At 46.7% G+C, this 144,179-nt stretch overlaps 1 protein-coding gene across 1 annotated transcript; it reads right to left on the bottom strand.

Annotated features, from left to right (window-relative positions):
* Positions 1-43,474: 43,474 nt before the first annotated feature.
* Positions 43,475-136,379, bottom strand: LOC146172635 (uncharacterized). Its single transcript, XM_084584316.1, has 22 exons — positions 136,327-136,379; positions 134,445-134,551; positions 133,692-133,727; positions 127,395-127,505; positions 122,850-123,026; positions 120,901-120,978; positions 118,266-118,468; positions 112,793-112,963; positions 103,798-103,872; positions 92,095-92,222; positions 83,619-83,853; positions 67,169-67,267; positions 66,660-66,740; positions 65,241-65,350; positions 63,445-63,506; positions 53,118-53,169; positions 52,241-52,311; positions 51,656-51,741; positions 50,143-50,217; positions 47,639-47,743; positions 46,353-46,420; positions 43,475-43,649 (listed from the first exon to the last, which is right to left on the bottom strand). The coding sequence occupies exons 1-22, from the start codon at positions 136,377-136,379 to the stop codon at positions 43,475-43,477; spliced, it is 2,358 nt and encodes a 785-aa protein (XP_084440442.1).
* Between the last annotated feature and the right edge of the window lie 7,800 nt (positions 136,380-144,179).

Raw genomic sequence — 144,179 nt, 5'->3', positions numbered from 1 at the left:
GAGCCGCTCCCTGGCTTGCTCCATTCTGCCGAGCGCTGCCCCACAAGCCCATTGTTGGCTTGGGCAGGCTCGTATTTGTATGTCATTTTTTGAAATAAACATATAATATATATATATATATATATATATATATATATATATATATATATATATATATAGTAATCGCATGTTGCTATTTGTCTCTTGTTCATTTAGTAACAGGAGTCTCAAGCCGAGAGCCAGTCGATGGTACTACATCATTCTCAGTAGCCTGAGTAAAACATTGGCAGTGGTTTGGTTTGGTTTGGTTTGTGGGGTTTAACGTCTCAAAGCGACTCAGGCTATGAGAGACGCCGTAGTTGAGGACGCCGGAAATCTCGACAACCTGGGGTTTTTTAACGTGCACTGACAACGCACAGCACACGAGCGCCTTGCTTTTCGCCTCCATCGAAAAGCGGCCGTCGAGGCCAGGATTCGATCCCGCTTCCTAGGGAGCAGTAGTCGAGCGCCGTAACCACTGCGCCACCCTGGCCAATGGCTCAACTGCGTTATGCCATGTTATACGTAGCGAGAGCGTCCTCTTCTTCTGACGTCTCCGTCTCTTAGTTCCGGTGTGACAGTAGAGCCTGGACGCACCACTGTTTCCGCTCCGCGTCCTAGTGTCTGCGCTTGGCGATGCGCTCTTCCCTCTGCTCCGGCTCCTCCACATCAATTTTGGCCTTGCACCGCTCGTTCTTCCCGGCCTCGACGGCTAACTTCCACGCTTCAATCTCGGGGTTCGACGACTCGAGCTTCTCCCATCTTCTATGTCGCGCCGCGTCGGCCCCGCTCTCCTTGTTTTCCATGACAGTTTTTACGCCACAAAGTTAAAAATAGGAACTACAGTATACTTTACTGAAGGGTTTATCAGCGACAGCCGGCTTCCACTCCCTCTTTCGGGACATCTGTACCTGTCTGCGTCATTCTGTGAGACGTCAACTGTCATTTGATACGCGAAAAACGTTGTGCGTGATAGCACTTAGTCTACAGTGACCGCGGACGCACAAATTTTTGGATGAACGCTCACAGGCTGCCGTTTCTGATTCTCAGCCAAAGCTAAGCGAGTTAGCTACCGCTGCCGTCGGCCCATTACTTACTGGATTAAGGTATTTCATTTTTTTTTTCTTTTTTGCATCGAGTCACTAATTGAACGCTTTCTGACTGGCGAAAACGATAAAAAAACGGCTTCTTTTTTATTGCCACAAATCGGTAAAAGATGCCGACTAGTCAAAATATTCTCACAAGGCACTGTTGCTGAAATTAAAGGCCTATCTGGTGATCTTGATGCAATCGCTTGACCATGGTAAACTTTTTGACGGAAGTGCCATTTGGCGGAAAGGTTTCTTCATGGGACAGAGTGTAACGTAAAAAAACACGAAAAAAGGTCTCTATATTGTGAGGAGAGGGGATAACGTATGTATGTATGTATGTATGTATGTATGTATGTATGTATGTATGTATGTATGTATGTATGTATGTATGTATGTATGTATGTATGTATGTATGTATGTATGTATGTATGTATGTATGTATGTATGTATGTATGTATGTATGTATGTATGTATGTATGTATGTATGTATGTATGTATGTATGTATGTATGTATGTATGTATGTATGTATGTATGTATGTATGTATGTATGTATGTATGTATGTATGTATGTATGTATGTATGTATGTATGTATGTATGTATGTATGACACTGCCAAATCGGTCAGCACCCAGCCTACTGTTCGGTAATGAGGAAACAAAAACAAAATCATAATCATGTATGCGCGCATCGCTTGAAGCAGTGCACTGCAGTAATTAACCAGAATGAAATATATTGGCAAAAGCAGTATCTAACTGCGTCAAAAGTTCTCAGAAAAAGCAATGTTATGCGCTGCAAGTAAACGTGTCAAAATATTAAAACTACAGAACCCGTTCATATAGCCAAATCAGCTAGAAACACTATAAACAATACAGAACGATCCATGAACAACCACTTATGCAGTCCCAATTATGTAGTTCAGCTACCAATAGTTTCTTAACGAGACACACAATAAAGTATAAAGAAAAAAATCAATTTCATTTTCTGTATAGTTCGCGTTAACACAAATGCTTTCTTTCAATTCAAAAACGTTTGACATCATTGCGGCACTCGCATTGGGGGAATGCGTAAGTATTCTTTGTGGAACAAAGAAGAACGTACACAGAAGGAGAAGGGGAGGCTTCTGGTTTGTGACGTCGCACTATGACGGAACACCCTGTTGAAGTTGGATACTGTATGACTCCACTTGAACGCCAATATTACCCCCTTGGCTATTTCGACGTCTGATTGACTTAATTCATTTTTGCCGGCTTTTTCAATGGCGTCTCACCTTATGACGTCACACTTATGCCAACATAACACTTTTATTTATTCACGTCTACCAAGACAAGGGACCGACCACAAAGACACGTGACCGGAAGTTTATAGCCGGAGTCGGAAGTTGGCTGGCGGCCATCTAAGGCCCTTTTTATACGATTAGATATAATTAAATAAATAATTACCCTTTATCGAGTAATAATACTTTCGGTACACATGTTTTGATTTTCTATTCGATAACACCATTCGCTTTCCTATATACCAACTAGTTCTCTTTCTAGAATGCGAAAATGTAGTGGACACGCCAATACTACCGGCATACCTCATTAATGCTTAAGCATTATTAAAATTAGAATCAGCAGTTTCTCGCTCTGTCTGATAGCGAGCCCTGCATATTTAAAAAAAAACTACAGTTGGATGAATTTGCAGCCCATACCACTAATTTTGAGAATATGAGCCATTACTTAGTGGTATCCGGCTTCTAGGCAGCAGTCGCTATAGGGTAACGCGATGAAGTCTATCTGACTAAAACGAAAGGCAAACCTCGTGTTAGTGACAGATCTACAATCCTGGGGAAAATCTAATATTTACACGTGCATTAGAGATGAAGAAGAAGAAGGAACGCAATGGGCAGAAGTAGAGGACGTTGAGGTGTCGGCCGTTCCTGTTGCCCGCGTTCCTGGTTTAGCTCCTGGTTCAGCCCTCGTTCGGCGGTTGCAGTAATTATTTAGTGTAACAACTGTTACACATCTGGTGGAGGTGCTGGGTGTGCTTCCCGACCTGCGTACGCCTACAAGTAAAAACACGGATCTCACACCGGTCCATGAGCGCCCAAGCTGCCGCCTCCGCGTCCAGTCACCTGAATTCGAGCCTCTTGCCACCTCGAAGAGGACGACGCAGCCTTGACCGCCTAAATGGCCACAAATAGCAAGTCTCCGGCGCATATCCACTACCACACGCCGTGAACACTGCCCTCTTTCCACGGCGACGTGTATGAGGATGCAGAAAACTCTCCAGACACCGCATTCACCGTCAGCAGCAGATCGATGCTGACCGCTACAACCTTGGACGCCGCTACGTTGCTTAAAACCCGGGTGACTATGTGTGGGTCTGGACGCCCGTTCGTCGCCGCGGGCTGTGCGAAAAGTTACTACCCCGCTACTTCGGCCCTTACCTTGTTGTACGCCGCCTCAGCGACGTAACGTATGAGATTGCACCAGCCACAGCAGCTCGTTCATCGCACAACAGCAAGCACAGCGACATTGTGCATGTGGTGCGAATGAAGCCATGCTACGAGCGACCCGCCGAGTGACTTTCAGGCTGCATGTAGTCTATTCCGTGATGTCAGACTGTGGTGTAACTCTTGAACGCTTTTCCTCCCCTGCTCTTGTCTGATAGTAACACCGCATCGGAGGAAGGGGCAGTGACACGTGCATTAAAGCTGAAGAAGAAGAAGGAGCGCAAACGGTAGAAGTAGAGGACGTTGAAGTGTCAACCGTTCCTGTTGCCCGCATTCCTAGCTCAGCTCCTGGTTCAGCCCTCGTTCAGCGGTTGCAGTAATTCTTTAGTGCAACAACTGTTACAATATCATTTCTTGACACTGCTTATGATTTCGCTAACGATTTATTGGTTCTTAACGTTCAGCATGCGAGCATACATAAACGGTTCCGAGTGGGTACGTTTGCCTTTTATTTTTGTTTTTTTTTTTTGTTTTTGTTTTTTTGCTTTGTTGAAGATTTCTTGGTTTCTTTCCCTATTATAATTTTCACTACTTTTGCTACGAATGCACAACACTATTTTGTTTATGAGCACTTCACTCTGCATTGCACTGCCTTTGCTAAAATTTTTGTCCTTTCGTAATGGTGTGGAATTTTCTACTCGTTTTTTTATTACTAATCCGCTCACTGTGAGTTGGGTGTGCAGTGATTTTGCGAGGCCCCATATACTTTGTTTTGGTGCTTTTCTATAGTTATTTTTCTGTAGAAAACAGAGGATTGCTAATGTGCACATTGCACATGCACATTAGCAATCTCTGGCGTTGCATTTTGTGCCTTCGATTTCCAGCATAATGTACGAATTCGTTCAACTATCTGTTGTTCTGAAAAATACCCTGATATGCGGTTCCGCTTGTCTACTTTTTGTGCTGTTATCATCTGTTTTGGTTTGGCTTGGCTTGACTGGCAGCTGCGACTGCGATAGTGGCGCAAGTGTATAAAAGCGGAGTGCGAGAATAAACGGGGGTTCATTTTGTCGCTTGGGAGCGCGGTGTCTGGACTGCTTTCTCTGGCAGCGTTCCGGCGCGGGTGCAACGGCGCCCCCCCCCCCTGCCTGGGCTAACAGGACATGGTGTCAGAAGTGGCCGTCTACGACATGATGTCAGATGGTCAAGAATCTTCCCGCTGAGCCAGGCACCTTCCATCCACGATGTCGAAGACGCCTTCACTACGGCTGCATGGACTGCAGCAACCGCCACCGCTGGACTTTGACTGCACGTCAGAGTGGCCGGCGTGGATCGAACATTTCGACGACTTCCGATATGCAACGGGACTCAACGAATGATCCGGGGAGGCTCAGGTACGAACGCTGCTGTACACAATGGGGAGGCAAGCTCGTGACATATTCAAGACGTTTTCACTATCTGACGAAGACGCCAAGAACTATGAAACCGTAAAGAAAAAGTTCGACGGGTACTTTGTAAAAGAGAGGAACATCGTGTACGAAAGCGCCTGTTTTCACAGACGCGTACAAATGCCAGGAGAGTCGGTAGACCAGTTCGTCACTGCGCTACACGGCTTGGCGGAACGTTGTGACTACGGTGAACTAAAAGAGCGGATGATCCGAGACTGACTGGTTGTCGGGCTCCGCGACGCAAAGCTCTCGGAAGCTTTGCAAATGGATTCTCAGCTCACGCTGGCTTCGGCGCTGTCGAAGGCTCGCTTAAAGGAAAGCGTCCAACAGCAGCAAAGTACTCTACGAGGACAACACAGCCATCACTCATCGGAAATTCGTGACCAGGACCCCAATGTGGACGCGGTGGACAGAGGCACAAGGGACGTCTGCATGGGCAACGAACGCCGGAGGTGCGCTGTCCTTTCTGCAGTGGAGGAGGAGGAATCAACATTTATTAAGCCCGAAATAATTCGGTGGTGCATGCTTGCACCAGACGGGGTGGTTCCCTAGTTGCGGGACCCATATGTTTCCAGCAGCTCCTGGCCCCTGTCTGTCAGTGCGAGCTGGATCGATAGGGCGGGGCTGGACAACAAGGTCTCCCATCGCTCAAGGGGTTGGGGATTGGGGGTGTTGGCGGGAAGGGGAGGAGGGGGGGTTTTGAGTTGTTTGCATTCTGCCAAAACGTGCGGCAGGGTGCCCTTTTCTTTTTTACAAAAAGGACAGAGCATGTCGTGTTCCGCAGGGTACATGCGGCTCATCAATACGGGATGCGCAAGCGATCCCGCCTGCGCTCGGCGCAGGATCGTCTGTTGTTGCCTGGTGAGCTTGGGGTGCGGTTCTGGCAGTCTGCACCTTTCCTCTCGGTACATGCTTGTAATTTCCCGAAAGCTGGTAACCGGATGCGGTAGCTCTTCCGGCTCGTTCTCGCCCCGGATTGACATTTCTCGGGCATGGTAGTCTGCGATGATGTTGCCTGCTACCTGCGAGTGAGCCGGGACCCACACGAGCTCTATAGCTCTTCCCGGAGGCTTGCACTTGGATAGAATGGCTCGGGCCGCGGAGGATATTACCCCTCTGCGGAAGCTTCTGTAGGCTGTCTTTGAGTCAGTGACCACGGTGTCCACGCTCGGCTGTGCGAGTGCGAGGGCCATGGCCGCTTCTTCTGCAACTGCGGCGTCTGTTGTCTTTATGGACGCGCTGACGATCAGCCTGTCTTTTGACGTAACCACCACTGCTGCACGGTCACTGTGTTTTCGGAGCGAGGCGTCCGCGTAAAGGACCCTGGGGTTCTCTTCCAGCTTTCGGGCTATGGCTTTGGCCCGCGCGGTGCGCCTCTCGTCGTCCTTGCCCGGCGTCATGTTCCGGGGAAGGGGTTTGGTCTGAATGGCCGTCTTCCAGTCTTCCGGAAGGGCTTCCTTGAGGGGTACTGGCTCAATCTGCCATCCTATCTTGCGTAAGACGGCTCGTCCGTGTTTCGTATGACTGAGCCGGATTCTCTGATTAGAGAGGTGGGCTTCAATGAGCTCCTCCACCGTGTTGTGGCCGCCCATGTCCAGCAGTCTTTGTGTGGACGAGTATATGGGAATGCCCAGTGCTTGCTTCGTTGCCTTACGAAGCATCGTGTTTAGGGTGTCCCTATTCGCCTTCGTGAGCTGGAGATAGGGGGCGGAGTAGGTAACCCGTGACACGACGAATGCGCGTATCAGGCGCATAACATCGTCCTCTTTGAGGCCTCGGTTTCTATTAGATACCCTTCTGATCATACTGAGTATCTGTTCGGTTGTAGTTTTGATCTTTGTGACGGCGGCGTGTGCCTTCCCGTCGGCCTGAAGTAGTAGGCCGAGGATCCTAATCTGCTGTGTTGGCTTGATAGCCGTTCCGTCGATGGTGACGATCACGTTCGGCGGCAGCTCTTTCTTGGATTTTCCCGGTTGGATAATAAGCAACTCTGATTTCTGGGGAGCGCAGCTCAGTCCGCATGACTTTGCGTACTCGTGCACGGTTGTTGCCGCCTTCTGCAAGGCTTCCTCCATCCAGGCATCAGAACCGGCTCGAGCTGTCCACACCGTAATATCGTCGGCGTAGAACGCATGGTCCACGCCTTCGATTTGCTTGAGTAGACCGGGCAGGGGCAGGAGGGCCAGATTGAAGAGCAGGGGCGACAAGACCGATCCCTGTGGGGTGCCCCTATCACCCAGCTCGACAGGGTCTGACTTCTCTTCCCCTATTCTGATGGTCGCTGTTCGGTTTGTCAGAAATTCTTTGATGTAGTCGAATGTCTTTCGGCCACACCTGGTCATATTCAGATTCCGCAACACGCTCGCGTGGGACACGTTATCAAACGCTCCCTTCAGGTCGAGGGCGAGTATCCCGCGCGGCGTGTGCCTCGTTGCCGGCTTGACGACCAGTTCGTGAAGTTGGATCATCACGTCTTGGGTGCTGAGATGTTGCCTGAAGCCGTACATCGTCTCCGGCATCTGATCTGTTTCTTCGAGGTGCTTCTGCAGCCGGCGAAGGACCATACGCTCCATCACCTTCCCCGCGCAGGACGTGAGGGAGATGGGCCGCATGTTGTCTATCGTGAGGGCTTTGCCGGGCTTTGGAATGAAGCAGACCTCGGCGTCCTTCCATTCCTTCGGCAACCGCGAGCTCTCCCAGGCTTCGTTGATGTGCCCTAGGAGGCCGCGGGCCGCTTTACTGCTCATGTTACTGAGTAGTTTGTATGTTATGGCATCCCTGCCGGGTGCACTTTTCTTGTTACTTTGATCTATCGCTGTCCACAATTCCGTCATGGAAAACGGCCGGTCCAGGTCTTCGTTGTCGGGTCCTTCGTATCTCTCTGGCTCCGGGTACTGTCCCTTCTCTGTCTTTAGGTACTTCGCCTTCAGGTCTTCCAGGAGCCTGCGGCCGTCTCCCTTGTACATGTTCAATACTTTGGTAAGGTTGCGATTGGTCGCAGTTTTGCTACTCAGCGGGTCGATCAGATGCCTCAAGAGGCACCACGTCTTCCACGTCGAGAGCTTGCCCTGCAGGCCGTCGCAGGTCTTCAGCCAATTCTCCCTGCATAGTTTGGCCGCGTGCTCGACGATCTGCTTGTTCAAGGCTGCTATGCGCTTGGCCAGTTTTCTGTTGTGCCGCTGACGTTTCCATCGCCGCGTTAACGAGTGCCGGGCCGCCCACATGTGGGTCAGTCTGGCGTCCACGTACGGTGTCTGCGAAGTCGTTGCGATTTCTTGGGTAAATTTTTGGAGGGTCTTCTTCTGGTCCCTCGACCATTCGGTGTAGGTCTGTTGTGTTTCAGCTCGTCCCGATTCTTCCTCAGACGCCTCTTCTTGTTCCTGGGTGAACTTTCTCATCTTGTCCCAATCCGTGATCCGCGCTGTCCCCAACACAGCCCGATATCGGGAACCTCGGATCGTGATGCCGATCACGCTGTGGTCAGAACCCAGGTCCACTTCTTCGCTTCTCCAGGAGACGTCTAGCGTTCCCGATAACCACGAAAGGTCTGGCGTAGTGTCCCTCGCGGCACTGTTGCCTCTTCTGGTAGTTACGTCAGGCTCGTTCAGGAGGGCAATCTCGTGATCCTCCATTGCTTTGGCCAATGCTTTTCCTCTTTTTGACTGGAACTTATAGCCCCATGTTGTGTGAGGGGCGTTAAAGTCGCCGAGGATCAGGAGCGGCCTGGTCCCCGCCAACCCTTTCGCCTGACTCACGATGCGGTCAAATTCGTACTGCCGTTGTGACGGCCGACAGTACGCGCTCATTACAAATAAATTGCCCGCGCTGCCAATTTCTCTTGCATGAATTTCGACCAGCGTGTGCTCGCACCCGCCCTGCGCCGTAACATGTTGAGTTACCGCCACGTTGCTGCGAACGAGCACCGCCGTTCCGTTCTCCGTGGGGTCCGTGTAAGTGACGTACCCCGGAAGTCTTGGTTTCCCGTTCGTCTCCTGTAGAGCAATTACATCAGGCTTGTTGTCTTGCCCGTCAATGTATAACATTAGTTCCGCTTCTTTGTTGCGAATCCCACGGCAGTTCCATTGGTAAATCACGGTGGTTTCCCCCCCGGTCTTCTTGTGCTTCTTACTTGGCTTCTGCATCATCCTTTCCGGCTGTCTCGAGTCGATTGCGCCTTTTCGCGATCGCGTTTTTTATTTTTTCGGCCCGCTCCTTTTTCAGGGACGCGAAGTGGTTCCTCACCGATGTTGAGGCTACTTTTAGCGCTTGACGTTTGTGCTTCGCCGATGGCGTCTGAGGCTGACTCTCGACAGCTTTAAGTCGGTCGTCTATTTTGCTGAGCCTTTCGTTAATTTGGGAAATTGCGGCCAAAATGGCCATAAGCTCTCCTTCTCGCGGGATCTGTGTCGTTACCGTGGTCGCGGTCTCTGCGTTCGCAGTTTCCTCTCCGCTCGCGGGGCTCTCTTCGGCGTCCATCGCCTCTAGGTTATTTGCTGCACGTTGCATGGCCTCAGCCTCTCCAGCTGTCCGCCCTTGGCGGGGCGAGGGGGGGGCCCTCCGCGGCACCTTGCGCAAGCCTGCGGCGTTGCTTGTCGCCGTGTTGTCTTGGGGTCCTGAATTTGCCAAGCTGCCGTTACTCGCTAGCGTTTCGATCTTATTCATAAGCGCCTGTATTTGGGCGTTCTGTTCCTGGATCTGAGCGTTTTGGCGCTCTATGATCCTCTTAAGCTCTATCACTTCGCTACTGTCCTTTTGCGGATTCGCTTGTGAGTTAAGGGGTTGGGAGGGGGTGAGGGGTGGGAATTCGGTGTCGCTGGTTAGAGCGACGGGAGACCTGTTGGTCCGGCCCACCTTTTTCTCGGCGATCCCTCGGTGTCCGGTTGACTCTGGCGACTGTTGTTGACAGCCACTGTTGTTGCTGTTGCGGCCCGGCGTGTGTGACCGGCCCCGTTGTTTGGAGGCGCTGCGGTGGGGTCCGCCTGCAGGACCTCTCTTGTCTTGGTTCCTTCTCTCGATGTCTTCTTCCTCTGCTCGGCGCCGTTCCCAGCGCCGCCGGCGGACGACGTAGGGTGTCTTGAAGCGGGCTTTGCAGGCCTTGTCCGCTGTCAGGTGTTTGCCTCCGCACAGGCCACAGTTCGGGACACATTCGTGATCTTCGGCGGGATTGGAGATTCCGCACCCTCGACAGATCGTGTTCGAAGGATCCGGGCACACGTCCATTCTGTGGCCCACTCTTCCGCACGCATAGCATACGTCGATTTGTTTTCTATGTAACGTGCACTCCATGAGCAGGTTGCCGTATCTCACGTATTTGGGAACTTTATGCCCTTCGAAAGCAATGACGACTGATCGGGTCTTACCGATCCGGTTTGCCTGTAGCGCCGTTGGGTTATGCTTGTGCACAACATTGTCCTGAATATCCTGGGCCGTATCCTCGAGCGGGATGCCCCTTATGACGCCCTTCACCGTGCCGTGGGGGGCCGTTTCGTAGGTACTTACTTCGTGTGCCGTGCCGCGTATGTCGATCCTTCCGACTGCAGTGTATAGGTCGGCGTTCTCTCTCTTGGAGGTGCTCACCACAACGATATTCTGCTGGAGGTTGGGGCACACGACATCTTCACTTGCTTCATTGCCGGGGATCTGTGCCGCCGCCACAATTGCACGACTTAGTTCAACGCGGGTCACGTCGCTCACGTGGAGCCCGCCTCGTGGTCGTAATACGATCTTTATGTCGCCGCGCGGCAAGTCTGGCATGCGCGCGCCCTTCAACAATTTGCCCTTGTTTATACGTTTCGCCCTTGAGTGACGTGTATCGCTGCCAGTGGCAGCCATGGCCTTGGCGCCATCTTGGTTCGTTTGAAGTACGGCATTTAGGCCTAACTTGCCCATGCCTTTGTGCCTGACCCTCTCGCCGGCAGTTTTCCAGCCTTGCGATCTTGTGCACTGGTCCGGCGGAATTTCGACGCCGTCCACCTCTACTCGCATAGCTGTAGTTATCTTAGGTCAATGCTCACTTGCGTAATCACCGATGAATCGATGTTCCGCTGGCGGCCTCACCGAGGCTCGGGCTGTGCCTACCGCTCCTCCGGCCAAGGCCGGAGTCGGCGTTAGGCCCAGCTGCGGGCGCTCCTCTCGGCACACAAAAGTCCTTTAAATTTGGCAAAAGCGGTCCCCTACCTCGGAATTCGAGTTCCCGGTGGTCCACACAACTTCATGCATCCGGTCGACGCACTTTCATTAAGGTGCGACTCAAAAAATCTGGCAGTTCAATGAAAAAAACACGGAGCCCAGGTGAAACGCGTCCGCTCGCTCCGCAGGAACGCTGGCGACGCCCACCCCAGGACAATGTGCCCAGCCAGAGCTGCCAAGTGTCTTCACTGTGGCAAGAAGGGACATTTCGCAAAGGCCTGCTTGAAGAAAGCAACGGCTTCCGCTCAACGAAAGGTACGCGTCTCAGCGGTCAACCAGGAAACTGGAGAGCTACGCGTCTCAGCGGTCAACCAGGAAACTGGAGAGACTTTCGTGGGATCAATAGATGCATGCAGAAAAGCGCGATTTGTTCAGGTGCGCATTAATTCTGTGCCCATTTTTGCAAAGGTTGACTCAGGTGCTGAAGTGTCAGTATTACCAGCAACGTTTCCGGGATTACCGTCCCGACTGGTAAAAACCGACGAAATCTTACAAGGTGCAGGAGGCAGTAAGCTTAACGTACTAGGCAAATTCGTAGCAGAGATCGCATGGAAAGAGAAAACAGTGTATCAAACATGCTACGTTGTCAGTCCGTTACGCGACGTCCTTCTAGGATTACCTGCACTTGAGGCGTTAGGTATCATGAAATTTGCAGACACGGTCGATTTGGGAAACCTGCAGTACGAGACGCGTTTTCCAGAAATGTTCCGAGGTCTAGGTACGATGCCAGGGCAGTACACCATCAGGCTACAAGCTGGCGCTATCCCGCATGCCATAAGCGCTCCACGCTGGGTACCAATTCCCCTGAGGGAGTCCCTGAAGCGCGCAATAGATAAAATGGAGCGTTTAGGCATAATCAGGAAAGTGGATGGGCCCACCGAATGGTGCGCCGGAATAGTTCCGGTAGTGAAGCCCTGAGGAGACCTGAGAGTTTGCGTAGACCTCACTAAATTGAACAAATGCGTAGTTCGAGAGCGATTTACGTTACCAACTGTGGATCAAGCTCTAGGGTCACTGTCGGGAGCTAAATGGTTTTCAAAGCTCGATGCCAAACTCAGGCTTCCACCAGGTGCGACTCAGTAAAAACTCGGAAGAGCTAACCACGTTCTTAACACCCTTCGGTAGATACTGTTTCACGCGACTACCCTTTGGAATTACCTCCGCTCCGGAGTACTTCCAAAAGAGAATGTCTGAGATACTAGGGGGCCTGCCGGGGGTCGTTAATTTCATGGACGATGTCCTAGTGTTTGGCGAAAGCAAAGCTCAACACGATGAGCGTTTAAGTAACGTGATCACACGCCTAGCAAGGGCAAATGTGACATTAAACAAAGAGAAATGCTTATTCGGGGTTAGGCAAGTGCGTTTTTTGGGTCACATTCTGAATGAGGAAGGTATTCATCCTAATCCAGCGAAGGTCAGTGCTATAAAAGATTTGAGAGCACCCAGAAACGTTACTGAGCTTAGAAGCATTTTGGGCATGGCGAATCATTTGGGCCGCTTCCTGCCACATTTAGCCCAAGTGACTGCTCCCATGCGTGTTCTTTTGCACAAGGATAGGGACTGGGTCTGGGACAGCAATCAGGAAAAAGCGTTCCAAGAACTCAAAGAGCTCATTTGTTCAGCGCAATGCATGGCTTTGTACGACGCTTCGCTACAAACCACTCTTTCAGCGGACGCATCGTCTTTCGGTCTAGGAGCAGTTTTGTTTCAAAAGCAAAAAGACGGGCGACGTAGACCAGTTGCATTCGCTTCTCGTTCGCTCACCAAAACCGAGCAACGGTACTCCCAGATCGAAAAGGAGGCGCTGGCGTTAACGTGGGCAGCGGAAAGGGTTGATGAGTATATACGTGGTCTGGAAGTTGTTTTTGAAACTGAGCACAAGCCCTTGGTGTCGCTGTTGGGTCACATGGCAATCGATGCTATGCCGACAAGAATTCAACGTTTTCGTCTGCGCCTGATGCGATATAGTTTTTCTGTATTATATGTACCAGGCAAATCGCTAACCACTGCTGATACTCTTTCACGTTCGCCGTTAGCTCGTACGAAAGTGGAAAGCTGTTTAACTGTCTCAGAGGTAACCGCTTACTCGAAAGCTTGTTTACTGGGTTTAGAAACAGGCGACGATTTCTTGAAAAGAGTAAAAGAAGGTCAAGCAAAAGACGAAGTGTGTCGAAGCTTGCGCACAGTGTGCAAAAAAGGGTGGCCCAGGAAACAAAATGTTCCCTGTTATCTTCTGCCATACTGGCAGGAACGTGCATGCATTACTTTGGTGAACGGGTTTCTGCTCAAAGGTATGAGGCTTATCATTCCTCAGATCCTTCGCAAGGAAGCGCTAAGCAAACTGCATGACGGTCACCAAGGCATCTCGCGATGCCGCAGTGTGGCTAAAGGTTCGGTCTGGTGGCCGGGACTTAGCACTGAGATAGCGTCATTCGTGAAACAGTGCAGCGTTTGCACGATGCATGCGCCAGAACAAATCGAACCAATTATTGCATCGCCAACGCTCTCTTTTCCTTGGGAGAGAGTAGGGGTCGATCTGTTTCAAATTCAGGGACGGCAATATCTTGTCGTAGTAGACTATCTTTCGCGATACCAAGAGATTGCCATTCTTCCGTCAACAAAGTCTGCTACCGTGATAAGCCGAATGAAAAGCATTTTTGCGAAACATGGCATTCACGAGTGTGTGGTGACCGACAATGGTCCCCAATTTGTCAGTGCCGAGTTCGAGAAATTTGCAAAACTGTATGGCTTCCGTCATGTCACCTCGAGTCCGAGGCACCCCCGGGGAAACGGGGAAGTCGAACGTATGGTAAAGACGGTTAAGAATCTCATTCTAAAATCGGACGACCCTTACTTAGCCTTGCTGGCTTATAGGGCCACGCCTGGTGTTCCGAACGTCAGCCCAGCGGAGATACTGATGGGTAGAAGGCTTAGGACGAGAGTCCCAATGCTGCCTTCGTACCGCAATCCGGGACAATGCTGTCTGCAAGAAGCGGCAGCCAAGGACCGCGAAGTCAGAAAGGAGCAAAGCCGCCACTTCGACCGATGTCACCGGTCTAAAAATCTCCCAAAGCTGGAAGCAGGTGATGTGGTGTGGGTGACTGATCTCCGTACCAAAGGTACAGTGCTCGGAGCAGCACCACAGCCGCGTTCATACCGTGTTCAAACGGAAAACGGGGTTGAAGTCCGTCGAAACAGGAGAATGCTTAACCGTCTCCCAAAAGACCGGGTAGATAGCGGAAACTACGAGTTTCCGGATAGTCAGGAACAGCCCAGCAGGGCCGGATTGGTAACTTCGCTTCTGTCCTTTTGTGTCTTTCTTCCTGTGGTGTTTCGTCAGCGTTATAAGAATCAAGATCATGTACCAACTAAGCAGTCAAAAAGTCCTGCGGTAACTGGAGTAGACAACCAATTTGACGAAGCTCCGGAAGCTTTGGTGCCTCTAACTCAGACGGAGACTGACGGTGGCAATTCTCAAGCTAGAATTGTAACTACGACCAGATTTGGAAGAGTTGTTCGCAAACCCATAAGGCTGGGCGTGGACGACTGATGCTTGGAGTGACTGTGTTCTGTCGTGTTTTCTTGGGTGTGTTCCAATGTTATTTTCAAGTGTATGCATGTAAAGTTAATAGTGCTTGAAAAGGGGGATGTGCTGTTATCATCTGTTTTGGTTTGGCTTGGCTTGGCTGGCAGCTGCGACTGCGATAGTGGCGCAAGTGTATCTGTGGCGCAAGTGTGGCACAAGTGTATAAAAGCGGAGTACGAGAATAAACGGAGGTTCATTTCGTCGCTTGGGAGCGCGGTGTCTGGACTGCTTTCTCTGGCAGCGTTCCGGCGCGGGTGCAACGGCGCCCCCCCCTCCCCCCCCCTGCCTGGGCTAACACGAGACTTTTAACACCAGTACGCCCAAGCTTAAGCCTGACATTTGTGCTTACAAATACACTTGTGAAGACAGGCTCTTCAGCCGCAATACACTTCTATGAGGTTAAGACTCCTAGGTATTTAGATCAGGTTTACAGCCTACCGCAGAGTAAGCACCTTGCTTCTGGCATCACGTCCTTAAAATTATGGTTTCCTATTTTCATGCAATATTGCATCAATCTCTTTCATAGGCTTATGGCCATACATCAGGCTTCTGGCACCCCTGAGTTCATCTTTTGTGAAGCGTGAAACGATTACAAGGCATTCTGGCGAAACAAAATTACATAACTTGCTGGGAGATATCGTATATGCCAGCGATCTCAAGACGCACTTTCATCTGCAGTTTTGAAAATGTGAGAAAAAGCATTTTTATCTCACTGTACACAAGGCTTTTGAAGCAGATCAGAGTTATTGTATGCAGTAAATCATTCGCATGCTGCACTGCACGCAAAATCTAGACAAACGCATGCCCATACTGTACTATGCACCAAAACATGGCGCCCGTATATTGTCATTCCAGTTGCAGCGCAGGGTTTTGAAGGAAGTATATACATGATCATCCAAGATTGCTTTATCAGTGCATGATTATTTAAACGAAAGCTGATTGTAGCAGTCATTAGCACCCCCCCCCCCCCCCCGCTCATTTGAACCGATCTCAGATCTTTCCTTTCCTCTGACCACTGCGTGCCACTTCGGAGAGGTACCATCACGTGACTATGCGTGGCATACCCTCTAAGGAGCTACAATTACTGCGACACAGTCACCCTGGTGCCCTCAAGAAGAAGAAATGAGCTCTGGGCTTTAGAGCGCAAGCAGCTAGAGAAGCAATACCTCCACCCCAAATTTCGAGCAGAAAAATGCGTCGGTATAGCTACACATATCGTAAAAATAAAGGAATAGAACGATAAGAACTGGTTTATCCAAAAATGATACGAAGACTATTTGTTGAGTAATGGTTTTTAATTCAAAAATCATTCATTGTACCCTATAATGAAACTTGGCCTCTGTTCAGCTTCACTTGATTGGCTTTTTTATCGTTTTTGCTCGATCATCAACGCGACTGACAGCACATCGATTGCTAGAGTTGCTCATTCCAAAAACAGCACCTGCGAATTAAAAGTAATGCGAGATTCCAGACACTAACTAAAAGAGCGACAGGACACGCAGACATTTCCTTTTAATTATGCGCCCTCAGCAAACCAGAACAAATCTTTTATTTGTAGCTTCTTAGTATAGCATTTGCAATTGTTTCTCATCTACACAGTAAATTTTAGCTTAGGCGAGTATTAAAGGCGGCATGATACAAACAAAATATAATCCAGTCCCAACAATATTGTGAAAATAAGTAACGAATCGGAGGTGGACGAAATACTAGCAGTGATGTACAAGTCTTTCATTAATAATCCACCTCCCGAAATCTATTGACACAACCGCTACATATCAGCTTCTTCTACGTGAAATGTGTTAAACCAGATGGTGTAATGAAAATAAAAATACACTAAACCGGTTTCTTAATAGATTCATTGTAGATGACTCATAATTCTGTCGACCTAGATCCCGTGTCATGCTCATACTACAGAAATCAATCAAAACCAGTGGTTTAGCGTAATATGCTTCTTATTGAAAGCAGCATACTTTTCATAATAGGCTCAAGCGTTCAATAAATGAATATTAACAAACGACCGATGAAAGCGGTTGAATGCTTTATCCCGACGGCACTAATATTTACTGAGGGCGAACAAGACATATTCAAAAGCTTGTGAAGACTTTTTTGTCAGCATAGCGTTTGAATCAGTATAAAAACAAATTCCTGACGTTCGTAATCTGACTGCAGGTATTTATTTATAGGCAAAACTACACAAGTAGAACTACTATGTGATTTGATGCCCAGCAACCATTCAATAAATATGAGCGGCAAACTTCGATCCTATTGATTAATGCCGAAGTTTCGCCGAAGTCCTTATTGAAAGAAATTTAAAAAGAACTTTACTTCAATATACCCTTCATGAAGCCAATAAGGGCTTCATGCTGTACTATAACATCTGTTTTCCTCTCCTTGGCTATAAATGCTGCTGCCGTGTCGAACGCCTTCAATCATTCCCATTTTTGACAGCCGTTCAAACTTCAGGTGATTCATCATCTTTACCCCGAAAGACGTCGTGGGCGCAGAGCGCGGAATCGCAACTCGGGCTCAAAGATGAAAGTAAACAAAAAGGGCACACAAAAGTGGAGTGATGCTGCATTGCGCTAAGCAAGAAAAAAAAATTGTTCGCGAATAGGGTGCAGAGCAAAAACAAATAGTTAGCAGCACCATATGGGCTCGCAGAGTGTTTTTATTTCTTTCCGCGTTAAACAGCTAAAGTACGAACGCTTCTTCTAGTTGAAAAGTAAATATTTATGAAGTACTGGTTTCTCGGTGAGACGCGGCTTGCTTATGGAGAACTCATACTAACAACCCTTAAATATCGCTCGCGACTCCAAATGTAAGGCATTCAATTTCCCCAGAAACTCTCCACATGTAAAATATAAGTTCCGGGAAAACACCATTGTCTATTTCCCATGGTATGAACATTGTTTTTCCGATGTATTTAGGGCAAACATCAAACATTTTTTGGGGTAGTACTCACTAATTTCATATTGAAGTAACTATGCAGCTTTCCTTTATGGCCATAATCACGTCGCAAGGTCGAAACTACTTAGTAATTATTCTATAACTGTTGTATGATCCACACAACATACTTCCCCGTGAAATACATTACGCAGCAGACTTATATTTAACAAAGTCGTGCGAAGAGTCGTCAAGAAACGCTGAAAAAACTTGTACTAACGAGTATTAGATGACATGTTGAATTTTAGTTATGAATGTTTTCCTATAATTTCTCAGCGTTTTTCATTGAATATTCACATAAAATATTAAGCAACATAGAGCTACACTAGCATGCTCAATTACTCGAAACGTGGTAAAGAACAAAGGCTGCTTTAGCTGGATGAGGCAGTCCGTGCTCCACAGCAACATGGTGCATTGTCAGACATTAAAAAACTTTTTACGCGCTCCCAATACTACCATGCCCAATTGTCTCGCGCCCAGATGAAAAGAGCTAATCGTAGGAAGAGGTTAGACAATCAACTTCCGATAAGATTTGATAAGTTTAGTCAAGGATTACGGCTGAAAACGCACTATCTCTAATAGCAACCTCCTTACAAGGACGGGCATTCGCGAGCATTAAAATTGAGGTTTGTCGTCCTTTATACATTGCAGTCCTCCATTATTGGCTATGCCATCTTGCTTCGGTGTGTTGTACTACACTGATAGTAACAATGTTTCAGCGGTGGCCAGCCCGAATACATAGAGTAGGCAAACGCACTGTCGTGACCTTCTCAGTGTACGAGAGCGCCAACTAACCACACATTAGCCTATCTGAGCAAATCAGTGTTTTATTCAATTCAATCTAGGCACCCAGTCTGGTTTAGAAATAACAGCAGAGCTGCTCTAACACTCATCTGCATTGGCATAGAAAGGCTGTGTTTGGGGGTTCGCAGATCTCTACACGTCAAAAATGCAATGGTGCTAGTTTATTTAAGGCTTTCAATGCAGTACTTTCCTTTCAAAAACACCTGTTGTGGAAGCCAAGTGACCCGCAAAAAACAAATACTAGAAGCTTTCTCTCTCATATCAATGTATTTCAGAATACTTAGGTTCAGATACCAGGATGTTCAGCATTACTTTATCGGTACTGCCCTAAAAAACACGTCATTTTAAACACAAGCGGACACAATACAGCGAAAAGCATGCCGTGAACTGCCGAACTAGCGGGCTCTGAAGTACCTTCTTCATTTTACAAATGAAAATGTCTGAAAAATTCACAAGAAAAGCTAATAACAAATATTAGGCGGGATGCTCAAGCCTCTCCTTAACCAAGAAGCGATAGCGCCTCTAACACTGCTTTTTAATATTTCACGATTGTTTTAATATATATAGTTGACTGATTTTGGATTTTGGGAGAAACAAATGCCGAGTATGTTACTTTTTGGTGCACACTTATGCTTAATTTGAAAATTGGTTTAAAAGAATTGAAAGCTTTATTCGTCTGTCACATTTGTCAGTGGGCACCTGACCATGCCGTAAGGGAAGAGGCACCGCCTTAATTAAACGCCTCCAATTTCCCACACCCTCCAATTCCCACGCCTCCAAAAGGCGTGGGAAGTAGCTTAAAGGGTGAGCAGCTGCGTGGCGTCCCAAATGAGCGCAGACATCAGGCGCGCCGCGCGCCTCGGCCGGAAGGGAGATGGAGTGGCTGCTCGTGGCCCTACGGGGCTGGGACTGGTAGGTAACCGCTGCTTGCGGCGGGGGGTAGCCTGCCACCGGATTTGTATCTGGTGTAGGCCGTCATTGCACCCGCCACCTATTCGGTGGTGGACGATGACTTTGCGACACGCGTCTTTCTCTCCCTCATCTTTTTTCTTCCTTGTCTATTTTCTCTTCTGTCCGCACGAGGAAGCGGAGGTGGCTCAGCTACAGAGCCAGTAGCAGACCCGTGCATTTTTTTTTTCTTTATTCCTTCAGTTGCAACAGCAACGGCCAGAGCTGCACCATGGACTCGGAGGAAGAGGAACTGAGCAGCCGTGCTCGTTACGATCGTCGGTTGGCTGCATCTGATGATCCGGAGGACATTGCGTTGCGAGCTGAAAGTTTGCGGAGGAGACAAGATTGGCCTAAAGCCTAAAGAGGGGCGGAAATGCCGGAACAACGAGAGGAGAGTTTTGCGAAACGCATCTGCGACATTACTACAAGGTGTTGGAGTACGAGCGGCACAGACGGCCGCTGGCGCCGCCGCTGCTTCTGCATCCCCATACTTCAGCTATCGCCTCACAACATGTTTACCAAAGCTTAACTGCAGCCAATTTTTTTATGTCGTGTTTAGAACACTTTCGACAATAAAGACAAAACCTTAGCCAAATTTGGGGTACTGCGATAGCTTTTCGACCGAACGTGCACTATCACTTAAGGATGCTCGCATAGAGCTCCTGGAAACAAGCTAATGGTATGAGGTGGCCGCACTTCACACCACCTGTCATGAAAGCCAAATAACACTGGCAAAGGTAGTCGTCCTCATCATCACAGTTTGGTGCATTTTTCTGATAACCCAATGGAAATAATCAAGCCTTGCCACGATAGGCTCAAAACCTCACGAGAAAAACATCCCCGGCGCCGCATGTCAGCATCTAAAACTCGTATCCTACTTTTTGTCTTCCATGTTTTCTCACCGGCAGCAGCATTGTTTCCAGGTAGACCCCTGCTGGTACATTTGAAAATGCCTTCAGGGCTTCTGCGGTAGGTAGGTCGTTACCTTGTCCTGGTATCGGGATTCCCAGAGCGGTTCATTGACGACTTCGGCCTGCTCTGGTAACGAGATTTGGGTAACGCCGTCCTTAATGCATGTTGACCACGTAGAATTATCCATGATGTGGGTAATGCGAACAAGACGAGACTGTTCTCAATTTTGCGATAAGAAAAATCAGAAAATCTGTGTGGCGCACTTCGCCAGGAATAAACTTTACGCAAGAGTATACATGTTTTTTAGGTCCTCTTTAGAGAACTGATCGTTTCTACGTTGTCCTCGGGTTGAAAGGCGCAAGAGGAAGTTCATTGAGGTAACAGTTTTCAAGCTTGACACTACCATCATCATCGCCATCATCATCATTCAGACTGTACTCTCTGCAAGGAATGGCCACTCCCATATACTTCCAATTAATACGGCCCTGTGTAAGCTTCACCCATATAACTTCAAAAAGAGAAAGAGAATACTCCGTGCAATATATACGTTTTCGAATCATAACGTGGAAAAATGTCTTTATATTGCGAACCTGGAACGAGCAATCGCACGTTTTGTCAGTTCAAATGGTCTCAACTATCATAAATTCAATATTATTCTCTCAATCGGCAGGTTTTTGTTCAATGTGCCTGACAACAATTGATTGCAGCGAAAAAAATGCAGAACACAATCGCCATTTTAACTGCATATTCCGGTTGGTTATATATTTCTCCAACAATGTCGCAGATAAAGAAAAGCTTTATACGTTGCTCTTGTGTCCCGTATGCTTGTGGCCGTCTGCGTTTGCGCTGTTACCTGAAGATGAATAACCAGCAAGCCCAAACTGCTGTTCTGGTTTATACGAAGTATTTCAAAAAATTTAATCTTTTAGGCAGCCTACAGACGCAAGGATCCGAAAAAAATTTTTAACACACAAGAATGGCTGAAGCGAAAAGCTTGGCCCAAGTGACTAATTTAGGCAAGTATTATGTATGAACCCAAGCATGAAAGCTTATAACTGGTCTTTAGGGACACTTTCCGGTTTTAAGTACCTCCCAAAGCAAGCAACAAACAAGTAAAGCGCCGCAGAAATCGATGACGAAAATTTGTTAAAGAGACGTTACCAATAGAACGAAAGCACAAAGAGCAATTCACTCTCATATCACAAAGAGGCTGAAGCTATGGGGGCGTCGATATTAATGCTGAATGACAAGCGTTAGTTTCGCGCTTTCTTCACTGCTTAATCTTCCACAAGTAAGGACATTGCTTTCAGTGTTTGCACTTGGAGGCTCCGAACAGCACAGAAAAATTATGGACATCAGACAGCAATATCCGGCCCATTACCGTTCGCTGTGAACGCTTCCCCGCTGCACGAGCCTATTTTGTTTTCCTTTCAACCCTTGACAGCCAACCTTGAGCAGGAATGTTAATTACAGTGCTTAGCAACGCTATTTCAGAGTCGATTTGGCTTGGCACAATAGAATGCTGTGTTCCTGCGCGAGTTTTGCTCTTGAACGAATTTTGGGGGGGAAAGGGGGGGGGGGGGGGGGGGAGCCCTTTCAAGGATGCAAGCGCAACTCCAGTGAAACAATCGACCATATTATACTCGAATGTAATGGTATCCATCCGGAAGTTGATGCAGGCGCAGTCACTGTTCCTGAAGCTCTGGGGTTTAGAGATGCCAGTGGCCGGGTGAATAAACCGGCGGTGGAAACTATAGCAAAAATCGACTGGAAGATTGGTGGCGTAAAAGCAGAGAAGTGACATAATGTCAGTAATGTAGAAACGCAAATTCAATAAATATAATGATGGTATAGTTAGCCAATCTAAAACAATAATTAAGACATGGGCAGAAAAATTAGCATGACAGCTACTGCTACCACCCCGTTTCAAAGGGGAGCTTCTATATTCCATCCATTCCATCCATCCATGGTGGCGGCGCTTAGCGGTTGCAAGGTGCTTATAGCGCCCATCAATGTTGTTGCCCCATGCCCTTAAAAAGAGAGCTTTGGGGCCCACCAACAATTCCAAAATATGATGTTAAGCAGGCAGAGGTTTGTTCACCCTCCTTTCTGGGGGTAATGTTTTTTATCTTTTCTCTGTTTCGTTTTCGCTGTTCTCTCGTATATGGCGGTTTTTAATTGCGCAACGGCATCTCAGGCCAAACAGAGCTGTGTTCACTCGTATAATTGCATAGCGTACATGCGCAGGAATATAAAATGAACTTACGTTCTTTAAAATAAGGTATATTGAGCCTGAGCAGAGTTCCCACCTGCCTTATAATCCCACTTGTAGATATAAATTATTTATAAAAACGTATTTAGAGGAGGTATTTACTTTTAGGGAGTAGGGATAAGAGTAGATGGAGAATACCTCAGTAATCTGCGATTCTGATGGCATTGCCTTGCTAAGTAAATCAGGGGATGAACTGCAAATAATGATTGATTACCTAGGCAGGAAAAATAGAAAGGTAGGCTTGAAAATCAATATGCACAAGACTAAGGTAATGTTCAACAGCTTCGGGAAGGAACATCAGTTTACATTAGGTAGCGAAGTAATGGAAGTAGTAGGCGAATATGTCTACTTAGGACAGGTAGTAACCGCCGATCCGGACCATGAAAAGGAAATAACAAGAAGAATAAGATTGGGATGGAGCGCATTTGGCAAGCACTCGCAGATTATGACTAGCAGCTTACCGGTATCGCTCAAGAGGAAAGTATATAACAATTGCATCTTACCTGTACTCACCTATGGGGCTGAAACGTGGAGGCTAACCAAGAGAGTTCTAATTAAGTTGAGGACAACCCAGAGGGCTATGGAACGAAAAATGGTAGGGGTAACATTAAGAGATAGGAAGCGTGCAGAGTGGGTCAGAGAAATAACTCAAGTTACCGACATTCTAGTGGAAATTAAGAAGAAGAAATGGACATGGGCAGGACATGTAGTGCGAAGAGAGGATAACCGATGGTCGCGTAGGGTAACAAACTGGATTCCATGGGAAGGAAATCGTAGCAGGGGGTTAAGAAGTTCGCAGGGGTCAAGTGGGTGCAGCTAGCACAGAACCGGGTTAACTGGAGAAATATGGGAGAGGCCTTCGCCCTGCGGTTGGTATAGTCAGGCTAACGATGATGATGATGATGATGATGATGATGATGATGATGATGATGATGATGATGATGATTTACTTTTGTGCCTTTGGGGAGTGCGACGGATCTTCTCACTGCAATCAGCAATGTTCCATATTGTTGCGTTCTTGTGGTTGCGGGGGTACCAGCAAGAACTGATTATTAGCTCCTGATTTTCAATAAAGGTGTCTTATGGGCAGAATTACTGAAAGCATACGATTATTTAACAAGTGAGTATGGTACAACTTGATTACAGAGCGCTAGATTTGGCGGTTAGTTCTGTCAATGCATGCTCACACAGGCGGCAAACATTATCCATTGTTATTTACCCAGTGAAAAATAAACTAAGCAATCGTGCAAGCATACCACGGAATATTTGTTGTTCTGTGCTAATGTGACGCTTTCTCTAGATCACTGATACTATATAGTAGTTCTGTAAATTTTATGCGGTACATTTCTCTAGTTCGCTTGTACTATTTTGTGAAAAAAATCTGACCTTACTACAGAATGTTTTGTTGTCGCATATTCACAGTCAAAACCCTCAGAAATTCTGTTATGACTAGAAAAAATTGATGTTGCTATTTAAACTGGATAGCAGGAAGAGTTTCCCTGTATTACTCAAAGCTAGCGCTGTAAAATCTACAATCGCTTCTCTTATGGATATCTCTGATTTTCTGTGAAAGAAAATTGACCCGTGTATTTCTTGCTGCATACACGCAGTGCTAATGAATATTGTGTCAGCTCATTTGTGTTATAGACACAAACATTTCAATTTCGAATAATGGTTTGGTTTAGTTTATCGTGTTGTGCGATCCAAAGCAACTCAAGCTCTGGAAGGCGTCGTAGTGGAGGGTTCCAAAAATTTTGCTTCCATCGCAAATCATACGGGCGCCTTGCTTTTCGCCTCCATCAAAAATTGGCCGCCGTGGTCTAGGTTCGAAGGCGCAGCTTTAGGTATACAGCAGCCGAGTGCACTAAGCAATGGGCCAGGGCGGCGCGGCTATTTGGGACAAGTAAAATGTATTTCCTACCAGTAAATTATCGGTAATAGGACTTGTACCGCTGCTGGGGCGCCTTCTCTATGACCACAGCCTCGGAGGGAAACTCGGCGACTGTCCTGGGCATGCTTCGCACAAGACCGCAGACTATTATTTCGCTCCTCTCATCACATGTGTCAGCTTTTTTCCCTCAGTCATTGTCGGGTCCGCTCGGTTGCAGAGGCGCATCACTTCTTCCACGTACATCGCTACGTTCTCATTTGGATGCTTAATGGGAGTGGTGAATTCATGCTCGGCCCGTTCACAGCGGTCACTGCAGGTGTAAGTCCCCAAAAGCTGTCAACGAAAGTCCTGCCACGTTGGAAGACTTGCCTAGCGGTTTTCACATCAGATCCGAGTGGCATCGTCTAGCCTGTAGACGTTCTTGATCTTTGCACTGTAGTCCCAGCCGTCGAATGCGCGACGCGCTCGAACTGAACACGGCAGTCTTGGGCGTCCTCTGACTACCCGCCGTGAAAGGGCTTCGAGATCCGGGGATTCTGCAGACACAAACATTACATGAGTGTACGAAGCGCTGTCTGACCTTGCTTGTATAGGCCCAGCTGTTGTATCGTAATCAAGGCAGTACGCAGCAACCGACTGCTTTTCAACAGTTCTCTATTCTTTTTCTTCCTCGTTCTCTCTGCGTGTGCGCGTGCAAACACACTTCGTCTTTATCACATTTCCGCCGCCCTTACAAAAAATGTTAGCAAATGTTTAAAATCCCCTAATGCATTTACGCAAAGTCTCTTTTCACGCGTGCGTCTGCGGGGGCGCAGGAAGAGTAGTAGTTGCTCCTGTTGCGGCGCATGTGGGTTGAGGAAGGTCCTGTCGGTTCTGTATTGGGCGAAGCCGAGCACGAGGGGAGGGAGTGTCCGGGCTAACAGCAACAGTGTTAGTATCAGGCGAGGTTGGACTCTGGGGTTGTGGAAGTTGAACTTTGGTCCACATTTCCGGGACATTAACTGGTCGGCACTTAGGTGCAGTAATTTGGCGGCAAAATGTCAGCGAACAGAGACGCTAGAGCTGAGGACGGCGTTTGGCGCTGAACGACTGCTTGGCTAACAGCCGACAATTTGGACAAGTGCCACAAATGTCCATCACCCAGCGGGTCCACGTCGCTCCACAACTCTTCGAGGCTCCGAAAATCAAGCAGCCAGCTTGCCTCGTACAGTAGGCTTCCAAACTCGCATGTAGTCGCTAATCTAAACATTAGCTGGGGCTTAGCTTTAGTTAAGCCTGAAAATTTCGAAAGCAATGTCTGCTTGGCTACGCTTGTGGTGGTGCACATTGCTAATCTCCTGCGTACCTACGAAATAAAAGGCATATTTTTTCCGAAGTCTTCCATATAGTTATACTGAAGAAACCGGCGAATAGGTGCTACTTTTAATCTCTACACCCCGATAACGCACGTTATACCACACGCTGCAACACACACATCCATCACCGCAGCAAGGCCTGCAAGTTCTTGCAACTTGATGACGTCAATCGCTTGCCGCCGTTCGCAGGTGGTCGACCGGCCGTGGAGTGTAGCTGCGGCGCGCTGAAGAGCCGACTTGGTCCCCCATCTCTCGCTCTGGTATGACGTCAGTAGTCACGTGACCGGCCACCGCCGCCGCTCGACCATGGAGCGTAGCTACGGCGCGCCGAAGAACCGACTTGCTACCCTGTCTCTCGCTCTGGTATGACGTCAGTTGTCAGATGACTGACCCCCGACCGTGAAGGGTAGGCTCCGGTACGGAGAAAAGGCGAAACCTGGCGTAGTATTGCTTTCGCAATAAAAGTCCGGGTGCTTGGCTCCACTCCGCTGGTCTGCATAATGCTTGTACTTGGCTTAGCTTCTCCTCTAGCCGCTGGCGTAAGGAGAAACAGAAACACTGATCTGGCAGGTGCATGACATTGTCTTGTGCGAGGCATCGGCCATGAAGCAAGATGGCTGGAGCAATTCCTGTTGTGGCACGCGGCGGTAGACATCGATGTTATCGATGATAGCTGTACGTAAGTCACGTTGCTCGCACAGAGCCAGACGAACATATGCTTTGAAAACCCTATTAAATCGGTATACAAGACCATAGGCTTGAGAGTGGTAAACCGAGGCGTAGCAGTGGCGTATTCCCCGTTCGCGAAGGAAAGTTTGCACCTCCAAGGATGAGATTTGTAGTCCGGGATCCAACACAATCTCTTGAGGCAGCAGTGGTAGGCGCTGAAGGGGACGACGGCGATAATGTATAGAAAATGCGCTGACTTTCCATTCCAGTCCCAAGCAATTGAGTAAGATGGCCTTCCGTCGGTCCGCAGGCAGTGTGGAGGCACCAGACGCGAACATGTATTGTGGAACGGCCGCTCCTATACTGCTCCCTCGAAAAGGCAGGACGACCCGGAGTCGGCAGAAAGGGCGGCGGAGGCTGAAGGGCCAAAAAGTTCATGATGGCAGTCAGCAGTCTACGTCGAGGTGCTGATTTGGGTTGATATCCTCGTCGCCAAAATATATTGTATTGTAATCAAAACAGTACGCAGCAATCGACTGTTATTGTTGTTGTTGTTTTTCTCCTCGAATTTGATGCATATACACACACAGGGAGATCGGCCAAGAATTGGGATACAGAGATATTTGATTTTAAGATCGATAATTACATCGCAAAAATAAGAAGAAATAATTGTTAGGGAATTGAGAAGGAAAGTAAAATATGAAAAACCAATATGAAAAGGATAATTAATAACGGACACAGTAGGAGAACACTGAGATTTGTATTTACGGATTAAAAATTTCAAAGCATATTAACAAGGCAGACGTTTTGATTCTATTAAAAAGTTTTGAATGGCGCTAAAAACCGACCCGTGGCTGTACCTAAGCATTGTGGCACCGTACGATAATAAAATCTGACTGCTCAAATTAAGGATCATTGATAACATTGAGCACCGTAGATGCACTCTTGGGCTGTTCTTAAACTTTCGCAAAGCGTTTGATTGCGTTCAGCATGATATTCTCTTGCGAAAGCTGCCTGACTACGGCGTAAGACGCATAGCTTCTAGTTTGCTGAGGAGTTATTGGTAGTGAATGGTATCTGTTCTGACAAACAAGTTATTAAACAGGGTGTCCCTCAGGGATCTATATTAGGACCACTTATGTTCATAATCTACAATAATAACATCTCTCGGATACTTGAATCACCTGACATAGTCATGTATGCAGACGACACTAATGCATTCTTTACAGCCCGTTCCTTGCCTGCTCTAAAAGATATGATAAATTCTTACATTGAAAATCTGCATATCTGGCTACAGGCTAATAGACTTAGCCTAAATATTTCTAAAACGAATTATATTATATTCCGACCAATAAATACTGTCGATCACTATCTCCTAAATGTAAGATATGAACAAACACAACTTAAACAAGTCAATAACCATAAATTCCTTGGTGTTTGGTCTAATGAAAATCTTTCATGGACACTCATGTTTCCAAACTGGTTGATGACATCAGCAAATTTGCCGGTTACCTGTACAAGATCGCTAGTTTAGTACCGGTTTATGTCAAGCGTTCAATATACCATGCGTTGTTCTATTCACGACTCACATATTGCATTCTCATTTGGGGTACGACAACCTACAGAAACCTTGAGAGATTAATGGTCGTTCAAAAGAGGGTTCTAAGAGCGATTGAAGGGTATTATGGTAGACCACAACATTTGCCTACTGCACCGTTATTCATCAAGCACGATATGCTAAAAGCCAATCAGATTTATTATTTCCTCTTGTTAAAACACATCCATCGGCACAGGCTACATGCATCAATACCAGATCATAGCCTAGCCAGATATGAACTTCGAACCCACAAGAAACTTACCCCTGAAGTTCGAACAAGCTACGGCAAACAAACACTACCAAGTTCCCACTGTTCTTAACAGGTCCAATCTTAATGTTGACTTCTCTGTTAGAAGTAACACATTCAAACGTAACATTAAAGCATACCTAATTGCGAACAATATTGAATTTTCTCCAATCTAACACTTCAAGATTTCTGTATGTTGATCCTAACACTTTGGTTGAATTTTCTTGGTTGGAGCAAATGAATTCAATCGCCTATGTTAGCAACTTATGAATGGATGGCAAATTATGATTCTATTTTATATGCCTGTAATACGGCTTATTTTGTTTTTGTTGTGTACTTCTTTTAATGCTGTGGTTTCACGTGTGTAAGAATCTTTTGGCGGCATATGTGTTTATTATTTGTGTTAGGTTGTATATGCCCAGATTGATAATGTTCTGTCAAACTGGTCTGTCAAACTTTGCTTGGGTGCCGAGGCCTCGTCAGGTTTTTCAACCTTTTTCCTCGGCTGCCCCTTTCTGTAGAAAGAAATAAAGAAAAAAGAAAAGAAAACGTTCCAGCTGTTGCAACGGCTTCTCTAAATACCGTTTTCTCATCGTGGTAAAACGGCGGCAAAATAGCAAGAAATGTTCTATTATTTCCGGTTCCCCGCAAAATGCGCAGACTGCTTTACATCGGCTGCTTTACGGCCGTTCTCTATTTTTTCTCTTCTTAGTTCTTTCCGCGATGATGATGATGATGATGACCTCGGACAAAATGGCACATACATAGGCGGGGGATTGGCCAGGGTACATTGTAAATTGTAAATATGTATGGTCAAGTACTGGAGTGTTCAGATAAATATGAGTGTTTAACTAGAATTTGAAAAAAAATGAAAAGAACAAGTAATGAAGTCTTAGCTAGCATAAGAATCTGCCTGTTGAAATTATGTTATCATGAATAGAATCGCACGCTGGTTTCAAGGCGTATCCCTTGACGCTTGCCCCGAAGGAGATGAGAACTGGAATGGTTAAAAAAAGGCCTAATGTCTAAAGGGGAGTCGCTTAGTGAATTTTGAGGAGAGATGTCAACCGCCGGCAAAAAGAAAAAAAAAATGACCTACGGATTCAATTTCTTTGCAAGCCTGACAGAGGTTACTAACGGATAGCCCCGAACGACATGAATAAAGATTTAGTTTCGGTAATCTGCAGCGCTAGACAGTCATGGACACTTCGAATTGCCTTGAACTACGGATGCGTTCACGCCAAGGCCATCTATGGTGTTGGTAATCCGGTGCAGAAAGGAGAGACTCGTGACTGAGGTAATGGAGACGTTGGAAATTTTGAAATCGGGCTAAAGTTAAGTAAATAGTACTAGGTCTGCACGGAACAAGAGATCCACCAATGGCGGATTTTGCTAAAAATCTGTCCTTTCATTAGAAGTAATGACAGTGGCCAGGGACCCAGTAAAAAAGCAATTCTGCAATGTGAGGACGAATAAAAAAATAAAGGGAACGGCAAAGCAGAGTGTCTCTCGAATTTTCAAGCGATGCCAGCACGGACAGGCTGTCAGAAAGAAAAATAACCTTTGAAATACAACTAGGGATCGTTGTCAAGGCCAATTCAATGGCCAGAAAGTCGGCAGCAAAAATTGGCGTGTAGTCAGGGACCCAAAAGAAATAACTCCATTCAAGAGCCTGGGAGTATATGCCAATAGCTGCTTTTTCATTCTGCTGGGAGGCATCTGTATAAACGGTAATATGGCATGAAATATTGCCTAGATACTTCTCTATAAGGCCATTTAATACACTGGCAGCCCAATTCTTAGCATTCTCTAGGAGGGTGTCATCAAATGAGATTATAGTATCAGGCCACCGGTGGTTAACTTGTACTAAAGTGTTTATTTATACGGAAAGTTCCGACAGCAGAGAATTAGTAAATACAACTTGCGGGAGCTTATGCTTAGGCCAAATATTATCATAGAAGTATGATGGGATTAATGTAAATATGGGGTTAGCCAATCCAAGGACAGGGTATGCAAAGACTTTAAAAATTTTCGCACAGTGAGAAGCTGAAACCACGAATTTAGATTAGGTATCCTAGCTTCCATGTATAGCAAAGCATTGGTCTGGCCAGACCTAATCTGTTTCAGTTCCGCAGTATAGAAAGTTGGACCCTTTTATCTCTTGGCAATATTTTGCTGGTAGCACGTGTGGAAGAGGTTATTTACATTTAAAAAAAAAAAGGACAACACATTGAACACGTCTATTTCACCACAACAACAGAAGGTCTGCTGAAAAACTTCCCCAGAAGGCATTAAACTTGGCTGTACGAGGTCCAAACGTCGTTCTTTTTTTCTTCCTAAGCAACCAGTTCGCGGCTCAAAATGTCAAGAGCAAATGCGTTCTTTCTGCTCGTTAAGCCACACTTGTCAATATACATGCAGGCTTTCTAAATACTGAGAAAATCATTCTCCGCGAAAAGGTATTTGAATGTTAGGCCCAGGCGTTGTTCAGCTAGTATTTGATTTCGTTACTGCTTTTTGGTTCATAATTAATTATGCCCTATTATTTTTAGCACGGTGTATTAAAATCCTTACTTATTATCGCTCAATATCGCATATCAATTGTATATATTTGTAGATTCATGCCTATGTGCGCAATATCTTCATTGTTTCTGTGTTTTATACACCACGTTGCGCACAATTAATTCCCTGAAGGCTTTTTAATCATAAGCGACACTGCAGTAAGAATACTGCAGACAACAGCGTAGTAAATGAACGTGGCGACATTGTTTTTCTTCTCTTGATTGCCCAGGCTGCACTTTGCAGAACTTGAGCCAAGTTATATCTGTTTAATCCAAAGATAGGACAGCAAAAAACATTTGCTTTTTTTCTTCTAGAAGTTTCTTCGCAATTTCCGCCCACTCTAATACCGCGGTTTGATAAATTACACAGCTTACACTTGTCTTTGTCCGAAACAGTTTCGTTCTCGGCGTAGAAGGACTGTATGGTGTCTTTTGTATAGATTTAATATAGCTGTGTTCGCAAAGCAACATTTTACTGTGCTCTATTTTATGCCTTTACTTGCGGTTCAATTAGCAAGCTTATTTTTATCCATGGCCTGAACATTACACTCAATAAATGTGTTTTAATGTTTTTGGTACATTTAACTCTCCGTGCTCACAAACCAAGCTGCACGAAGAGACATGGCACTCAGATTAACTTGAAAAAACAAATAGTATTTAGTGTAGACAGTGGGTGGTTAAATTGACGCAGCCTTATTTCTACCATGCTATTTTCCGCATGTATTCCTTTCAGTAATTTTCGTTCACAGTTTTTTCAAACACACGAACAGGCTCGAATTCCAAACGCAGCCGTACTTCCCACTTTATTCGTAATCGATACTTCAAAAACTAATCTACGTAAATTCTAACTGTGGCAACACAATTCAATCAGTTTTTTGTTGTCAAGCCAATCCACAAACAACTTCTCAACTGAAACTCAACTTCTGCGTTCGATAAACAAAGCACACCAATATCTTTTAATAGAAACAACATTCAGAACATGAAAAAAGATATAGTGCAGACTAATTTAAGGCGCTTTTTAAAGCCGACACTTACCTTGGTAGGCTTGGAACAGTGTTTTTAGTGCGAAAGCAAACCTCTGGAGATTCAGAACCTATATATAGCACAATTGTTTAACTCGTGTATGGCAGCTTGTAGTACTCTCACAGAAGCAAGTGGATTCGAAAAAAGAAATTTCTCGTTTGAAGGGAGCACGCAACGTTCATTGACAAGTCCATGGGCACATGCACCATAAATGATCATGTCAGAACTAGCTGAGAGTAGGTTGGATATTTTGGCAAATGTAGTTATCGCCTCAGTCATACGCCCCGCGTACAGACTGCAACAAACGCTTGAACTGTACAACCCAAGTCTCGTTTTTATCAGCTTCTTTCTCTTTGCAAAAGCTTTTATAATCCAGTTCACAAATAACAAGTTTCCAGTGTGTAAAGTAAGGTCAATGTTCAGCAGCAAAGTGAAGCCTTGGACCAGGTTTTAACCGAGTAAGGGCCACAGTGCGATAGCGCTGAACCTACTTGACTTGGGAAATTAACGTTTGGTTTAATCCGACTCAGGTTGGGACGAATAAAGTACAGTACCGTGTGTGATACAGTGAGCCCCCAGAGCAAACTCTCATATCAAGAGGCATCTCTAGGCTCCTTGATTTATGACATGAGTGTATAGCGCAAACGGACGAAGGACACAGAAAAGGTCCGCTTCAAAGAAACTAAGGCACCAAGGCGAAATGTTGCACGTAAAGACTAACAGGCACACGCGTCCAGAAAAACCGGGGCAAAAAGAACAGACGAAAAAACCGCTGAATGATTAACGTTCCTTGAAAATGCCAGCTCTCGTTTGGACAGGGAGGTAGACGGCTTGATGACACAATTATCGTACAAAGCAGTGATCTGTGCTGCTTCTATAATCTCACAGGTTAACAGATCTCGGTGTTTAGCCACAATCGAGCACTTGTTCCAGAATTGCGCATAACCACACCCCTTGCAGTGCAGAGCCGGATTACTGCAAGTAAATGCATTCATGTTGTTTTTGTGTTCCCGAAGCCTTTCGTTCAAGCAAAGCCCGGACTCAACAACGTAACCAGCTCTGCAGCCTGTGCAGCGCACGCTCCAGCCGTCCGTCACTGCTCGCCGCTACGTGTACACTCCCGCCCCCCCCCCCCCCCCCCGCCCCCTCTCTCTTTTCTTCCTTGGCGGCGACCGCGCCTGTTCTCCGATTGCTGTCCGCGCTGCTGCCGCCACCGTTCGCCGTTGCGTTTACCCCCCCCCCCCCCCCCACCCCACCTTCTTATCCTGATCCTGCTTGGCGAAGACGGTGTTCTCGAGTTGCCGGCTCGGCATCAGCGGATCACGGTGCGTGCATCTCAAGTCGAAAGGCAGAGCCCCATTGACTTGACTAGCTAGCGGCGTCAGCGGCATCAGCCAGTCGCTGCTATCTCTTCGCCGTGAAAGGTTCCTATGGGCCCAAGCGCTGCCTCCTGCGGCCTCTAGACAACTTAATTACTCTCTTTGCTCCTCCTCCAATGCCACCCCTGTGCGGCGGCAATCAGAGCACCGGACCGGAGGCGGTGAATCTCGATATGTGCACTGCCAAAGCCAAAACGCTTATCTCAATCTATTGAAAAGCTGAAACAACTGATGAGCTGCACTCAAATTTCACATTAGGCAGTAATGTGACCATCGGCAATTTTGATTTCTACATCCCTCTTTTGCACTCATAACTTTTATTCTGAACAACTCTCGTATGCTTCATGTTTCTGTCGACTCGAGGAGCTCCCCCTTAGGATGCAGCCACTACTATAGCATATGCAAAACCTAGTTTTTCTTTTCCAAGTCAGTGTGATCTCCTATGAGTAGAATATATATATTTCAATAGATTAAAAGTGCTCTACCATGTTGCCAGTAAGACCCTAATAAGGTTACATTGCTGCAGTTCATTGAAAAGTATTCTAAACTTTACGTGGTCAACTCGCTGCGATAGAATAATTCCTTTCAAGCGTGTAAGCAACCTGCAACGCGATACTCTAATTGGAATTTCTTTTCACAGAACTGCAAGTATCACAAAACTGAAAGTAGCTAACCTGTGAAGTTCTCTGATATTCCTTGCGCAGCTTATCTAATCAGCTCCACTACCACGGGGCAGCATTGAACATATTTGTATATTTTGGTTTTATATGTCCCGTTCTGAAAGGCAACCAATGGCTCATATCAAGTTCTAATTGTTCAAGCTGCATTAAACCTAAATATTTTATACTATAAGGAAACGTTGGAAGCAGCTGCTTCGAACACGTGAGGAGTCTCCACACTTACTGAAAAAAAAAATGAAAGCAATAATTGCCTACACCGAAAAGCCACCTCTCGAAGCATAATTCCACTAAATAAGGTTAAGATCACAAGCCAGTGAGGCTTTATGAGCACTGTTTTAAACGGACAAACCAAGACGTGCTTGTTACTACAGGTGCTCTGTAGTTTGGACCATTAGCTTCATAAAGCTTTGAAACACTCATGCTTAGCTGTAACCAGCACAGTGTTAAGAAGACGCACGTGAAGCAGTAGTGGCCCAGACTCACTCGTCAGCATCTTGCTCACACGTTAGTGCGTTACCCCAAGCTGACCCCAATCCTCCAGGCATGGCTTGTGCCTGCAGTGGGATAATTATCTTGCGGCTGTAAGCGTTCGGCGGTTTGAGTGATGTCACGAGACTGCGTGACAACGCAAGCACGCCGTGTCGAGGCCACGTTAGTTGTCTTCTTACCCATTGATTTCTTCTTTACAATATCGTCATGTTGGCAGAGCTTTATTTAGCGGAATTATGCTTCGACGGGTGGCTTTTCGGTGTAGGCGTTTATTTTTTCATTAAGTGTGGAGACTTCTCGCATGTTTGAAGCAGCCTTTCCGAAATACTTTGTTCGCCTCGACTCTAAGCTGTTCCCATTTCTAGGTGTGCGATATTTTGTATAAGGACTCCCAACTTCGTAAGTTGCCGCCCGAGGCGACACGATCCGAAAGAATAGGCCATCTTTTCTGTCGCATCTTTTATAAGAGCGTAGGATGCATCTGAAAAGTTTCTTGGCTGAAGTCTCCGCTTTGCAAAGTGATTTTGCTCGAGGACGTATTGAAGCGTAATATTACCCTGGTTTGGAAGAGAGAACTTATTGAAAACGGGGGAATGAAAAGTGAGTAGAAAATGTTCGCTGCAGTAATGTGAATTATAGATACTAGAGCAGAAGCCTTCAGTCAGCCAGACCTTCTATAAAATTCCCTGAGGTGTAGATGCCGCATCTCCTAAGAATTACTTGTGCGCTTCCCTCTGCGCATGTCGATCTTTTAGCACTGCCGCCTTCGTGTGGGGGCATTCTGAGTTCGCTCAAATACTCTCATAGCTGCTGCGAAGAATTTGCATGCAGTTTCAAGGGGAGCTGTAGCCTCAGACCTTATGCAAGAGGCAGCCCACTATAGATCCGACCTCTAATGAATGCTTGCGCAGTGGCTTATCTGAAAAAGGCGACTGGGTCAAACAAGCCTGAAAATTCGAAATTCATCGCAGTGTAAGAAGCCCTGGATACGAAAAACTTTGGAAGGTGTCTTTAAGAGAATGTAACTGAAATACTACGGGTAAACGTGCATTGACGAGAGGCGTGGACTAAGACGGAAGAATGGTGTAAGTGGGCAAATGACGGCTGTTATAGCCGTCAAAATTAAGAAGCGTTAACATTGCTAACAGTTTGCAAATCATAAATGCTCAAACCAGGCGAATACAAAAGTTTCCAGTGTTACTGCGAGCCATTATTAGACAGACAACGATCAGAGAGAGGGAGACAGCGTTAGTAGAGGCTAACGTCAGCAGCGTATGGGCCCAATTATGAAGGTCCGTGTGGTGATGATGTTTATAGCGTACGAAAGAAACGATATAGATGAGGCAATCACGTCTGTTGTATGTTGTTTATAAGCTGGTTATTTTCCGTATACGTCGAGAAGTTCTATTTGCAAACAGCTTTGTTTTATTCTTTCCTTTATACTTCATATCTGAGGCTAGGCTCAAGCTCATTTCTCTGCTACCAATGGTCTCCTCTTTTTACACATTTATCAATTGCTATGAGCAGCTGATGGTCCTAGTGATTGGAAGTGAAGCATCTCCGGCAGTTGACAAACTAAATATTATATGTCATTCTTTGGCACTATGCAGTATTGAAATGAGAAAGACATTCAGTAAATGTTATATTTGGCTTCACATTTAAGGAAAACACGACGCTCTGGACAGAAGAAAGGCCTCACAATTAAGGACGTTTGATAACCTCTCTGATCGTTTTGTTGAATGTGTGAGACCTCATGATGGCTTGTTTTCTACAGTCGTCAACACCAAGCAACGAAAAAGAACAGAGAATATCTTTCTCCTGATGTATTGTGCCTAAATAACTAAACAACTTTTTCCGCAGTTTCGTCAGCACTGCCGCTAACTTCATGTGATGGAATGCCACCTTCCATAATAGGCACAACGCTGTCACGTTATCTTAATCTGGCGTGTACGGGGGCAGAGGATTGGATGACAATATAGCGTGAAAACATTGGCGCTAGAGTGGAGACTAACATTTGTGGCATATGTGCATTCACCTGTTAACGAACCACATTTATCTCGGGATGAACTAGAAGGATTTGAAGAGTCCGCAGCAGCTGTTCCAGAATCCGGATAGAGATTGGTCCTGACGACAACTGTTTCTCGAGTGAGAAACGAGCTATTTCTTTTCGTGCCTCTTCCGGATTCCCACTGTATTGTTTTGTTTTATTTCTGCATCTTGGAGGTAGCATGGGAAAGGTTGAGACGAGGTGCTTAGAGATCAGTTCTGCATTGGTAATGCAAACTTCCTGGCGGAAAATTGTATGTCTGGAACAGGCACTGCGGAGAGACATATCGCACAGAGGAAATACTTTCCTCTCTCAGATACTTACACATGGTAGCTCGCCGTGCATTCATTTAGTGAGTCGTTCCTTTTATTCATTGCCTTTCGACAGCACTTTCTGAATATAATTTTGTTTTGTTGCTAAAATTTGAAATTCACTTCATGGGAGACCGAATTTTAAAACTAAAATCGGTATGTAGTAGCTGCCCAGGGGGTCTGCGTACTCATTATTAGATCTCAAAAATTTCGATAAGTTGTCTCGGTATAATTTTCTTGTGTTCGGGTGTACGAAAACGCGTTTAAATCTAATGGTTTGGTTTGGTTATATAGCGATTAACGTCGCAAAGCGGCTCAGGCTATGAGAGACGCCGCATTAGAGGGCTCCGGAAATTTCGCCCACCTGGGGTTCTTTAAGTCATACTGACGTCACACAGGTCACGGGAGTAAAGCTTTTCGCGTTCATAGAAAAGTGGCCGCCGCGGCCGGGATTCGATCCCACATCCTTTGACACAGCCGTTGAGCACCCTAAACACTGCATCACTACGGCGGCGCTTTTAATTTTAATGGTGAACATTCTGACATCACTTGATATATCAACGTTTATTTCTCCAAAAGCCTGTATAGCGAGGCCGCCCACATGCCTTCGCCAACTATTCCCCTTTTGGTAATATAAACGTCTTTTTTTTTCTCGGTAAGAATAATTTATTATCTATTTCACCTTCTTTGTATGGCTACAGTTGTCTGACGTTTACCTTCATAAGGCAGTGGGATGTGAGCATACGTCATGCCGAAACTCTCGAAAGTTGTTGCTTCGTTTTGAAACTCTGTGACCAGCAGTAGCTGCTGTGTTGATCCTGGCGTAATTTGTTCCTTTTACGGCATGAACGACGTCGTGAGCAATCGCGTGGTTAATTTCGTCTAGGACGATCAGCGATCAGATCAGCCAGTAATGAAATTTAAGAGAACGGAGATGGCAGACGAGGAGAAACAGGGAAGAAGCACGGAGGGAAAATGGATTGACGCTGTCACAGACAGAGGGGTAGAAAACACTTCTTTTCAGCCAGAAATGAGGACAGCGCCTTTCCTCGTTTTCGGAAGCCCTTCGCTATGGGCGCTGTGTTGGGCACACGAGTGATTTTATGCTTAACATGAGAGCTGCCAGTCCCTTAACTATAGCCTGAATATTTCACGCCCGCCTACCTGTGATGAAGTCTTCAACCCCTTGGCGAAAGTTTGAAAATTGGAAGGGCAAATTATCGATGAGAAGGAGCTCCGTGTTTGGGCGACCAGTTGATTACATAACAACCAAACAAAAAAACACTGCGCGCGGATAGCGCACTCGCTTCCATGGGGAAACCAACCAATGCGCAGAAGAAGCTTGACAAGTAGCACATGTACGGGACAGAGATCAACACGACTATGAAGCAGGACGCCACAATCTTCTCCGCAGACATGTCGTGCACTATCTCAGAGACATAATTTTGGTCTGGACACCTTTTCGCCGCCATGGAGTCTCCGAAAAAATGTGCCGGAATGACTATGCACCCTTAACAAATAGTTAGGCTACGTATAAGCGACGCAATATATGTGAAGAATATATGTGAATTGGCACCTTGATAGTTTTATGTGATGTTAAGAAGATAGTGAGAGACCGGAAAGCGTGGCGTGACATGGTCCATAGGGTCACGAAGAGTCGGACACGACTGAACGCCTGAACTGAACTGAACCTTGATAGTTTCTTTTTTTTTTTTTTTTTTTTTTGTCGAATGACGAGAAGTTCTGATTTTGGTTGGGAGTAACCGAGGCCGGTTGCTCTTGCCTCCTCCTCCCCCATGTCAACCGATGCTTGCGGTTGGTCTATATAGTACCGCCGTCTGCGCACAGCGTATGATGAATGTTTCAATATAATTAGGCCATTTATGGAAACTTGAATAAAGCCAGGTTGAAAAGAAAGGGCAGCAAGACGACTCCTTGTGGCATTCCTGTGTTGCCGAGGCTGCTTGAGTTGGATTTCGGTTTTCAACTGATGCCCTCCACCGTTACAATTTTCTAGGAAGGCTTTAACGTAACTATGAGCATACGATTACACTGCTGGGGGAAGATATCAGAGAGCGAGAGAGCACGTAGGCGCAGGAGAAGGCGTGTAAGGAGGAAGCCGAGAAAGCGCGTGTGCAGCAGGAATACATTGTTTCCACGTGCAGTCGGCGCGGGGCGCTAAAATTGAACTCATTTTTAAAAGCCCAAAAGTTAGTTTTGCGTTATAATACGCACATATATATGAAAAAAAGCATATATTTTACTCAGTAGAAACCTCGGCGGTGATGCAGGCATTGCGAAACCCGGTAGACGACCCGTACATGAAAGTGCTGGAAGATATAGTGGCTGCACAGCAATCATAGTTCTGCATAAAATAACAAAATTCCTATACAAAATGTGTTAAGCAGAAACGCGACCTCCCCAATTCTATTCACAGCTTGCTTAGAGGAAGTATAGAGACTTTGATTGGGAGCAGTTAAGGATAAGGGAAAATAACTCAATAATTCGCGATTTGCAGATGGCATTGCCTTGCTAAGTAACTCAGGGGATGAACAGTAAAACATGATTGATGACCTAGACAGGAAAAGTAAAACGGTGGACTTGAAAATCAATATGCAGACGACTGAGGTAATGTTCAACAGCCTCGAGAAGGAACAGCAGTCTACGTTAGGTAGCTAAGCACTGGAAGTAATAGGCGAATATGTCTAAATACTACAGGTAGTAACCGCAGATCCGAACCATGAAATGGAAATAACAATGAGAATAAAATTGGAATGAGGCGCATTTGGCAAGCACTCGCAGATTATGACTAGCAGTTTACCTGTATCGCTCAAGAGGAAAGTACACAACAGTTTCATCTTAATTACCTGTATTCGCCTATGGGGCTGAAAGTTGGAGGCTAACAAAAAGGGTTCGACTTAGTTGAGGACAACGCGGAGGGCCATAGAACGAAAAATGGCAGAGGTAACATTAAGAGATAGGAAACGGGTAGAGTGGGTCAGATAAATAACTCAAGTTACTGACATTCTAGTGGAAATCGAGAAAAATAAATGGGCATGGGCAGCACATGTAGTGCGAAGAGAGGATAACCGATGATCGCTTAGGGTAACAAACTGGATTCCAAGGGAAGGGAAGCATAGCAAAGCGGAAGAAAGTTAGGTGGGTGGATGAGGTTAAGAAGTTCGCAGGGGTCAAGTGGATGCATCTAGCACAGCACCCGGTTAATTGGAGGAACATGGGAAAGGCCTTCGCCCTGAAATGGGTATAGTCATGATGATGATGATAAAGAATACAACATACAGAAACTAGACTGAAAAGAGATGGATGTAACGAAAAGGAAAACTGGGCGCCGTCATCTGTGTAATCGACTGTACAACCCCAATTGAAAATCCGAACTCACGACCTCTGAATTCCGTAACCGAATGCGAAATTCGTTTAACGGGACTGGTATAGTCTTATGGGGCTGCAACGGGAAAATTTCCCTGATATACATTGGTCAGGTTTATATCGGGCCAACTGTCTGATTGGCCCCATCGTGATCGTAAGCTGTACTTGTCATCACACTGACCTTTGCCAGATAAGCAATCATTGATAATGAATTCCCTTTTATAGAAGTTTTCATGCTATCACTCTAAAGATCTTTTGTTAAGGGGGCAAATTCTTAGTTAATATCGTCAGCTCATGCTAAATTTGACTCAGAGTTTTAGATTTACTTTATATTTGTTCTAATTACTTTTTTGAAACTCGCAGAAAAGTAATTAAATTACATTACTCATTACTGCTCGCAAAGAGTAATGAAATTACATTACAATTACTTCTACTGAGTAATTCAATCACTTTTAAATTACTTTCTAGTTTCCATCTATGCAAAAACTGAGTAAGGCTAGTAAACAAAAGAACAACTTGTTCTCCAAACGCAAAGCAGACATTCTTTCGTCTTCCCGCCAGATTCCGTCCCAGAGAGCTATTCCTTCCTTCTTTCCTACAGCACTTGCCAATACAAAAACGAAACAACAGAAAAAAAAAAAAAGAAAAGACAACTACAACAAAAGCAGAAGCATGGTCGAACGATCGTGAAATGACCGGCGAACCCAGCGTCTTGTTGGCCCAGAGCTGTCCCCGCCATTTGAATGGCCCGAAGACGCTAGCTTATTTATTGTTTTCGCAATCCCAAGAATCGACGTCGGCACTTTGTACTCACTGCTCAGTAATGCTCAAGCCACGATGGCTCACGCCGTGGACCTTTCCGCCTATCTCCCCCAACCTCAATCCTCCCTCGCCCCGTGGTGACGAGTGTAACTAGGCACCACTGTGCCCTAGCCGACGAAACAGGGAGTGCGTTTTCAACCAGCCTTCTTGCACCATCTCTCCCTTCGGCATCCCCTTGACGCCTTGTATCCTACTGCTTGGAGAATGGTTGCCATGGGATAGTCGCACTATGTGACCCTGCTACACACGAGGTCTCAGACTCACTGTTCTGCTCAATTCCGTCTCCTTTTGCCGATCTCTTACCCTGGCTTCGGCTTGCCGCACGTCGTTCCTGCTTTCACGGCACTCTACTTTGTTGTTTATTGAAGGATTAGTGGTGCACTTTAGTAAAAGTAATTTCGAAAAGAATTAATTACTTTTGCTGCGAAATTACTACCAAACGTAATTCATTACATTACTAAATTACCAAACCGGGAAATTAATTCATTACATTACAAATTACCGGGAAAAGTAATTAAATTACAGCATTTTCATTACTATAATTCAATTACTGCCATGTCTGGTCTAGCGTAATAAGGCTGCTCTAAAATTTGCCTAGATAAATGCTTTAAAAGTGCTTCACGAAATCAGTCATTTAATACATGCCTTAAGTAATACTAAGTGTCGGATATTTTTTATGCTAATGTAGCACCGTGGATGGTTTATAACGAAAATAATAAATTTTGGTCCACTGAAAGCATTCTCACTAGCAGGCTAATATTATTTTGACGAACAAGAATTCAACGATGTCTCAGGAATGCAGCTCACTACGCTAAATAACTCGCCGATGAATGTTTGCGTTGCACCCGGTTAATTGGAGAAATATGGGAGAGGCCTTCGCCCTGCAGTGGGTATAATCAGGCTGATGATGATGATGATGATGATGAATGTTTGCATTCAGGAACTTGTACTGCACGTTGCACATGTATTTCTTGATTAAACCACTCCGATGGCTTCTGTTTTAATCACTGGTGATGTTGAACAACGAAGACTAAGCAGATACCAAGTACAGCTGAAGCAAAGATGGTGCATCTACATTACTGAGTTCATATTTCGTTTTCAAATATGCTTGATTATAACAATTCAACTTCAAGTTATTCAACCTGCATTATATGCCTTTCTTGATTATATTTTGCCTTCAGAGCAGTGGTTCCATAAAGCGATCCACTGAATGTCAAAACCCTTCTAATGAATAATATTTCTTTTTTTTTTTTACGCTAAAGAAGCAGCCCTCTTTTAACTCCTCTGTTTTCCGATAAATGGGATGTATGATACTAGTAAAAAAACGTGTACTTTGTTCTTGGTTCACTAAACTCCTAGAACTATTTTTTTTCTTACAACTCGTATCGCTGGAAAGAATGCATTTCACCCTCTGTGAATTGTAACTGTTCTTCTCCCTCAAGCTAACGTGCAAACATTATGAAAGTGGCTAGACAGACGCACGAGCGGCGGACCCAAGAGCTTTAGAGCGTTATCTCTGACGCGTTTAGCCAGAGCACTAAATGCACGTGGGGTATGTAAGAATAGATACACAACATATAAGTTAAGGCAAGCTTCATAAGCCTTCCAAATAAAGCAGGCAGTGTTTCTATTCGTGCCTTATGCTTCAGTTAAAGTATTTCTATTTTTCAATGCTTTTCTGACGACTTCATTCCAAACACAAAGCTACCCGTGTCAAATCATCCCACCGAAAGCTCTTGCTTCGCCACAGAGTAGTAATAAGGAACCAGTTTGCGAAAAATCCCACCACTTATTATCCTAGAACCTGTCGAGAAAAATGCTTAAAACCCGTGAAAATTCACTGCGGCACAGTAATGGATAGTTAGCCGCACCTCTAACATACCACGGACATCATCAAACTTTTGTCATACACTAGCACTCTGAAAACGCTACTCCTATACACCTCTCTTGATATAATCGAACGTGTACATCTGCCCTCCTTTTCTCCCAGTACCACGGAAAGGAAAAAGAAACGCAGCAATTGATTTGAAAGTTTTATTTTTGAGGCCGCCAAACACTGCAGTTGGAAAATGATGACTGAGGTTAGCAGACACCGTAAACTCAGTGTGGTGCACTGAAAGGCATAACGAAAAAAAGATCAGAGATGTCCCCAGTACTCCACCATACTTGCTACAGCAATTGCACCATTATTTGCTCAGCAAATTTCTTGCCTATTGTACTAGCATTTAAACGACACATTTAGGCCTTGGATGCCGAAACAAACGTTCTTTATGGGCGGCAAAACGGTTTAAAGACGAAAGATTTCATTACAGATTTTTCATGATATTTACGCGCTAGAAGAAGAACTTCTCTAGAAAAGAAGTTGCTTCAGAGGATAACTTTCTCATCTCCTTCCGTCGGTCGCGGCATTTGAGTTTTCTTCCGCCGGGATCCACCAGGGACTCGACGATAGAGCTCGCATGGCTCCTTAGCCATCGCCGAACCATATGGACAGAAGAAGCTAACAGCGAATGGCGCATACTGCGACAGAGCTCCGTTGATCCTGCAGAGCGCCACAGAGGAGAAAGGTCAAAGGTTATGAGACATAGAGGGAGGCATAAGAGTGTCTGGGGTCTGACTGCATTATGCACTGCTTGGGCTCGGTAAAGAAAGATGCTCTGCACTCGACCCTAAGCTTACAAAGTACAGTAGAACAACTGTTCTATGTAAGCTCGAACAAATGTTAGAACGCTTCAGAATGCTGTGACGCAGCGACATTTTAGGCCGAAGAAGGGCAATGAAAAGCTTCATCTTTACGCCGTAATCTTGGTGTCGCAATGGTATTTAGGACGTGGACTATTTTTGTGTCCATATATGTTGACCGCAATGACTGTTGTGGCACAGCCGCAGGGGACACGCGGGAGGGGTTCAAGCATTGCTTCCAAATATTTAAACTCCGCACTTAAAAAACAACAAGGGCAGACAATAAAGTCTTTAGATTTTCAACTTTCTTTTACCATGAATCATCATAAGTGATGGGCCAATATGCTAAGTTCCAATAAGGTTATTTTAAATTTTCCTTCTGCCACTGAAAACAATTTATAACTGAGACTGACGTAGGCACACCTGTATTAGGTCAGCTCTTTCGAATTCATATCAGCGCAAAGCAGGTGGAAGTTCTCAGTATCAATGGGTAAGTTGCAGCAGTCAAGCTTTCCAACACACATCCTCCAGGTAGGGGCGAAATCTTTGATACTGAAGTTCAAGAACAAGGACGTGGGCAACTCTAGTCCGTCTGAGCACAGCGCCGCTTGAAGTTGCGACCTAATGTACAAGATGGTTTTTAACCTGAACAGGCTGGAGGATAGCGGACCATTCAACTTTTTTTTTTTTAGCAAACTATCCAAACTCTCTATGCGCGTGGCGGATAGTCCTTCCGCGCAGCGACGTGCATACGACGAAACACAAGTACCACTATATTATGTGCACAGATGTACTGTACCAGTTCTCTCTGCGGTGCTGCACTTCAGTTCTTTTATTTATTTACTTATTTTTATTGCTTTCATGATCCGGAGGCGCAATAAGAGGTGGGACATACAAAATCAATAACAGTTTTCTTGACATTTTCAACATCGGTGATATCTTTGATGAAGGCAGGGAGGTGGTTCCAGTCGCATCTCGAGTTCCAATCATTACTTTGGGAATACGGGCCAAAGTATCAACGATAAGCTGCCACATCGTTACCGGTCCCTCAAACATGAAAATGGTGCCAATCGTTTGAGACGCTTCAATGAATGCGGCGGTTTACACCCCTGTTAAATAAAGTAACTAGCATTGTAAGGGGGAAATCTAGATTAGCAAGGGAAATTCCGGAGGAAAGATATACATCGATTCATCAAGGGCGCTGACATATAGTAAAGGGGACGCTATCTAGCGGCTGAGCTGAAAACAACCGCCATGTTGATATGTGCAGAGCATCTGCGCAACAAGACACACAAGCTTTTCCGCGTCGACATTTTAGAACTTGCTGTTCACATTTTTGTGTTCTGAAAGTATCTAAGTAAATTAAAGACGCTTTTTCAGTAACAGTAGGTCTTTCGGTGAGTAATGACCGGAGCTGAGGGCCTGAAGGGCCTGAGGTCAAATGTGCTGCCACCGTCGGGCCGAGAATTAAAAGCCAGATTAGAAGTTGTGCGTAACCTTTATGCAGTACAGGGCGGCAGTGGCGTACAACGAGCAGCGGGAGCGTTGAAGCAAGCAATCCAGGGAAGCTTTCCATCTATCAGAACTTGCTATCCTAGAATTTCTGTGACTGGCCTCTACCTACTTTCCTGTGATGCTGCTATAATTCTGACGTCATTCTGACTCTATGATTCATAATTACTTGAGCGACAGTATTTTTTTTTTGAACAAATAATTTATAGCACATTTATTGTAGTTAATTCGCTTATTTTGGGGAATAGCCATTGTTTCCTTGATGACGTTCACATTTATTATAGCCACAAATGCTTCCCGGATGCGTGTTTAAGGAAATAAAATCCATTACTTTGCACCCAAGAAGTAAGTTGGCAATCTTTTAATTAGGCGTCGTTGTCTCGAGGTAGAACATGCACGTACTTTGATACCTTCATATAATTTAAAGTGACAGCGCCAAAACAATTTGTCTCAGCTAGATAGCGTCGCGGGAATTTTCGTCCCCGATATTATCATCACCTTTCTGCTCAGGTTAAGCATGTGTATTCAGGTTTTCACCGCCCCTTGTTTACCAATAAAACGTTCAGAGCCCGCAAGAAAAGCTGCCGAGACGAATGCACTTTCGTTTGGTGCTGGAAATTCAATGAGGCCGCTCATCTTCCGATGGAAAGAGTTGCAGCTGCAAAAGCTTGCCGGCATGTGGATACCACCGTTGTTATTCTTTTTATTTCTGATAATCATTATTAGCCCACCTCGAGCTAATAACAGCGCAAGCTGGACAAGGACGGGGAAGAAAATACGAGACACGTACAACGTCATATGTGCCTAGTGCTTGTCTAGCTTCCGCTGCTCTGTCGTCTGCTAATCTGTCTTCGCCGGTTATACTACTGCTATTTCAAACTGAAAAAAATCGAAAAAGATTTTGCTGGCCGAAGCTTTTTCTAGCAACTGCGCTCGGCCGATGGAAGAACTCTGAAGCAGGTTTGTCATCATTGAAGAGTTCATTCTTTATCTCTAAACAGCAAGCAAGTTTACTTTCTCCACTGCAGTATTTATAAACAGCCCGCCGTACCTAATTTGAGACGGTAGTGCCGCATTCCTTAGTTCACCAGCGTGGTTTGTGTACGGCTCACAGGAGGACTGCAAGAATAATTCACAACAACATGCCATGTGTTAATCCATGGAGCCACTGCGATGTCATAGGATAAAAGAAATTGAGACTAATTAACGACGTTTCTCAAGAAACATCGTAACAATAAACATGCTCGGCGGACAGGGGTAACAGCGAAAAATGATTTGTTGCCGAATGATTAACGCGTAATAACTGTTCGCACGGAAATTTAAACATGTGCTTCAAACAGTAGGCAAGCGTAACAGCTCTAATGTGACCATTTTTAGAAGTTGTAGCAAACCATTGTATACAAAGGAGAAAACGACACAAAAAAAAAACTTATCGTGGGAATAAAAAATGCACAGATCCTCATTTAAATACCCTTCCTGCATACGAGCAAATCATAAGGACATATCTCCGAATGCTGCACTGGGGACAGGAGAGAAGCCTTAAAGAACATTTTATGACCACTTTTTCCGGGCGCGTGCTCCATAGTAACGAGGTATAATATTCAAATTATCAACGTTTCGAAATGCCGAAACTTAAAATATTATATTCATGTTCTTTCAGTGTGAACAACCAGCAGTATGAACAGAACTTGTATTAAGAGACATGAAAACACAAGTTGAGTAAGATTTGTGACATTGAATTATGGCAGCATAGTTATTATAAAGAAAAACAAAAGGAGAATTTCAAAGAAAGCTCCCTATCTGTAATGCATTATACAATGAAACATGATAATGTAGGGAAGTAGAGAGAGAGCATCAGAATAGCGCAATTTCCGTTATTTTGTTGCTGCTAGCAAAATTTGCTGCGAGTCCTCAGTTAATGCAAATGAAGGGCAATTAAGCCCTCAAAATCTATTAGCTTTTTCCAGAACTAGCTGCATATTCCTCCAAATAGTGCACTGCGTCGCATTGCTTGGCGTAACTACGCTGAGGTCATAAGAAAATCATGTGCACTACCCAAATATCACAAACAGAACCCAAATGAAACAGAACAGTGATAATCGCTTGAGCCGTAATGAATTTCGGGAAACTTCATTCGTCGAACATATAACCATATACATTTTCAAATATATGTAACTGGCGTCAGTTGTCACCATTTATTAAATAGACAGCCTATAAATGTTATCCACTGATGTAGAGAAAATAATTTACCTTATACGAGAATTAGATGGCGACACCAATCTCGGCACCACAGGAAAGGTCTGAGTTTAAAAGAGTGCAGTATAAATTGCAGCCTACCTCTGCAAAAAAGAAGAATGCCACATGTTCGGCGACGTAAGGACTGAATCCACGGGTTACGATGTGTGGGTCACCGGCCACGCTTTGGCTGAGGTTGAGAAAGAGCTGCGGTAACAACAATAAGAACCGTTAGCAAAGTAACTCCATCAGTGCTCGTTAAATTGAGGTTTATGGTCAAGAAACAAGTATTTTGAAGTCTTAATAAACGTGTCGCACTTCTGCAATATTGAGGATTCTGCCGTAAATGCAATAACGTTCCATTCTGCAGTGATGAGATGCATCACATCTAGTAACTTTTTTGGTATGATTATATTGTTTCGGCTCATATTAGGGCTCGTGTGCAGCTGTTCTCTAAGAATAAGCGTATTGAGGAACACCCTCGAGCCCCTGCGAAGACACATTTTGGCAAGAGTGATTCGCGGCAGAAGATAGTAACCTACTTCTTGAATTCTGTAAAATTTACCAAGAATTGAATATGGCCACCTAGTTTGCTTCTTTTCTTTTTTTGTCATCTTGCCCATTGCAAGAAACTAACTGCTGTATATTGTTCTGGGGGAAATTACAGCGGTAATTAATTTTCAAACTTAAGCTTCTCTTTCAGTGTGGTGTAATATAAGACCAATCGGTTAAGGTGTTTCGTAAACAAGTGCATGTTTGCCTGAGTTATTACCGTACCAGTGTCTCAGGTTATAACCATTCCGTAACAATGCCAATTTTGAACTGTTTGATGATTTATATTCTTTAAACAAACACTGCGCTGGAATGTGCTAATTTCCTTTTCTTGTTCTCTTTCAACGCGGTAGAAAGTGCGATTAGAGCAAAGTATTTCAAGACCAATTTCGGCGCCCAAACGACGTACTAAAAGTTTGTCTCCCCAAAAATATTTATTGTCTTTAATGGAACCGTAATTGAATTGGAGCAAAAGTTAGGTGAGGCAGTGGAAAGCCGCAGCAGTTGACCTGTTGAAGTAGTATCCCGAACTATAAGCCGGGTAAGAAACCATGCCCTTTGTTAATTCATGATACCGATTTTATGCATTTATTATCTTTAAGGGTTCAAGGCACCGTAGCAACAACTTACCGACCAAAATATTTAAGGAATATCTAGGAACTTCATGACATTCATGACATAAAAATTAGGATAGGTTATCCGACAAAGAAAAGCATGGTAAATGAAATATCTGCTAAAAACCGCAAGCAACAGCATTTCCTATTCTCTCTTTGTGTCAGCGAGCAGTTGGTACAATAACCAATTGATTCATTGCTAAAGTACTGCGATGTGTGTCATAGAGGAATACGTGACATCCTCGATAACACAGTGGTTCACTTGAGCTTGATTTAGTTCGGTTTGTAGCGTTTAACGTCTCAAAGCGACTAAGGCTATGAGAGACGCCGTAGTGAAGGATTCCAGACATTCTGACCCCCTAGGGGTCTTTAGGCTGCTAACAGAGAAATTACTCAGCCTCTACCTGTGTGCAGCCGTACGTTTAAAAACGAAAGCTGCACAACTTAAAAACCTAGTCCGATCGAAATCGGTATCACCGCCTTTCCCAACCAACCTCTACCAACTGAGCTAATCAGGACGGCTAGCATTCAGATGGCAGGACGAGACAGAATTGATCTATAACTCGAAGTGAGAACTGCGCTTTTAACGTGCACTGACAACGCAAAGCACACGGGCGCCTTGCTTTTTATCTCCATCGAAAAGCAGCTCTCGGCCGAGACCTGCGAGACCAGCCAGGCGCGAGCACTAAGCGATGACCATACGCCACGAGCATACGCCCCTCCTAGTTGCCAAACACACACACACACACACACACACACACACACACACACACACACACACACACACACACACACACACACACACACACACACACACACACACACACACACACACACACACACACACACACACACACACACACACACACACACACACACACACACACACAAACAAATATATATATATATATATATATGATGTCACACAACTTTCCAGATTATCTATTTTATTCCAACAGTTTCGGACGGTGGACCGTCCTTCTTCAAGATAGAACTGAGAATGGAGAATAAGTCCGCACATTACGCCACCGTTAGGAGAGGGAGAAGGAATTCTCGCTCTCGCGCTGTTAACATTTGCTCCAGTACACACCTCCATGTAAGGAGCTTTCCCGATTATCTATTTTATTCCAACAGTTTCGGACGGTGGACCGTCCTTCTTCAAGGTAGAACTGAGAATGGAGAATAAGTCCGCACATTACGCCACCGTTAGGAGAGAGAGAAGGAATTCTCGCTCTCGCGCTGTTAACACTTGCTCCAGTACACACCTCCATGTAAGGAGCTTTCCCGATTATCTATTTTATTCCAACAGTTTCGGACGGTGGACCGTCCTTCGTCAAGGTAGAATTGAGAATGGAGAATAAGTCCGCACATTACGCCACCGTTAGGAGAGGGAGAAGGAATTCTCGCTCTCGCGCTGTTAACACTTGCTCCAGTACACACCTCCATGTAAGGAGCCAATGACAAGTGATCGGATATGATGTCTTCGTACATCCAGTGTTCATAGTCTTCCACTTTCTGCAGGAGAGAGTAAAAGCGAGAGTATACATAGCTTGAGCAGTTATGTGTTCCATGTAAATCAATGCTACCGAAATACTCCAGTGCAACCTCATTTGGACGAACTTCAAGGGGCCATATGTAAACTTTTGTTTAAGTGACATTTCGCTAAACTGAAATAGGTGCGTGCAAGCTTGTTTCCATTAGCTCCAAGAAACACCGGGCGTTGAAATCATATTTGAATCCATTTAATTGTCACTGTGATCATTTGTAAGAGAAGAATGCAGCAAATTTTTGCAGCATGTCTGAGCTTAGAACTTCACTGGTCTTGACGTCAGTTACTGTGTCCAAGCGCCCGCGAACCTTGTCCGGCACAACAGTCTACTGGACAGCAAAGGCCTTCATTTTCTTCAAGCAGATCATTTCTGCAGCAGATCATGGTTAACCAGCATTCATACCTACGCCTTTCTTGGAGTTAAAATACCCCGTAGGGCTGAAGCTCTGGCTATGTGTGGTCTTTGGAGCCATTTTATAGTCCAAAGCCAGCTATTCATACGGCTTGCTAAAAGTTTGTTAGATAGCCAATTCAGTTTAAAGCTAAATCACGGTCAAGTTTTATCGCGCGGTGATGAAACCTGATCTCAACGTAAAAATATGCAAGGAAAAGTGCGGGTAGTGCATGTTGAAGTGCTAAATACGACGTGTTACACAGTATGACAAAGAGGAAAATCTTCGTAGAACTGATCAATAACGTAATATTGTTAAAATGAAGGGCGTTTACGTAGTGTTCAATGAAGCCTCGGTCAGGGGTTCTGTTTTAATTCGTACAACTGAACACTTCGCTTAAATGACGTTCGTCAAAGTGGTATTACACTGAACTGATAATTTAAAGGAGGTTCCACTTCACGTTTTCAGTAAGTGAAATAAGCGTCTGAAATCCAAGCTTAAGTAAGAGCGTAAAGGCTAATACGCGCAGGTCTCAACTTCACACTACACTGCTGACGAGGAGGAAAAAAAAAGTCTCTAAAAGAAATTTTTTACAGTAAATAAACATTGCACCTAGAACCCTACAAAATGCAACTTATTACGAAACTGATACATTGCTCCAATTAATAGCCATGCGCAAAATAACAGAGGTGTTAATTCGTAAACTTTTGGTAACTAAAACGGCCTCCCAATGACATGGTTTCACTGAGACAGAACCAAGAAGAATAAAATTTTATTACATGCTGCAACAATATGTCATTTTCAATTCCTGACGAGATAGAGGGATACCAATATCCCCTGCAAAGAAGGGTAAGATAGCTGAGGCGAAAGGCATTAGATGTTTTCAGCCGAGTCGGCAAAAAGCACTCTTCTGTTTCGCCGCCACACCACTGACTTTTCACTGAAAACGACATAAAACAATGGACAAGAGAGAATACTCTTAATAAAATAATAGTATGACCCTGCTGCTCACCTCCATCAGTAAGGGAATTGGATGCGCGACATATGCACCCAATGAGCAGCGACGCGTTCTACCAAAAACTGAGGCTCGCTTAGGATCTGGAAAAGCAAAACACGAAGAAAGCAGGCAGAAAGGAATTAATAAACGTTGAACAAGTTAAGTCACATTATTTGATTTAATAGGTCGGCATTAGGCATTCTAAAGATCGATTATGCAACAGCGTCAACTCATAGCAAGGAGTTTTAAGGACTGTAGGCTTCTGAATGCTCGTCTCACCAATGCATGCTCGGACACTGCACATACATTACACTGAGTGAATGGCATTTTTGGTATTTCAGGCGCTGAGAAATTTGCCTAACACAGCAACAAAAACGAGATTTCTATAATTTATTACACTCATGCCGCGGCCTTGGAAAACTTATTAAACTCGTGGACGTCATTGTCAATGTAACTTCGTTTATCCGTGCGTTCAAGGTGTAAGAGAAATTCGGATTTTCGGAAAGACGTTTTACACACGTCATCCGAAACATGCCGCCTGATAACAGTTAGCTACGTCATGTCTTTTATAGAGCAGCAGTATGACGGAGGAACGCTCACCTTGTGCAATAGCCAGTATTCTGGCGATAGTCCTAACAAGGTCCGGTAGTACCTTGACAACGTAGAATTTTCTAGAATTTGAGAAGGCACGGCTGTAATTGCGGCGTTTGATGTTTTTATCTTGGGAAGAATATGACCAATACAAGCAATAATAATTACGCATAGCTAAATATTTTTAAAATACTCCTATTAGGTGCTGTTGGGATGGCCGAGCAGCATCCCTTGTAACGCAATCAAGCAAGGCTAATACGAACTCACTTCTACCGCTTTGGCCATCCATCCATGTTGCGTTAAACAAACTGACAGAATTCAAATCGTATATTAGTTCAGAAAACACTGATTTACCAGCAGACTGCGGCTAACGTCTGTACCATAGGCACCACTGTGCGCTTCATCAAAAATTTCTTAAAGTCAAATAGGAAGTAAACTTTAAAAGAAACAGATGCGTTCAACTTTAGTTACCTTGATAATAAACAGGCGTGCGGTAATATTTCTGTTTTTTTTAATTATCATCATATTACTTCCGCACCCACTCGATCATCCCCATATTTTTTTTTTTTTTGTTAATTGAGGGATTGGCAAGAAGCTGGAATGTTGCACCAAATTACAATTTTCTTTCTTTTCTCAACTATCACCATAATACTGCCGCACCCACTCAATTATCACCATACTGTTGTTTATTTGAGGGAGAGGCAAGAAGCTGGAGTGTTGTCCCACATTACAATTTTCATGTCATTTAGCCAAGAGTCCCACATCTATGCTGCCTGACGTAACAGTGTCATTTTACCCCGCCTTTAAAACCAAGCAGTTCACCTTTAAAAAATAAGGTTTCGGTGAGTCTTGCCGCACGATTTATAAATTTAGCAAACAGCCTTACCTTAATAATGGTGCCGCCTGAAAGGTCAGCCCAAAGTAGCTGAGTGGCACAACTAGAACGAAGGTAAAAATGAGCAGATGCTTACTGCGAACATTAAAAACTTTTTGCGCCATATATATTACCGCAATGAGTGACTACGACTGGAACGCAGTATCTACCTTTAAATGAGCCATTCGAAAAGGCATATACGATCATTATAACGTGGAAAACCGCAAGCATGGTTTGCAATATTTTTATTTAAATTATGAGCCAATAATTAAATTATTAACACTTCGAGCATGGTTCACAGATATTTTCGATGTGTACCTAAATGGTGCGGTCATAAGATATGTGAGCACGAACGCGACCACAGTTGTACCAACGCGCGATACACGCAGCACAGCGTTTCAGCTAAGGCACTCTCTCAGCTACGGCTATCCACGAAGCAGATGCACACCCAGCCATGTACTCGAGGTGTCGGCAACAAACGGCATAAGAGATAGCGAAGGCGCACGTCATCACATGCTGTCTTGTGGTATGTTTGTCGAGACCAATTATGAGATGCCATCTTTAAAGCCGTCAGTCCAATATAATTTCTTTTTCTTTTTGAGAGAATAGGATCTCAATTTGACAAGGATCACAGAGGAGAACTATGTTGCCGACATGAGCGAGGTATGAAATAAGCAAGAAAATATTGTCACGTCTCGGTAGAAGACCAAGGAGAACCTAGCGATAGATGGTTTGAATGGTCGACCAGAACAAGTCTTGTGTTCAAGCTTCTTTCACTTCCAGGCTCGCGCTTGTCGTCATCTTTTGCGTCGTCTTCTATGCTTCATTTGCCCCCCTCCTTAGGAAGCATCGTCCCGATGAGAACAAAAGGAAGTAGGAGGTTAAGGTCAGACTGAGTGGTATGGCTTCATACGCACGACGTGGACGACGTCAGCTTGGTACTGGCGTCGCTTTGATGTCGACACCCCGTCTGGCATCACCTCATAAGTGACGTCGGTTAAACGTCGCTGAACAACATAGGGTCCAAAGTATCGTCGCAATAGTTTTTCGGAGAGTCCACGGCGGCGAATAGGTGTCCAGACCCACACTTTGTCGCCAGGTTCGTACATTACATGCCGGTGTCTCTGATTGTAGCGTTGTGCATCGTGCTCCTGCTGATTTTGAATCCGCACACGAGCTAGTTGACGAGCTTCCTCTGCACGCTGAGCGAATTCCTCGGCGTCCTGGTCGAGATCATCGGTGTCGGCATTCGGGAGCAACATTGCATCCAGCATAGTTGTTACTGGTCGCCCGTGAAGGAGGCTGAATGGTGTCATGCGAGTGGTGTCTTGGCGGGCCGTATTGTAGGCGAACGTAACGTAGGGAAGTATTTCGTCCCAATTCTTGTGGTTTACGTCGACGTACATGCAAAGCATGTCTGCGAGGGTCTTATTGAGGCGTTCCGTCAGCCCATTGGTTTGAGGGTGATAGGCAGTAGTTTTACGGTGACTGGTACCACTGAGGCGAAGAACGATTTCCAAAAGTTCGGCCGTAAATGTAGTTCCTCGGTCAGTTATAATAAGTGCCGGAGCGCCATGCCTCAGGACAATGTTCTCAACGAAGAACCTAGCTGCTTCAGCGGCGGTACCCCTTGGCAGAGCCTTGGTCTCCGCGTAGCGGGTCAGATAATCAGTGGCGACAATTATCCATTTATTCCCGGCTGTAGACGTCGGAAATGGTCCCAGGAGGTCCATGCCAATTTGCTTAAAAGGTGTCGCTGGCACTTGAAGAGGGTGGAGTAGGCCAGCTGGTTTTACAGGGGGTGATTTACGGCGCTGGCAGTCAATGCACGTACGTACATAGCGTTTCACTGTCGCCGGCAGTTTTGGCCAGTAGTATCCGTGCTGTACTCTAGCCAACGTGCGGGTGTAGCCTAGGTGACCGGCGGTTGGCTCGTCGTGGCACGCTTGCAAAACTTCAGTGCGGAGAACCGATGGGACGACGAGCAGAAAACTGTTTCCCCCAGGACGGAAGTTCTTCTTGTAAAGGACGTTGTTGCGAATAAAAAATGAAGAGATTACTCGGGCGAAAATCTTCGGCACAACCGTAGTTCGCTTCTCCAAGAAATCAATAAGAGGGAGCAATTCCTGATCCTCTCGCTGCTGTTGGGAAAGCGTTGCGTCATCTATGACACCTAAAAACGCAGTGTCTTCATCGGTCATAGTGGAAGGTTCGACCGGCGCTCGCGAAAGGCAATCTGCATCTGTGTGCTTCTTTCCAGATTTGTAAATAACTGCCATGTCAAATTCTTGCAATCGAAGGCTCCAACGCGCGAGTCTCCCTGAAGGGTCCTTTAAGTTCGTCAGCCAACAGAGAGAGTGATGGTCGCTGACGACTTGAAAGGGGCGAGCGTACAAATAAGGGCGGAATTTCATAACCGCCCATACCACTGCAAGACATTCTTTTTCGGTTGCCGAGTAGTTCGCTTCTGCTTTAGATAGGGTCCTGCTGGCGTAAGCAATTACCTTTTCCACACCATCCTGGCGCTGCACTAACACAGCACCTAAGCCCACGTTGCTGGCATCCGTATGAAGCAGTGTAGGGGCGTCGTCATCAAAGTGCGCCAGGACAGGTGGTGTCTGTAGACGCCTCCTCAGCTCATTGAAAGCTTGTTGCTGTTCTTCACCCCAGCGAAAGACAGCGTTGTCACGAGTCAGTGAAGTTAATGGCCAGGCTATTCGTGAGAAGCCAGCAATAAACCGACAGTAATAGGCGCAAAGACCCAAGAAGCGCCGCAATGTCTTTTTGTCCGTAGGTGTTGGGAACTTGGCGACTGCGGAGAGCTTTTCAGGATCCGGCCGAACACCTTCTTGGCTGACGACGTGGCCTAAGAACTGCAGCTCCTCGTAACCGAAGTGGCACTTCTCGGGTTTTAATGTGAGGCCCGCAGATTGTATGGCCTGAAACACAGCTAGCAAACGGAGTAGATGCTCTTCAAATGTAGCCGAAAACACTATCACGTCGTCAAGATACACCAAGCATGTTTGCCACTTAAGTCCCGAAAGCACAGTGTCCATCAGTCTCTGAAATGTTGCTGGCGCCGAGCATAAACCGAACGGGAGGACTTTAAACTCATGCAATCCGTCGGGAGTGATGAATGCTGTCTTCTCCCGATCCCTCTCATCCACTTCGATTTGCCAATATCCACTTTTCAAGTCCATCGACGAGAAGTAACGTGCATTTCGTAGGCGATCCAAGGAGTCGTCGATGCGAGGGAGAGGGTACACGTCTTTTTTGGTCACTTGGTTGAGCTTGCGATAGTCTATGCAAAATCGTAAGCTGCCGTCTTTATTTTAACAAGTACCACGGGGGAAGCCCAGGGACTCTGTGACGGCTGGATAACGTCGTCTCTAAGCATTTCGGCCACCTGGCGCTGAATGGCTTCACGTTCTTTCGGAGCCACACGGTAAGGATTTTGTCGAATCGGGCGAATCGAGTCATCCGTGATAATTCGATGTTTTGTCAAAGGCGTTTGGCCGATCCGCGATTCTGAAGCAAAACAGTCTCGAAATTGATCTATGAGATCCAAAAGGCGGTCCCGCTCTGAAGAAGACCGATTTGGGCTCACATCAGCGATGGTTACGGGTGTCTTGCACACTGATCCTCTCTGTTGCAGTAAGCAACAGTGCTGCGCATTTGGGAGGCTGTCGAAAAAGGCCACAGTTGTGCCTTTCGGAATTTGCTGACGCTCGTCGCTGAAGTTTGTCAGCAGCAGTTCGGTATGCCCATTGGTCAAGTTGACCAGCCCTCGAGCTATAGAAACACCTCGGCTGAGTACCAGGGTAACTGCCCGTTCGGCGACGCCATCGCCTGTATGCGCCACGTCGCATTTCACTTCAACAAGAGAACATGATCTCGGAGGTAATGTCACCGTCTCATTGGCGACGCGTAAGGGCAATAGTGGTACTTGCGCATAACCAAGGTCTTCATGGTTATTGGTGAAGGCAACGATGCTGTCACGGATGCTGATTACAGCCCCATGAAGACGCAGAAAGTCCATGCCCAAGATGAGGTCTTTGCAGCAGTCAGGGAGAATAACGAAGCTGCCAACAAACACCGCGTTTCCTATTCCTATCCGGGCAGTGCATTTCCCTGTCGGTGCCAGTAGCGTTCGGCAGATGAGTGTACTCCGGCGCTAGGCCTAGAAGGCGGCGGCTAGCACGATGGACAGGCGTGTCGATGTTTGGGATCCGCTGTGGACTGCCGGAAGGAGTCCTATGCATACCCCAGCGCGCTCCACCAGTGTCACGTCTCGGTAGAAGACCAAGGAGAACCTAGCGATAGATGGTTTGAATGGTCGACCAGAACAAGTCTTGTGTTCAAGCTTCTTTCACTTCCAGGCTCGCGCTTGTCGTCATCTTTTGCGTCGTCTTCTATGCTTCAATATGAATGATCGGGAAACAAGCACCTGGATTTTGCCTCGCTTCCTGGCTCGCTGCAGACTTTATCAAAAAAAAAACAGTTTGAGTGCTTCTGATTTTTCGGTCTTGGTCTTGGCAGGATGCGACGCTTCTGTCCGCATTTTCCGGGAAAAAATAGAGACGCAGACAGCGCGACAAGAAGACTATGTCTACTCTTTTTTTTTTAACATCCCATGCACGGGAGTTCCTTGCTTAAAATCACTCAAGTCCGCTCCATTTTTAGAGGCGAACACGCAACCCTCTTTCACACAAATTAATTTTATTACTTTCGGTAGATCTGTCATGTGACATGCAAAAAGTGTTTTTTCGGTTTAATTATTAAGAGTCTCGGATTTTTCTAGCACTTAATTCACGAACCGATTTATTCATGTTTTATCTTTTTTTCCTTTCACTGTAACGTTATTGCCTTTCGCCACACTTAGAAAGAAAGAAAGAAAGAAAGAAAGAAAGAAAGAAAGAAAGAAAGAAAGAAAGAAAGAAAGAAAGAAAGAAAGAAAGAAAGAAAGAAAGAAAGAAAGAAAGAAAGAAAGAAAGAAAGAAAGAAAGAAAGAAAGAAAGACCCGGTCTTGTGTGTGTCTTTGTTCGCGCAACTATAAGATGTCTGAAGGTCGCGATATAATTTGATTCCTCTTGTAAACTTATTCCTCTTGTAAACTCTGCCGAACGACTCTTCAAACGCCCAAGTTCCTCATACATCCCAAGCCATGGCACATACCAACCCTACGCCGGTGACTCTACAGAACACCAAGCTGCCAGAGTGCTTTAGCGGGGAAGCGTTTGAAGATGTGGAGGACTGGCTCGACCAGTTTGAGCGAGTGGCCAAGATAAACCAGTGGAGCGCAGACCAGAAGCTTTGTAATGCTTATTTTGCCCTTCAGGATAATGCTAGAATGTGGTTTGAAAACCACGAGCTCAGCTTATCCACCTGGAATGACTTCCGCTGCCAGCTGGTCGACACTTTCGCGAGAACCGACCGACGGGACAATGCGCTGCGCCTGCTTGAAGTGCGCATCCAGAAGCCAAATGAGAGCGTGGCTATGTTTGCGGAAGACATGGCTCGCCTTTTTCGCCGTGCCGACCCTGATATAAGTGAGCCAAGCAAACTACGGCATCTCATGCATGGTGTCAAAGAACAGGTGTTTACCGGCTTGGTACGCAACCCACCTAAAACGGTGAGAAAGTTCGTTAAGGACGCTACTGCTATAGAGCGAGCCCTACAAGACCGGTGCCGTCAATACAACCGACCCGTTAACTGTGCTTCGACGACTGCGGCGGCGCTGAATGCAACCGATAGGACCGCTCTTCGATACCTCATTAGAGAAATTGTCCTTGAGGAGCTCCAGCGAATTACGGCTATGAAGGCTCAGTCATCACAGGCCCTCATGGAAACCGTCAGGAATGAAATTCGGTATGCCTTATCACCGTCTGCACCATGTAACCAGTCTCACCCCGTCGACAACACGGCAGCTATTTCGGAGCCATATCACGATCCACAACCGGTCGGCTTCACGGCCGACGTTCCTGCATGCACCTTACCACGAGCCGTCAACATGAGAGCTATGCCGCAGTCCTTCGTCGCCCGCCTCCAGACCACGCCCCACCGAGCTCATCGAGCCGTCAGGAGACGCGACTCTTCCATGGGCCTCAGTGGGCGCCTTCCAGGCGCTTTCAACCACGCCGAACTGACAGGTGGCGCAGTTATGATAGCCGGCCACTCTGTTTCTACTGCGGACAACCTGGCCACGTGTATCGGTACTGCCGCTACCGCGAAGAGGGGCAAGCCTTTCCGTCTGCTTCTGCTCGCCAACACTTCAATGCCGACACTGCCCAAATCGAGGACGACCCTCCGGTCAGCAGGGAAAACAAATCCCGGGGCTTTCGCCGCCGCTCCTCCCCATCACCACAGCGTTATCCTTCGCCGATGCGCCGTAGCATTGCTGACGTTAGCGGACAGCGGTCCCCGAGCCCTCACCGGGGAAGCTAACAGCCGCAACCTCGCGAGGGGAGGTTGCAACCAGTCGAAAAATGCCAAACCCCTCACCACCACCGCAACCGCCGACAACCTGTGCTTCTGACGCCGCTGTTAACATTAACATTGACATCGCCGCACTACCGCCGAAAATGCCGCCTACATTACCGCCGAAAATGCCGCCCCAGATGAGCAGCCCGACGACGAAGCTGACAGCGCCGACCTTGCTGCACTTCTGCCGTAAATGCCGAAAAAGACGAGCAACCTGGATGAAATTGTTAGTGCTGACCTCGCCGTTTCTATTGACGGGCTGGAGGTACATGCTCTAGTGGATACCGGAGTGGATTTTTCAATTATTAGCCAGAAACTGGCTGACACGCTGCGTAAAGTAAGAATCGAATGGACTGGGCCACTAATTAGAAGTGCTGGGGGTCAGCTACTGGCACCGACAGGGAAGTGCACTGCCCGGATAGGAATAGGAAACGCGGTGTTTGTTAGCAGTTTCGTTATTCTCCCTGACTGTTGCAAAGACCTCATCTTGGGCATGGACTTTCTGCGCCTTCATGGGGCTGTAATCAGCATTCGAGATAGCGTCGTTGCCATCACCAAGAATCATGGAGACCTTGGTTATGCGGAAGTACCACTGATGCCCTTACGCGTCGCCGAGGAGACGGTGACATTACCTCCGCGATCACACTCTCTTGTTCAAGTGAAGTGCGACATGGCTCATACCGGCGATCGAATCGCCGAAAGGGCAGTCACCCTGGTACTAAGCCGAGGTGTTTCTATAGCTCGGGGGCTAGTCAACTTGTCCGATGGCAGACTGAAGTGCTGCTGACAAATTTCAGCGACGAGCATCAGCAAATTCCGAAAGGCACAACTGTGGCCTTTTTCGACAGCATCCTAAATGCGCAGCACTGCTTCTCACTGCAACAAGAAGGGCCAATGTGCAAGACGCCCGTAACCATCGTCGATGTGAGTCCAAATTTGTCTTCTTCAGAACGGGACCGCCTTTTGGATCTCATAGATCAATTTCGAGACTGCTTTGCTTCCGAATCACGGGTCGGCCAAACGCCCTTGACAAAACATCGAATCATTACAGATGACTCGATTCGCCCGATTCGACAAAATCCTTTCCGTGTGGCTACGAAAGAGCGTGAAGCCATTCAGCACCAGGTGGCCGAAATGCTTAGAGACGACGTTATCCAGCCGTCACAGAGCCCCTTGGCTTCCCCCGTGGTGCTTGTTAAAAAGAAGGACGGCAGCTTACGATTTTGCATAGACTACCGCAAGCTCAACCAAGTGACTAAAAAAGACGTGTACCCTCTTCCTCGCATCGACGATTCCCTTGATCGCCTACGAAATGCACGTTACTTCTCATCAATGGACTTGAAAAGTGGATATTGGCAGATAGAAGTAGATGAGAGGGATCGGGAGAAGACAGCATTCATCACTCCCGGCGGACTGTATGAGTTCAAGGTGCTTCCGCTCGGTTTGTGCTCGGCACCAGCAACATTTCAGAGGCTGATGGACACTGTGCTCTCGGGACTTAAGTGGCAAACATGCCTGGTGTATCTTGACGACGCTATTGTGTTTTCGGCCACATTTAAAGAGCATCAACGCCGTTTGCTAGCTGTGTTTCAGGCCATACGTTCTGCGGGCCTCACCCTAAAACCCGAGAAGTGCCACTTCTGTTACGAGGAGCTGCAGTTCTTAGGCCACGTCGTTAGCCAAGAAGGTGTGCGGCCTGATCCTGAAAAGCTCTCCGCAGTCGCCACGTTCCCAACACCTACGGACAAAAAGACATTGCGGCGCTTCCTGGGTCTTTGCGCCTATTGCCGTCGGTTTATTGCTGGCTTCTCACGAATTGCCTGGCCATTAACTTCGTTGATGCGTGACAACGCTGTCTTTAGCTGGGGTGAAGAACAGCAACAAGCTTTTAATGAGCTTCGGAGGCGTTTACAGACACCAACTGTTCTGGCACACTTTGATGACGACGCCCCTACACTGCTTCATACGGATGCCAGCAACGTGGGCTTAGGTGCTGTGCTGGTGCCGCGCCAGGATGGTGTGGAAAAAGTAATTGCTTACGCCAGCAGGACCCTATCTAAAGCGGAAGCGAACTACTCGACAACCGAAAAAGAATGCCTTGCAGTGGTATGGGCGGTTATGAAGTTCCGCCCTTATTTGTACGCTGGCCCCTTTGAAGTCGTTAGCGACCATCACTCTCTCTGTTGGCTGACGAACCTAAAGGACCCTTCAGGGAGACTCGCGCATTGGAGCCTTCGATTACAAGAATTTGACATGGCCATTATTTGCAAATCTGGAAGGAAGCACACGGATACTGATTGCCTTTCCCGAGCGCTTGTCGAACCTTCCACTATGACCGATGAAGGCACTGCGTTTTTAGGTGTCATAGATGACGCAACGCTTTCCCAACAGCAACGAGAGGACCAGCAATTGCTCCCTCTTATTGATTTCTTGGAAAAGCGAACTACTGTTCAGCCTAAGATTTTCGCCCGAGTAATGCCTTCGTTCTTTATTCGCAACAACGTACTTTACAAGAAGAACTTCCGCCCAGGGGGAAACAGTCATTTACTCGTCGTCCCATCAGCTCTCCGCAGTGAAGTTTTGCAAGCGTGTCACGACGAGTCACCCGCCGGTCACCTAGGCTACACCCGCACTTTGGCTAGAGTACAGCATGGATACTACTGGCCAAAACTGCCGGCGACAGTGAAACACTATGTACGTACGTGCATAGACTGCCAGCGCCGTAAATTACCCCCTGTAAAACCAGCTGGCCTACTCCACCCTCTTCAAGTGCCAACGACGCCTTTTAAACTAATCGGCATGGACCTCCTGGGACCCTTTTCGACGTCCACAGCCGGCAATAAATGGATAATTGTCGCCACTGATTATCTAACCCGCTACGCGGAGACCAAGGCTCTGCCAAGGGGTACCGCCGCTGAAGAAGCTCGGTTCTTCGTTGAGAACATTGTCCTGAGGCATGGCGCTCCGGCACTCATTATAACAGACCGAGGAACTGCATTTACGGCTGAACTTTTGGAAACCGTTCTCCGCCTCAGTGGCACCAGTCATCGTAAAACTACAGCCTATCACCCCCAAACCAATGGGTTGACGGAACGTCTCAATAAGACCATCGCAGACATGCTTTGCATGTACGTCGACGTGAACCACAAGAATTGGGACGAAATTCTTCCCTACGTCACGGTCACCTACAATACGGCACGCCAAGACACCACTCGTGTGACACCATTCAGCCTCCTTCACGGGCGACCAGTAGCAACTATGCTGGATGCAATGTTGCTCCCGAATGCTGACACCGATGATCTCGATCAGGACGCCGAGGAATTCGCTCAACGTGCAGAGGAAGCTCGACAACTAGCGCGTGTGCGGATCAAAAATCAGCAAGAGCATGATGCACGACGCTACAATCAGAGACACCGACATGTCATGTACGAACCTGGCGACAAAGTGTGGGTCTGGACTCCTATTCGCCGCCGTGGACTCTCCGAAAAACTATCGCGGCGATACTTCGGGCCCTATGTTGTTCAGCGACGTTTAACCGACGTCACTTATGAGGTGGTGCCAGACAAGGTGTCGACGTCAAAGCGACGCCAGCAACAAGCAGACGTCGTCCACGTTGTGCGTATGAAGCCGTACAACTCGGACTGACCTCGTCGAGACGATGCTTCCTGAGGAGGGGAGCAAATGACGCATATAGAAGACGACGCAAAAGATGACATCTGAGACGACAAGCGCGAGCCTGGAAGTGAAAGAAGCTTGAACGCAAGACTTGTTCTGGTCGACCATTCAAACCATCTATTGCTAGGTTCTCCTTGGTGTTCTACCGAGACGTGACAATATATTTAAAAGGCTCCATACTCACAAACGGTGTTGGCGTAATCGTCATAGACGACGCTGTATTCGAAGCTGCTCGCTGGAGGGTACCTGCATTACCAAGGTTGCAGCACAATGGAATGAATATTTAAGCATTATATCATACAAGGTTAGCCAATGCGATTTACAGTTGATTGTTCATTTCTCTACGCCCGTCACAACATCAGTTTTCGATACCCGACGCTCAAAGGCTAGCCACACATTGCGAACAGAGAAAACATGTCGATTTCTCAAGAGTTCCCCGACCCGCACATGACGAAGAGATGTAGTAAAGTATTCAGAGCAGGGAGCCAAAAAATGCTGTGAGGATGCCTTCTGCGAAACCTTGCGTTGTGGATTCCAGCAACATAAAAAAAATCGTCCTCTGGTAAATGCCAGTACCCGTGTGATGACTGCATTGAATATGAGCCAGAACAATGGAAACGGGGCCAATCACAAAGTCTGTTTGTTGGTCCTAAATACTTATGCGATGTGTGAAAAGCCACAAAAATCGAAGTCAATCTCAAATACTCCTGAATCGACCGAGAAGGAGACCACACAGTTGTTTATAAACGTAAAACACGTACCTTTCGAATTGTCCGCGCTAATTACGATGGCCGAAGATAAGGTGAAAAACGTGTTTAGCATTTAGGTGCCTTTGAGCATTGAAAAAGACTGGCCAACTTGTTGCCAGCCGTGTATTTAACTATGAGGTACCTGTCATACAACAGGGAAAAGAATAATATATTTTCCTTCCTTTATTAAAAGATGCACTTGGCGATTTAATAAATCTCTGCCTGCGATTAACAGGATTTCCTTCATAATTTTCTTAAATGCATCGTCCTTCTAGCTATCAATCGGCTGCAGAAATAACTTGTACAACATGGACGAAAAGTAATAGAGGTAGAGGCCGGCAGAAACCCCTCTTATGCCCGGGCAAGCCGCCCGGATACCGCCGAGCCGAATGTCAAGCTTCTCCTGCTAACGCCCCCTTTGCAAGCCCCGATGTTGTGCCGCAAGACAGCTCTGCACTTCACAGAAGCCTCGGCGAGCTTCAAGTTGAGACACACCGACGAATTCCCAGACATCCTGTCGCTGGTCCCCTGGTGGCAAACGCCCTAACGCCACGGCAGATTGAAGCGGGCGATGAGCTTACTCGCTGACTGGACATCTCGGGCCGCCGTAAAGTGCTGCCTCCGGATTGGACAATTTGTGTGGCAACGGTTTTCAGGGCTATATAAGCCACTTGGAGACCGAGACCGTTAAGAGCGTGCGTCGAGTGCTGTGCCGCTCGCAAGAAGTGTACGCGACGTAATCACCCCGACGGTGCTTTGCGAAAACAGTCACGTATGCATGGCTAGTAGCCTTCGGCTGCCGTACCAATGTTGTGCCGTAAGTATTACCCTGTATATAATGTATAAAGAAGTTTTTTGTTCATCCCATGGACACTGACTCGGATTCATCACTACCGCCATGGGACCACGCAGCTCTCGGTCACGAAATGGGTAATGGGAGCTATGGGCCCAACCCATTGGCACAACACCACCTGGGCGTTTAGGGTTAATATGCTCATTGAGTAAGGTTATCGCCGGTGGCACATTACACGCTAACTACAGGCTCATTATTACATTAGAGCGGGTACAAATTAAATGCCGTTATCTTGTTCAAATGGTCTGCTGATGGTGATAAAAATGGACCACTTCGTCCGCTTTAAAGAAGCATGGGAAGCTTAAAATTTGAATTTACATAGTCAGTAGCAACGTATTGTAAGCACCACAAAGGGCTCAATTATTTCATCGTACTCACCTTCGAAACGACCCAGAGGAATTATTGTTGGCGAAGTATCGGTCCAGTCTCACTCTATATGCCTCTACGTATTGCCGTAAAGGGTGGAGTTTGTGGAGTGATTTGTCGTACTGCGGCATATAAAGGAAAGACAGTTATGGAAGACACACTTAAATCAGCCTATAAGGGTATGTCACGATAGTGTAGGCTACCACTCAACATATAAAGCCCCGCTTTAACCAAGTTATGTGGACCTTCCTGCATGGCAAAATTGTACCTCGGATTCAAATGTGCTTGCAGGCTGATTCTGATATCACCCTCCCATTGGAAGGAGAGGCCCGAGTTGGCAGCTATCGCTGAACGTAACGACATTAAACCTGTACGACTAATCAGTGCGCGGCTATGTCAGATGCCAGCACCGTGCTTGTGATTTTTCTCTCATACCACAAACACCGATGCCGGCGCAGGATATTCGGTGAATGGGGCCTTTAATTAAAATGGCCGCTAAATACGCTTGCAAACTGAAATCACACAAGCCCAAATAAATATAAGTAGGCAGTGAAAACTGTGCTATGGCTGGTTTCCTAGCGTCACTGTGGCAACACGATTCAAGCTTAGTGTAAAGGTGGGTTGTATTTCCTTTCTCACCAAAGCTGAAAAATCTTACGTGTTTATGAACGAGTAAATATTCTTAAAAAACAACAGAAAAAATTTGGTCCCAAAAGTTTTCAAAGTGACGGCTACCATCACCTGCCCCTCGGGGATACTGAAATATACTTCTTCCTTAAGTGTGTTAAAGAGGGAGGCACAGGTGAATGACAAATTTATTTATACCTAAAAGTAACTTTAACAGGTTTGTGTTCAAAAGGCTCAATTCATCCAAAGAAATAGCAGTGTAGTTGCTCACGCAAAACATTATTTGATTCATTGATTCATTGATTTTTTGGGTAAAAGACCGTAAGATTGGTTGATTGATTGTATGTTGAAAGACCATAAGAGCTATAGTTTTTGATTGATTGATTGATTGATTGATTGATTGATTGATTGATTGATTGATTGATTGATTGATTGATTGATTGATTGATTGATTGATTGATTGATTGATTGATTGATTGACATTGCGTTTCGGTGCCGAAAAGTTCCTGCACCACATAAACGTATTTGGACAGGTAGTGCGTTCGGCGCCGAGCACAATGCTGATACTAGAGGTCAAAGTGGTGCATAAAGTAACAAGATTTCGATGTAATCTGTCTCTTGTCAAGCTTGGCGAAGCTACATCTTGAAAGAAACTATAGCTGCAAAACTTGAATCAAATGATTTGCTCACGCTTCTGCAGTGGCTGTAATATGCAGCCAAACTGCACCATTATGGCGATTCACTGCGTGTCTTTCACGGGGGGCAGCGCTGTTTATATTCGCACTTCGCGTTTTTGGCACTCACCCCGCACTCTACTCTGCTGAGGTCCTCGCCGATTCCAAGCGCACCATCAGAGAACATCAACTCAACCTTCAGTCCATTGATCTAAAGATGAAAGAATACAAAAATATGTTATTAATACAGGAGACAAAACATTGATATTCTGTTTTCTTGAACAAGGATAGACACAAATAAAAGGCTCGTGACTGATGTCACTGCGCCGATTTCACTGTTTCTATTGGACGTCGTAAAAGAAAACATCCAATATGAGACAAAAATTGTTTCTTACAGTAAATAAACAGATTGGTTGCGTTGTATTCTCCTCATTTTTATGCTGCACTGCAAAATGTCGTGAACAAGAATGTACTTATATTGCGAAACGTATGAGCACAGACAATACATAAAATCTAAGGAAAATATTGCTGACTCACTTTGTGGCTTCTTATGCTTCATCTAAAGTGCAGTCCGCCTGACGTGACTCTTATAAGCACTAAGATTTACAAGCGGAAGTGACTTATGTTCGGCTCACTTACAATGCCTTCCAATTCAGAAGCCTTGGCGTGTCCGAGCCACACCAGACGCCTAGCGTACGATGCCACGGTTTCCTTGAATTGAGGGATCCACCAGGAGAACTGCAACAATATGGAACGAGAACGTCTCACAAAAACTACGGCCGAGAGCTCAATAATTGCAAATCATTTCGTGGTGTTGTAAACCTATTACAGGATGTATTGTGTAAAACAAAAGTTCGACCAACGCTTCCTTTCGTGATACGGAGGCCGTGCCGCGTGGCTCGACCGGGAGTGAGGGAAAGAATGCACTCAACTCATCAGCCACGTACAGTGCCATGAAACTGAGTATGTTCCGCCTGCAGGAGCAAAAATGTGATTTTTAAAGCAAAGCTTTACTAGCACATTACGTGAAATTCCGGACGTCGACGTGTGGACTGATGGTACCCCAAAAAACCCACAGAAACAACTGTGACAGATACTGCGCCTTTCGATCCCTACCTGTGAATCAATTATTAAGGCTAAAGTCTTTCTAGGCTCATGGTGAAGGTATCGCGTCAGCAAGATTTGTTAATTTCGACAACTTTCTAAATATGTACCTATACTTCAAGGCTACATAAGAAGACGCTAAGGTTTTGCCCAATGCAAGGCTTTACAACGAGGCGTTGGGAAACTCCGTCTCGATTGGAGCAACCTTCAAGGTCAAGCTTGTGACGTGCGGTGACCATGTTGGAAAAGTTGCTTAAATCAACTCGTCTTCATACTTTACATAAGCGTCTTCATATCGCGTGCGCCTACTGACTACGCGACACCACCCCTTGCATTACCATACTTTAACGAATTATAAGCATATTTGCAGTGTAGGCTATTACACACATTTTAATGGAGGGCTCGTGTTATTTAGACCGCCTAACGTTGCTAAGCAAGCACCGCAGCCATAGTGCAGAACACTTCCTTCCACCAAGCGTCTCGTCACATTTGGCTCGTGTGGCCCAGGTTCAACGTAGGCATTCGACGCTGATCGCGCGCCTGCCACAGCTCTCAGCAGTCTAAGGTGCAACGCCATACTATGAGTCCTCTAGGCGCATGCTCGTCCACGAACGCCCACTTCAGCCATCTGCATACGTGCGTCGATGTTTTCGGCCCACTTCTACCCCTGCTGGAGAAGTCGCTACCTGCTAAATTGCAGTGATAAATTCACTTGCTGGCCTGAAGCGATCCGTTTTAGGAAGTCACGGTAGAGGTAATAGCACAAGCACTATTCATTCCCTGGATTAGCTGCTGTGGTTGCGCTTCCGTCATTACGACTTATCCTGGACGTTATTTTGAAACCCCGTTGCTCGCTAACCTCTCTCGGCTTCCTGCGTGAATCATATCAAGACATCTCACCAGCCAATATCAAATGGCGTCATCGAACGTTTGCACCAGCAACTGGATAAGAAGCCTATCCAGATCCAGCAACGTGATATTTCGCTCACAATACCAACGCCACAGTTTCCGGATAACAGGGCCTTTAAATTTATCACGTTAACTCTGTGCTATCAATGGTTTAGTAGAAACTGCTCTGCGACAGATATACGGCGTCTGGTGGTCAATGTAAGCTCTAACCGTATCTGGGCTGCAACCTCAACTCTCTCACCTTACCCCACCCGCAGGTCTCGGACGAACGGCCCGAATTTCGTTGCCCTTGTCTCGGCAGGGTTCACAATGGTTCCTGATTGCTCTATGTGTCAAACGGACCACTGCGCCACCCCCGCGTGGCGCAGTGGTTACGGCGCTCGACTACTGTTCCCAAGGACGCGGGATCGAATCCCGGCCTCGGCGGCAGCTTTTCGATGGAGGCGAAAAGCAAGGCGCCCGTGTGCTGTGCGATGTCAGTGCACGTTAAAGAACCCCAGGTGGTCGAAATTTCCGGAGTCCTCCACTACGGCGTCCCTCATAGCCTGAGTTGCTTTGGGACGTTAAACCCCACAAACCAACCAACCAACCAACCAACCAAACAGACAAAGAAAGGTGGGTAGCTGTCGACGTCGCAAGTAGTGTTGCACCGTCAGCGTATTCTGACGCCTTTAGCTTTTGGCATGCGGAAGTAGGTAGGTGCCAGATGGAGAAACACATCCCCGTGCGGTAGAAGAGAGGTTCCCCCCAAAAAAATAAAAAGGCGGGTTGAAGTTGACATTCTTGCCTGATGCCTCGAGTAACAAAAACGTGTCCATTAGTTTGCCATTTTTAACTGTTCCGGTTACTACGCCGCTATACAAGCTCAGGAAACGCACAGACCGCTCCGGGAATCCCCGTCGCGTGAGCACAGCGAAGAGCTTGGCCCGGTCAAAATCTTTCGCTTTTGTTTCATTGGACCAAGCGAAATCTTCGCTTAGTCCAATGAAACAAAGCAGTCATCAATTTCTGATATTCTCGCGTAAGTTAACAATTCGAAGACTTAAGCTGCGCCGTTAAGGGTATGACGCGATAGCTTTGCACACACGCGGGCGATGTTTTTCATTTTTAATTTTGTATTTCTGTTTCATTTAAACTTCTCTACATATTTATTTTTATTTTTGTGCAATGCTATTGAGCATCAGCAAACACTGGCTTTCCATTCTGAGCAGTTCGGCACTTTCAACACATTTCTTATTTCTTATTACTTTAATTAATTTATCAATCATGCGCTCTAAATGTTCTAAATTAGCACCATCAAGAATTGACTTTTTATTTCGAGAAACTTGAGCCATTTGAAGACCCGGCTGCTTGTCTAAATTTTCCGTTTTTGTATTTATTTAATTCGTCAAATATTCAACTATTACACTAATTAATTAACTCATTACCGCCTATCACACACCAATCAACTGGCCATCACCAGAACAAGAAATGATCTTTATACAAATTTTTACGCAGCTCCCGATTATTTCCGACACACAGCGCCGGCTACAACCATAACTACTATGATGCTAACAGCTTTCCGTGCCAACCTGATGTATAAGCTATCGCTTAAAACATCGTAAGTTAGCACAAGTGAGATGAAGATGACCCCCCTAGCTATGCATTGTGTAGAACAGCGCGAAAAACACGACAGGGACGAACGAAGACAACAAGACGTCCCTGCCGTGTTTTTCGCGCTGTTCTACACAATGAATTACCAACATGCCCAAGCTTCTGTTTTAGCTATGCATCACGTCTGTGTATGGCCTGCTATGTCAACAAGAACGATGCTAAGAAGTTTAGCAAAACAAAACGCAATAACCTTGTAATCGACGTCTAGTAAGGTCACCGACCAACTAGGCCTAGTGTCATACGCGGTCAAAACATTTTTCTTTTAACCTTCACAAGCGATACTACGCGCCAGTCTTGAAGGTGGGCGCTAGCCTGATAACAAAAAGAAATTGATTATTTCATAGAAGGCAACCTGCAGGGGCTGATAAACTGATATTGGTATTCCATCCGGGCCAGGAGCCAAATTTGACCGCTCAACACCGCGACCCTGTGAACCCAGTGGATAACTCCAGTTACCGGCGCACAAAGCTTGCTGCGGAAACCTTCTGCACGACCGGGATGCCATCGCAAAAACCTCTGTACAACATTTCTAGCGCTTGTGTAAAAACGTTATTAGATATCAACATAAAAAATCGCGAAATGAATACAAAGTACCAAAGTACACCGCAATTGCATCCATAGGGCGTCGTTGTTGTTACGACTGAAGGAAGAAGGAAAAGGAAATGCACGGGCCTGCTATGGCTCTGTAGCTGAGCCACCTCCGCTGCCTCGTGCGGACAGAAGAGAAAATAGAGAAAGAAAAAGAGGAGGGAGAGAAAGACGCGAACAGCAACAGCAGTCGACCACTACTGAAACGGTAGCGGGTGCAATTAGGGCCGACAACAGACATTAATCCGGTGGCAGTCTAGCCCCCGCCGCAAGCAGCGGTGACCTACCAGTCCCAGTATTTCCAGAAAAGAATGTCCGAAATCCTGGCAGACATGCCTAGAGTCGTCAACGTAATGGACAATATTTTAGGCTTTGTAAACAACCAGCAAAAACAAGATTCTGGACTTGCTAACGTCTTGACCAGGTTGGCAGAATCCAATGTAACATTAAACAAATCCAAGTGCGTCCTCGGTGTTAAAGGTTTACTTTTCTGGGTCATGTTCAAAGCGAGGATCCAGCTAAGGTAAATGCTGTGAAAGAAATGAAGCCACCGAGCAATACAGCGGAATTACGTAGCGTTCTGGGCATGGCAAACCATTTGGGCACTTCTTGCCGCATCTGGCTCCCACTACCGCTCATTTGCGCGAGCTGTTGCGTGAAGATGGGGCCTGAATATGGGGTCCAGCGCAGAACGCTGCGTTCGAAAGTGTGAAATCTCTTATCTGTTCCGCGAAATGCAGGCTTTGCATGGTGGTGGTGGTGGTGGTGAAACATTCATTATATGTACAGAGAGGTATAGACACTAGATGAGATGCCTAGACAGCCACTCCATTGGCGTTTGCCGCTGCCCGGGCGCGCTGCGTTAAGGCCTTTTGGGCCTCTAGGGGGCAGCAGTCGGACAGGGTCTCCTCCCAGTTCTCTCGGGTGGGGTTGGGGATAGGGGGCAAAGATGGGTTTTTCTGGCAAGCCCACACCATGTGGTAAGTATCAGACACCTCCCCACAGTGCGAGCACAGCCCGTCAAATTGTGGATCAAAATGTTTAAGAGGTGGTGGTGAAAACATTTGTTGTCTAGAAGAGGTAACACCGGAGTTCCGGTACCGCTCGCAGGCGTCCAGGGAGCCCGATGTCACCCTAATGGGCAGAGGTTAGTAGACGAAGCGATTCGCCGCTTCGGTTGCCAGACGGACAATGTTGGCCTGTGTCGTCGGGTTTTCGCTATGAAGCGCGGTATCCCATGCTTCTGCGTCCTTGAACAAATTGTAGACCGGGGAATGGCTGCACTCCCAGAGGATATGTTTTAGAGTTTCTATACCGTTACAGAATTTGCAGAATTTGTCCTCCGGTTTTATAGTTTGCGTGAGGAATCTCCATCTGGGAGACGTGTGGTTCTTGGCTTGCAGGCGGCGCCAGGTGACTGCCTCTGTGGACGTGATGGACCTATCTGGGGGTGGATATTTCTGCCGTCCTAACTTGTAGTGCTCGATGACTTCGTTGTAGGTCGCGAGCGTCTCGACCTTAAAGTTAGGTTGAGGCCGGCGTCCCCCCCCCCCCCCAGATAATTAGCGTTCGGGCCAGGGCGTTGGCTGCTTCGTTTCCTGGTATGTTGGAGTGAGCGGGGCCCAGGTTATGGTGATCCCTCTGTCTATGTTGCTTTTCGATAATATGTTCAACGCGTAGTGTGATATTTTGCCTTTGCAGAAATTCCTTATTGCCGATTTGCTGTCACTGATGATCACTTTCGCGTGCATACTAACGCAAGCTAGGGCGATCACCGCTTTCTCCGCTGCCGTGGCGTCTACTCCGCTTGTATACATCTTGTCTTGCTCTATTCTGGACCCGTCGACTACCACTGAGACGGAGTTCCCGTCATCGTCAAAAGCGACGTCTGTGTAGACAATCGCCTCGAGTGGCATTCTGCTTAATTTTGTTACCAAGTGTTTGGCTCTGTGCTGGAGTCTTTCCTGGTAGTGTTGTTGGTGCATGTCCTTGGGTATCGGTGAGATCGTGAGGGCTTTCCTAATTTTAGGCTCAATGTGGAACGTCTGGTACTTACTGCCTCGGTTCCCTTGTAGTCCTACCCAGCTTAGAATCAGCTGTCCTGTCTCAGTTAGACTTAGGCGTTCGAGTTGCGCCATTCTCGTAGCTTCCGCTAACTCCTCCCATAGTGTTATGCACCCCCATTCCCGCTAGTGCCTCGGTTGAGGTCGATACTGGGAGTCCCAGTGCTCGTTTTGTGCATTTCCTTATTGTGGTGTCTAACTTGTTTTTGCCTGCTTTTTTATGTTAAGGAATGGGGTTGCGTAGCAGATCCGACTCAAGATAAGGCCTGGATCAGCCTCAACTTGTTCTTCTCCTTTAGCCCTCTACCTCTGGCCGAGATTCTTCTAATGATGCCTACCATTTGGTTTGCATGCTCGTCTAGCTTAGCTATAGTCGTGGGATTGCTTCCGGTTTTGCTTATGAGCATGTCCAGAATTCGGATCTCATCTACTTGCGCAATTTCTTTCTCGTTCAATTCTATCGAGATTCTGGGAGGAGATGCGTTGGCTGTCCTCCTCCGATGCCTGATGATTAGTAGTTCCGACTACGTCGGGTAGCAGCTCAGCCCCTTACTTTTGGCATGGAGGTCTATGATGTCGGCTGCCCGCTGCAGCCTTTCATCGATAGACGTATCGCTGCCCTCATTGAGCCAAACGTTGACGTCGTCTGCGTAGACGCTCGTGTTTAGCCCTTCGATGCTTCCTAATTTTCGCGGGAGGACTTTCATAACTAGATTAAATAGGAAGGGGGATACGATGGCCCCTTGTGGGGTGTCCCTGTTTCCTAATTTAATCTCTTCCGAGCTGAGGCTCTACAATGGTAGAGTTGCTGTTCTGTCTTTGAGGAATGATTTGACGCAATCAAAGGTCCTCTTCCCTACGCTAATATCAGACAGGCCGTCAAGGATGGCCGAGTGGCTGACATTATCAAATGCTTTGGTTAAGTCTATGCCCAATATTTCTCTTGTATTTTTGGATCTTTGTTTGTCTATTATATCGTGTTTGAGCCTTAGCATAGTATTTTGAGCGCTATGGTGCGGTCTGAAACCTACCATCTCGTGGGGCCAGATGCTGTTTTCTTCCGCGAATCGAGTTAGTCGCGTGTGAATTACCTTTTTCATTAATTTGCCTAAACACGAGTGCAGTGAAATTGGTCTGAGATTTTCTATACCCGGGATATTGCCCTTCTTATGGATTAAAATTATGTTGGCATGTTTCCAGTGTTTAGGGACGTCCCTGGATTCCCAAACTTTGTTAAAATGTGCTCTAAGGTGAACTAAAGAGTTGTCGTCTAAGCTCCTTAGCATGATGTAGGTTATCTTGTCTGGCCCAGTCGCTGTGTTTCTTTAGAGGTCAAAGAGCGCGGCTCTGACCTCTGCTACTAGAATGGGTTCGTCCAGTAGCGAATTCTCCGCCCCTGATATTCTTTATCCACAGCCAGGAATGCGGGGCCTATAAGTCGGTCGATAAGCTGTTCATCGGTTCCGTCAAATTTGCATCTGGCCTTGATTTGCTCAATGCTGGCGTAGGTTTTGGTGTTGGTGGTGTCTATTAGGTGGCGCAGCATCCGCCACGTGTTAGGAGGGCTCATATGCTTCTCTAACTCGTCGCATTTTTGATCCCACCTGTTCTCTTCTAGTTTGAATGCGTAGCTCTCTATTTCTGTATTGTGCTCGGATTTTCTTCCTGAGGTTCCTGTTCTATTTTTGGCACTTTAGCTGATTCTCGAGAATGGTTTCTCGGTTCCACATATTCCTAAGTTTGTTGTCTAATCGGAATAGGAGGTCATCTCGCTCTATTGTCTCGGTGGCCTGTTTGACGTGTGAGACAACGGTTGACATCCACTCTATTATGTTTCCGATTTCGCCTAAGTCTGACATTGTTGTGATATCCCTGAATTTGTCCCAGTCAGTTGCGGTGGCCTGTTTTGAACTATGTATGAGTACCCCTAGTTCCTATCAATTTTGATTTCGATTATAAAGTGATCGCTGCCAAGGTTTTCGACCGTGTTCTTCCACGATGTTTTGCCCGTCCTGTGTCCTAGTGTTAGGTCCGGTGATGTGTCACAGCAGATGCTGTTGCCCGTTCTGGTCGGCTCGTTCGGGTCCGTGAATACCGAGAGTCCTATTTTCTGAATCGCTTCCCACAGCATTCTACCTTTCCTATCGATTTTGGTACAGCCCCATTCGTGATGATTTGCGTTAAAGTCCCCCACTACAAGCAGAGGGCATGATTTTGCTGTCCTCAGCGCTTTCTTCAATGTGGCCTCAAACTGTGCTTTTTGTCACGAGGGGGGCTATAAGCGTTCAGGACGAATATGCTTCCCCTATTCTTTTTGCCGGTGAGAATTTCTACGAGTACGGCTTCCACTTCATCCGTACTTACATCGAGTTCATTTCATCATCATCATCATCAGCCTGATTATACCCACTGCAGGGCGAAGGCCTCTCCCATATTTTTCCACTTAACCCAGTTCTGTGCTAGCTGCATCCACTTGACCCCTGCGAACTTCTTAATCTCATCCGCCCACCTAACTTTCTGCCGCCCCCTGTTACGCTTTCCTTCCCTTGGAATCCAGTTTGTTACCCTCAGCGACTATCGGTTATCCTCTCTTCGCACTACATGTCCTGCCCATGTCCATTTCTTCTTCTTAATTTCTACTAGAATGTCGGTAACTTGAGTTATTTCTCTGACCCACTCTGCACGCTTTCTATCTCTTAATGTTACCCCTACCATTTTTCGTTCCATAGCCCTCTGGGTTGTCCTCAACTTAAGTAGAACTCTCTTGGTTAGCCTCCACGTTTCAGCCCCATAGGTGAGTACAGGCAAGATGCAACTGTTGTATACTTTCCTCTTGAGCGATACCGGTAAGCTGCTAGTCATAATCTGCGAGTGCTTGCCAAATGCGCTCCATCCCAATCGTATTCTTCTTATTTCCTTTTCGTGGTCCGGGTCTGCGGTTACTACCTGTCCTAAGTAGACATATTCGCCTACTACTTCCAGTATTTCGATACCTAATGTAAACTGCTGTTCCTTCCCGAGGCTGTTGAACATTACCTTATTCTTCCGCATATTGATTTTCAAGCCTACCTTTCTACTTTTCCTGTCTAGGTCATCAATCATTATTTGCAGTTCATCCCCCGAGTTGCTTAGCAAGGCAATATCATCAGCAAATCGCAGATTACTGAGGTATTCTCCATCTACCCTTATCCCTAACTGCTCCCATTCCAAGTCTCTGAATACTTCCTCTAAACAAGCTGTGAATAGTACTGGGGAGATTGTGTCTCCTTGCCTAACACCTCCCTTTACGGGAATTTTGTTACTTTCTTTATGCAGAACTATTGTTGCTGTGCAGCCGCTATATATATCTTCCAGCACTCATTCATTTGCCGCAATGTTATTCTTGACTAGGGTGGCTACTCTAGATGTGTCCCCCTTCCGCTGTTGAATGCACGGTACCCTGAAATTTTGTTTGGGGTTTTCCTGTTGCTTGTAAAGCCTAGCTGGGCACATGGCATTGGTGAGCAGGCGCAAGAGCGCCCGCTCGTTAGCCTTCCCAGCCCTTTGCATGGGGTGGGAAGAGTTTGGTGTGTGGATCTATAATATTCCCATATATTTCATTAAATTTGCAAGCTGGGCTGAAACCACAATCCTGGTCCGCGTCGGGTCCCATGGAAAATGCCCGGAGAGAGACCGCGCGGGCGACGGCTTAGGCTGCCTCATTCCCTTGAAGACCTTGGTGACCTGGAACCCATACAAGAGATCGGTAAGCGGGATCCGAATCTCGACTTCAATTTTGGTAGATGCGGTAAGCTATAGGGGAGCAGTCCACCCTTGCTGGACGTTCCGGCAAGCCCCTCGCGAGTCGGTTATTATGTATTTGGAGGAGGAGTCAGAAGCTGCGAGGGCGATGGCGACCTCTTCTGCGTGGGTTGGTGACTGGGCCTTGAACGTAAGGCCGTATACTGTTTTGCCCTTGTGGATGACCGTGGCTGTGTACCAACCCCTAGGGTTAGGCCCGGAGACGTACACGTAGAAAACTCCTGGTTTGCTTCCATAATGGCAATCCAAGGCTTCCGCCCACGCCAGGCGCCAACCATTATGGTCCTCTTTGGACATGATCGCGGGGAGAGGCCGACATAGGAGGGTGCGTCTCCATTTTTCGGGAATGCAACATCTCTCCTCTGTGAGTTAGGTGTGTTGGATGTGAAGTCGGGCAAGAAGACGGCGACTCAACTCTGTCTTTGTCAGACGCGTGTATAGATCGGTGAGGTGGGCCTCCCGAAGCTCCTTGAAAGTATTCATCACACCCATCGCCATGAGACGCCTGGTGGAGGTGGAGACCGGGAGGTCCAGGGCTCATTTCATGATTTTACGGAGGATACCTTCGAGAGTATCCTCCTCCTGTTTCCGCAGGTAGCGGTAGGGAGTCCAATACAATATTCGACTGGTCACGGATGCGTTCGCCAGCCGCAAGGCGTCCTTGCATCGTAACCCACCGCGCTCGTTAGAAACCCGGCGAACCATGCAGCCCACCTGGTCCGCAACCTGCCGGAGCTTGGCGAGTATTGTGTCGCATCATCGCTGGTTGTGTATAAAAACTGTAAAAACTCTGATTTCCCTAGATTTTTGAATGGGACCGCTTTGCAAGGAGAGATTGATTTGAGTCGGAGCATGAGCGAGAGGGGTGCAGATGCACAAATTGAGATTTCTGTGGTGAGCATTGGAGACCACAGCCGCGGTCGTAGCGGTCCACTATGATAGCAGCCGTTTGCAGTCTGGTCGCCATGTCCCCAGACGCCCTTGCGTGGCTCAGAGGGTGATGTCGTCGGCGTACAGCGCGTGCTGAAACCCTTCGACCGCACCCAACAAATCAATTAAGCGCATCATTGCAACGCTGAAAAGCAGAGGGGACGCTTCGTCTTTCGTCCTGAGCGCAGCCTTTTCCCAAACGCAACCTAACAGTGAGCGACGCCCGGTAGCGCTCACCCCGCGTTTCCTCACGAAAACTGAGGAGCACTATATGCGCAAATAGAAAAGGAGGCGTTAGCCCTGACTTGGGCTGCCGAAAGATTCGATGAATACCTCAGTGGTCTGGACGTGCTCTTCGCAACGGACCATAAGCAGCTTGTTTCCTTACTAGGAAAAATGCCCGTTGATATATGGTCCCGCCACGAATTCAGCGGTTCAGATTGCGGCTCATGCACTATCGTTTTGAGGTAGTCTAAGTTCCGCGAAAACTCTTCGGCACTGCGAACGCTCTTTCACGAGCGCCAATCACTGGACACAAACGAATAGCCGGAGAATTTACTGTGTCTGAAGTTTCTTCTTATGCAAAATCGTGCATCGTGGGATTTGAAACCGTAGCTAATTTTTTTTATAGAGTGAGAAAGGCTCAAGAAGCCGATGCAGTTTGCAAAGCCCTCCGATTGTTGTGTCGCTAAGGCTGGCCAGAAAAACCGAGGCTTCCTTCCCATCTCGCCCGTTATTGGCAAAAGCGCGCCTTTATAGTTAAAGGCGACGGGTTGCTTTTAAAACGAACCATACTCGTAGTGCATCAGTCTTCAGAAAAGAAGTGCTAGAAAAGTTGCACGACGGGCATCAAAGCATTTCTAGAAGCCGAGCATTGGCGAGAGAGTTGGTTTGGTGACCAGGCCTTAGTGAACAACTTGCGCAGCAGCTGAAAGACTGTGAAACTTGCACGCGATGTGCTGCTCAGAATTTAAAGCCGTTGATTCCCACTGCTACTCGGAATTTTTCATGGCAGAGAGTTGGTGTTGACTTGTGTGTTATCAACAATCGCCACTATTTGGTGCTGGTCGATGATCTGTCTCGCTACCCGGAAATTACGCTTCTCCCATCAACTACAGCTGAAACCGTTATAGAAAGGATGAAGAGCATTTTTGGTCGTCATGGCATTCCGGAGACGGTAGTGAATGATAATAAGCCGCAATTTTCATGCTCTGAGTTTGAAAGTTTTTCTGTTGAATATGGTTTCAGTCACGTGACTGTAAGCCCAAGGCACCTGCAAGCTAATGGGGAAGTGGAAATGATGGTGTAAACAATCAAGCGACTTGTACTTAAATCGAAAGACCCCTACCTCGCACTTCTCGCAAACAGGGCGACGCCAAGAGTACTGGGCTACAGTCCTGCAGGAATCCTTATGGGTCGATGCCTTAGGACGCGCGTTCCGATGGCACCCAGCTGCGGGGCCCAGCACAGAGAATGACTGATGTTACAGCTAAGAATCATTCGAATCGAAAATCGCAAGCCTGTTACTACACCAAACGCCATCGTGCTAGGGATCTCGTTCGGTTGGGGGTCGGTAATCCTGTCTGGGTTCAAGACTTGAAAACCAAAGCCATTGTAGTTAGTGCTGCGGCTACCCCGCGGTCCTTCGTAGTACGCACAGAACAAGGTGTTCTGCTGTGCCGAATCGACGAATGTTAAATAGCGTGCCAATTTTTCGGAAAGCAGAAGGAAGTTGCGAGTTCCCCAATGAACATGGTCAGGAGGAGTCAGGTGAGTCAGTCAGGGACGCGCCTGCCAGTGTAAAGAGCTGTCCGGCCGAGGCAAACGCCGAACACCATGTGCCTTCAGCTCCAGTCTCGGTTACCAGGTCGGGATGCCCTCCCGTTCGCTGGGGATATCATGAGTGACGTTTTGTGTGTGTGCGCGCACTCGGTCTGAGCCATGCGTATAGTCTTTTTTTAACAGAGCAAAGCTGTCTGTTACCTGGTTGTAAAGTTTGTAAATTTGCCTGAGAAGTAGTTAGAGCCTCAAATGTGTGATAACGGAATTTCTGATGTCCAAAAATGAGGGTGCGCTGACATGCGTCTGTATTCGAGTCACGTGACAACTGTGACGTCATCGTGCCTGCGTACATTTCGCTGCCATAAAAAGATCGTCGACGAAGGCTGCAGCGGCGCGCGTCTTTCTTATCCTCTTCTTGTTCTTTCTTCTCTACTTTCTCTCTTCTGTCCGCTCGAGGCAGCGGAGGTGGCTCAGCTACAGATGTAGCAGCAGGCCCGTGCATTTTCTTTTCCTTCTTCCTACAGCTACAGCAACAACAGACGGGTGTCTTGCGCTCTGGGCTTGCACACGGGCCTTGCTCCTTGTCGATGCGTCTCCGCTTCATTGGAACGCTCAAGCTGATAGCGGCCGGATGCCGCTACAACTCTCGTAAACGAATGAGTTTCCAAAACACGAATGATTGCACTAGATATAGAGGATGAAAAAATCTGGTCTGCGAAATTGTATAGCTAAAATTGAGTAAATACGTAATTTAATATAGGCAAAAATATCAATTAGACGTCAAAATAGCAAGGTAGAGTATACCGACGTCCGGATCTGACGTCACACTTCCGGCCACGTGATATTTGGTAGGTTACGTGTGGCAAGGGTCATGAGACCTGAAGTGTGACGTGTCTGCATGTGTGTCACGTGACCGGATGTCGACCTTTGAGAAGAAAAGCTGAAATAAAACGTGTGAAAGTGATCATAAAATGTGTAGCGCGTATTTTAATTGTGGGCAAAAAAAAAGAAAAAAATGTCCAGCTTTCTGCAAAATGTAGTCAACGGCGCAGCTGCTACCATAATTTCCGTAGAGTGAAATTCCTACAAGGGGCACGCTATATACCTGTTACAATTCAGACACCTCACTTTTCACCCCCTCGTCCCCCAGCGAGGCGGGCTTGGTCCTACGGGGCTGGGACTGGTACTCTCCTGATGGGGCTAGGGCAGGTGTGTCACCGCCGCTTGCGGCAAGGGCTAGCCTGCCACATAATTTTGTCTGTTGTAGGCCGTCATTGCACCCGCCACCGTTTCGATGGTGGACGACGGCTGTTGTTGCGGCGCGCGTCTTTCTCTCCCTCTTCCATGGGGATAGGGCAGGTGTGTCACCGCCGCTTTAAAGATCCCCAGGTGGTCGAAATTACTCCGTAGCCCTCCACTCTCTTTCCACTTTCACTCCCACCTTCCTCCCTTCCCTTGCGGCGCGGTTCGGGTGTCCACAGAGCAAGTGTGACAGTTACTGCGCCTTTCCCTTCCTATGAACCAATTTATTTATTTATTTCACCGCCGCTTCCGGCGGGGGCTAGCCTGCCACATAATTTTCTGTTGTAGGCCGTCATTGCACCCGCCACCGTTTCGATGGTGGACGACGGCTGTTGTTGCGGCGCGCGTCTTTCTCTCCCTCTTCCTTTTCTTTCTTCTCTATTTTCTCTTGTGTCTGCACGAGGCAGCGGAGGTGGCTCAGCTACAGAGCCAGTAGCAGGCCCGTGCATTTTTTTCTTTCTTCCTACAGCCACAACAACAACAGGCGGGCTTGGTTAGCCTCTGACACTGCAGTTGAAAAATCAGAGCTGCTCCGCTGTACCTGGGGCGCTCCCTATTACAATACTGGCTGAGCACAGCTCGCCGGGCCTTTACTGCAGACCGGCACCTGACCCCACAGGCCGAAAGGCCTCACAGGTTCTACCAAACGTGACCTGCCTGACCTCAATATTTTTGAGATGCCCGCAATGCAAGTCAGCGAGATGGTTGCCTCCTCGCGTCTAAACCGCGACGACCAGCTCCGCACTGCCGTAACAAGTGGCGTCGGTGGGCGGTGAGCTGTGCGCCTTCCGAGATCGCGATTTCGAGTGGCGCCGGCGATGGGGCGTGTTACCCACGCGAGAACGCCTCGCCATGTGGCATGTCGTGCCGAATAATCAATGCCCAAACTGCGGCCGCACGGAAACCATGAGGCACACGTTCTTTGAATGCCCAGTCGCGCTGGTCATGTGGCGCTTAGTGAGAAGGATGTTCTCCGTGCACAGTGGCCCTGGCGCCAGGCCACCACGCGGATGTTTTGCGCGGCTAGTAGTCGCCTGTGTATATTTTGTGCTGTGGAAGAGGCGTTGCCTTGCTGAAGTCCGTAGACAACCAGCCAAGGCCATGTACCCAGCGCTGCAGAGAGTGCGTCTTCTATTGTGGACATATCTCTCTGATCAACTGGACAGAGATGGAGAGGCGCGGTTTCTGCAGCGCTGGCACACCCGTTTCTTCGTCGTTCGGGACGGCAGGCTTGTTATGCCAGCTTTGCCATACTAACCCCTCCCCCCCCCCTTTTGTTACGTACCTCAAATCATGAGGAATTGTATTGCCATATAAGATTTAATCATCTGTCCTTCTTTTGAGCTTGTGTTCTGTGGGTATTAATGAACACGGAATAACTATTAATATGTGATTGTTGCTAGTATCGCACCTTTCGTTGTCCTCCCGTGTATATACGACAGTACGTGTGTGTGTGTGTGTGTATACAAGTACCTATGTGTGTGGAATACAATAAATTCCCTCTACTGTTTGTTTGTTTTTTTCGAATGTGTAGTTTCCAGAGCAATGTGGCGGCTCGCATATAGGATGTTTAACGTCCGCATGAACCCCGGCGTCAGGCACTGGCGCAACCCTTTTGAACACCTGTGGTTCACTGTGGTTCTGTTTGTGTTGTGGCGTCGCAGGTGCCTCGCTGAGGTGCACCGAACTCTCGCCCGAGCAATGTACCCAGCCTTGCAGAGGCTGCGCCTCGTCATCTGGAAGTATCTGTCTGGACAGCTAGAAACGGACGGCGATACGCGGTTTCTGTGGCGCTGGCTCACGCGCTTCTATGTTGTACGGGGCAGCAGACTTGAGATGCCTGTGGTCCTTTATTAGTACCCTCCCCGTTTATAATGCTTTCCCCTCTCTGGGGAATCATTTTTTTTTAGTTTATTATGTATATGCAACCTATAGTGTTTTGTATAGTGCTTTGTTTTGTGAGTAATGTGCGTTTTTGTATGTATGTATATACCCAAAAAATTATCTTTATGTGTTGGCGCGCCTGGTAATTTGTTTTGTTTTCTTTGTTTTGTGGCGTCGCCGCTGCCTGGCCGAAGCTCGCAGGCAACCGGCGCGTGCTATGTATCCGGCGCTGCAGAGGCTCCGCCTCCTGCTTTGGACTTACCTGTTCGACTGTCTAGAAACAGACGGGGAGGCACGGTTTCTACAGCGCTGGCATACACGTTTCTTCGTTTTTGTTGTTCGGCCAGATGGTTCGTCCATGATTTATAAGACTGCAGTGTGGAGGCATTGCGTGTCGCATTCTATTTTTGTATGTCGCGTTCCATGTAACCCCCCCCCCCTCCGCCCCCTCCAACTTTTTACGGGTGTTTTAGTGTCGCCGTGAATGAGATGGCACTGAAATGTGAAACGGGCAGCGCAGGCTGGGCCTGCCATTTGTAATTGAGAATATGTGGAAATGTATATAACCATGTAGACTGTATATAGGTTTATTTCTCTTTGGAGTTGAATAAACTTCCTTTGTGTATGTATGTACACAATAAATTCTCTTTGCATTGATGATCCGGGCCGAGGACATTCTCGACGCCTAATAGTGCGTTAAATAAAGTTCTTTCCTCCTCCTCCTCTTCCTACCACATGCAGCAGCAACGCTCAGGCTTACGAGTTTCTCAAGTGCCGATCCTTCAATTCTCAAGGGAATTCTCAACAGAAATATTGTCAAGCCAGCACAGCGCTGACCTAAACTAGTGGCTGCCTACTTGCTAACATCGGCATCATCGCAGCCGCCGCTGCGAGCCCCCATCGATCACGTAGCGAGTGACGTCGTGCTCCGCCCCACCCACTCAGTCATATCCGCTTCCCGGGATTCTGTCACAAATGACGCATGCACTGGCGATGCCGATGACGTACAGTTTACCATGACGTGGGGCTCTGACGCGCAGTGAAAATCTTCAGTCTGAAGAAGATGCACTGACCTCCTTGACGAGGTCCTCCCTGACGCTGGTGCCAGCCACAGCCTGCAGAAACAACGCCTCTATGCCGAGCGGACAGATGCGCTCGGCAAACCGCAGGCACAGCTGTGGCCTGCCGGGAAGGCTGCGGTCGCGGTATGGAAGCCGTGCCGCGTGGCTCGACCGGGAATGACGCTCGGGAAAGAATGCACTCAACTCGTCGGCCACGCACAGTGCCATGAAATTTAGTATGTGCCGCCTGCAGCAAGAAAAACATGATTTTTAAACCGAAAGCTTTCTATCCCCATTACGTGAAAATCCGAATGCTGGCTGGCAGACTCGATGGTACCCAATAATAAAAATTGGTTGGGGCTTAGTTATAAGGTTAAGCTTGGATATCTCGAAGCGAAAAGCTTCGGTGATGCTTATAGTATAGCTTATGGTTATGCTTTATGATTTAGCCTATGGATATGCTTACGGTTTAGCTTATGGTTATGCTTTATGATTTAGGCTATGGATATGCTTACGGTTTCAGTTCAGTTCAGTCGTTCAGTCGTGTCCGACTCTTCGTGACCCTATGGACCATGTCACGCCACGCTTTCCGGTCTCTCACTATCTTCCTAACATCACATACCTTCATCTGCAATGCCTCGAGGATGCCATCTAACCATCGCGTTCGCTGCCTGCTCCTTCTCCGGCGACCCTCAACCTTTCATAACATCAAATCTTTCTCCAGCGACTCCTCTCTTCTCCTCAGATGACCAAAGTAGCTAAGCTTTAACTTTAGAATTTGACCCTCCAATGAGCAGTCAGGGCTTATGGTCGACAATATCGATTGATTTGATCTTCTGGCAGTCCAAGGAACTCTAAGAGTCTTCGCCAGCACCACAATTCAAACGCGTCAATTCTTCGGCGGTCAGCCTTCTTCACAGTCCAACTCTCGCATCCATACATCACAACTGGAAAGACCATAGCACGAGTTATACGGATCTTGGTTGGCAGACTAATGTCTCTGCTCTTTACTAGGCGGTCAAGGCTAACCATTGCTCTCTTTCCCAGAAGCAGGCGTCTCCTAATTCCATGGCTGCAGTCTCCTTCCGAGGTAATCTTGGAGCCCAAGAACAGAAAATCTGTCACAGCTTCCACTTCTTGCCCATTGATGCTCCAGGACTTGATAGGGCAAGACGCCATGATCTTTGTCTTTTTAATGTTCAGTTTAAGCCCAAACTTCTCACTCTCTTCTTGTACGCGCATCAGAAGTCTCGTGAGTTCCACTTCACTTTCTGCCATTAAAGTGGTATCATCCGCATATCTAAGGTTGTTGATACGTTTTCCAGCAATCTTCACTCCAGCTGAAGACTCGTCCAGACCGGCCTTCCTCATGATGCACTCTGCATATAGGTTAAATAGGCAGGGCGACAGTATGCAGCCTTGCCTCACTCCTTTCTCAATCGGAAACCAATCAGTAAGACCATGCCCAGTTCTGACTGTGGCCTCTTGTCCTTCATACAGGTTCCTGAGGAGACAGATGAGGTGAATTGGAACTCCCATCTCTTGGAGAGCTTGCCACAATCGGCTGTGATCTACGCATCAAACGCTTTCGCATAATCAATAAAGCAGAAGTAGATGGGTTTCTGGAACTCTCTTGCTTTTTCCATGATCCAACGAAGGTTGGCAATTTGGTCTCTAGTTCCTCTGCCCTTGCGAAACCCAGCTTGCACGTCCGGAAGCTCCCGATCCACATACTGCTGCAGCCTACCTTGGAGGATTTTCAACATCACCTTGCTAGCATGCGAAATAAGCGCGATCGTGCGGTAGTTGGAACAATCTTTGGCACTGCCTTTCTTTGGAATGGGGATGTAAACTGACCTCCTCCAATCCTGTGGCCACTGCAGGGTTGTCCAAATCTCCTGACATAATGTATGCAGAATGTTAACAGCGTCATGGTTGAGGTTTTGAAGCAGCTCAGCTGGAATGCCATCAATTCCGCTAGCTTTGTTCTTAGCAAGGCTGGCTAAGGCCCATTCAACTTCACTCTTCAGGATGCCCGGCTCGAGATCAGTAGTCACAACCGTCTTATGTTGGGTTTGCACATTCGGGTCCTTCTTGTACAGTTCTTCTGTGTATTCCTGCCACCTCTTCTTTATCTCTGAGGCTTCAGTGAGGTCCTTGCCTCGTTTGTCCTTTATCATGCCCAGCTTAGCACAGAAGCTTCCTTTGATATCTTTGATTGTCTTACACAGAGCTCTTGTGTTCCTTAATTGGCTGCTGTCCTCAACTGCTTGGCACTGTATGTTCAGGAAGGCATTCTTATCTCTCCTTGCTATTTTCGGAAAATCCGCATTGAGAACCTTGTATCTTTCTCTTTCCCCGATAACTTTTGCCATCCTCCTTTCCTCAGCTATTTGCAAAGCCTCTTCAGATAACCATTTTGCTTTCTTGCATTTCTTTTCCTTTGGAACTACCTTAGTAGCAACTTCTTGTATTATATCACGAACATCAGTCCACATCTCTTCGGGCTCTCTGTCTTCTAGATCTAATTCTTGAAATCGATTCCTCACTTCCACAGCATATTCTAATGGAACTTTATCCAGATCATACGGTTTAGCTTATGGTTATGCTTTATGATTTAGTTTATGGAAATGCTTACGGTTTAACTTATGGATATGCTTATGGTTTAACTTATGGATATACTTACTGTTTAGCTTATGGTTGTGCTTTAGGCTTTTTAGATTCGGCTTTGCTGTCCGCACGGTGGGGTTGTGTCTTCGGACATCTACCACATGATGTGGGCCTGCCCCTCAAATCCGGCTATCGCCCCTCCCCCCAACCCAACCCGGGAGGCCTGGGAGGCGACCCCGAGCGTCGGCAGACGCCACTGGGGTCCCGAACTAGGGACCTCCACCTAGTGTTTGAGGGTTGGCCCCTTCAGGGTCAGCTCATGCATAACCTCCTGTATTTGTATCCTATATAAATGCTTTCTACCACCACGACGTCCTTTAGCGAGACGTTCTTCTCATTGTTCTGGTGTCTCGGACGCTCGTAGAGCTTTCAGCCTTTCATTTCCTCGCTCCTTTTCAGCCAACTCCCGTGGTAGCACTTCTGTATCGGTAGTATCACTCTTCTTCTATGTTGAATGCGCATGCCTATTCTGTAACTCGCATAATGATCGCACTTTTTTTTTAAATACTGACGCAAATTTCGGGGTGCGATCATTACGCGGGGTAAATGTTTTACAAAAAATTTTTGACCACCGAAAACGCAAACAAGTTGCAGGTCAGACGTCTTAGAACATATATCTCGATTACAACCAAAAATAAAAGCTGAGTAAGGCTTACCTTCGCAATAAACACGCACATTAAGCATCACATGGAGTGCACAATGCCCATTTATTTTTTTTTCGTCAGTACTCTAATCAAAGTCTGAATCCTCGCCATCCTCGCTTTCACTGCTGCACGACTCATCGGAAACGGCAGTGTCGTCGCTGGGAGCATCTTCACAATCCCACAGGAAGTCATCTTCCGTTCCATCCAAAGCGTTAGATATACCTGTCTTCGTAAAACTCTTAGCCACTACCTCGTCGGGGATACTGCTCCACGCTTCTGTGATCCACGAGCACAGCATCTCCACGGATGGCCTTCTAATCTTTCCGCTCGGCGTCAAATCATGCTGGCCCATCGCCATCCACTCAGCATAAAGTCGTCGAACGTTGTCCTTGAACGGTTTGTTCAAAGACACGTCGAGAGGCTGCAGCAGCGAAGTCAGGCCGCCAGGAATGACTGCAATGTCCGTGCGCAGCTCTTTCAGCTTGGCACGCACGCTGTCCACAAGGTGACCCCTAAAACTGTCCAAAACCAGAAGCGAGGGAAGCAGAAATGCTCCTGGTCTTCTTCCCCAAACAGTCTTGATCCAGTCGACCATCAGGTCTGCAATCATCCACCCTTTCATCTGTGCACGTATATGGATGCCACTGGGAAAGTTTCCCTTTGGAATAGTCTTCCGTTTGAAGATCACGTATGGTGGCAGCTTCCGCCCGTCGGCCGTCACAGCAAGCATGACTGTGCATCGATGTTTTTCTGCGCCAGACGTCTTCACGAGGACGCTCCGAGCACCCTTCTCGTTCACAGTTGTATTCCGGGGCATGTCGAACATCAGTGGAGTTTGATCGGCGTTTCCAATTTGCGACATGAGGTAACCGCATTTTTCGCGAAGCCTAGTGACGAAGTGATGGAAGTCTATCACTTTGCTTTCATACGCAGCTGGGAGCCGCTGGCACAACGACGTCCGCCGGCTCAGGGAAAGTCCATTCCGTCGCATAAAGCGAGTCGTCCAACCGGAGCTAGCGCGGAAATCCTTTTCGGCGATTCCCAGCTTCCTGGCAGTTGTGCGCGCCTGCGTCTGTATCATTTCTAATGACACTGCACAACCATCCTTGCGCAGGTCCCTCACGTATTCTAGGACCGCCTCCTCAACACGAGGGAACTTGCCCGTTTTGGGTCCACGGAAAGCCCGCCGTGTCTTGTTCGTAGCCATCAGCTTCTCGCGCTGCTTCTTCCAATAGCGTATCCTCATTTCGTCCACGCCGAAATGCCTACCAGCAGCGCGGTTGCCATGCTCCAGTGCATAGTCGACAGCATTGAGCTTGAACGCGGCGGTGTAACTGGCATACCGCCCCATGGTGAAATGGCGTAAACTCGCACAAAAACACAAAGCACGCTACGACGCTGCCGAATTGCAAAATGGCGAACGCCGCAAAGCATGGAATCATGGGAACTCCAACGTTACTAGACTAGGTTGGGAACTCGTCGGAATGCATTCGCTGCGGGATGACTGCAGATCAACCACCAGGCGGCTCCATGTTAGGGGTGCGATCATTACGCGGGGAATTTAAAAAATTGAATTTTGACCTCAAAATTCAGGGGTGCGATCATTACGCGAGTGTGATCATTATGCGAGTAAATACGTATATAGCCGGCCTCCGCGATAGACACGTGCTAGCGGCGCACGCCAAACGATGACGCATAGCGTGTGGCAGCGGCGAAAGGCGACGGCGGCGGCCAGCTGTGCCATGCGTGACGTCACTCGTGCTCCAACATACGCCGGCTCACGCGAAGCGCAGTGTTGACAAGCGTAGTGAAGGTTTTCATTTCAAAATTAAGGCCTCTGTTTGATGTCTATTAAGAGGAGAATGTCGAAAGCCTACCCTTCTTCTCCTGACTTGTGCCTCACATTGTTTGCCTTTTATCGGGGCTCGTCGCAGTACTATATGGAATTAGGAAAGGCGCAGTATCTGTCACACGTTCTCCGGCAAGGGTGAGTTTGGACGGTACACCATCGCTCCTGTCGCGTGGCGTTCCTTGCCTCCCGTTCAAGTGTTGGACTGCAGATGGTGAGAACACTAGACAAAAATTAATCTCCCTACTGTGCCGGAGTACCCGGGTTCGAACCCGACGGCGGCGGCTGACCGCGGTGAGACCGAACGGCTCGTTTCACTCTCTGTCAAGGTGGCAGACAGATAAAACCACTGCTTGTAGCCACGTTGAATGCGAGAGTTCTCTCTGCAAAGCGCAACAATATCGAGTAAGATTAACATTCTTAGAAGATTTAGCTATTATTAAAGCACAGGAGACGAAGATATGACGAGCGGCATGATCGAGCCTTTTCAAGACCGTTATAGTGTTTGTGTATGTCATGCTGTCGGTACTTCTGTATATTGCGCAATTTATTGTAATACATTGGAAATAGTGTAAGAGTCATTGACTGTAGGTGTGAACGGCCAACTAATTGCGCGTGACATTTCCTTTTCAAACAAGAAATGGTGAATGACATGTGTGTATGCGCCAAACAGAAAAGAAGAGCGTAAATTATTTTTCCGAGGTTTAGGCTCTTATTAGAAATGTGGCAGATTTATTATTTTTACTTGGAGATTTTAACTGCGTATGCAGAGCCGAAGATAGAATAAATGGGAAATGGTTAATTTACAGGAGTTCAGTTTTTGGTTAGTGAACTGGCATTTGAAAGCGAATTGGAGAATATCGGCTAAACTTTTTCTAGTGGTAATACGCAGAGTACACACACTCGCAGCGGTGAAGCCACGGGAGATTAGACAGAGCATCTATTGCCACCAACCATTGGGACCTGTATTTGCCATTGTTTTCAACATCCACCAACGCGCGGCCTTGTCGCGATACGCTTCTTTATCGCTTTCTGTAGCGCGGGGGTGACGGGTGGCAGTTCCTGGCCTTACGGGGCTGGGACGGTAGGTCAACGCCGCTTGAGGCGGGGGCTAGCCAGCCACCGAATTTTATCCGTTGTAGGCCGTCATTGCACCCGCCACTGCTTGTTGTTGTTGTGGCTATAAGAAGAAGGAAAAGAAAATGCACGGGCCTTTTACTGGCTCTGTAGCTGAGCCACCTCCGCTGCCTCGTGCGGACAGAAGAGAAAATAAAGAAAAATAAGAGGGAGAGAAAGACGCACGCCGCAACAACAGCCGTCGTCCACCACCTAAGCGGGGGGGGGGGGTGCAATCACGGCCTAGAACAGGTAAAACTTCGGTGGCTGGCTAGCCCCTGCCACAAGCGGCGTTGACCTCCCAGTAAGGCAAGGAACTGCCACTCTTCCGCACTGCTTCGGTGGTGGACGACGGCTGTTGTTGCCAGCGTGCGTCTTTCTCTCCCTCTTCTTTCTCTCCCTCTTCTTTTTCCTTTACCCGCCGGGGTGGCGCAGTGGTTACGACGCTCGACTACTGTTCCCAAGGACGCGGGATCGAATCCCGGCCTCGGCGGCAGCTTTTTGGTGGAGGCGAAAAGCAAGGCGTCCGTGTGCTGTGCGATGTCAGTGCACGTTAAAGAACCCCAGGTGGTCGAAATTTCCGGAGTCCTCCACTACGGCGTCTCTCATAGCCTGAGTTGCTTTGGGACGTTAAACCCCACAAACCAACCAACCATCTTTTTCCTTTCTTCTTTATTTTCTATTCGGTCCGCACGAGGCAGCGGAGATGGCTCAGCTACAGAGCCAGTAGCAGGCCCGTGCATTTTCTTTTCCTTCTTCCTACAGCCACAACAACTTTGTAGCGCGAAATGCGCCGAGATATTTCTCGAGTGATTGCGGCGAAGCATAACTGTTTCGTTATTGTTCGAGACGGTTCCAGGTTCCTCCGGTAGGTTAGCTAGATGGTTCTTCGACCACTTTAACTTGAGCGCTGACATTTCCGGCATTCATAGATGGACAACCGCCGAGCACGCTTTCTGCTTTTGCGAAGTTTTCTACCGCCGCGGTAGTGCAGTAAAGATGCCCGACTACTGTGCCGAGTACTCGGGTTCGATCCCGACACCCGGAGGCTGCGTTTCGATGGAGGAGAAACGAAGTGACGTCCGTGTGCTGTGCGATGTCAGCGCACGTTAAAGATCCCCAGTTGGTCGAAATTGCTCCGCAGCCCTCCACTACGGCTCCTCTTTCTCACTATCCACATTCACTCCCATATTATTTCCTTCCCTTACGATGCGGGCCAGGTGTCCACAAAACAAGTGCGACAGATACTGCGACGTTTCCTTCCTGCGAACCAAATAATATTATTTCACGCGATTTATCATTACTCAGTTGGTATTGAAAGGGACAAATATATACTAGAACCTCATTACATCTCTAATCGCAAAGATAACAGCTTCACGAGACATTGGGTGGCCGCAGCTACGCCGAAGAGGCGTATCTACGGTGTCTTCATAAAACAAACTGCCTGCCATGTCATTTGAATTCACGTTACCCCTGTGCCCCGGCAAGAGCTGCCAACATGGTCGCTCCTTTCTTATGGGAGGGCGATATCAGAATCAGCCTGCCAGAACCATTTACATTCTCGTTACCCCTATGATACGCAGGCACGTCCATGCGGCTTAGTTGGAGCGTGACTTTATATGTGGGCTGGTAGCTTACCCTCTCGCGTCATACCCTTAAAGGATGAGCTTGAGTGTCCCCAAAAATGTAGCACCTTAAACTGATAGGGCGATAGGATAATTATGTAACGGGCAAAAGCAGCTTTCGGTGTTACTTTCGCGGTTCAACTACGGTTAACTAGAGCTAAACGAGAACTAATTTTTGTTTCTCCAAAACAGCACGCGATTTGAACAAATTGCCATCAGACACTGCTTGTATTTTGTCCAATTATGTTTTCTTTTCTACGGTATAATAACAATTTTATTTTTGTAATGCTGCAAGATTTTTATCTGGTTTGTTTTGTCTCTGCTTTTTGATGCGATGTTGACTTGTTTCCGTGACTGACACCGCTTATGTTATGTTTTTTTTATGCGTACCCTCCGACATTCTAATACCGCTTGGCACTGTGGGTAAATAAATAAATAAATAATCAAATAAATATGTGACAAATACGAACTTTTCCTTTTCTGTGAACCCACTATTAGCATTATTTATCGACACTGTAGTAGCAGTAGTGGCTATTTTTAAACTATAATAACACACAAAAAAAGGAAGCAGACTGCAAACTCACGGTTCGTACTGGCCCAGGAACACTGCCAGTTCGCTCATGTAGCGCTCATTTTCGACCATGACTGCCGTGGTTTTCTCGAAGCTCCGCACACCTTTGAACACGATGTTGAGCAGCCGTCGCCAATCCCACTAAAATTCATAACGGTTGCTTTTATAGCGTATAGAGCCAACATATTACCGGGTTTTGACATTTCTGGCATATGAATATCAGTTCGCGAATCAAAGGATATGCGTTCAAAATGTGGAAAGATTGTTTCCCTAAAATTACCTAAGCATTGGGTGTTAGCGCATAAGTAACTAAGGCTATCAAAACATTTTCTAAACTCTATTATGCACAAACGGATTGAAGGGGATCTAATCCGACTTCTCAAAGCGGTTCTGCGGCAGCCACTCTTGAAAGAGAATTGGTTTGGTTTGGTTTGTGGAATTTAACGTCCCAAAGCGACTCAGGCTATGAGAGACGCCGTAGTGGAGGGCCCCGGAGATTTTGACCCCCTGAGGTTTTTTAATGTGCACTGACATCGACAATGAAGATTGAAAACAAAGCACCTAACACCCGCTCATATCTGAGGTCAGTGCACGTTATAGACCTTCAGGCAGCTGAAGTTTCTGAACGCCTCCACTACGGCGTCTTTCGTAGCCTTAGTACCTTTGGGACGCCTTCGTCTCTAAGCTAAACCTGACAAAAATTCTCAGTATTTTAGAGGCTGACCATTTCTAATGCAGTAGTGGTAAGGCTCACGTTCAAAACTGAAACCGGCTGAATTGGCGCTGAAGAGAGAAAGAAATTCAGGATTGGACGAAAACATCTGACATCACACGTGGCGCGACAGAATTCAAAAAAAATTTAGAGAGAGTGAGAAACTCTTCTAGGCCCGCAGGCTCGTTTGCCCGGTTTCGTTTAAGCGGGAATTTATATGTGTGTTCTGAAGTCTGTAAAGTACTGTCATAGCTTACCACTCTTTCCGGATGCACGTGACTCATACAGCAGTAATTAAGAGACCATGCCGCATACATATGCAACAAATCTGTTATTTACAGGAAATCTGAAACACCAAATTGTATTATCAATGGGATGCTTGGAATTACCATTTATAGCCATGCAGCAAAATACATAATGGCAGGAAACTTTAATCAGCTGTTTAATTATCACTCCTGCGCCTGAAACTGTGGCACGGGCGCATGTCCATGAGGGGTTAGTGTATGGACACGAAGATCCGCAAACCCCACCAGGGAGGTCTGGGAAACCTGAAAGCCCAAAATCCGATAGGTGGCCTGCTGGATCGGCTCCGACGGCGCGCCGTTGCTCCGGCCGTCCCCTTCGGCGCGCAGCCAAGCGGAGAAGTGTAATTTTGCTAACTCCGTAGCACGGCGCGAGGTGGCGACCTTAGCCCATGGTTGACAGCTGACAGCCGTGTAGTGCGGACGCGTGTTCCATCGCTCCTCCGATTGCACGTGGCTACCGGAAACGGACGGACTGGCGACAGCGGGAGCTTCCGAAGCGTCAAATAGATGAGTTCTTTCTTTTATTAACTTTATTTCTTTTTCAGCTAGTTAGGTTAGGTGCAGCCTAAAGAATAGATTTTAGCTCTTGGTCCTAGCGGCCTGGTTTTTCGTGCCGGCAGCTAGGTTTTCTTGGCGTTCAGTGTTTAGCTGTCTTGTTTAGATAAATATTTTTCTTTCATTCGCAGATTTGGTTTTTAACGCGTGTTTGCTTGTCGTTTCTTGTGTCTTCTTTTGGCAATTTGTATAATCTAAGAATTCGTAACAGTTATAGTTCAGTCGATGAGCGCTTAAGATGTGCAATCAAAAGAAGGTAAAGTGTAATCAGTGTGAGGCGCAGGTTAACCTCAAAGAAACACGTTTTGATTCTGTAGGGGAAGCGGAAGGCAGCGACTTTTTGTGTCGATGTTGCGTACTGAATGCACGTCTAGATAGATTTGATCAAGAAAGGGGCAGTTTAGTGTCTCGTGTGGAGGATTTAGAAAATGAAGTAAGTTTGCTAAGGACGGAAAATCAGAAACTGCTTGGACAGCTTACTCAGATTGAAAAGAAAGGGGCCGACTTTGTCCTTGGAACCAACAAGGACGAACATTCCAATGCGGGCCACGTGGCTGGGGCCAGCACTGGCATGGAAGGCATAAGCAAAGTAGGTCAGGCGGATCCGAACCGTCAGAGTTATTTAGAAGCAGCTAAGACGCCGGAAAAAAAGGAAGAAGTAAGGAAGAATGAAAATCCCAGAGATAAGGACACAGATAACCGAAAGCAGGAGCCAACAGTTGGGAGAGGGAGAGAGAAGGCCGAGGTGCTTATCGCCGGAGATTCTAACATGAACAGGTGCAAGCGAGATATCTTGGAACGTGTAAGGGGTGATAAGAGAGTGTTGGTTAGAGCCTTCCCAGGGAGAACAATGAGGGCTGTACTAAAAGAGAGTAAAAATAGGCTGTTGAAGGATTCCGCAGAGTGCAGTATGGTAATAGTAGCCGCGGGTCTAAACGATGTCCTAAATGGTGACGCTGCAGGAGTGGTGGAAAGTTTAGCTAAGGGAGTTGACGAGATCAGGGAGATAGCACAGCAGACGCAGATAGTTGTATGCACAGTACCGGAGGTGCTAGGATTGAACGGAAAGACGGAAAAGGACGTGGTGACAGTTAATCAGGACGTAAGAAAGTTAAGCCTGGAGAAGCGTTTCGAAGTGGTTGAGGTAAACAGGGGGGTACATAAAGCAGGTTTTGGTAGGGCTTTTCAGCGAGATGGCATTCATTTTAACAGAAGGGTCGGAGCAGAGATCGGCCGGCGCTTGGCAGGCAGGGCTGTAGCTTTTTTAGGGGGTCCGCGAGGACTCCGTGCACAGAGGTAGTTAGAAGTGAAGCAGAAGAAAGTGTAATAATGGAGGCTGAGCCCCCAAAAATGGCAAAGAGTAGGTCGAGAAAGAAAAGTACAAAAAAGAAATTTAGCACTAGGATCAGCTACATAAACATGCAAGGAGGTAGAAAAAGAGCGAAATGGCTAGAGATAGAACAGCAGTTGAAGGATGACAAAATAGGTGTGTACGCTCTTTGCGAGACTCATCTCAGGGATCTAGAAGATCCGCCGTTTATAGAAGGCTACGTCTGGGAAGGGTGCAACAGAACGAGAACGGAAAGAAAGGGTGGAGGGGTAGGTATGTTGATACACCAGGGAACAAATTGGCAAAGAATTAAATCATCTTGTAAAGAACATATCTGGGTTTCAGGAACCATTGCCGGCATAAGGACATGGCTAGGGGTAGTTTATTTAGGAACAGGACATCAATGCAGGCAAGAAAACAGGGATCTTGTTGAATGTCTCAGTGACGATATAAGCCAGTTTGGGAACGGGGCCAATATTATTCTGCTGGGGGACATGAACGGCCACATCGACGATCTGGATGGATACACGGATTGTAACGGGAAGCTAATGCTAGATTTCTGCGAGCGACACGATCTAGTTATAGTAAATAGAGAAACAAAATGTGAAGGCCAAATCACGTGGGAATTCCGCAACAGGCAGACGACCATTGACTATTGTCTAATGTCGCAGGAAATTTATAGCAAGGTCACAAAAATGGAAATAGACGAAGAAGGGGAGTGTAATCTGGGAAGTGATCATAAACGTATTAGTCTGCAGATGGGGCCCTTGATGAAAAGAGAAATGGAACTTAGACAAAACGTAAACGCAAAATTAAACGACGATCAAATAGCGCAGATAGCTGCAGACATAGAGGAAGCAATAGAGAAAAGCCCCATGGAAGACTGGGATTATGAACAGGTAGAACTACTCATAAGGAGTAAAATTCAGGAGGTTAAAGTAGCAAACCGCTGGAATGGAAAGAGGAAGCCACGGAGCTGGTGGAATAAGGAAATCAGGGAAGCTATTGAACAACGACGGGCTGCTTCAAGGGAACACCGAATGGCAAAGAAAGCATAGGCTTCTCAGGAGGAAATCGACCAAAAATGGGAATCATATCGACAAAAGAAACTTCAAGTGCAGGCCCTCGTGCAAAGTAAAATAAGACAGTCCACCGATCGCTGGATGGCTGATATACACGATGCCTCTAGAGGCGGAGCAAGAAAATTCTGGAACCATATAAGCTGGCTAGGGAAGAAGAATCAAAGAAAGCAAGATCGGATTCAAGATAACGAGGGAAATTGTTTAAAGGGAGACAATGCAGTGAACTACATTACATCAGTTATAGCCGAGTCATTTAAGAACGACGATAGGGTAATCTCCGCAAATCAGGAAGCAACACAAGGTAGCAGAATACAAAGCAGCTTAGAACTGACCAATCTAAACTGGAAAAAGGCAGAAAAAAATATTCCTAAAAACACATCTACAGGAATAGATGGAATTCCGATCAAGCTGATTAATGAACTCGGTCCAAAAAGTAAGGAAACGTTGTTAAAAGCTTTGGAAACAGTCATAGCGAATAAGCAAATTCCGGACAGCTGGCGGCAGAGTAAAATGAATTTCATTTATAAAGGGAAAGGAGAAAGGATGCACATAAAATCCTACAGGCCGATTACCATAACATCTGTAATGTACAGGTTAGCCATGCAGGCGGTGAAATTAAAGGTTCAAGCATGGGTTGAAAGTAACGAGATACTCGGAGAACTTCAGAACCGCTTTAGAAATGGTAGGCGCTTAGATGATTGCCTGTTCGTGCTTACCCAATGCATCGAAATATCTAGAGTGGAAAATAGACCTTTGTATTTGGCCTTCCTGGACATAAACGGGGCGTACGACAACGTAAGCAGGGAACTCCTGTGGAACATATTAAAAGAAGAAGGTATCGCTTATGAGATAATAGAGTTCCTACAGGAAATATACAGGGATAACAAAGTAGAAATTACATGGGAAGGGATAAGAAGTACGGAGGATGTCAAAGTATGCAATGGATTAAGACAAGGCTGTCCTCTATCACCGGTGCTGTTCATGCTTTATATGATAAACCTGGAACGGAGGATACGAGACAGTAACCTAGGTTTTAACCTGTCATACAGATTAGGTGGAAAGGCGGTAGAGCAGCGCCTCCCCGGTTCGATGTATGCAGACGATATTGTGCTGCTAGCTGAGAGTCTGGAAGAATTGCAAACTCTAGTTAAGTATTGCGGAGACGAAGGGGACGCTCTAGGATTCAGTTTCAGCGCAGTTAGGTCGGGTCTGATGATTTTCAACGGCTCAACTGATCAGGGTCCTAAAATTCAAGGCCTTGAAATACCTAGAGTAGCAGAATATAAATATTTGGGGGTATGGGTAAACAAAGGATTGGCATACATTGGAAAGCATGAGCAATCACTTAAGGCCAAAGGGCGAAGGAATGCCGGGATAATGAAGCAGAAGGCATTGTGGGGATGCAATAGGTATGCGGTATTGAGGGGTATTTGAAAAGGAATTATGGTGCCCGGACTTACTTTCGGAAATGCGGTTTTGTGCCTAAAATCAGAGGTACAGTCGACATTAAAAACAAATTAGAGATCCGTTGGACGATTAGCGCTAGGTGCCCACGGCAAAACTACAAACGAGGCGGTACAGGGAGATAAGGGCTGGGCATCTTTCGAAGTACGGGAAGCTCAGACTAAAATATTATATGAGGAACGCCTGAGGAAATTGGACAGTAACAGATGGGCAGCTAAGGTATTTAAATACCTGTACGTAAAAAGCGTTGACTCCCAATGGAGGAAAAGAACTAGGAAACTAACTAGTAAGTATGCTAGTAACAAGGACGGAGAAATAAAGAGCATTATAACAGGTGAAGAACACAGAAGGTAAAAATTGGATAAATTCGATGGAAAAGAAACAGAGTGTGGAATTATACCGAAATTGGAAAATGCAGATCAGGAAGGAAGAAGGCAGTGCCCTACTTTTTGAAGCGAGATCAGGGTGCCTTAGAACACGCAGCTACAAAAAGAAATTTAACAATGGAGATGACGCATGTGCTGTATGTGGAAACTCCAGTAAAACAATTGCCCATATTATACTCGAATGTAATGGTATCCATCCGGAAGTTGGTGGAGGCGCAATCACTGTTCGTGAAGCTCTGGGGTTTAGAGATATCAGTGGTCGGGTGAATAAACCGGCGGTGGAAACTAGCAAAAGACGGCTGGAAGATTTGTGGCTTAAAAGCAGAGAAGTGACATAATGTTAGTAATGTATGAGCAAAATTTAATAAATAGAATGGTGGTTTAGTTAACCATTCTAAATAAAGATATAGGGAGAAAAATGAGCATGATAGCTACTGCTACCACCCCGTTTCAAAGGGGACGCTCCTATATTCCATTCATCCATTCCATCCATCCATCCATCAAGCGGCGCTCACGTGGCCTGCACTGCCCGCGTTTTCTGTCGCGTCGCCTGCTTTGTTGGCACGTATTCACAACACAAGAATCGTGTAAACGGAATCAGTTTCGTTTAACTTCTTCCTCACGCTGCAAAAAGGTGGGGTACGTTGGTAAACGCATACGACTACTTTTCTTCGAGTAGAGCAGTGTCCCTTATCATTTGCCTAGCAAGAAATGACCACGCCACAAACTGAGAGTCCGACAAGTTCATTTGGCCACTTTTATGCAACGACGGCACTACGGTAACCGGCAAGACAGGATGCCACAAAAAGCTCGCCTTTAAGCCACTGCATAGGAAAGTGCTGCGCGTTTAAAATAAAGAAAATTAAAAAACCTTATGCCAAAACTTATGGCTCCGACTCTTTCCAAATAAAGTTCCATACATCTTAAAATGTTTTTATCTGTCTTCGGTGCATTAAACCCTCCTTTTTGCTTTCCGAGCAAGAAAATGACCTAAATTCACCTCAATTTCAACCACATGCAACTCCAAAAAAAACCTTATGAATTGAAGGCTTTAGTGCACTGCTCTGCCCATCATCAGGTTGGGACAGTGCATTGAGTGGCATCTGCAAGCGGTGAGAGAAAATATTTCTTACAATAATTTGAGTACAAATCATATCTATAGCATTTCCGCGCAGGAAAGCTGACAGAACTCCTTGATCTGTAAATATGAATAGTAATTTCAGGTTATAAACTAATTTGTACAAGGACTGCAGAAGAAAAACAGACCGGTATGCTAAACTGCAAAACAGTTCGTGTTTTGAAACTATGCTCGCCTGCCTGTGTCGCAGAGTGAAAGCTTTCATGACGAAGTACAGCCAATGTCAAAAGTGCAGAACCCAGGGGGTCTACTTATGAGCCGTGTAGTGGCGCTGATTTAGTCTTAGTAGAGGTCCTTACCAATAGAGAAGTAGGACAAAAATTCTTACCATCAAGATATTTGGAACACTAGAAATGCATTACAAACTACATGAAATGGCGCAGAAGCAGATCTCCTGGACTCTACGCTTTTGACAACGACTCTACCTCATCTCGGCCGTAAGTTTTCATCAGAAATTAAGAATCAATCGCCTAATTGTACCAACAAGCTATATTTCTGTCTTGCGCTGGTGTGGCTATCTCCACGTTTGCTGTACGTTGTCGCCAAGGAAGTTTAAAAAGACTGCTGGCGCGGAGGGGATGCCCCTGAGCTGAAGCCGCGCGCCGCCATCTTACCAAGGCAAAAAAAAAAAACGCGCTTCCGCCGTGGTGCGTAGTTGGCGCGGTGGCTTCTGGATGTTGCAGTGAAAAATGGTTGCTTCGTGCCTTGCGTACAGCTGAAAAGGGGCTCCGGGATTACGTTTCAGTTTTAAATACCAATTTGAGCATATTGAAAACGTATCTGTCTGTCGCGGAACATGCTGATAGTTCGTAGTCTGCCTCAGCTTTCACACCTGTCGGTCACCTTTTTTCATAAACAGGTTTCCCAAGGACCCAAATGTGCGAAGTATGTGGGAGCAGGCTGTCCGGCGGGAAAGCTGGCTGCCAAGAGACGGGGACCACTTATATTCAACGCACTTCAAGGTGTATTGCTTCGACCAGTCATTGAAGTCGATTACCACTCATCGCTAAGCATTTTTACTCGTTTCTAATCAGTGGCGGTCAATCCAAGTGGTCGTTTGACTTATCGGTCGTTTCGTCGACATTAGCAGTTATGATGAGTAATAATTGTTACTTGTATTTATTACTCCTACAATAACCTCTATTATCATTAACTACCACCAACGATTACCATAACAATTAAAACCTGCGGTGGGGCATGCCATCAAACGCGGCAGGCGAGATGCGGCTCCCGTTTTTTGCCCATGGCAACATGGCCGCGCGTCTTCACCTCCGCTATGGCCTCCGCCCATGGTAGGTATAGATGAACTCCGCTCCAGCAGTTTATTTTTAAACCTCCTTGGTTTTCGCGCTTCGCTGCCTCCGCTAGGTGTGCTGAGTGCCAGTCGGCGTTAAGGTGCCTCGATGCAGCGCCGCCGTTCGGCGCTGACATCGAGCACCCTAGTCGGCATTCCTGTATGTTCGAAAGGCAGCGCAAGCGTACCCTCTCGCCTTCGTTTCGTCCTCGCCCCTATCTCGTCCTTCCCGCCATTAGTGAATGAAGCGCGCGGCCTGCGCGGCCGCTGCCGCGAGCTTTTTATTTCGTATTGCATGCGGCGCGTTGAAGCGCTTGCTTGAAACACGACTGTTCTGGGCGCATTTTCACAAGGCTGTTCCTACGTAAGATATCTTCGTAAGATATATGCAGTACCTTCAGTTATTAGTAGAACCTGCGTCGAAAGGTAGAACAAGTTAAACGCAATTCTAAGCAGTCTTTACTACTGCTGATTGTTTCCCGAACAGCACTGCAAGTCGGCATCGTGCTGAAGCTCGCATCGCGTCGGCATCGCGTCTTCAAAAATGTAGAACGCACATGTGTCGCGGTGTTACTACGCTCAGTAATAGCGCCGTTTTCTCGCGATAACGAAAGCCGAGCGGGTTCTTCGTCACGTATGAAGCCTTGTCCAATGGGAGAGCAGAAAACGGCGAAGATGTCAGGAGAGGGGTAGAGGGTGGGAAGGAAATTCCCCTTTCCTATTTGAAAATTTGCGCTACTTTTGGAACATACAGGGGTCTTAGTCGGCGCAGGTATTGTATGGGAGTGTCGACTCTTGTTGGCTATGTGGCCTAAGGGTCTCCCAATTATTTGGACTGCTCGAGGGCTCACGAAAAAAAAAAACAATGCAAGCTCCAAACTTGTTTCTCTCTAATCGTCAGTCATACATGTGGCGTCGCACTTTCAAGCGTCGATGGCAAGATAGGTGTAGAAGTACTGCAGGACGCACTGCAAAACTGCAAAGAGAATAGTATGAAACTGAATAGGCGGAATAACTGCGATACAAAAATTTGTGCTTGCATTGCTGTTGTAATGAGTGATAGACATTATCTCGGTGACGTCATTTCGGCTAGCCCACATATACGTGCACACGAGCTAGGCAAAGCTTTGTCCTTTAGTATTACCATGTCCTCTACTGCCAATTTTATTCTCCAAAATGTGCGTGTTCTGTTGTCATGTGCACAAGTGTATAAAATAGTGTTTCTACTGGTGAGCCCAAGTACTAAACTGGGATATCTGGAAATTTTCTGGTTTTTCTGCAGTAAGTTTATTTTCAGATCCCTCCACTACGGTGTCCCTCAAAGCCTGATTCATTTTGGTACGTTAGGCTCTATATTTCTTTCTTTCGCTCTTCCATGAAGAGTGAGTGAGGAGTTGTAGTTGCCGGTACTAAGCAACCTTAATTTGCAGCACGTTTTAATCACACCAACGGCAGCAGCTGTGTTTTAGTGTGGATGAAATGAAAAGAACTACTGTGAGATTTCACTTTGTGTTAAGGAGCCCTAGCCAGTCAAAATTGCCTAAAGTCTTCCACTGCACCATCCCTGTTAACATAAATTACTCGTTATTCCCTACAAACAAGAAAACCAAAGAAAAGGACATAATATTGATTTCATTATCTACGAATGAGTTATAAAGAAAGGGGGAAAGTGAAAGAAATGGGTAGGAGAGTGGGTGGCGTTGGAAAGAGGGTTCTGAAATATATCCAGAATTAAATTGAGGTAAAATATATTTATTGCGAAAGCAATACTACGTTAGGTCTAACCGCTCGTCGCTGTGTGCCGTGTCCGTGGTCCCTCACAAAAAAAAATCAGCCTGTCATGACGTTTGAATTCACGTTGCCCCTATGCCACGGCCAGGAGCTGCCAACTCGGGCAACTCCTTTCATAAGGGAGGGTGATATCAATCAGCCTTCCAGAACCGTTTGGATTCTCGTTACCCCTACGACACGCAGGCACGTAGAGGAATAATGTAGCAGGCAAGAGAAGCTTCCGCAGTTGCTTTCCCATTCAACTAGGGTTAGCCAGAGTTAAACCACAACTATTTTGCTTTCAATAAGCTGTAGTTGGGTTCATGACTTGGCGAAAAAATGCATCAATGACATGAACATACCGCGCCACAGCTAGGTTCCAAATGATAGATATGCGCGCCGAAAGGCTGTGCACCTTCTCCGCGCTCAACAGCGTCGTCTGACTCTGGTCCGCGTCCGAGAAGTTGAGTGTGTTACGAAGCACATCGTAACCCTCACTTAAAATGGCTAAGGTGTAACCTTGTTAAACCTAGTTAGGCGAAGCGAATGCGTCATTTTGCCTGATTTCGCTTTTGCTAGGCTCAGGTTTAGATAAGGGCAGACTTGGTTTTGAAGATATTAAATGACCGTAGTCGAGGGCGCTGTCAAGTACAAGAGAGAACATGCGGTTCTGTATGAGCCGTCAAAGGCAAAAGTTCAAGGACAAAAAATCAAGTGCTATTACGCCATAGGTGGCAGCATAACGCATAGCCGCACTCTCTGGCTCGTTCAAGGTCAAGCTGTCGGCCAGGTTCACCGTATATAACGTAGTGAAGCCTTCGCTTGAAACGCATTTAACAGCTACGTGTTCACCTTCTTTTCTCCCTCTGTCTCGCAATTGTCGACACAGCGAGGAAATACCGATTGGTAAAACATCTCTGAAGTATTTTTTTGTAATGAAAAAGAGGAATTGACCTGTAAAATGGCTGTGATTTAGCTCCACTAAATCCGGCTATGTAAGCGAAAGCTTTGATATGCTTGTATATGCTATGTTGCTAAGCCAGGTTAGAGTCGTAACGGCAACCACTACTGAATGTTGGGTGCGCGTGCTTTTGTACGGCGGGATATGGAAAACACTGGAAGTCGTCTAAGGTGGCACTCCTCGCCTTTATCAAGACCTTTGGTGAGTTCTTCTGTACAGGGGTAAATGATTTGTAATGTCCGCATAAGTGATTAGCAGGATTAGTATAGTCCCCGCAGTAGAACCAATGGATTGAAGAAAACACCGGGGGAGGAACACTCGGACAACCGAGCGGCCTCGCTTCCCCCCCCCCCCCCCCCCCTTGTCCCCTTCCTAGTGACCGGGCGTCTATATGTTTTACTAGTCGCCGAATCTGAATTGCTCCCATGTGCCAATAATATTTTGCGGGCAAGAGGCGCAACCCTCAATTAAATCATTCTTAATATTTTTTTTTTCTAGTCTCCTCCCACTGGTTGGCTAAACAAGGGTGCATTTTCAAGCTGAAAGATTCAAAATCCACTAGAAACTACCTATTTTCTCGTAAGTCATTGTGAGAAAATGGTACAAGTTATCTATCTCCGCAGCAGTGCACAAACCTACTAAAAAAAATTTGATGAAATCCCAGCAACTAACGCTTTAAAATCTTTGTGGACTTCGGTAGGAAGAAACGTTGATCTTACGTAGTGCACAGTCGGGAGCGCCTTAACTTCAACACGCTTCTCTTCGATTGAGGCAAAGTCCGTGGTTTCAGAAGCCTGCAGTGAGAGTTTCGCAGCAGCCGATATATTACCACCATATTTCAAGCAAGTGTAGTATATTCATACAGCCTGATATCCGAGATTCTTTCAGAACAGATTTCGCCAAGTTATACGTAACATGGTTTTAAAAAATGAAAAGCAAGAAACAATTGTCTGACATGTAAGGAAGAACTTTGTACAGTGCATGCAAGTTTTCAGTTCAGCCGTGTGCATTCAGTGAACATAAGTCATGATGGTGCTAACGTTTTGTTCAATGATGAATATGTTGATGTTAAGTGGTCTCCTTTTGCAACAATAAAATGATTTCATAAACGCGTTGAACGTACCTGTCTTTGTGATTTCATTAATCAATACCCGACTCAGTGAATGAGCAGAGCATTCGAAGATGATTTGTCAATACACATGACAAAGCGTTAGCTGGCATTAGTACAGAGCCAGTCGCTTCAATAATGGCAGCATTACCTCAAAATGTGTACAGCCGCTTGAACATAATCTGCGAAATATCTAGTTGCAGAGGCGAAGGTGGTATACAAGCCTCTTTTGGAAAGAAGGGGTAATGGTTAGAATAAAAATTTGGAACTCATCTCCAATCAATAGTTTTCAAATAATGACACTGTTTTGCGTATTTGATGGCAGTGTCTTTGTGACCTAAGTAGATCTGCAACTGCCAGAATTTATGCAAGTGGAGGTTTTAGATGCAGCACCATCTCTACTCCTTTCTCTGACCCATAAGGGGTACAATTTTCTTACTTCATTTTGTTTTTTCATGTGTGATAAGCCGGTTGTGCATGGTCAACTACTGAATATTCATGCAGAGACCTTCTTCCAGGCACCAGTTGCTTTAATCATCCGCCATTACTGAAATTGAAGACGATTTTCGTAAATATAATTTCTTTATTTTCGCAACTCGACGTAAACACTATTGTAGTTAGCAGCGGTTCGCAAACACTACCGAATCGAGTTAAAATTTTCTCGCTCCTGCAGCGATTAGAATCGCGCATAGGCTACGACTCAAATGTCAATATTGCCGCGAAACCTTCAAAACAGTATTTGTTTTTAACAGCCGCCGGCATACGGCCTTATCACTCTGATTCTGGATCGCGTAGCAGTTCCGTATTCTTTGTTTGTTAATGCTCGATGTCGCGAGTTAAAAGTTAAAGTTAAATTGGTTCACAGGAAGGGAAAGGCGCAGTAACTGTCACACTTGCTCTGTGGACACCCGAACCGCGCCGTAAGGGAAGGGAGGGAGGTGGGAATGAAAGTGCAAAGAGAGAAAGAGGAGCCGTAGTGGAGGACTACGGAGTAATTTCGACCACCTGGGAATCTTTAACGTGCGCTGACATCGCACAGCACACGACGCCTCTTCGTTTCGCCTCCATCGAAACGCAGCCGCCGAGGTCGGGTTCGAACCCGGGAACTCCGGCACAGTAGTCGGGCGTCTTACCACTGCACCACCCCGGCGGGGCCTCGCGAGTCACACCTTTATCAGTTTTCGTTGTAGCGCAAGATGCACCGAGATCTATCCCGAAGATTCCGGCCACTCGTGTCTCTTTCTACAACGTTCCAGCCTGTGCTGGTAGCTGTTTGCGACGTTATCTAGATTGTTCTGAGCAGCCTCTAAATTGAGCGTTGACGAGTGTGACGGGCATTTTTTGTCCGACGACCGACGAGCACATTTGTTACTATCGCCGCCGCCGAGTTGCTTAGTTCTTTTGCGGGTGCAAGTCAGCCCCAATAAAGAGTTATTTCAGTACCATCACGCCTGTGTCTTCTTTTGGCGTGTACGGCCTTGTCAACCACTACGTGACATCTGGTGGAGGTGCTGCCTTTGATCCTTCAAGCGAAGACCCCAGCCTTGTTCCTGTCGCCCTGGAAAACCAGCCTACATGTCACCGAGCCAGCCGCCGACTCCAAGGCCTACAACCCGAACACGGTCTGCTGCCTGACCCCATTCGATCTCGGAAGGCATCGACGCTAACAATGGCCCAGCCAACAGCACCGGTTCTTTTCGTCCAACCCCATGATTCCCCCTGCTTCCATGGACGACCGGATGAAGATGCGGGAGACTGGATGGATCTTTTCGACCGTGTGGCAGAATTCAACGGTTGAAACGACGCTGCGAAACTCAGGCAGGTCTACTTTGTTCTTCAAGGACATGCCCGAGTTTGGTTTGAAAATCACGAGACTTCTTTCAAGGATTCGGAGATATTCAAAGCACAGTTCTTGATGGCCTTTACAAGTTCTGTCCGAAAAGAAAGAGCTCAGGCCCTCCTCCAATCAAGGATTCAACTACCAAACGAGCCCGTCCTGGTCTACGTAGTGGAGGCGAAACGCTTGTTTCGCCGCGTCAACCCTAACATGACCGAAGGTGAGAGGGTGAAATTCCTAATGCGAGGCGTTAAAGAGTCGCTTTTTGCGGGGCTTGTTTGGAACCCGCCAATAACTGCGGAAGAATTTTAAAGTGAAGCATCGGCCATCGAGAAGACGTTGGACACCCGGATGCGCCACTACGATTGACCACTTCAACCAGACTATTCATGCCACTACCCCAGCGCATCTGCAAGTGGAGAGAACCTTCGTGACCTCATCCGGGAGATCATGCGAGAGCAGCTCCGCCGAATGCTGCCATCATCGCAGCAACCCCAGGTGGCGACGCTCGCGGACGTCGTCCGTGAAGAAGTTCAGCAGGCGCTGGGCGTTCCTATGGCGACGACTCCGACGGCTCCAGAGCATGAATCAGCAGCGATGGACTATGCAGCTGCATTATGTCGTCCTGCACCCCGACGCGACCTCCCAAGCCCACGCGACCTCCCAAGCCCTCGTCGCTACCATCCTGCTTCCGAAAGCCGCCCCTTGGCCCCCGCCCGCCAAGTCTACAAACGATCTCCAAGCCCCAGGAAATGCGATGCCTGGAGGACATCTAACAACCGACCGCTCTGTTTCCATTGTGGTGAGGCAGCTGGACACATGCTCCGTCACTGCCCGTACAGGCGCATCGGCCTCCGTGGTTTCGATGTCGGCGCTCTACGACCCCGTCCTGGCGAGAGACCACAGGAAATCAATGACTTCCTGCGCAGCAGAGAGCACTCGTCGCCAAGGCGTCTGTCACGTTCCCCATCGCCGTACAATGCCCGATTTGCGTCGCCGGGTCGCAGTTACGTGCAAGGACGCTCTCCTAGCCCCCGTAGGGGAAACTTAAGGCAGCAACCTTTGGAGGTGAGGTTGCTCAACGGCGAAAAGACGAAGATCCTCCGCCGCCGACGACCGCTAACGACGACGCAGCTATTTCATTGCCGCTCCACACGACGACATCAACGACAACACGACCAGAGTGCAAGCCGACACCACCGCCCAGCGAAGTAACAATATGCCCCGGCCATGACCTGAAGAAACGACCCAGCCGAGATCCGACACCAATGCCCACGACCAATGCGAGGACGCGAACAGTCATTGTCCTAGTAGACACCGGAGCTGACTATTCAGTCATCAGTGGATCGTAGCCTCCCAGCTCAGGAAGGTTACGACCGCTTGGGATGGCCCGCTAATTCGCACCGCAGGTGGCAACCTGATTACTCCATCGGGACGATGTACTGCAAGAGTAGCCGTAAATGGACGCACTCACCCCACCAGCTTTGTGGTGTTGCAGCAGTGCTCCCGCGACGTGATTTTAGGCATGGACTTCCGAAATGAAAATGGGGCTATCATCGACCTCCCATCCAAGCTCATCAAGCTCTCCGCAGACAAAGCCATACCTGCTACGACGACTTCGACGCAACACGTCGCTCTAAACGTCCTCGACGGAGAATTGACCGTGCCGCCCCGATCAAGTGTCGCCGTCAGCGTAGGTAGCGCAGACATCGAAACCACTGAAGGCATCGTCGAAGGAAATATCCAATCGCTCTTGGAACGAGGTGTCGGCATCGCAAGAGGCATCGCGAAATTCCGGAGAGGACAAGCTCAGGTGCTGGTAACAAACTTTACTGAAGAATACCGGCATCTCAACAAGGGCACGACCATCGCTTTTCTCGACGAATTAGCGGACCTCAAAGACGTATTCGCCCTCCACGACCAACCACTGGAAGACGCACCGGACCAATTCCGTCAACCCACATTTGACATCAACCGAGCATTGACCCACAGCAGGAAAAACCAGATTCGCAGTCTTCTTCGAAGCTACAGGGAGTGCTTCTCGTCATCATCGAAAGTACGACAAACACCACTGGCCAAGCACCGCATTATAACGGACGAACACGACCGACCTCTGCGCCAAAGCCCTTATCGTGTATCGCCGCGAGAACGGCAGGCCATTCGCGATCAAGTTGAGGAAATGCTGCGTGATGACGAAATCCAGCCATCGAACAGCCCCTGGGCGGCACCAGTTGTTTTGGTCAAGAAGAAAGACAGCACACTTCGCTTCTGCGTTGATTACCGCCGCTTGAATAGCATAACGAAAAAGGATGTCTACCCGCTTCCCCGCATCGACAACACTCTCGACCGGTCTGCAATGCAAAGTACTTCTCATCGACGGACCTGAAGAGCGGATATTGGCAAACTGAGATCGACGAAAGAGATCGCGAGAAGACCGCATTCATCACACCGGACGGCCTTTATGAGTTCAAGGTGATGTCCTTTGGCCTCTGCTCCGCACCAGCCACGTTTCAACGAGTAATGGACACAGTCCTGGCAGGCTTGAAGTGGCAAATTTGTTTGGTATATTTGGACGACGTTGTTGTCTTCTCGTCAAACTTTGAAGACCACTTAAAACGACTAAAGACAGTGCTGGAAGCCATCAAGTCATCGGGACTAACGCTAAAGGCAGAGAAGTGCCACTTCACCTACGAAGAACTGCGGTTCCTAGGTCACATCGTTAGTAAGGATGGTGTTCGTCTAGACCCGGAAAAAACAGCTGCAATATCGCAATTCCCCCCGCCTGTCGACAAGAAAGCAGTGCGCCGATTCCTTGGGTTGTGTGCTTATTATCGACGATTTGTCAGAAACTTTTCGCGCATCGCCGAACCGTTGACGCAGCTCACAAAGGCTGACGCACCTTTCAAATGGGAAGTGCCGCAAGGAGAAGCCTTTGACGAACTCAAGCGCCGCCTGCAATGCCCTCCTGTACTTGGCCACTTTGATGAAAGCGCCGAGACCGAAATTCACACTGACGCGAGCAGTGTGGGCCTAGGAGCCGTTCTCGTCCAGAAGAGTGCCGGACTGGAGAACGTAATCGCCTATGCTAGCAGGTCCCTCACAAAAGCCTAAGTCAATTACTCGACGACCGAGAGGGAGTGCCTCGCGATCATCTGGGCCACTTCTAAGTTTCGTCCATACCTATAAGGCCGACCATTCAAGGTGGCAAGTGACCATCACGCGCTCTGCTGTCTGGCTAATTTGAAAGATCCCTCCGGCCGCCTTGCCAGATGGAGCCTACGACTTCAAGAATTTGACATGACTGTAGTCTATAAGTCGGGCCGGAAGCATTTCGACGCTGACTGCTTATCCCGCACTCCCGTCGACGCTCCCCTGAAGGACGATGACGACGACGCCTTTTTGGGACCGGTAAGCGCCAGCGGTTTCGCAGAAAAACAGCGATCAGACCCTGAGCTGAAAGCGCTAGTCGATTACTTGGAAGGAAAGACCGCTTCCCCTCCTGGTGTGTTCAGGCGACATTTATCATCGTTCGCGTTAAGCAATGGCCTCCTCGTGAAGAACTTCGCACCCAATAAGACCGCGCAGCTTCTCGTAGTGCCTAAAACCCTCCGGCAGTAAATTCTCCGGGCGTTCAACGATGAGCCCACAGCAGGCCACTACGGATTTGCGCGCACGTTGCATCGAATCCAGGAGAAGTACTACTGGCCGCGACTGCCTGCCGAAGTTGCCCACTACGTGAAGACGTGTCGTGAGTGCCAACGACGCAAGACGCCGCCGATCAGACCAGCAGGACTACTGAACCCGATTCCGCCCCCAATCATGCCCTTTCAACAAATTGGGATGGATCTCCTTGGCCCCTTTCCATCTTAGTCTATGGGTAACAAGTGGAACCTCGTGGCCACTGACTACCTTACCCGTTACGCCGAAGCAAAAGCACTACCCAATGGTACCGCGGCAGAAGTCGCCAAATTTTTTGTCGAACAAATTCTCTTGCGACACGGCGCCCCAGAAGTGCTCATCACGGACAGGGAACGGTGTTTACGGCAGAGTTGACGCAAGCCATCTTGGAATACAGTCACACAAGCCATCGACGAACAACTGCGTACCATCCCCAGACCAATGGCCTTACGGAGCGCCCGAACAAAACGATCGCGGACATGATGGCTATGTACGTCGACGCTGAACGCAAGACCTGGGACGCCATCTTGCCGTACGTGATCTTCGCGTATAAAACGGCAGTCCAGGAGACGACCAGAGCGACCCCGGTCAAGCTTGTGTGCGGTAGGGAGCCCACGACGACGCTCGACGCAATGCTACCGCACGTAACCAACGAGGACAACCTCGACGTCGCCGCCTACCTGCAGCGTGCAGAGGAAGCCCGACGACTCGCACGGCTGCGTATTAAAGACCAACAACGCACCGACAGCCGACGATACAACTTACGACGGCGCCACGCAGAGTACAATCCAAGAGACCAAGTGTGGGTTTGGACACCAATTCGTCGTCGCGGACTTAGTGAAAAGTTGTTGCGTAGATACTTTGGGCCGTACAAAATCATTCGCCGCGTCGGACCACTGGACTATGAGGTCATTCCAGACGGAACGTCAGCATCACAACGGCGACGCGCACGCCCAGAAATTGTGCATGTTGTATGACTGAAGCCATATTACGCGCGTTAAAGAATCTGTGGTGTTTAAACATCGCAGTGTTTATGTTTAAGTAAAATTTATGTTTAAGTTGCTTTATTTTGGAACATCGAGGCGATTTTTTTAAGGGGGGAGTAATGCCGCGAAACCTTCAAAACAGTATTTGTCAACAGCCACCGGCATACGGCCTTATCACTCTGATTCTGGATCGCGTAGCAGTTCCGTATTCTTTGTTTGTTAATGCTTGATGTCGCGAGTCACACCTTTATCAGTTTTCGTTGTAGCGCAAGATGCACCGCGATCTGTCTCGAAGATTCCGGCCACTCGTGTCTCTTTCTACAACGTTCCAGCCTGTGCTGGTAGCTGTTTGCGATGTTATCTAGGCTGTTCTGAGCAGCCTTTAAATTGAGCGTTGACGAGTGTGACGGGCATTTTTTGTCCGACGACCGACGAGCACGTTTGTTGCTATCGCCGCCGCCGAGTTGCTTAGTTCTTTTGCGGGTGCAAGTCAGCCCCAACAGAGTTATTTCAGTACCATCACGCCTGTGTCTTCTTTTGGCGTGTACGGCCTTGTTACCACTACGTGACAATATTGTTATTCACTCTTTATGAGAACATTCATAAGTAGTGATTAGTTATACAGTGGAGTACCCTCAGTCATGTAGATAAAGGAGGAGTTCTTGAAGGGCGCAACAGTGATCGCCACTGCAACGCACACAGCACCAGGTCAGTCCATTACCACCTGAACCTTGAAATTGTACCCTTTGGAAAACTAATTTTTGCTACTGACGAGGATCGGGAATGAACTATCACCTCACTTCAATCCATTGCAGTGGCGGTAGTCATTATCATTGGCCTGTGATAGCAGGCATGAAGGTAAGGTGTGGTAAATCGGGATGTACCCTGACACGTCACTCGCTCACACAGGTCATGCGCTTGAGTGTCACGAACGGAGCTACTCGAATGAACCGCACTACGCCACTGAACTCGCAGATCAGTGGTGGCAGCATGCCGAGAGACGTCGGAATGGGTCCTCTTATTTAAACAACGCCCCTCACCAGCCCCCCCCCCCCCCCCCCCAAAAAAAAAGTAAAAAGAACTATGGCGTACTCGATTTCAACTGCCAACAGATGCCTGTTCACCGGAGCGCAGAAAAAACGAACATGTCATAATGAGGGACAGGACACGCGCGTTGTCCTCGTTTCATCTGCGTAAAAGTTGTACAATCCAATATAACTCGTATGGCTTCCTGTTATACGAAAAATACTTTAACACCTGAAATCATGTTCACTATGTTTCAAATAATTTTATTATACCCTAATTTACTCGGCCAGGGAGTTTAATAGCAGAACGATATGATAAATCGCATGTCTAACAAAACCATTTCACTCGTCGTTTTACTCATGCGCCATTATTCACTGCAGCAAACTGCCTCAAGCCGTAGAGCATCGACAATTAAGTGACAAGGAATTTGTGAGAATGGCTCTTTTCTGATAGTGCGTAGCTAAACACTGTCCACTTTTTTCTTTCCGTAGTGTATTTTTAGTTTTAATTTCGTGTGTAACAATTACTTTTCTCGTTTTGACGTTTGTCTCTTTACTGCCTTTGACTTGTTTAATTTTCTTTCATCTCGTGGTGACTTATTTTTGATGCACTGATACCTTCTTCCCTTAACCATTATTTGCGTTTCCTTCTCTGTAACACCCTCTTGAAACAACGCCTTCGAACGATTTGTAGCAGCTTAATAAATGAATATTCGGTTCAATACTGACATCTCAAGTATTCGCACACCTCTATAGCATGTGCATCTAGGTTCGCTGACGTTGAACATCTTAAAAAGTTTCAAATAAAGTTACTGAGTGAAAAATTCTTTCAACGCTGTACTAAATGTACTGTATGTGTACCTTATAGCCATAATTTACAAGAAAAACTGCAGATTATGCCACTCACAGCTCCACAAGAAGTTGCAAAGTGAGATTTCATATATTGCATGCAGATAGGAAGAACCTAAGTTTGCTCCACTTTTCGTTGGTTGGCTTGTTGTCTGCGGTCCCATTTCTGGACATTTTTGTCTAGAATTTGTTCTGCCTATTTTTCTGACGGATACATAGAGCGTCTCTCACTCTGGCGACGTCCTTGAAGATACTCAGTACGGCCTCGATGTCAGCCATAGTCTGCTGCCTCAGCACCGGCATGAGCACCCTCAGCGCCCACCAAGTGCTGATGAGTCGATTCAGGTGCTTGCTCGGCTCGAACTGCTCCAGGCGTGGCGCCAGCGGACTGCGTCTTGTCAGCTGTGCCGTTGATGACAGGCGCGCGAGAAGGAAATCAGCGCACGCATACTGATACACTTAGACTTTGAAATACGCAGTGAGGATGCATACTTAGTCTCTCTGTGTTTAAGGAATGAGACACTCCTAACACTGCTTATTTTGGTGTGTCTTCACGGCATACGAAAGGTACAAGCCATGTACCCTGTTCCACGGCTACTTTCAAAGACAATTGAGTCACGAGCCTCCCAGATTCGCAATCGCAATCAAACTCGAAGGAGGAGGAGGAAACAACTTTATTTAACGCATTACATTAAGCGTTAAGAATGTCCTGGGCCAGGGTCACCAAGGCCAACTGATCTTGGAGCTGGTCAGAGGCTAACCAAGCCCGCCACGTTGGGGGAGGAGGGTGTGGAAAGTGAAGAGATTGGAGGGCGACAGGGCATGAAAAGATGCAATGCTCCAAGTTTGCATAGTGTTCTGGGCAATTTGGGCATGCAGGGGAATGTATGATTCTGTATAGAAAAGATCGGGCAGGAGTAAGCAAGTGTATTTAGTTGTATGCGTCTAAGAATGCGGATTTGCGTGGTAGTGAGAGATTTATCAGGAAGAGGAAGTGTACGGAGAGTTTCTCTAATGTTGTCGTAGTGAACGTTGATTTCTTTTTTGTAGTGAAGAGTAGTGTCCCACGTTGGTGGATAAGGCCAGGGAATCCCAGGCGCCCGGTGTTGAAGTTCGCGGGCGAGGCGATGCACTACCTCATTGCCTGGGATTCCAGCGTGACCAGGAATCCACCTCAGTGTTAGAGTGTGGGGACGTAGTTTGGTAAGAGCTCTGTGTAGATCATCGTGTAGTTCTTCAGGAGTGCGACCCGTGTGAATGGCGCGTATAGCTTGTATTGAATCAGTGTATGTGGTATATCCTGAAGGGTTAGGGGGTGCTCGTGCGAGGTCTTGAATACTGGTAACTATTGGTAGGGTCTCGAGAGTCGCTGTAGGAGGAGGATCTATGTAAGGACCGAGGGTATGCGTCACTACATCGCTACAGCTCTGAATTGAGTAAGCAGCCGCTCCGACGTTAGTTCGTGATGCATCTGTGTAGATGATCGTGGAATCTGTTGGGTGAACATGGTTGGAAACGCGAGCGGAACGTCTGCCTGTGTTAGTGTCGGGTGCAACATTTTTTGGAATGGGGATTATTCTGAGGTTATCCGGGAGCGAAGAAGAAAGGGTAATTATAGGGAGGTCTAACCTGCTGTAGTATCCAATGTCCTTGTTTGGTGCTAGAAAGACGTGCCATTTGCCGTTCGCGATGTTGTTGTATGAGGTCTCCCAGGGGCAAGAACAGCCCCGTAGAGTATAGGCGCTCCGTGGACGTATGTACAGGGACGTTAAGGGCGGCCTTGTACAATATGTGAAGCGCAACCTCAATCTGATGTCTTTGGCCACAAGTTAGTGTAAGGTAAGGAATCGTATATAAAATTTTGCTAAGTTCTAATGCGTGGACAAGCTGCCTGACTTGACCCTCGCGTAGCCCGCGTGCTTATTGACTATGCGGCGAACTAGATGCGTAAGCGGATTGCAAACTTTAACGGTTGTAGATACATTGGACTGATTGGTTGACTCATGGATATGAAGTCCGAGGATCCGGCAGGATGATACACGAGGGATGGGATGACCTGCCATTGTGAGATTGATCAGCTGGTTATGTTGGCGTTGATAGCGAGTTTTGCAATCAGCAGCAATTCGGATTTTTCAGGTGCGGGAGATAGCCCTACTTTATCAAGGTAACTAACGACTGCATCGATACCTTGCTGTAGGGTCTCCTCTACTGCTCCAGGAGACCCAGAAGTGCACCAAATAGTAAGGTAGTCTGCATAGAATGTGTGTTTTAGGTTTGGGATAGACGCTAAAATACGAGATAGAGGAGCCATTCCAAGGTTGAAAAGGGTGGGTGACAGAATAGCGCCCTAAGGAGTACCACGTGTGAGGGGGAAAGGATCAGATATCGAATCGGGGAGACGGAACTTGGCCGTACGGTCGCGGAGAAATGCTGTGAGGTAGCCATACATCTTTGGACCACAGCCAGTAGAGGCAAGGATGTTTAATAGAGGATCGTGGGCAAGGTTATCAAAAGCTTTTCGCACATCAAGGGCCACTATGGCTTGGATCTGGGAAGTGGGCGGAGGGTCAAATTCGTGCATGAGGAGAAAAAATAGGTCCTGAGTAGACACACCTTTTCGGAAGCCAATTCGTTGAGGGGGAAAGAAATCTATGGATTCAAGATGAGTCTCGACCCGATTGAGCACCATCCGCTCTATGGTTTTTCCCAGGCATGATGTTAAAGAAACTGGGCGGAGGTTTTGAAGCGCCGTTTTTTTGCCTGGCTTTGGAAGTAGGGTTATAAGTGATTGTTTCCAAGATGCTGGGAGTGTGCTTTCTTCCCAATGTAAGTTTATAATGCTAAGAAAATGTTGTTTGTCCTTGTCAGAGAGATTTCGAATGAGTGAGTATGTAATCTGGTCTTCACCTGGGACTGACTTCCGCTTTAGCTGTTCTAGCGCCCAGTCGAGATCCCAGAGGGTAAACGGCTGATCGAGTTCTACATTGGAAGCACCAGTATACGGAGTATAAAGGCTGGGTAGGGGAGGAGGAATGTAGAGATCGCGGAGTTGGGCTGTTAAGACATCCGCGCCTAGTTGAGAATAGTGCTTCTCGAGAGTGGGAACAGGCGCCGGTTGGGGCCCGAGTAGTTCTCTGAGTAAATGCCAGGTTCTTTTTTGATTTAGTGTGCCGTTAATGGTGTTACAAATTTTGTTCCATTGATTGGTGTCAAGTGTAACGCAGTGTTCTTTAACCTGTCGCGTCAATTCGGTGACTCGGTCGGAGAGGCGAGCATTGTTGTGCTGAGTGCGAAGAGCGCGCAAGAGTCGTTTCCGCCTCTTCCAGATGCGTACAAGGTAAGGGTCCGAATTATCTGACGGGGCTGAAGTGGAACTCTCCTGCGTAGCTTGTTTCTGAGCATGTTTGAGTGCTTTTGTCCAGCTCTGAAGACTGCCAGTAATATGAGAGGTGTCGCGTATAGTGCGAAAGGTATTCCAGTTTGTGTGGGAAATTTTACATTTACGCGGACGGGTACGGCTAGGGACAGTGATGTTAATAATTTAATGGTCGCTGAGAAATTTTTCATCTGTAACTTGCCAGGTGACCTCTCGCAGTCCGCGGCCCACTGTGAGGTCTGGCATGGTGGATTGTTGGTTCCTGTAACCTTCCCGGGTAATGGAGTTTGGGGTGTTATAAACAGTTAATTGAGCCCCGTTTAATGCGTCGTTGAGTATACGGCCAGGTCGGAAGATGTGTGGGTAACCCCAGATAACGTGCGGGGCATTAAAATCTCCACCTGTCAAGAAGTCGGAGTCTCGAAACAATCTTGAAGTAAAGTGCATTAGCGGTTTGAAGAGCGTGTACTCTGTAGGAGGGTTATAAAAATTTAGAATGGATAAAGGGCGAGATAAACTCGAAGTTCTGCCGTTTGATAGACAGCAAACTCGATCGCCATCGAGAGATTCCATCAAATCACACTGAAGTGTTCTGGCGTTGTTGTCGCCACAAAACATTTTCAGGCGCGGACGCAATCAGGCAGTCTTAACCTCACAAAGATCAAAAACAAAATTCTTACTCGTTATACTTATATTATTTACCTTTGAAAAAAAATTGTTGTTTCAAAGAAGCTGTATAGAATTCATCCACATTTAAGGAAGCGAGCCTCCGTTGTTTTTGTATCTTGGGCGACAATGGTATGGAGCTTGCTCCAGCACTTCGATGCCAGCACAGTCTTCATTTTCTTTAAAATGAGCTTTCTTTTTATACTGTAGGGCAATACTTTTTCAGCGATTATACTGCTGTGACGTCATTCCGAAGCGTATCGTTACGAGTGCTTCGAATCCAGGAGTACACACTGCTTCCGCTCGAAGGTTTTTGAGATCTTAACAAAGTTCCTAGTTGTCCCGTTAAATCGAAAGGCTATTTTCTCAATGGTCACTGAAACTTCCCGTGTAGTAGCAGTTAGACGCCTTTAAGTATAGAGATCATCGGTAAGAAGGCCATCGAAATGCCCATGTGACAGAGGTCCCGCGGCCCATGCGACTACGCGCCTGCATATGCTGCGGCCGCTCTACGGAATGTGTTGACAACTATGTGGTGTGAAGCTCGCCCTCTTTAGAACAAAGTCTCACTTGCCGCTGCCTTCTTCAAGGCGATTGCTTGCTCTGATACGTGAAGTTAGTTCTTATATCACTCGCTCTAACCCACACGCAAAGGCGAAAGCAAAATAAAAATGTCTTGTATTACTAGATAGCTCTTGATTTTCAAGCCGTGAAACGTACAGTGAGCGGTAGTCGTAGCAACGAGGCACACTCTAAAGCCTTTTGTCAACTTTTGTTTATAAGGTCTTTATATGACTTGCAAGAGGTCTGTTGTCTCCCTTTCATACATACATACATACATACATACATACACACACACATACATACATACATACATACATACATACATACATACATACACACATACATACATACATACATACATACATACATACATACATACATACATACATACATACATACATACATACATACATACATACATACATACATACACACACACACACACACACACACACACACACACACACACACACACACACACACACACACACACACACACACACACACACACACACACACACATACATACATACATACATACATACATACATACATACATACATACACACACACACACACACACACACACACACACACACACACACACACACACACACACACACACACACACACACACACACACACACATACATACATACATACATACATACATACATACATACATACATACATACATACATACATACATACATACATACATACATACATACATACATACATACATACATACATACATACATACATACATACATACATACGTACATGCATACATGTCAACAAAAAACTTGTGTATTGTAGAAGTACGCCACTGATTTCATACGTCAAGCAATTTGATAACAAGTATTTTAGGCGGAGAATACGTTTGGCATGAAAAACGCTACATATTTTGTACAAAAAACGTTCAACTGCACTACCGCGGTAGACCAGTGGCGGCAGAATACAGTCGCGGGATTGAACCACTGTGGCGGTTGAAGGTATCTGTTGCCGGTGGTTTAACCTCAGATTTTCCCTACAGCGCTAGGTAAATGTTAAGAGCGCGCTGTAAAAGCGAGAAGGTGTCCAACGTCGGTTACTCACAAGCACATTGTCGTCTTCAGCGTGGGGATCGGGAAGCTGGACGTGGAAAAAGGGCGCCACGTCCAGGAGCCTCAGACAAAGGGCAACGACCTCATCGAGCCGCCACTCCTGAGTTTTATTCCCCTCTGCGACGAAGGGAAAACCGCCAAGCCCCACAGACTCCAGCACGACAAGGAAAGCCTCACGGGTGCGAGAGGCCGTCTCTGCCGAAGAAAAAAGGGGTGACATGAACAAATTGCCAGCCAGAAAATTTATGCATTGTACTTTTCTTCAAGGCATTTTCCTTTTCCTTGCCCTAAAACATACGGACAAGACGATAGCTTAGATTGTGTTAGAGTCCATGATTCGTGGACTATTATAGGACTTATTTTACTTGTCAAGCAACTATGGGGTATTATAGGAAACTGTTATGCACATGTTCATGCGAATGACTATAAAGCTTCACATGCGTCCCAACAGATTCCTTTGAAAGTTGTTTGTTTGTTTCCAGTGAGTAGTGTATTGTGTCATAAGATCAGAAGGGCTTGGTATTTAGAATAGCGGTGTAGAAACTGCAAAATATCGTAATGCCCTTTATGGCAAGCGGGCTCTGCCAGAAAAAGTAAATAAATGGTGACAAGAATGACTACCAGCCAAGAAATATGGAAGCGTGGTTCTTTTCTTCTCGATAATTTGTTCAGGCATTAAACATTTCATGCTCAACACATGTATTGGCAGGTTACATTAAATTAATAAAGAGCCCTGCGTTCACTCTGACCACAAGAAATCTGACCTCAACTAGGATTCTCATAAATTTGAAGAAAGTACCCCTTCTGCTCTAGATAGTCTTACATTCATCAGAATTTACGCTATTTATTTCAGCTTCTTAAACCTCACGCCGGAGGCTAAAATCGTAGTAGTCTTCATACTATCTTTATTGAATAATTTGTTGATACTGGACAATGCTTATTTCAACATTTTTTTTTTGCTCCCATAAAAATACTGCGGGTCCATCAGGCACTACACCTCAAAAATACCGCCATAATAAATATCCGAAATATGGCACATTTCTGTACTACTTTTACGCCGAAACAATGTTGATGGGAGAATATGCTGAATCATCATTTAAGTGAAGCCTGTTGTAGTTCTCTTTGAATTTCTTTGGCTTGTATCTTATCTTTCAAGCGGGTTGGCTTAAAGCAAACGCCTCCCAAAAAAGTACACTGCAACAGAAATGAATGCGACGGAGGAAATAAACGAGAGATGAAAAGAAAATAAAGGAAAAGAAAATAGAAGATCATGAGTAAAAGACAGAATAAAAGAACAAAAAGAAAAGTACAAGGTTGCTGTGGTGAAGAGGGAAATAAGGAGAGAAAACATTCTCGCTGAACAAGACAGAAATCTGTGCATATATTCCCCAAGCCATTTTAGTTAAAGAAATTCAATACCGGGTCTTTTGGCGAAGAATCAAAGCTAAACTCAAGTCAAGGCAGTTTTTCAAAACAAATTCTCTAAGGAATTTATGTTTGATATCGAAACATTAGGAAATATGCAAAAAATTGATTTGAATAGAAATTAAGCTCTGAAAAAAATAAACCTGTTACTTCTAGTGTACGAGAAAAAGCATTGAAACAGCAGCAGTGATGCTGGGGTACGACAATACATGTTATGGATAGCTACTGTCGTCCAAAGATGGAGCACTGACCCAAACCGGGGAACGCCATCATATTGACTGTCTCAGCGTCATGTCCCAAGTAAAGTAATACTGCTTTTGAGTGAAAGCGGCTGCAAAAACCTATTAGTGGATCGAAGAAGTGCGATCACTAATTTGAGAACTCCAAAGTCGTATATCGTGGAAGATCTAGCTAGGCTGCCAGTTGGAGGCCTTCTACGAGCTTTATCAGGGCGCCTGACAAATTTGCCACACCGTGTCACTGTCTCTAGCCTTCCGTGCAGAGCTCTCATAAGAAAATTTATAGACGTTATTTGTGAACTAAGTAACGTATTCCAATATACGCGGATGATTTTAACATACATAATTGTATTATCTAATTAGTACAAGTGGGAGGATAGTTTACTATTTCAAAATTCTGAATACTCGAAAAACATTTAGATCTCTATCTACTGCAAGCGAAGCACATGGTAGCGAATTTATTATAGGCTTCGCCACTGTCGTTCCTGCGATTACCAAGACGAAAAATTACACACACGTTTATAAATATTCAGCAAAACTACTCCTGAGAAAAAAACGAGTTTTGTTGAAGTTGAAAGTAGCAAGCGAATGCCACAAAGTTTTGCAATTTCCCCGATATTAAAACACCGCTGCACGGAATAAGACAACCAGGTATTGTCGATGGTAAAACGGCTTCTATCACTTTGTTTAGTGTCCGCAAAAAAAAAAAAAAAAAAAAAAAAAAAAAAAAATCTTCAGAATTTCTACCCATCTCGTTGTCGCTACATTAGTCTCACTGTTACACACTATGCTGAGTCCAAACCCATTTCGTGAATCACACAATGCAATCTTATAAAAAATTTTAATCATTCTTCGCTACACTGTTGCCATTGATCAAAACTGACATCCCTGAATATGCCATTATGCTCATTTTCGAAACGCCAGAATTCTCTGGAGAAATGTGAGCCACAAAACGATACTTACGGGCAGAGGAACAGTTATGAACAAATAATGTCACCTGGGCAAGTGCATTCTCTGCGGTCGCCATAGCTCCAACATTTTCTGCATGAAGAGAAATAAAGAAACGACGGCAGAAAAAACGTGCACATTCCGACATGCGTTGGCTTTCGTTGCTGCCTGAAAACATCGTTCTTTACTTTCGTTCAATTAAAAAAAAAAAAGCTGATAATTCTTTTAATCAAGTTCCATGGAACCAAACACAGCTGACAAGATCTTGCACGCTTAGCCCTGATTGAATTTAAGCGGGAAAGTGGTTTGCTTCTTCTGAAAACAGGAAAAAGAAACAAATTAATGAATGCATCGCAAGAACCACCAAGTCACATGGTATGTGCTAAAAATTTGGCAGTATACCTTTTAATATCATGTGGTTTATACGTAGACAAAAAGGAGCTAAACTGTATATGATGAAATAACTCTTAGGCCTACAAAGTCCCCTTAAGATATGAGTGAATGTCCGCTTTTTTCGCTATTTTCCTTGAGTTTCAGTAAGATTGGTTTGCCTTTTCCAAACTGACACATGTAATCAAGAAACCTTGGGATCGCTTCTGGCCTTCGTAAGTAATTGTCTACTAACCACTTCTGTTGCGCCAGTTTACTATAAATGAATTTCGCCTCCACTCTCGTTGTCATGGAAAATTTTTCTAGATTCCAATTCTTCATCTCAGGCAAATCAACGTCACTTCTGGCTACTTGGTAATTTATCCGATCCTTCGACCAAACATAAACCATTTTACTTGGCGGAAATACGTGAAACTACTCCGGGCAATGAGTCCAGCCGCCCATTGTGCCAACGCTTCATGCGCTCTACAAGTGGAAGCTGTGACAAGACTGAGCGCATCATTTGAACAAGCGCGCATTTACCTTTGAGGACTTTTTCGGTGACTTCTGATGCGCACAGATGTGCCGTATTAATTGTGTGTTGATCACCGTACGCGATCTTCTCACGAACCCACGATTCCCACTGTCATTTCAGCCCGTTCTGTCGCAAGACGGTGCGGGCAGGGCAATTCATTTTACACGACCCAAACTAACAAACGTTAATATTTTTCTGTTTTGTCTTTGGTTGCTCTAACTAGGACACGGCTCGCTTAGATTACCAGTCAGTAACCATAACACTAATTTAGAGCAGGTGGGATGGAATGTTTTTTCCGATTTTCGGTGTGCCATATAATGGCATTCATCACTCAGCACCACAACATACACCAGAAGGCCTCGAGTGTATAAACTACACGACATAAATTATATTTAGGTATGCTCGTCGTTTCTGATAGCAACACATTAAACAACGACATCCTCCTTTTTTATATACATATGCTCAAATCACAGCGCTACTCGAGCCAACTGATTACAGTCCCTATTATTTGTATTACTCTCGCATACCTCACAGCGGTCTCAATGCTACCTTTCCTCCCTCCACGATGAGCCTTCGATCACCGCCTCTTTCTGCTGAAGTGAAGATGCTACTTGCCCGTAAGCGCAATATGAACTCGAAGAAGTGCACCTAGCAACGCTACTACATGTAAGACAAGTCCGAATTCGATGTCCTTAAGTCCCAGACCTCCCTTAATCCCGTCGGAGAACTTAGTATCAACACCTTCGTGTGTACTAGCACCATTTCAAATAGCCAGTACGTCTGCAGCTCAAACTATAATGATTGCTGGAGAACAAATAATTATAACATTACCTTCATTCACGTGACTCAACTGACCTGCGCGTCTTACTCGGCATTCATACCATGCTCAAAGTACCTAAGACGTATTTAAGAGAAATGCGCAACAACTTAAACAAGACACAGGAAGAAACACACACAACAGTTCACGAGCCTGTTTCTTCCTGTGTCTTGTTTAAGTTGTTGCGCATTTCTCTTATATAGTATGCAGAACCAACTAGCCCGATAACACGCTCTTCTGTACCTAAGACGTAACGAAGCGCCGTGCGGAATAGGTATCCCACGCTGGCTTGCTTATAGGGCTGCCACTGGGGATGACTACGGTTGAGCAGATCCTCGGTGCACACGAAGCCGTAGAAGTCGCTGCACGGTGGTATTTGCCAACTGAACAGGCCCTGGGGCTTGGCTTTGAAGTGAAGGGCTGCAACATAACGCCGAGATCGGAAATGAAATATTTGCCGCTGGTATGTGCTTGCAACGATTATGACTGGTCCAATTTATAATTACAATCAACGCTTATAGGTGAGCTCAAGTTTTGCTATATTAAGGCGAAAGCCTTTAATGGCTCATGCTGTCGTGGACAAAATGTGTCCCGCTTTTGCGGCATTCTGATTGGCCGAGGCGGGATGACGTTATAGAGGTCTCGACCAATCATAGAGCACCACCCCAGTATGCGCGGATGCGTGCCTTATATAGCCATATGTTAATCAATGAGCAATTACTAATTAATTATTTAATCAATGACCAATTGATGACCAATTCGGCAATTCTTAAATAACTAATTAACAATTAATTACTTAGTTTTTTTAGTCGTTAAAGTCCCTCGTAATTTCTTTTAGGACAGAACATCTAAGTCTGTCTTGTAAACCTAGGCTATGAAGTCAATACAATTAGTGATTGTCTATGTCAGAGCACACTCCTTCTTGCGGTAGGTACCAACTTCAACTCCTGGCGCTGGAAAGTACCTGCCGTTTCTTTTTTCTTTTTTTTTCTATGGGTGCAACGTTTCCCCTGGCATATAAGCACGGACGGTTGCGCTTTTCACAGAACCTGTCGCACACAGAACACCAGATACATTCTTTCTTTAAGTTGTGTAACACTGTAACGTCAACGATTCAACACGATGGAGTGTAATTGAATCATACCAGGTTATAAACTCATATAGTCCAGCGTAATAGGGTTGATGCAAGTACGCGCACGTTATGGGAGGACGTTAAAACAACGACCTGCTATTGCCCACATAAGAGGTCCGAGTAAGCATCTCCATGTCGCAGTCAGCTTTTACGAACGCTCCCTGAAATAAAAAAAAAAGAATCCGCTATTTCGTTTATGTCATCGAGGCATGACATTCTCTTCCAATAATTCCACACACGTGCCTAGCATCGCCTGGATAAACTCCTACGGTAGGACTCGATCAACGGGCCAGAAGACGTCTCCGACGCGATTACTCTTGCAACTTCGGAGCAACAAAACATGGATCTTCATAGTTCTTTTGGATCCACCCTCACGACAACCCCCACTCTCACTTGTTGGAGTAAGCGATAATCAGTAATCAGAAATCGTAGCGTAGCGGTTGAAGCATTTCAACCCTATGGGATTCTACACCTAGCACACAAACGTTGCGAGTCGGCGACGCTTGGCCTCAGCCTAGGCGGCGGTTTTAACATTCCACAGCCCCATCATAGACTCAGCGTGCCGCAGCCCAACGTTCCCGCAGTACTCTCCTATTTCGTTTCCTCTTCACTCTCACTTAGCTCTCATCAATCTGGGGTAGCACTATCAAAACCACCAGAAGCGCCTCCGGCGCTCACCCTTGCAATGTGCGCCTGATAGCTGCTCAATAACTTCAGAGCACAAACCATGACGCCACGGTTCAAGAAGAGTCCAAGCGCTCGAAAGACGCGACCATCCTGTCTATACATGAAGCAGCTTTCTCCCCAGGAACTGTCCGTCTATGCGACAAAAGAGACCCGTGCGCGCTGGTAGCCACGCTTCTCGTTAGCGATAATCACGAGACTGTATATACTGCAATATTAGAGACCACTAGCATATCGCTTACTGGTCTACCTTCGCCGTCAGCATCGAGAACCGACTGCCGTAACTTCTCACTTTCTCATGCACCGATTGGTCTGGACTCGAGACACGATGTGCCCTCCAATTGCGCGCAACACTGCCTCCAATCAGTAAATGCGCCTTAGCAGTGGTCGGAATTTGGCACTTGGGTAACCACGAAGCTAAGAAGGTAAAAGTTACGCTAGGGGCGCACAAGGTGTGCTGGCCGTTCACGCCGTGGGGCCACATTCACCAAAGCGATGAAAGGAGTAGGTATATTAACACTAGTGCACCTCCCCCCGCCGCTCTCTGTATAGAGGGCACGCGTGTGCCGCCGAAAGTAGTTTTCTTCGTGTCTGGTGAATAATGTCGCGCTGCTGTTTTCCAGTGGTGCAATGGCAATTGAAATTAATGGCACAGAGATGCAAGCACGAACGATAGCACACTTACAGTGTTTGAGGCTGCCAGTGCAAACAAGCGCGAACCTTGTTTGCGCTCCGTTTCATGACGAAACATTTGCCGGGTGCACGAAATGAAAAGACTCATAACTTAGTTTCATATTCTGAAGGGAAATATATATCATCCTATATCTCCCCCATTCTCAACACCGGCAAGTGCTTTGAATATTTTTGCTGTTTACTGCATCGAAGCACTGCGGCTACTGTATAACATACGTTCTTATCAGCTGGAGACATGAACATAAAAGCACACCGACCTGCAGCTTCTTTATGAATGGTTCCACTACCGATCTTTTAATGCAATAACGTTAAAGGTCCAGTTCCCGCTCTACATAAAAAACGCCGTAATTTTATTGCAGGCCTGGTCGAAGTTGTCAGCAAAGCCCGAGCTTGCTGCCAGCGGGTGATACGGCCAAGAACGTAGGCTGTGTGAAATGGCTGTGTTGGCAAGACCTGCCAACTCTGGCAACCCCTTTGAGAGGGGAGACGGAGTTGGGAATCTAAACCTCCCGTGTCCGACGCGCAAATTTTTGGGTCACGAAGGCACGTTAGTACGGTTTGGTTAAATTCTGGAGTTATGCCTATGTCGGGTGGCCTTTCACATCTCAAAAGAACCGCCAGAGCTGGCAGCTTCTGTCATTATAGCTGTGTCGTGTAGCCTAGTGAGGTAGCACACCATCCTCCAAACAATCAGTTCCTGGCCATCTGACCTGCTCACTATCAGCTGCAAGAGGTAGCTCCAACCCTTTCGCTCGGTATGCCGACATTTGTGGCGCTCAAAATGGCAAATTTGCTGAAGAGCGGATTCTTCAACAACAGAACTATGCTAAAACGAGTTGAAATGTCTGCGGCTGCATACTTTTTCTATTTGCGTTCCTCCTGCCCACTGGGTATGTTCGACATTAATTGCGATAGCGCGGCAGGCTCCGTTCTTCAAAAAAACTTTGGCGTCGGCGTTGTAAGGGAAAAGTCACTAGCATGGCACTGGAAGGTGGTAGTTGGCATAGCCGGCCACTTGATGGACTCAAACGTTTCATGTTTTAACGTCAGCTGCTTTTTTTTTTCAACATGACTGCACTGGTAAGTATGAAAAAGTATTTAAAACCTCCACGTACTCTATTTGAAAGATCACGCGACCGCTAAGAGTTTGAGCTAGGAATCAAGATTAAGGGAGAACTGGGGTGACAATGCGAAAACATTAAGCAACATTGTGAAATGCAGCCCTACTAAATTCTATAACGACAAGGAATAGTTACTCATGATTATGCCCAAAGTTTTTACAAACTAATTACCTTCTATAACTCTACTAGTAAAGTGTTGAGTCATGAAACAGTCGACCAATTAGTACCCGGTGATGTCACCTGCCATAGTCATGCTCATAATTTGTATGCAAATATAGCAGCCGATGCCGCCGGCTGTCATGCAGACATGAAGTGTAATGCTTCCGCTGCGAAGGACATTCAGACTTACACATTAGTGCCGGTAATTACCGCACGAAAAATGACAACGGCTTAAGGTTAGCAAAGCCCAAATTTCTCGTGCGAAATCTAGAGGCGCTTTTGCACTAAATAGGCGTAACTAAGCCTAATTAGGCTTAGCAAGTTCTTATTACGGCCATTGTGTGTTCAGATAGCAAAGCACTCTCGGATTTCAGCTTCCCATTTGAACCTATCTAAGCCTCGATTCGAGCCAGAAAGGCGCAATTACGCAACAATGTTTTGAGCCTTTAAGACATCTGTGCTTACCATAGGTTTAATTAGGATTAATTATATTTGACGTTAGTCAGGGTCACAGTCATGCAACTCGTAGAAGTCACGGTCAGTCATAGCAAGTCATAATATAATCACATATAACAGATATAAGCACGTTGATTGTAGCAGCACTGGGTTGGACGGACGGGAGACCAAACCCGCAAATCTTGAAATCTATTGTGCTCTATTTAAGTACAGCACCATTCCAACTACACTTTGACGACTCATTCCTCCAAAATAGCGGCAACAGAGGCCGGTGACAAATCTGCTTGCTCGGAACGCATGACATTCCTGTTTCCCTATCTCCGACACCGCAAGCGCCCTATGCTTGTTTCACGAAATATACATAGGAATGAGGCGTCATTTCCGTCAGGAGCTTCCCAACAAATCCTAGATACATCACATCTATGATATCTTCACGCTTTCAGCGCACTCAGTGGAAGGAATAACGTAGGAGGAATCCACGTAAGATATGTTCCTCCACAGGAACCGGCTTTCTTCTCGCAGATAGATTTTCCACCCGCTTACCTTCTGGTAAGCAGGGCTTCTCAGTGCACTCAGGCGGAATGCTGTTGAAAGTGGCAGTTGTGGCTGATCTTTGCGTTGCGTCCATGGACTCGTCTTCCGGGCTATCTCGTGCTAAAAAGAAAATTGCAATTAATCATTCAATACATATATCCATCCATCAATCGAGCATTCAAGGAAATAATCATTTAATCAAATATTGGAACTGGCAGTGAGTGGAAGAACACTTACGGAATGACGAGAAGGGAAGCATTTTGTGGGCCTTAAAAGATTAAGAGGATGCCTAAGCTTCACCGTAAGGCTAGACGCGACAGCGTGCGCAATCATTGACTCGCTTCTAATGCTCGTACCTCAATCCAAACTCGCTTAACCCGTCCAGCTACATCGTATCGAGCATTCTTCTCCGGCTTCTCGACATCAGTGTTACGAAGCCTCCCTGGTCGCCCAGCGTATGAAATCCCCACGATATTACACGCATACGGTGCAATATCACACAACGCTGCCGCACTATTACAAGCCACAGGTTCCATCACACGTGTTCAAACTCTGCGGCACACGCACGAGATAATTCGTCTGCATCATGCTGGCTTCACGCACTATTAACCGATCACTGCTCACTAATCAATCATTCAATCAGTCACACTATTAATCTCCCAATGGATCAACCAATGCTACATATATCGTTTACACTACATGCAATTCGTCCGCATGCTTTTCGACTCGTCCTTGGGGAGGCACCTTTCGTGTTTGCAAAGACGTTTCAGGTACTAAGTTCCGGTTGCCTGCGCTTGCCTGCCTTCGGCGCCAACCAAATAATTGCACTGGCAGCTTTTTCGCTCAGCTTGGAAATCTCCTTCCCAAACTACGGTACTGCGACGGCTTTTCGGCGCAAAGAACCCCGTATGGTATGCGTAATATGCATAAGTTCCCATATTTTTGCTTAAAGCGCGGAATTAAGGACAACCAGCCCGCATGTTATCATTGTTAATCCGACTACGGCAAGTGCAAGACAAAGAAATTTTCAGTATCCGTGCAATTTATCCGGCCTAAAGTGCCTTGAATGAATGTTCCTTTCAATGAGAACTGCATTGAGATATCCTAACTCGGAATCACACGCTCTCCACTAACTTTATGCTGCACTCTGCTACACTTTCCTTTGTGCCTCTTTAGTCAGAGCTGCTTTCGTTCACGGAGTGGTCTACACGCCCAGCATTGCTAGGCCTATTAACCCACTCTCCATTAATAGGGCTCATAAGAACAAATGCAACATGCACTCTGGTTCCGCTCAATTCTGCGGTTCTACCACGGCAGCCATGTCAATCCCACTCATGACTTATGCGGAGATAACAAATCATTTACGCCTCTGTAGGAGGGCAATCCCGGTACCCGCACGGGTCTCGACAGATCTGAGGAGTGCCACCTTAGACGGCTCCAAACCGGGTATTTTCTAAATCCCGCCATACTAGAACACCTAGCCCGCCGGGGTGGCGCAGTGGTGAGGGCGCTCGACTGCTGTTCCCAAGGATGCGGAATCGAATTCCGGCCTCGGCGGCCGCTTTTCGACGAAGGCGAAAAGCAAGGCGCCCGTGTGCTGTGCGATGTCAGTGCACGTTAAAGAACCCCAGGTGGTGAAAATTTCCGGAGCCCTCCAATACGGCGTCTCTCATAGCCCGAGTCGCTTTGGGACACTAAACCCCACAAACCAAAACTAAAACACGTAGACACGACATACACGGGTAGGTGCAAATCCTGCGTGCAGTATGCTGACCTATACCATATGATGTGGACCTGTCAGCAAAACACAAATATAGGAGTTATAAGACAGCCATCTAGGGAGGGCTGGGAGGCGGCCCTGTCCTGCTCGGACTTGGAGGCTCCGCGGGCCCTGGTCCAGAGAGCTTGGGCAGCGGCGGCAGCCAAATGGCGTTCCAGAATAAGGTCTGCCATCCAGCGCCATAACCACCCCTACTTCCTTTTGCCAAATCATTTCAGTGTCATAATAAAAGCTTCCTCCTCTTCCTCCTCTCTTTGGGTGCAGCACAGCGAATACTGTTTCTAGGTTGTGCCATGAATAAAATGTGAAGAATCAAGGAAGAGAACCTACTCCTCTCTGTGACTTTAACACATTTAGAATTACGAAGTAAACGTTTTAACACGATAGTGTGAAAGGCCGCGTTCACCGAAAATCCTTCGTCGGCGGTCGTCCGCCAGCGTTGGCGTTATGAGCAAAAAATCGCAAGCATGGCTCTGGCAGGCGGTAGCTGGCAGCTGACACGGCCGAGCACTGACTGAACGTAGGCTTGAATGACATTACGTTTGGCAGGAGCTGCCAACTCCGGCCTCTTCTTCCATTTTAGAGGGTGATATCAGAATCAATCTCCCAGGAACCTTGCATTCTCTTTAGCACCAGGCCATAGAGGCACGCTCATACGGCTTGGTTTAAGAGTGGCTTTATATGGGGACTGGAAGCCTACGCTATTGATTTATACCATTAAAAACGGAGCTTACATGTCCCCCATGAAATACAGCGACACATTCAAGAATTGTCTTTAAGTCCCTTAGCGCGTACCGCCCTAAGCGTATACTGTCGGTGTGTAACCAGGAGCATGATTGCGGTATAGTCAGCTCCACGCTGAGTTCATCATTTCATCCTTTGAAGCGGCTATACGCCTATGTCCGCACATCCCACATAAGCAGAAGTTGTATGAAAAGAAAATATTCGAGTGACAGGAGGGTGACGGTCACATAATCCTAGATGAGCACACGACCCACCAAATGGCTACGAACGAAGGCGAAGCCCGTGCATACGCTGGACACAGGATAGCCGGACGACAATATGAGTCATCAGTGGGGTTAAGTCTAACCATTCGCCAAATGTATCATCAAAACAAACTCTTCGCTACAGCACCCAAGACAAGCAGCCCTCTCCAGTGGTGTCCTGGACTGTAGACTCCACCCAGAATGCCTTACTGCTTGCGGCGCGATAAGATTTATCCATTAACTCGATGCAGATTGATTAGCGCATTTTGAAATTAAAGAAACCTCCTTCGTGCATACCTGCTCCTTTTTGTTCTGTTTCTTGCTCTCCCGGATTTTGCACCAGAAGAGGGCTAAACATCATGCGCATTAAACATGATTCCTCCCTTGACGGGACAATGATGCTGGAGTTCGAGCCTCTGTAACAACTGTCCTAGCAGACTTCTATGACCCTGTTGTATTTTGCCTACTATATGGCTGTTCGAACCCGGGATCCTTGCATCCCGAGTCAGCCACTCGTCCCTACTACGCACAGGCATCCTCGTACGGTTAGTTGAAAGTGGGATTTATATTGTGTCTGGTTGTAATAGGGGGGTAAATACGTTTTCCCCGCTTAGTCGCGGCTGACAGTCCAAACCGCCGACCCCACCCAGTAATCGCGTGCGCTACCGAGCGCACGCCGACCACTGCGGGCCGTGCTCTTGGGAACAAAGGAACGACACGTGCTGACAACAAACAGGCATTTATTGCTGCAATAACAACAACGCCAGTTAGCAATAATGCACGCTAATGAATGCAGGTCGTCTGACTCATCAGCAGGGCTACGGGCAAATGTTCGCCCACGCTAGGGCAGGGGATAAACTCCGAGGCCGGACAAGACGGGCAAGCGGGAAAAGTCCCGCGAGGCTTCACCTCTATGGCGACTGCGGAGTGCCGCGAGTAGACGTCCGCTCGCGTCCAGTTCCCGATACCGAAGAGAGTTGGCTTTGTCCGCGTGCGCGGTGACAAGATCAGGGGTGGCGCATGTGCTGCCGTGACGCTGGCGCCATCTCTCGATAGTTAATGTTACCCACCAATGTTGGCGCCATTCCGCGATAGCTAGAGTAACTACCGCGGGGAAAAGCGGACTTTAAAGGGGACGATGGGAGATCGTTCCCCACAATTGCCATCTATTGTCTATGTGATTTGATCTTCCATATAATATGTAGCTTCTGACTGCGTATCAACCGAAGCGGCGGCCTTGTGTTAAAACACCTACCTCGCATTCGAAAGGTATCAGGTTTGAACCATGGTCCGGGTACTAATCGGTTTTGCAATGAGTACAAGACTTCTCAAGCCAAGTCATCGGCTTCTCTGGGGTAAAATTATTGGGAAAAGATCCATCGACCAAACCTGCGATGACGTACCAGTGATTATTTCCGCCTTTAGACAACTTTAAATCCGCCACATGCGATAGAAGTCCATATGTGGCCAAAAAAAAAAGACGCCCCGCGGGCGATATCCACCACTGTCGCGGTCACGCTCACGGTTTGTTTCTTTTTTATCCGAACTGCTGCTTAAGCTCCTGCTGATTCCAAGGTTCACTGTGAGACCTGAGAGGAAGGAAAGCCAACTTTCAAGTTTTAAGGCAGCTGGAAATTGGGATTTGGGTTTCCGGGGTTTACGCAGCTTCTCCCAGGCGCATACTCAATAGGAAAGCCATGCGCCAGGCCGGCGGACTCTAGTACCCATTTTACCGGTGGTGTCTAGTGGTGGGATTCGAACGCACCACTTCCCTCCGCCGAGAAGGGCACCCTGGATCACTGATTAAGAGGAAATCAAAGTAGACGTACGTTATTGATGATCCCAAAGGAGAGCAACAGAGAGGAGAAATTAATTCTGTCGACTAATCCCCTCACCAGTTGAGTTAGAGATATTACATTTTTCTGTATACTTTAGCTTGTTTAACGCGACTGTGTAAAATGCCTCCTTTGCCGGAAGCTACGGAGTCTGCATTGTTGACGTCGATGTTGCGAACGAAAAATCACAGGCATGAATCTGGCAGGTGGCAGGAGACATGTTCATGCACTGATTGGTCGTCGCGTTGTACGACGTCATGATACCACGTGACATGGTCGAGATGGCATGTGATGCCAGCTTGGGCTTTGCCTTTGTAATTGGAGGGTGAGATCACAATTCTGGCCTCCAGTATCATGAGTGACAACACAGACTACCCCTAGGCCAAGCAAGCACGTCACCATCATCATCATCATCACATTTATTTTCATTGTTAGCTAAATGTACATGGTTATCAGTATTACAGAAGGAGGTCCCGAAGTCAATACTGTCCGGGTGACCTCCTATGACAAAATGAATAAAATTCGCGGGTAACATACTAGGCAGTTATAAGAAAAGAATATACAGGCGTGCAGAGAACAACTTATAATACTAACGATAATATATAATACAATGCAAACTACAAACAGTATAGAAAATTCTAAATAATCAAGAACTGGAAACAAAAGTGCACAAATTGCTGAAATCTGAGAATGCAATTTGCTGAAAAAATAATGAAATAATGTAAGCACCGAAACTTATGATCCAGAGAAACATCTTTAGTCGGAGGAACGAATTTGCTAAAGCGGAGCTTTAAATCTATGCCAGGGGTCTATCTTATAGTGTGATGACATGCATCTATGTGCTAATCACTATGTGCGAAAGAACATATGTGCACATTAAATGTTTTGTGGTTAAACAAGTAACAAAGCGGATGTATGGGCACAAGGAAGACCAAAGGGAGCATTCTAACACGGCACCCATGTTAAGCTTCCGCGTTATACCTTTAAAGTTTAAGCTTGAGCGTCACCTAACCTCTACATTTATTTTAAGCAATGCTTTCTAGGCAACAGGAAGGTGTCGAAGCAATGTTCTGCGTGGAATTACAAGGTGGTGCAGCCTATTCTTTTTCCGCGACAAGTACTTGTCGGCAATGAATGGAGAACCTGTAGGCTGTTTGGAAACTGAACAGTCAATGAAAAAGCACAACCGTGAAACAGTCTAACAAGGAAGTGTCCCTTCAACAACGTAATATCAAAAACCTTTATTTCAAACCATGTTAACCTCTAAATTAACGCTAAGGAGCTTCGAGCGATGAAATCATGAAGTAAAATAGCGGTATTGAGTCAGTAATAAGTGAACCATCCACTAATGTTTCGGCTAGCATGTGTACAGGCGTGTATTCGTGTATTGCTGTCTTCTGTTATACTAGCTTTGAAGATAAAATACTGCTATCGTCCTATTCAGAAATTGGGTATGCACCGTATCTTTCTTCCCCTGCGTCGGACTTCACCACATAGACTGACGTCATTGATATATGAGAACAAGATACAGATTCCCGGTGAAATATGATAGAATGACAAAAGTTCACACTAATAATTACACTACCTCAGGGCACAATCACAATCAGGATGAGAAATACGTTCTTCAGTAGTTTGCTTATGCGTGCAGGAATGCAATGTCGTACAAAAGCCTGCACCAGACGAAAAAATAAGAAATTTCACGCACCGGTTAGCCTCCTGGGTCGCACTCGAACTTGCGCGTCTGTAAATGGATACCAGCCGAGAATCACCATTTAACAAATTTCTCACAAATAGAGTTGATTTTAGACCAATGCGATTGCTCAGGCAGCGCCGTTTTTTTTTTTTTTTTTTTGTTATGAAGGGCATAAGCGACCAAAAAGCTCGCGACGCCCTTAGGAGGCGTCATATTTGTGCGTCATATTTTAGAGTTATTACCGGTGAGCAGTTGAAAAAATATACCTGACGTAAGTTGGGGAAGTATGTAGCGTAATGGACATAATTCTGTCATGACCTGTGTAACGCAATAGACTATAGTCTATTTCACTAGCAGCAGCGATCAGTGGAGAATGTCAATTAATAACGAATAATTTCTAACTTATTAGAACTCCTGGAAGCAGTCAATAGCACTAGCAATAGAAGCGCCATTGTCATTGAGTAGAACTCATCATAGTGGAAAAGATGCATTATTTACTCACAGCGAAAACGGATGGGACTAAGTAATAAGGTTGCACATAAAACAGCGCTGATTTGTGTCCAACCTTAGCCCTTCGTCCCGTTCGTGTAGGCTGTGAGCAAAATTATTCCGTATCAACTCGTCCAAGTTTCCGTTTTACGCATTTCAGAAAATAATAGGATGCTATTGTACGTGTCACTAGCAATTATCCGTTAATGAAATGCTGGAGCATATGTAAAAGCATCTCTTTTCTGATTCCAGATCTTTATGCAAATACTGGCTCACGTGGTGAGCTGAGGAGCAGCGGAAACAAGATGGCGGTCACCAGCAGCAGAGCGAAGGTTGCAAGAAGGATGACAGCAGCGCAGAGGCCCACGTGTGAAAGGCGGAACCTGCAATGTCAAGGTGGCACAAAACGCCATAGCTTCGCCCTGATCCGTCGTAAATACTATGCTGTTTAATTACAAGAAAGCTACAATCACCTGAAAATGAGACAGCGTGTGCGTAGTCTACTACTCTATATAAATTATCAAATAATCATATCGGAGTGCAGAGTAGAGCACGTGTTTTACCTTATCCCACTTATGTTCATTTCTCTGACGCGCCTTTATTTGTCGAACTAAGTTTACAACTCAGTCATCAACTAAACGAGAGCATTATTTTTCCAGCTACGGCTCACCTCACTGTTACCGTTACACCAGTGTATAAATCTTGGTTGTTCTTTCTTTTTGTTCATTTTAAATCCATTTTTTATGCTGTGAAAGAGAATGATCGCCAACTGAATACATGACGTATTTTTACCCTGTATAACCGCTTGAACAGCTTCCCCTTCTGTTGTTCTTTTTTTGTTTCAAAATATGCCCTCCTGCAATCTCGTTAGTGTTAAAATTAAGAGAGGGAATTAAGGACACTAGGCGCAAAATTATCACTACATGGTTGCGAATGTTTGACACGATTGTGCCAAATATAATTTCTCGCGCGCATGCGCTCTTTTTCTTTTCTTTCCGTGTCAAGCAGAAGCTTATCTGCACAATTGTTCAGCACTGCAATGACGTTCTCAAGTAAACATCTTTCCAAAACCTTTTTACAGCAATGACAGCTAACGTGTGCTTCGCTTTAGCCAAGCTGGTCACAGCGTGCCCCACCGCATCCTTTCGCACTAGCCATAGACTCCTCCCTACGCTTTAGATACTCCGCACTGTTTCGTGGCAGCCACCTTCACATGTGCATTATTTCGCTCTCGTTACAACCATCCGGACTTGTGTCGGCTAAATACGGAGAAATAGATTTCCTACCCTGCCCTCGGCACCTGCCCACCGCCACCTATCTAAGCTCGCCGAAGACTACAAATCTACGGAACAAGCTAACATGAAACAAGACTAAAAACACACCTCGATCACAGGCCGGTACGCATTACTGTGAGAAAACAAGCACTGTTATTTGTACCGATGCTATGAGCTTTCCTCGCTTCCGTAAATAAGCCAGTACATCAGTTATTTGAAAGAATTGTACCTGTTTTGTAAGCGGAAGGGGCCTTCATTCACTTTCCTTGTTTAAAGCTGCATGTCATTGAGCAACATTAAAAAAAAATTTATGCAATATTCGCTGTTGCCTTGTGAGTAACTACGCAGCAAACGTTCTTTATTTAAGTGTCCTCAATGGTAGAGGAGGAGGCCATGTTCTAAAAATGAAAAAAAAAAATTAGAGGGTTCAACGTTCCTGAACTGATGGTTGGTTGGTTGGTTGGTTGGTTGGTTGGTTGGTTGGTTGGTTGGTTGGTTGGTTGGTTGGTTGGTTGGTTGGTTGGTTGGTTGGTTGGTTGGTTGGTTGGTTGGTTGGTTGGTTGGTTGGTTGGTTGGTTGGTTGGTTGGTTGGTTGGTTCATAGGAAGGGAAAGGCGCAGTATCTGTCACACTTGCTCTGTGGACACCTGAACCGCGCCGTAAGGGAAGGGATGAAGGTGGGAGTGAAAGTGAATAGAGAGAAAAGGGAGCAGTAGTGGAGGGCTGCGGAGTAATTTCGACCACCTGGGGATCTTTAACGAATGTGGAAGTTTTGGCTGCGGGCGACCAAGCGTTGCATCGAACACAGCCAGCGTTCCGTTCAACGCATCCAAGTTCATAGGCAACCTAGGCAGAATCCACTTTCATGCTCTGAGCAAGCCATGCCGGCAGAAGTTTTCCTTCTCCACTTGGTCATCTCTTCGTGGTGGTGCGAGCATGCTCAATGCGGGAGCTACCCTTCTCCTCTCTGCGCCGGCGCGCGCATCTGCTGTGATATCGCTACCTTCCTCCTCCTCCCTGTTTTCCCGGGACACGTTGCTCCGGGACGACGATTTCGAATTCCACTGGTCGACCAAGATAGGTGACGCGTATTCCGCTGGTCATTTGGGGCAGCTCGGGACGCTCCAGCTCGATCCGCCGACCGAAGTCGGATCTCGCCGGAAGTCCTAGTCGCTGTCGCGGTCACTTCCGGATGCTGCTGGTTTCTTTTGGCTGTTTTTGACCGCGACATCGGCAGAGGACACTGGGTATCACCGTTTTGTTGCGCGAATATGTCGAAGTACGTCTATCGAAAAACGTCTGCAGCGTTAAAAAATGAGAAAGCAAGTTGTTGAGGGCCGCACTCCTGGCTATTTATCAACCGCAAACATTTTGGCGCTGGGATGCGGTTACAACTTTCGAAACCGGCTCAGTTTTACTTCCGCCGCGCGCTCTACACGTTCCGCTGGTCGACCAAGGCTGATTCGCTCTGTAGCGCTTTAGGTCGGCTCGGGCGCCCAGCGCCGATCGACCAGTGGAAATCGCCATTAGAGCGACGCAGCTGGTTGCCATGGTTATGGCGCATGCGCAGTAGCTGCTCCGGTTCCACACGGTGACCTTGACTTTACATGGCGTAGTGAAGGTTCCACTTCAAAACTGCAGACTTGCTGATTCTCCGAAAGCGAGCTAAATAAGGGTGGTGAGATGTATTTCATATATTTATATATATACTTAGGATGCATTTAGGTAATACACATTTTGGCTGCTGATTATAGCACAAGTCAGTTGCAAGCGTTCTATGTTCTATTTTCCACTTACTGTCATCTGCGATGGTTATTTCAGGACGATGACTAGCTGCCCGCGCGTTAAAATGAATTACCTGGCGATACCTTATTGCACGCAGCCACAAAAGCATATATGTTTCACCCGCGTGTCGCCGCTCTGAATTCAAGTGAGCATCTTGAAGTCGAATTACAAGTAGACCGCATGTTCAATTAATCGCGAAAGCTCCGACCAAAATAAATACGTGCAAATATATTCGACAACACGCTGCTCAGCGCTGACGAGCCCCAAGCACCCATCATTTCGTCGTTCAATTCCACATCAGTGTAAGCCAAACTAGGTTGCGTCTTTTAAGAGTATAAAGATTGTGGAAACATTAAATTACATTACTTCTATTTGACCATCACACTCCTTATCTTAAGCGCCGAGTATTGCAAGGCTCCGATAAAACTGACGCAAGCATTCCTTCTGAATAAAACGGCAGTTGTTTTCAACGTAACGACACCCCAAACATAACCAGATGTATGGCGAGCTCACTGACGATATTGTCTGAGTATGATAAATACTGCTTACAACTCAGATGCTTTATGATGAATTCATTTCGCCAATGGTCTTATAAGATATGTAAAAGCGTTAAACCGAGCATCGGGGAAGCAATCCGTTCCAAATAGGTCGAACTGTCATCCAAAAAAGCGGATCGGAAACACGGATCAATATAAAGTTATAGAGGGTAAACCACAAGAGACACGTGATAAAATATTTGAAGTTAAATCTTGCACGTCCTCATAAGCTATGAAAAGTCTTCAGATAAAAGAAATATTGAAGGAACTTTGCAAACACGTTTCTTTCTTACACCTTCTATTTGTTTTAAACTGCCGCGAATGCTATTAAATGCTCACCCAACGCATTTTTGAGGTATTCCGTGGTGTGTGACAAAATGTGTAATGAATACCTCGCCCATGTTTTCCTTTTTTCTGCACCTGCATGCTGGCACTGTTTCTTCTTTGTCAAGTTATGCCCGAGACAGCCTGCTGTTTGCTGGGGACCGATATGAACGTGACAGTTTATTACGCATCAATTCAAACGGAACTAAGTGTTTTGCTCATAATTACCGCCGTACGTTGGCACGAATCAGTTTCAAGATTTCACATGAAAACCACTTGGACTCAGCATCGGTCCGGGTAGTTAGCACGTCTCTTTTGTGTCAATATTTTTTTCACGCTCACGTGCGAAATACCCAGCTAAGTGGTAATTTTCCATCGCATATTATTCCGTGGGGTTTCACAATAACAAGAAGCAAAGGAAATTAGTCTCAACAAATTGGCCCCCTAGAGCCGAAAGACTTACATGTAGAAGTTCGGCGCCCCGCCTTGTAAGCTTGGTACACCTGCAAAAGCATACAAGTGAAAAGTACTTCCCTCAAGGTCATTCCCAAGCTGAGAAAATCTACTCGGTCGAGCAGGCGTGCCACGTAATACGAGAACCCATCACAGCATTTAGATTTGCACTGAATCGATTCTAATGAAAAGAGCCAGATTGTATAGCTTATTTCAAAGCTTCCGTAAAGCAAGCTGATGCACTAATAAAGAATGGTATGACATGGCGTTAAATGCCAACTATAAATCGGTAAATCGGCTACAATGAATGTCGTAGTATAGGACTGTATACAGATGCATTGGGTTTGTCTTGATTCAAAACACTTCCGCCTTAACCGGAACGTCATCGTGCTCCGCTCCCAAGTGCCCTAGCTAGTGATCCACACGGCGAAAGGAAATATTGGCGCGAGAATTGCATTTAAATTTGATATCTGAGCGGCAACCAAGTATTGCGAGTCAAGTTTTACGTTTACATTGCACTACTGCAGAGCCTGTCATGTCGACAACACTACGGTGTATTATATCGCGGTAAGATTTTTCTAATATATAGTGGTGCTGTTGCAGTCCTCTTACTACACGATCCGTTCGCAGTCGACTGTGCGAGTCGCAATAACGACCTAGTCAAATTTTCTCATAAAAATGGCTTGCCTTCCGCCTTGACGTATAAGATTTCGTGAAACCAAGAGTGCTAACGTGAACATAATCATCGGATAACTGATGTTCGTGGGCCACCAGTAGATTTTGGTGGCTGCTGTGGCTATGGGAAAATCTAAATTGGTTCAGAGGGAAAGGAAGGCGCACTCTCTGTCACACACCTACGTGAATGCCTGAATCGCGCCGTAAGGGAAGGGAGGGATGTGAGAGGGAAACGGAAAAAGAGGAAGAGGTGCCGTAGTGAAGGGCTGCAGAGTAATTTCGACCGCCTGAGATCTTTAACACGCGCTTACACCGCTCAGCATAAGGGCGCCTTGCTCTTCGCCTCCATCGAAAAGCAGCGGCCGCGGCCGCTATTGCATCCCGAACCCTCCGGCACCGCATTCGAGCATTCTAACCACTGCTGTAGGGAAGGGCTACGAAGTAACTTCTATCAGGACACTTTTCGGCGGAGGCTACTTGCCACCGATGTATCCGTATCTGTTGTGCATGCCGTCATTGCACCCGCCACTGCGCCGCTAAACCCATGTGATCTAAATCTTCGGAGTCCTCCATTACGACATTCCTCGTAGCCTAAGTCACTTTGGGACGTTAAACCCAACACACCAAACTAAACGTTACGTGCTTACGACGGTTGTTGCGACGTACGTCTTTTCTTTATTCCTTGTTACTTCGGTTATCTCTCAATTCCCTCTGTCCACACGACGCAGCGGTGGTGGCTCAGCCCGTACATTTTCTTTTCTTCCTTCCTACAGACACAGAACACAGCACGCCACCACCTGGGAATCTATAACGAGAACCGACAACTCAAAGCACACAGATGCCTTACTGTTTCGTTTCGCCTTCATCGAAACGCAGCTGCCGGTGGTCGGGTTCGAACCTGGGTGCTCCAGTTCAGTAGTCGAGTATCAGCTAGCCACTGAGCCACCACGGCGGGGCTATGTCTTGTGCTTAAGTTGGTTGTTGGGAGAGGAAAGCGCAGTATACGATTTGGCGCTTTCCACAACGCCTTCTCATTAAGTGAATATTTTGATATTTATGTTTCGGTACATGTACAGTTGCCGGATTTGTATATTTCGTAGGTTGAAATCCCTATCGCAACCTAACCTCTAGCTTTAGTAGAATACTGATGATAAATGGGAACCGATGTGGTATGACATCACCCTAAACGTTGCATACTATACGACAATGTCATAAATTTGATACGAAAATCTTGTGCACATTTTCTTCTACACCGTTTTCTTAATTCGGGTTACAGAGACGGGAGAAGGGTGGCTATTCCTGGCCCTACGGGGCTGGGTTAGGTAGGTCACTGGGTCACTGCCGCTTGCGGCGGGGGCTAGCCTGCCATCATATTTTTATCTGTTGTAGGCCGTCATTGCACCCGCTGCCGTTTTGGTGGTGGACGACGGCTGTTGCGGCGCGCGTCTTTCTCTCCCTCTTCTTTTTCTTTCTTTGCACTCTCTTCTGTCCGCACGAGGCAGCGGAGGTGGTTCAGCTACAGATACCCGGGTTCGAACCCGACCTCGGCGGCTGCGTTTCGATGGAGGCGAAACGAAGAGGCGTCGTGTGTTGTGCGATGTCAGCGCACGTTAAAGATGCCCAGATGGTCGAAATTACTCCGTAGCCCTCCACTACGGCTTCTCTTTCTCTCTTTCCACTTTCACTCCCATCTTCCTCCCTTACCTTACGGCGCGGTTGCGGTGTCCACAGAAAAACAAGTGAGACAGTTACCGCACCTTTCCCTTCCTCTAAATAGATCAGTTTTTGTTTTTTTTTGTTTTCAGCTACAGAGCCAGTAGCCGCCCGTGCATTTTCTTTTCCTTCTTCGTACAGCCACAACAACAACAGCAACGGGACCCGACGCGCTGGTTGTTCTTGTTGTTGTGGCTGTAGGAAAAAGGAAAGGAAAATGCACGGGCCTGCTACTGGCTCTGTAGCTGAGCCACCTCCGCTGCCTCGTGCAGACAGAAGAGAAAATAGAGAAGAAACAAAAGAGGTAAAGAAAGACGCGCGCCGCAATAACAGCCGTCGTCCACCACCGAAGCGATGACGGGGAAAACGCCGGCCTACAACAGATAAAAATTCAGCGGCGGGCCAGCCCCCGCCGCAAGCGGCGGTGACATAACCTGCCCCAGCCCCATCACTGTTCGGAGTAGTCGGATCCGAACGCGACCGCCGGTGGCTGCGTTGCTATGCTAGCGAAACGGAGAGGCGTCTTTGCGCTGTGCAATGTCAGTGCACTTTAAAGATTCCCTGGTGGTTGAAATTACTCCGCAGCCCTCCACTATGGCTCCTCTTTCTCTCTATCCACTTCCACCCCCTTTCCTCCTTTCCCTTTCGGTGTAATTCAGGTGTCCAGAGAAAACGTGTGACAAGTGCTGCTCTATAAACCTTCCTATAAACTGATTCCTTTCCTACTTATACCTTCCTGCAAACCAAAATATTATTTTAATTATTACGACGACGCGTTTGCGCTCGAAAGAGCGTACACGCTTCGCGTAAAATGAATCCGAAAGTTAAACCTTTTGGCAGCGTTTAAGTTGTTCACAAAGAAAATCCCTTAGATTTACCCAGGGGCAGCCATGCTTCTTGTGGGCCGCTTCCCCAATTTTGGGAGAAGATAATGCGAAAACCGATGTACAAAGCAACACTGACAATCACGTAGTTTACTTAGAAGACTACCTGCGACGCCAGACAAAGATCGCTTCCTGCTGCTGTGATTATTCTAGCTATTCACTATGCACTGCTTCGTTGCCATATAGAATCAAAATGAAAGGTGTTTGAATGATATTGCCTCACCACGAAATGACGTCGGCAAAGTGGATAACAGCACTTTTACTTAATTGACTGCACAAAAAAAAACTGATTGATTTATAGGAAGGGAAAGGCGCGGTAACTGTCTCCCTTGTTTTCTGTGGACACCTCAACCGTGCCGTAAGGAAAGGAAGGTGGGAGTCAAAGTGGAGAGAGAGAGAGAAAGAGGAGCCGTAGTGGAGGGCTACGGAGTAATTTCGACCACCTGGATATTTTTAACGTGCGCTGACAGCACAGCACACGGAAGCCTCTTCGTTTCGCCTCCATCGAAACGCAGCCGCCGAGGTCAGATTCGAACCCAGGTACTCCGGCCCAGTAGTCGGGTAATTGACTACACAAGGACTTTGTATTTCTTAGGTCGAGTATCGTAGCGCGCTGAGCTAAACTTTCAGAGTTACCGATATTTTGTGTGATGTAAAAAAATACACACACATGGTTGCAATACCCGGGTATACCAGCGAAGGTGGTAATGAGATATTGCTTTGAAAAAGTTAAAAATGTATACTGCTATGCGATAAAATATTTTAGCTTCACCTTCGCGAAGCTAGAGAGCAAAACTAGAAGACGCAATTTTTTTGTACTATTTACACCCCACGGGATCGAATCCCGACCGCGGCAGCAGCTTTTCGATGGAGGCGAAAAGCAAGGCGCCCGTGTGCTGCGCAATGTCAGTGCACGTTAAAAATCCCCAGGTGGTCTAAATTTCCGGAGCCCTCCACTACGGCGCTCCTCATAGCCAGAGTCGTTTTGGGTTGTTAAACCTCACAGATCAAACCACATCAAAAGAACGAAACAAAACCAGTGCGTATAGTTTAGATCTGTATAAAGAAGAGAAATATGTACGTGCAAGCAAAAAAAACGTATTGGCGCTTGCTTATATTGTCACGTCTCGGTAGAACACCAAGGAGAACCTAGCGATAGATGCTTTGAATGGTTGACCAGAACGAGTCTTGCTTTCAAGCTTCTTTCACTTCCAGGCTCGCGCTTGTCGTCTCAGGTGTCGTCTTTTGCGTCGTCATCTATGCGTCATTTGCCCCCCCCCCCCCCCCCCTCCTCAGGAAGCATCGCCTCGATGAGATCAGTCCGAGTTGTACGGCTTCATACGCACAACGTGGACGACGTCTGCTTATTGCTGGCGTCGCTTTGATGTCGACACCTCGTCTGGCACCACCTCATAAGTGACGTCGGTTAAACGTCGCTGAACAACATAGGGCCCGAGGTATCACCGCAATAGTTTCTCGGAGAGTCCACGGCGGCGAATAGGCGTCCAGACCCACACATTGTTGCCAGGTTCGTACATGACATGTCGGCGTCTATGATTGTAGTGTCGTGCATCATGCTCTTGCTGATTTTTGATCCGCACAACGCTAGTTGTCGAGCTTCCTCTGCACGCTGAGCGAATTCCTCGGCGTCCTGATCGAGATCATCGGTGTAGGCGATTGGGAGCAACATTGCATCCAGCGTAGTTGTTACTGGTCGCCCGTGAAGGACGCTGAATGGTGTCATTACGAGTGCTGTCTTGGCGTGCCGTATTGTAGGCGAACGTGACGTAGGGAAGAATTTCGTCCCAATTCTTGTGTCATTACGAGTGGTGTCTTGGCGTGCCGTATTGTAGGCGAACGTGACGTAGGGAAGAATTTCGTCCCAATTCCTGCGGTTCACGTCGACGTACATGCAAAGCATGTCTGTGATGGTCTTATTAAAGCGTTCCGTCAACCCATTGGTTTGGGGGTGATAGGCTGTAGTTTTACGATAACTGGTACCACTGAGGCGGAGAACGGTCTCCAAAAGTTCGGCCGTAAATGCAGTTCCTTGGTCAGTTATAATGAGTGCCGGAGCGCCATGCCTAAGGACAATGTTCTCAACGAAGAACCGAGCTGCTTCGGCGGCGGTACCCCTTGGCAGAGCCTTGGTCTCCGCGTAGCGGGCTAGATAATCGGTGGCGAAAATTTTCCATTTATTCCCGGCTGTGGACGTCGGAAATGGTCCCAGGAAGTCCATGCCCATTTGTTTAAAAGGTGTCGTTGGCACTTGAAGAGGGTGGAGTAGGCCAGCTGGTTTCACAGGGGGTGATTTACGGCGCTGGCAGTCTATGCACGTACGTACATAGTGTTTCACTGTCGCCGGCAG

Source organism: Amblyomma maculatum, chromosome 11 (genome assembly GCF_055883805.1).
Source record: "Amblyomma maculatum isolate TAMU_Amacu chromosome 11, ASM5588380v1, whole genome shotgun sequence".
In the NCBI taxonomy this organism is placed as follows: domain Eukaryota; kingdom Metazoa; phylum Arthropoda; class Arachnida; order Ixodida; family Ixodidae; genus Amblyomma; species Amblyomma maculatum.
Note: the sequence above shows the minus strand (reverse complement) of the source record. Positions and strands in the feature narration are given on the sequence as shown.

Coding starts and splice junctions, on each gene's coding strand:
- LOC146172635 (XM_084584316.1), bottom strand. CDS start 136,379: ATGCTCGCACCACCACGAAGAGATGACCAAGTGGAGAAGGAAAACTTC. Junction 133,728..134,444: donor GCTGCTCCTCAGCTCACCAC/GTGAGCCAGTAT, acceptor ATCCATTTACAG/ACGCGCAAGTTCGAGTGCGA. Junction 103,873..112,792: donor TCTTCAAGGACGTCGCCAGA/GTGAGAGACGCT, acceptor CTCTCACTGCAG/GCTTCTGAAACCACGGACTT.